Consider the following 141957-nt stretch of genomic DNA (forward strand, 5'->3'; position numbering starts at 1 on the left):
AAAGAGATTTAAGATTTAAAAGATTTAAAAGATTTAAAAGAGATTTAAGATTTAAAAGATTTAAAAGAGATTTAAGATTTAAAAGATTCGTGACTGTGGTTCAAAGGTCAACAGTTGACAAATCAGAGCTGCCATCACTGCTCCGTGAATTTCACTTTCATGAATGACGACGTCTTAAAAATTACTTTTCATACTTTTTGTGTTTTATTGTGAAGGAGTGTCCAGTAGTTTCCGGTGTGGCGCTGATGACTGCAGGTGTAATACACAGTGACTGACGTCCTGCAGGCCCCGCCCCCTTTCCGTTGCAAACAGGAAACCGCTGTTTGTTTCATTTTCAACTGTAATCATCTCTGATACTTGAAACAATTTACCATAAATTAACCCCAGACTGACACATATGAATATTTATTGTATTTATATACCACATGAAAATAATACATTTATTGAGTTAACTGTTGATCATCAGGAGTTTAAAGTGACAGAAGAAAAACATAATCTGACATAATCCTGTTTTCTTCCCCCTCTTCTCTTTTCGTCTTCTTCGTCCTCCTCCTGTTTTCTTTCCCCCTCCCACTCTCCCTCTTCTCTTTTGTTCCTCCTCCTCATCCCCCTCTTCTTATCTTTTCCTCCTCCTGCTCCTCTGTGTGATTTAGGTTTCAGCTTTTATAAACAGGTGAGTCAGTGAGGTGGAACTTCATCATTGGAGTGGAAACTCTACCTGCTGAACACACTCAGGTGTGAATCCTCTGTGTTAGAGGCTCACCTGTAGAGTGTTTGTTCTGCTGCTCTGACCTTTGATCACACTGAGACTGACCTCAGATCTGTTTTACCTGAGCAGCACACGAGTTAGAGCACATAGACGAGTTACAGACGAGTTAGAGCACATAGACGAGTTACAGCACAGCGACGAGTTACAGACGAGTTACAGCACAGAGACGAGTTACAGACAAGATACAGCACAGTTACAGCACAGAGACGAGTTACAGACGAGTTACAGCACAGAGACGAGTTACAGACGAGTTACAGCACAGCGACGAGTTACAGACGAGTTACAGCACAGAGACGAGTTACAGACAGGTTACGGACGAGTTACAGCACAGAGACGAGTTACAGACGAGATACAGACGAGTTACAGCACAGAGACGAGTTACAGACGAGTTACAGCACAGCAACGAGTTACAGACAGGTTACGGACGAGTTACAGCACAGAGACGAGTTACAGACGAGATACAGACGAGTTACAGCACAGAGACGAGTTACAGACGAGTTACAGCACAGCAACGAGTTACAGTCGAGATACAGACGAGTTACAGCACAGCGACGAGTTACAGACGAGTTACAGCACAGAGACGAGTTACAGTCGAGCTACATAAACAGTCAGACCATAAACAGATGTAAATGTAAACATGGTAACAAATAAACTGTTGAACCTTTCAAAGCAACAACAGAAAAAAACTTGAAGTCAGCTGATTAAAGCACAGAGTTTAACAGCAGCACATTCTCTCTCTCTCTCTCACACACACACACACACACACACATATATGTATATATATTCAGTATATGTATATATATGGGGTTTTGAACACATGTTTACTACATGTTGCAGTAGGAGGATGTGTGGGCTCCTGGTTACTATGGAAACCTGTGTGGTTTCCATGGCTGTTTGAGGTCCCTCCTCCTCCTTTTCCTCCCTCCTTCTCCCTCCTCCTCCTCCCTCACCATCAGAGGAGATGAATCCAATCCAGTCAAATCCAACTTTATTTGTAAAGCACTTTAAAACAACCACAGAGGACCAAAGTGCTGTACAGAAGAATAAAAGACATAAAATACACAGCTCACACGAGGCATAAGATACAAATGAATAAATAGATATAGATAAAAATAAATAAAATTTTAAAAAAAGACTATAAAAGAATAAAATCAACGTCTTACAAGGTGTCAAAGGCCAAGGAGAAGAGGTGGGTTTAAAAACAGACAGTGAAGAGGCCTGTCTAATGAGAGCCGCAGCAGCAAAGGCACGGTCCCCTCTGAGCTTCCTTTGTGTTATCGGCACGCTCAGAAGCAGCTGATTGGCTGACCTGAGAGCACAGGTGGAGGTATAGGGGTGTAGCTGCTCAGAGAGGTAGGGCAGGGCAAGGCCACTGACTGACTTAAAAGCAAATAAAAGAATTTTAAAATGGATCCTAAAATGTCTCATAATGTCTCAGAATCAATCAGTCAAGACCAATCTGCAGTCTGAAACAATCCTGTCTTGAATCCATGACTGACTCTTTAACACACAGACAGACAGGACCAAAAAAATCTGTATCTAACCGCAAAAACCTCCATCTGTCCAGATTCTGATCCTAAACCAGAACCTGAACCAGAATCTGATCCTGATCCTGAATCAGAACCTGAACCAGAATCAGAGAGAGCAGAAACAGTTTAATCGAAATTTACTGCCAGAACTGGAGAAAAATTCAGCAAGAATCTTAAACACATAGACACAGAGAGACAAACATGTTTCCTGTTTATTAAAGATCACATTTCTCCTGCAGAAAAAAATGGCTGCAATAATTCATTTTATATATTTAACATTTTAGGAGACGTGGCTGCAAACCGACTATTAAATGCAAAGTTAACAGTGGTTCAAACCGACAAAGAATAAGATTTACTGTGAATTACAAAAGTTTTTGATGTTGAAACAGAAGTATTAATTAAATGTATTAAAAAACAAAAAAAATGAATCTAATGGAACATGTTTGTTATTTATCTGTTAAAGTTAAATAACTGTCTGTTGTGTCAGCTTCATTCCATCACATTCACGGACTCACTGACTCAGACACTACTTGTTTTACAAAAATCATCATCCTTAATGCTTTCTGCACAAAATACTCAGCAGTATTGTTGATAAAATTATTCAACACTGTTCTTAAAACCTTTACAAACAACATTGACACATCTAAAACTCATGATTTACATCTTCACATATTTTATGTCTTCAGGCTGAAATGTGGACGAAGATCCAATTAATGCTCTGTTTCAAGTACGAATCACACGTAAAACAGTCATAGACAAGAAAAAAGATTGGAGTCAGTATCAGTGCGTGAGAGTGTTTCAGCCCAGTTGAGATTTAAACTAAAAATTCTCTCAGAAAACTTCTTTCTGTTGCAGACGGAGAATGTTTGGAGAGTTTTTAAAGAACTAACAGCTATGTTGTAACTCGATATGAGATTAAAAAATCCTGAACAGTCTGAGCCTCCATTTAAACTTGTTTCAGACTAAGACTAAACTTGTTTCAGACTCAGACTAAACTTGTTTCAGACTCAGACTTAACTTGTTTCAGACTCAGACTTAACTTGTTTCAGACTCAGACTAAACTTGTTTCAGACTCAGACTAAACTTGTTTCAGACTAAGACTAAACTTGTTTCAGACTCAGTTATCGGACAGGTTCAGACCATTATGTTTTCATGGCCGACAGCAGAGTAGCTTGTGAATGACGGTCCTGAACTCAGCATTAAATGCAGTGTAGATTATCGGGTTGATGGCGCTGTTGACATAGCCAAGCCATGTTACCACGGAGATCAGGGTGGGGCCGATGTCACAAGACTGACACAATACCTTGGTGACGTGGACGACAAAGAAAGGTGTCCAACAGGCCAGAAACACACCTGGAGACAGACAGTCAGAAGAAGGATGCTTTAAATTGATAAACTTATCATCATTCACCTGGAACACTTTACAACACACATGAAAACTCAATACAATGGTTACCTTCAGTCAATTTAGAAACATGATTACAAATTACTCCACCCATGAACTCTGTTGTCTCTACTCGTTTAATTTCCTGTTACTTATGATTATTTAATTCCTTGCTGTTGTTTTGTTGTTGTTTTTTATTGTGTGTGTTTCGTTTATTGTATTTTCATTGTACTCTCAACGTCATTGAAGATGAGGGCATGCCCTCAATGATTTCTCGAGATTGAATACAGGTTGGGCTTTGGAGGTAGGACTGAGCACTGCGGAGAGAGAGGGGGAGGGGCCTGGAGGTTGTAATCTTTCAAATTTTGAAGCAAAGTCCGCTCTCGTCTCCATCTTACCGACTGCAGCTTTAACTGCTTGTTCTATGACTTCTCTGCTTGTTTAGACCGAGTCAAACCTTACACATTTCATCTCTTCTACATCAAAAATGAAGTTAAATCTAAACACATCACAGACCAAGCCTACAGGCAGTTTGTCCTCGAGTCAGTGTTTAATTGAGTCTGTGTGAGAAAGTAAAGTGGTTTCCACGGAGATCAGATAGAAGCGTTTCTATTTTTACTGAGAGGATCACAGCTCCTGTTCCAGTCAAACATGAAACTCAGAGGGTGAGAACAAACATCAGACCTCCTGCTGTGACACATATTCAGTCTTACAAACTCTGAACGGTGAACACACTCACAGACACATCAGTGTGTTACCTCAGGGCTCTGTTCTTACACACAGTTATGTTGATGGCAGTCAGCTGTTTATGTCTGTTCAAACATGTCACCTGATTTTTTGCTCCCAAAATCTAAAGAAACGGAGACCCATTCAGCTTGAACATCATTTTATTCTATATTTTAACATTAATATGAAACTCTCACCGACGACGACTGGCAGCACCTTCATGGCCTTCCTCTCCCTCCCGCTGACTCGGCTGCTTTTGTTGTTTCCTTTTCCTTTCTTTGCACCACTCCTCTTAGTTGGGCCGTTCTCTCTGCTGCCCCCCCTCCTCTCTGTGACCTCTCCATCTGACACACTGTCCCCCCCTTCCTGCTGCTCCTCCAACACCGGGGTCGCAATGGGCGTCGTCATGGAGATGGAGGATGGAGAGGTGGGGCTGAGGCTGGCCGGAGCGGCATAATGGGCTTTCTCTCGACTCTCTGCTGGCGTGGCTTGAGTTCGCCGCAAAGCCAAGCCCAGACATAGAGAGAAAGCTGGACGAGTGGCCCTAGCTGCGTGAGACCGGCTCCGCCCACTCCAGCGCCGCAGGCCCCGAAACATCCAGTAATTCAGAAAGAGCATGACTGGGCAAGGTACGAAGAACGAGCACACAGATGAGTACACCACAAACCTCTCGTCCTCCAGTCTGCAAACGCTCGAATCCCGACCCGGGACCTGGTTTAGACCAAAGATGACCGGACTGGCCACGCCCAGAGACAGCAGCCAGGTGGCGGTGATGAGAGCCAGCTGACGGATGCTGAACTGGTTCCTGTTGTACTTTAGAGGGACCACGACCGCGATGTACCTGAACACAACCCACAGACCACATCAGACCACATCTTAAAACCTTGATAAACCAGCCTTTAATGTGATGCATGTGATGCCCATTTGGTGAAAATGAGTGAATCCTTATTTTTGTTGATATTCATCAACTGGTTATCTTGTTTTGCTTCACAGTTTAATATTCTTGAACAAGTCCAAAAGTACGTAGTTAGATATCTATATCTATATATAGATATATTAGATATAATTTTAATAATAAACAGTGGTAGAAAGAATCTAATACATTTACTTCAGTACTTAACTTATAGTACCAGTGTAATTTTGGGGTCATGTACTTTGTTTGTGTATTTATCTATACTTTTACTCCACTGAATTTAAAGAAAATTATTAGTTAAAATCAGCTCCATATTTAGAAGTGGTGTATGCAGTAATTCTTTATTAATAATACACTGATATTAAACATTTTTCTGGAATAGGCCATATTGGATTATGAGAAGGCCACTTTAAGTTATGGTACTGTAGGAATATTTTGATCCTCGTCATTTTAACTCTTTGATCAAGCACTCATAGCTCTCTCCTTCCTCTCTCCTCTGATAGTCATTTACAAGCTCCTCAGTTCAGATAGTGACCATACTCTAGCTCAGCTGTTAGCCACACTGTCTGCTGTGTCTCAGGTGGTACATGTTAATACTGTAGTTTATATGCAGTGATGGCGAGGCTAAGTGAATTGGGAATGCATCTCCACAACATGGAAACTCAATTATTAGCTGCTGTAGCTAGCCAGTCCCCATTAGCCAGTGCGGGCTGCTAATGCATCGTCAGTTGCCTGTCCAACAGCCCCCGAAGAACACAGCACAACACCGGGTTGCCGTGGTGGCTGTATGACTAATGTTAATGTGCTGCTGCCTGTCTTGGCCAGGACACTCTTGAAAAAGACATTTTTAATCTCAAGAGCTTTTTTCCTGGTTGACGCACTAGAGCCCTGAGCGAGCTAAATCTCAGAAGCGTGAGCGTGCTGATGGTGGTCAGCAAGAGTCCATTAAAGGATTGCAATACAAGTCTTCACGGACACACGCCAGCGACGTGCAGACTCGTAGCAAAACAAAACTATGTCAACAACCTAAAGTATGTTTTGTAGTGATGGGAGCACCCGCCCCTGGCTCCTGACCTCATTTATTTTAGTCGCCAAATTAGATTTTTACCCGCATTTGGCAAGTGGCGGGTACTAATGTTGGACCCTGTTCCTGAAGATGTTTCTTGGGTAAATGAGCATACAGGTGAAATATCTCAGCATGTGTCAGTTTAAGACTTTTAAATGAGAAGTGATCAGCTGTCTGATCACTCGACTCTTTCTTTTTAGAGTGGATGTGACACTTTATGGATAGATTCATGTTTGAGACAGTAAACATTAAACCAGGCCACTAAATTAACAGGGTGAGGTGTTTTGTTAAATCTCGACACTCACAGAGTTGTGAGTTGGCTCTGTTAGCAGCTTTCATCTATAAAATGTGTTATCTGATTAATGAGAAGCTAACATGATTCAAGATGAAGAACAGATTCTCAGAGTCTTTCCTCTGCCTCCTGAAGGACACACTGACCTTCAGACATCTAACAGAATTAATAATTTATTTTATCCAACATTCATGAAAATCTTATAATAATGTTCAAGAAACAACAAGGAAATATTCAAAGCGTCTCATTACTCATTCAGGTACAAATGAAGTTGTGTCTTCTTAATGAGCTCTACTGCCAGCTAATTCTATTATGTTGAGATGGTTGAGGTCAGTGTAATGAAGCCACTCCAGTAAGGCAGGGGGAATACTGATTCAAACATACAATGAAATGTGACTTCATCGTCTCTTCGTTGAATCAATCGTCATTAGAATCAGATCAGGTCTGAATACAGATAGTGGTGGACTCACCTGTCAATGCTAATAGCACACAGGTTGAGGATGGAGGCGGTGCACAGCATCACATCCATGGTCATCAGAGCATCACAGATGTAGGTGCTCAATGTCCAGACACCTCCAAAAAACTAAACACGACACAAACAGACACACTGATGAAGAAACACCATGTCCTTACTTTACAAAAGTGTCCTTATAGTACAGGTGTAAAGTCATGGTACTCCTAAACACTGGGTCCTCATTATACAGGTGTAAAGTCATGGTCCTTGTAAACACTGTGTCGTTGATTTACAGGTGTAAAGGCGAGGTCCTCGTAAACACTCGGTACTCTTTATGCAGGTGTAAAGTCATGGTCCTTGTAAACACTCAGTTCTCATTATGTAAGTGTAAAGTCATGGTCCTCGTAAACACTCGGTCCTCATTATGCAGGTGTAAAGTCATGGTCCTTGTAAACACTGTGTCGTCGATATACAGGTGTAAAGTCGTGGTCCTGGTAAACACTCGGTCCTCATTATGTAAGTGTAAAGTCATGGTCCTTGTAAACACTCAGTTCTCATTATGTAAGTGTAAAGTCGTGGTCCTGGTAAACACTCGGTCCTCATTATGCAAGTGTAAAGTCATGGTCCTCGTAAACATTCGGTCCTCATTATGCAGGTGTATAGTCATGGTCCTTGTAAACACTGTGTCGTCGATATACAGGTGTAAAGTGGTGGTCCTGGTAAACACTCGGTCATCATTATGCAGGTGTATAGTCATGGTCCTTGTAAACACTGTGTCGTTGATATACAGGTGTAAAGTCGTTGTCCTGGTAAACACTCGGTCCTCATTATGCAAGTGTAAAGTCATGGTCCTTGTAAACACTCGGTCCTCATTATGCAAGTGTAAAGTCACGGTCCTCGTAAACACTCGGTCCTCATTGTGCAGGTGTAAATTCATGGTCCTTGTAAACACTGTGGTGTCGATATACAGGTGTAAAGTCATGGTCCTCGTAAACACTCGGTCCTCATTATGCAGGTGTAAAGTCATGGTCCTCGTAAACACTCGGTCCTCATCATGCAGGTGTAAATTCATGGTCCTTGTAAACACTCGGTCCTCATTATGCAGGTGTAAATTCATGGTCCTTGTTAACACTGTGTCCTCGTTATGCGGGTGTAAAGTCATGTTCTTCGTTAAAACTGTTTCCTTGTTATACAGGTGTTAAGTCATGGTCCTTGTTAAAACTGCGTTCTCGAGATACAGGTGTAGAGTCACTAATTCACCTCTGTGTAGACATATAGCGGCAATACCAGCACGGCGAGCAGCAGGTCGGCAACTGCAAGGCTTATGATGAAGTAGTTGGTGGCAGTCTTCAGTGAGCGCTCAGTGAGCACGCTCAGACACACCAGGATGTTGCCCAGGATGATGATCAGGATTAGGGGGATGCCGAGGACCAAGGCCAGGTAATTGTACTTGTTCAGGTGTGTTTCACCTGGAGGGCTGCCAGGTGTCACATTGACCATAATGAAGGCCCTGAATGCAGCTGCTGGACCTCAGTCAACATCTGGACACAGAGCAGCTTCCTGTCAGGGTGTAACCATTTATATTAGACAGAATAGTAGTCATGTGACCACTACAGCATGTGTGTGCTCCTGATGTTAACGGTTCTGATGTTAATGGTTCTGATGTTAATGGCCCTGGCGTTAATGGTCCTGATGTTTATGGTCAAGATGTTAATGGCCGTGGCGTTAATGGTTCTGATGTTAATGGTCCTGATGTTAATGGTTCTGATGTTTATGGTCAAGATGTTAATGGTCCTGATGTTAATGGTCCTGATGATAATAGCCGTGACGTTAATGGTCCTGATGTCAATGGTTCTGATGTTAATGGTTCTGATGTTAATGGTCAAGATGTTAATGGTCAAGATGTTCATGGTCGTGATGTCAATGGTTCTGATGTTAACGGTTCTGATGTTAATGGTCCGGATGTTTATGGTCAAGATGTTAATGGCCGTGGCGTTAATGGTTCTGATGTTAATGGTTCTGATGTTTATGGTCAAGATGTTAATGGTTCTGATGTTTATGGTCAAGATGTTAATGGTCCTGATGTTAATGGTCAAGATGTTAATGGTTCTGATGTTAATGGTCCTGATGTTAATGGTCCTGATGTTAATGGTCCTGATGATAATAGCCGTGACGTTAATGGTTCTGATGTTAATGGTTCTGATGTTAATGGTCCTGATGTTAACGGTCAAGATGTTAATGGTTCTGATGTTAATGGTCCTGATGTAAATGGTCCGTATCTTAATGGTCCTGATGATAATAGCCGTGATGTTAATGGTTCTGATGTTAATGGTTCTGATGTTAATGGTTCTGATGTTAATGGTCCGTATCTTAATGGTCCTGATGATAAAAGCCGTGACGTTAATGGTTCTGATGTTAATGGTTCTGATGTTAATGGTCCTGATGATAATAGCCGTGACGTTAATGGTTCTGATGTTGATGGTTCTGATGTTAATGGTCCTGATGTTAATGGTCCTGATGATAATAGCCATGACGTTAATGGTTCTGATGTTAATGGTTCTGATGTTGATGGTTCTGATGTTAATGGTCCGTATCTTAATGGTCCTGATGATAAAAGCCGTGACGTTAATGATTCTGATGTTAATGGTTCTGATGTTAATGGTCCTGATGTTAATGGTCCGTATCTTAATGGTCCTGATGATAAAAGCCGTGACGTTAATGGTTCTGATGTTAATGGTCCTGATGTTAATGGTCCTGATGATAATAGCCATGACGTTAATGGTTCTGATGTTAATGGTTCTGATGTTGATGGTTCTGATGTTAATAGCCGTGGCGTTAATGGTCCTGATGTTAATGGTTCTGATGTTAATGGTTCTGATGATAATAGCTGTGACGTTAATGGTTCTGATGTTAATGGTCAAGATGTTAATGGTTCTGATGTTAATGGTTCTGATGTTAATGGTCCTGATGTTAATGGTCCTGATGATAATAGCCATGACGTTAATGGTTCTGATGTTAATGGTTCTGATGTTGATGGTTCTGATGTTAATGGTCCGTATCTTAATGGTCCTGATGATAAAAGCCGTGACGTTAATGATTCTGATGTTAATGGTTCTGATGTTAATGGTCCTGATGATAATAGCCGTGACGTTAATGGTTCTGATGTTGATGGTCCTGATGTTAATGGTCCGTATCTTAATGGTCCTGATGATAAAAGCCGTGACGTTAATGATTCTGATGTTAATGGTTCTGATGTTAATGGTCCTGATGATAATAGCCATGACGTTAATGGTTCTGATGTTAATGGTTCTGATGTTGATGGTTCTGATGTTAATAGCCGTGGCGTTAATGGTCCTGATGTTAATGGTTCTGATGTTAATGGTTCTGATGATAATAGCTGTGACGTTAATGGTTCTGATGTTAATGGTCCTGATGCTAATGGTTCTGATGTTAACGGTCCTGATGTTAATGGTCCTGATGTTAACGGTCCTGATGTTAATGGTCAAGATGTTAATGGTTCTGATGTTGATGGTTCTGATGTTAACGGTCCTGATGTTAATGGTCAAGATGTTAATGGTTCTGATGTTAATGGTTCTGATGTTAACGGTCCTGATGTTAATGGTCAAGATGTTAATGGTCCTGATGTTAATGGTTCTGATGTTAACGGTCCTGATGTTAATGGTCAAGATGTTAATGGTCCTGATGTTAATGGTCCTGATGTTAATGGTTCTGATGTTAACGGTCCTGATGTTAACGGTTCTGATGTCAATGGTCCTGATGTTAATGGTCCTGATGTTAATGGTTCTGATGTTAACGGTTCTGATGTTAATGGTCAAGATGTTAATGGTTCTGATGTTAACGGTTCTGATGTTAATGGTCAAGATGTTAATGGTCCTGATGTTAATGGTCCTGATGTTAATGGTTCTGATGTTAACGGTTCTGATGTTAATGGTCAAGATGTTAATGGTTCTGATGTTAACGGTTCTGATGTTAATGGTCAAGATGTTAATGGTCCTGATGTTAATGGTCCTGATGTTAATGGTTCTGATGTTAACGGTCCTGATGTTAACGGTTCTGATGTCAATGGTCCTGATGTTAATGGTTCTGATGTTAACGGTCTGCCATCAGCTGATCGGCATATTTTACAAACTCAGGGAGGGAAACCTCGGGTTTGCTGTTTCAGCAGGAGAGGTAACTTTAACTCTGAGTTGGTTACTATGGTAACTGTGTCTGTGAACCTCACCTGGTCGGGAGCAGGTTTTCTTCAGCCCTCTAGAATATAAAACCCTTATTCACTTCCTCATCCACTCAGCCCGTCTCACGCGTGTTTGAGCGGTTACTGAATAAAAAGAAAAAAAACATTATTATAATTATTATACAAGATACAAAATTATAATATAATAAAATGATCAAATCAAAAGTCATCATTTGTAGATTTTTACACCACCACTGTCGAGAGCACTTAAATGATCATTTATTTGGTCCTCTTCATTTCCTACCAATACAAAAGCAGCCGTTGGTTATTGGAACAATGTTTAAAAAAACAAACACAATTCAGTTTAATGGCCTAAACAGGATTTAGTTGAAAGGACATAATGTATGTGAAGTCAGCATCATGTTAGGGATAAAGCTGATGCTCATTAAAACAGCCACTGAATGATATTTAATCTGTTTCATATTTAAAATCTGACTGAAGTGAGGTTCAGCCATGAGCCTGTTCTGCCTGAGCCGCACCTTTCAATGATGTTCTGCTGTTTTATTTTTAACTGCTTCCATGTATGTTTTTTTCTCCCGCTGCATTGCTCCTAAATTAATATAAATTTTAGCTTCCGGTCGTGATTAAGTATTAAATAAACAGACCAGTTCAAACTGACGCGTTCACTCGAGCCGCTTCTCTCTCTTTTGCAGCTGCAGCCGTGTTACTTTATGTTTCTAAAAACATGCTCGTATTCGCTGAACGTCCGTGTGAGGATTTCGGGCTCCACTGGTGTGACGTAGGAGGACCTGTTTTTGTGTACCGTTGCCATGGTGAATCGTGGTATCGGGGCTCCATTAATGCTGGCTTTTTACTCCGGCTGAACCTGCTCAGAGTTGATTGAACTAACTCTGATCAGCTGTTCTGAAACCAAAAAGCGACTTTCAGCTCAGGGAGTCAAACCACAGTCCGGGGTTAGACTGAGGGTTTGTTGAACCTCCTTTCGGACCCCAGGACAGGCGTTATGCATAAGTTACCATGGTGATCTACCTCGGTAAGAAGTGAACCACCTTCGTAGTACTGAAAACTTGGAGTTAACCCTGAAGTTACCTTGATGACGCCTGATCCTGCTTCATAGTGTACCTCCCTGAAGTCTATTTGATAAACACACACACGCACACATGCACACACACACGCACACGCACACACACAGTGAACGTCTGCGAGTGGGTAGGCGTTTGAGAAAGACTGAGCCTAAGACAGGATAAGGTCTAATCAGGACCACATCAATTTATAGACTCCAGATAAACTGTGTGTGTGTGTGTGTGTGTGTGTGTGTGTGTGTGTGTGTGTGTGTTGATGCTATCTGTGCTGCTAACAGTCTGACACACACATTCTTCTTCAATGAATACTGATCAATACCTGCTGACAGTCTGTGGACAGCAAGTGATCAGCTCAACACTAATAACAGCACCAACAACAATAATAATAAATAATAATACACATAGAAAATAATAATAATAATAAACAATACATAAAAATAATAAACAATAGATAATAATACAAATAATAATAAGAAGAAGAATGACATAAACACCATCATCTGGACCTGGCCACTCACCTGTAGCTGTCTTAAGTGGTCGATATTTCGGTCCTGTCCCTGTTTCCTGTCACACAGCAACCCTACAGGTGTTCAACAGCTGGATTGATGACGTCATCAGGTAATGAGGTCATCAGGTAATGAGGTCATGTGGTCACATGATGTAGAGAGGACAATAGCTACCACCAGTACCACTACTATATAGTACCACTACAACCAGTACGAATAATACTACTACAACCAGTACTACATCATTATAATATATATATATATATATATACACACACACATGATAAAAAAGAGCAAAAGTAACCACAGAATGTAAGAAGAAAAAATTAAATCCAGCAGATTAAAGATTCACTCACAGATTCTCCAGTTTAAACTTCAGTCCTTCTTGTTCCTCTTCTTTTTCTTCTTCCTCCTCTTCTTTTTCTTCTTTTTCACTTTGTCTTATTTTGATCACAAAAAAATCACTGATTTATAATCAGACCTCCTCCCAGCTCCTCCTGGTTCTCCTCCTGTTTATCAGTTTCTCCTCCTTCTGTTACCTCCTCTTTCCTCTTCTGTTTCTCCTCTTGCTTCTTTATCCCTCCCGTTCCTCCTCCTCCCCCCCCCCCCCCCCCCTCGTCAGTGATGAAGTGACAAACTTTTTTCTTCTTGTCTATAAAAAGATTCATCACATCATCCCCTCTCTCTCTCTCTCTCTCTCTCTCTCTCTTGCTATCTCTCCCTCCCTCTTTCCCTCTCTCTCTCTCTCAGTCTTCTTTGTTTTCCCCCCTCCTCTGTCTTTTTATTGGAGCTCTGTGATTGGCTGACAATCAGCTGTGATGTAGAACATGTAAAATATATCATATATATATATCATATAGTATATGTATATATATTTAACAATGTTACAATACTACTAGTTAATACAGCACAAGCAAGGAAGGAACAACCTGAGTATATCACATATTACTATAAATATATATTACTAGTCATTATAGACTGGACACCTGAGTAGTTCAGGTGAAACTCTGTTCATCGTTTACCAGCCTGTTTATAAAGTCAATGACCATAGCAACAGGGACGCAGCCAAATCCTCTGTTATAATTAATGCAGATCGTTAACAAGCTAACAAGCTAACATCTAATTTCAGTGAAACATCTTACTGCTCAGGGCTGCACAGTGCAGTGGTTTGAACTGCCGCCTCACAGCTAGAAGGTTCCTGGTTCGAGTCCCGGTTCAGATGTAGTGGGCCTTTCTGTGTGGAGTCTGCATGTTCTCCCCGTGCATGCGTGGGTTCCCTCCGGGTACTCCGGCTTCCTCCCACAGTCCAAACACATGCTCGTTAGGTCAGAAATTGCCTGTAGGTGTGTATGTGAGTGTGAAAGGTCGTCTGTCTCTATGTGTCAGCCCTGTGATTGACAGGTGACCTGTCCAGGTGTAACCCCGCCCCTTGCCCAATGACAGCTGGGATCAGCTCCATTATATTTTATTACATCAAATTATATTATATTACATTATAATATTTCAACACCCAGACACCTACTTTAAATGATACATTAAATGTATATACTTGGTACATTGAATGTATATAATTCACTGTATGTTGTTACACTAAATGTGTACACAATTCAGCTTTTAGAGTTTTTACATAGTCTGTATATAACTAACATATTTGACATAGTTTTAGTTGTTTATATTTTTTATATTTCTTCATACTTCTAGTTTGTATTGAACAACTGCAACATACAAATTTCCCCTTGGGAGTATTTCTGATTCTGATTCTTTTACATGACATTATATCACATTACATTACATTATATTATCTCATATGTTGAATTCACACTGGTTTCACTGGTTTCTGTGGTGGGTATCTTTTTGTTGCAGGTTCAGCCTCTCTGAGCTTCATTATAAACCCTCAGACAGATAGAACCTTCCACATGTTAATGAGTGTGTGTGTGTTATTAGCATCTGTGAGAGGAAGCAGCAGAAATGTTCTTTTATGTTAGCCGTATGTTTCATAAATTATTCATTACATCTTCAAACTGAGAATTTAAAACATTAAAACAGTTTAAAAAATATGTTTCTTGTTTTTGTTGAATCCTGTTTCATTAACAATAAAACACTCTTTGAAACAATAGAATCTATAATTAATAACACACATATTTTATTACAGCTTGTCTCTGTAAAACATTCAACACATCACAGCCGCCATTTTTAAACAGAGCAGCCAAACACTAAACATGATCTCTGTTCTGTTCTCTGGTAGACACACGAGCAACACAGAAAACAATAAACAATAAAGAAATACAGATCGAATTAAGAACCTTAACTACCCTCCCAGTCCTCCCTCCACTCCCACAGAGAGCCTTCTACCAGATGAACACACACCCACTCTCTCTCTCACTCACACACACACACACACACACACACACACAAACACGCACGCACACGCACACGCGCACGCGCACACACGCACACACACACACCTACACACACGCACACACACACACACACACACACACACGCAAAATTAATGCACGCCTGTGATCACCTTTGATCACTTGTAGTCACCTTAATCAATTACCTGTGATCACCTGCTAGCTCTGCTTCATGTATCATTATTGAATGTAAATTTGTGTAAGTGAGCACTTCCTGATAATCCACTCATCGATAATTTCTGTAAAACATGTGACAGGAAGTCTCAGTCAATCAGGAACTCATTAACCCTCTGATGGAGGATCAATGCTGTTATTGATCTCTTCACACTCAGAGATCTGCTGGTGTTTCAATGATGACGATGATGATGGTTAAATGAAGTGATGAAGCTGCTGCACACATTTCTCTTCGGTAATTAATTATCCATCAGTTATTGATTATTTCAAAATAAAAGTCTGCAGAGTTACATCTGAGCTGAGTCATCAGAGTGACGTCTTTGTTTTACATCTTCGTTACTGATCTTTGTATTTTATTTAATCTAACCAATCGACTTTCTCACAGTCAGCTGATTGGACAAGAGGTTGGCTTCCTACAGCTATCATCATCTTCATCATCACAGCCTAGCTGCTCTTCTGTCGCTGGTGTTTGATTGATCCTTCAGAGACAATCATCCAATCAGCTGATTGTGTTTCAATCCGAGGAGCTTCAAAATTAAATGTTCAGTCACATGACCACGTTATACATATACAGTTCATAGTTCATATTCAAGAGAGAGAAAAGCTTTGAATTCAGGTCATTTCTGATACTTACATTAATTACGAGTCAGTTTAATCAGTGCAGTTTATTAACAGAATCATGGGTAATGTAGTGTTCAGAATAAACAGAGTTAACAGTATGTGAAAGTGAAGGTCATTTAAAACACTGTTCTCCTGCTGCCACTTGTAGGTCAGTCCGAGCATTACACTATAAACATTAAAAGACTGAGGGAGAGTTTTATGTTTCTGATTAGAACAGTTTAAACATCTAGAGTATAGACCGTAGAGTATAGATCGTAGAGTATAGATCGTAGGGTTTAAATCGTAGAGTATAGATCGTAGAGAATAGATCGTAGGGTTTAGATAATAGAGTATAGATCGTAGAGAATAGAACTTAGAATTTAGATTGTAGAGTATAGATCGTAGTGTATAGATCGTAGAGTATAGATCGTAGGATTTAGATCATAGAGTATAGATCGTAGAGTATAGATCGTAGGGTTTAGATAATAGAGTATAGATCGTAGAGTATAGATCGTAGGGTTTAAATCATAGAGTATAGATCGTAGAGAATAGAACTTAGAATTTAGATTGTAGAGTATAGATCGTAGTGTATAGATCGTAGAGTATAGATCGTAGGATTTAGATCATAGAGTATAGATCGTAGAGAATAGAACTTAGAATTTAGATTGTAGAGTATAGATCGTAGTGTATAGATCGTAGAGTATAGATCGTAGGGTTTAGATAATAGAGTATAGATTGTAGAGTATAGATCGTAGGGTTTAAATCATAGAGTATAGATCGTAGAGAATAGAACTTAGAATTTAGATTGTAGAGTATAGATCGTAGTGTATAGATCGTAGAGTATAGATCGTAGGATTTAGATCATAGAGTATAGATCGTAGAGAATAGAACTTAGAATTTAGATTGTAGAGTATAGATCGTAGTGTATAGATCGTAGAGTATAGATCGTAGGGTTTAGATAATAGAGTATAGATTGTAGAGTATAGATCGTAGGGTTTAAATCATAGAGTATAGATCGTAGAGAATAGAACTTAGAATTTAGATTGTAGAGTATAGATCGTAGTGTATAGATCGTAGAGTATAGATCGTAGGGTTTAGATAATAGAGTATAGATTGTAGAGTATAGATCGTAGGGTTTAAATCATAGAGTATAGATCGTAGAGAATAGAACTTAGAATTTAGATTGTAGAGTATAGATCGTAGTGTATAGATCGTAGAGTATAGATCGTAGGATTTAGATCATAGAGTATAGATCGTAGAGAATAGAACTTAGAATTTAGATTGTAGAGTATAGATCGTAGTGTATAGATCGTAGGGTGTAGATCGTAGGGTGTAGATCGTTGGGTAAAGATCGTAAAGTATAGATTGTAGAGTATAGATCGTAGTGTATAGATCGTAGGGTATAGATTGTAGGGTGTAGATCGTAAAGTATAGATCGTAAAGTATAGATTGTAGAGTATAGATCGTAGAGAATAGATTGTAGGGTGTAGATCGTGGGGTATAGATCCTAGAGTATAGATCGTAAAGTATAGATTGTAGTGTATAGATTGTAGAGTATAGATTGAGAGTATTAATTATATCTCTGATTCAGTTTGCAGGTGAACATGTCAGCTGCTGAGAACAGCTGTTTCCTGTTATTTCTTTCCGATGCCGAAAGGGTCTCTGGTGGATCCACCTGCCTTCTCATCACCGCGCTGCAGGTCAGAGCTCAGGTTCACTGTCTGGCAGGTGGGCAGCAGACAGCGTGTGGCGTGATACCTGTTACTGAGATACCAGGTGAGACCACAGTTGAGACAACAGGTGAGAGAACAGGTAAGACACTGAATGATATCAACATGTGTTTTAGGTCTCTGTGTTCAGAGGTCAAAGGTCAAAGGCCTGCAGTGAGTCTTACCTCTGAGCATATTCCCTGAAAAACAGAGAGAAGCACCTGATCACACAGAGCTCATGTTTCAGTGTATATTTCTACCTGTCCAGGTGAATATCTGCACAGGTGAATATCTATACAGGTACGTGTGTAGTGAATGTGTTGAGGAGTAAACTCTTACACGTCTTCAGCTAGAAGAACGAACCTGTAAAAACAAACAGACGAGTGGGATTCAAAACCTGAAACTGATTTTATAATTTACAAACAAACTTTCGTACATGGAAGGACTGCGACTCAAGTCGTTTGATGAGTTGTTTGATGAGTCACTCATCGAGTTGTTTAGCAAGTCAGTCATCGAGTGGTCTGATGAGTCACTTGACGAGTTGCTCAACGAGTCACTGATTGAGTTGCTCATTGAGTGGCTCGACGAGATGTTTCTGAAAAAACAAAATAAACTGAATAAGCAAACTTAACTTGTATAACTGATGAATATTCTTTGTGCTATGATGAAACTGAACTTATTTAACTTTGACTTGAACAATGTAAGTGTGATATCTTCGGTCCACTTTACTTTATCAATATTTCTTGAACTGACTGTGAGGAGTCAACGTTAGGACCAGTCTGCTTGTAGTTATGGCAGGTATCTTAATAATAATAAATGATTCTGTAAATGATTCTGATGTCATAATGACGTGTTTTTATTAACATGATATGAAGTGAGATTATCCAAGACTTACCTGGTTAAGTTTTCCTGTGTGTACCTGTGCAGGTGAGGACTCTCTGTGATGGTTTCATCGGGTCTGCAGACAGGAAACAGAAACATAATATAAAAACTAATCAACAGACCACATTTTAATATTTCATGTATAATATTATAAACATGTTTAATAAAAATAACGTTTAATATTATATTGTGTATAATATAGATTATATTTAGTCTATAATATTATAAACATGTATAATCTCACCTGAAGGAGTTGAGTGACTGAGGAAGAGGAGCAGCAGACACAGAGACCTTCATCACCATCATCACCATCATCACCTTCATCACCTTCATCTTTATCATGGACGGAGCCTCAGAAGAGAGAGAGACAGTGGAGCTCCCTCGCCCCTTCACACTGTTTTATACTCTCGCTTAGTTTCAGGGTCACATGATCAGCTGATCTGATGACACCTATGTGAAGGTCAGCTGAGGGTCAGTGTGTGTGTGTGTGTGTGTGTGTGTGTGTGTGTGTGTGTGTACAGGATGAATAATGATGAACATCAGTGTGCTTAAATATTGACTCTGTGACATCATCATCTGTGACATCATCAGCTCCATGAGAACTATGTGACCTCTGACCCTTCCTTCTGTATTAACGTGAGAACACTCACTTCACACAAATTAAGGGCCCATTTAGAGTCAGACCATAAAGCAGGAGAGGGCGGGGCTACCAGTGACTGACAAGACATCACCATGGTGACCTGTCAAACAGGATAGAGACCACATAAAGTGTCTCCACCCTCTCGTCCAAATAAGGTCACTGTCTGCTGCCTGAAAAATAAAATAATAATTATCAATGATGCAGCTGTGACGCTTCAGATCTTATTGTGTATAACCTGCTTTGTGTGTGTGTGTGTGTGTGTGTGTGTGTGCGTGTGCGTGTGCGTGTGTGGTGAGCTGTATTAAAACTACTGTACACACCTTGTGATGTCATAATAACACATCTGTCATATCAGGGGCCTATACTATGAGCAAGTTCAACATACCCAGGCTTTCATTAGTTAAGCTGGCTCGACAAAGCCTCAAGCACCAGTCAGAGATAACAGTCAGAGATAACAGTTAGATAACAGTCAGATAACAGTCAGAGATAACAGTCAGAGATAACAGTCAGAGATAACAGTTAGATAACAATCAGAGATAACAGTTAGATAACAGTCAGATAACTGTCAGATAATAGTTAGATAACTGTCAGATAACTGTCAGATAACAGTCAGATAACAGTCAGAGTTAACAGTTAGATAACAGTCAGATAACAGTCAGATAACTGTCAGATAACAGTCAGATAACAGTCAGATAACTGTAAGATAACAGTTAGATAACAGTCAGAGATAACAGTTAGATAACAGTCAGATAACAGTCAGAGTTAACAGTTAGATAACAGTCAGATAACTGTCAGATAACTGTCAGATAACAGTTAGATAACAGTCAGAGATAACAGTTAGATAACAGTCAGATAACAGTCAGAGTTAACAGTTAGATAACAGTCAGATAACAGTCAGATAACTGTCAGATAACAGTTAGATAACAGTCAGAGATAACAGTCAGATAACAGTCAGATAACAGTCAGATAACTGTCAGATAACAGTTAGATAACAGTCAGAGATAACAGTCAGATAACTGTCAGATAACAGTTAGATAACAGTCAGAGATAACAGTCAGATAACAGTCAGATAACAGTCAGAGTTAACAGTTAGATAACAGTCAGATAACAGTCAGATAACTGTCAGATAACAGTTAGATAACAGTCAGAGATAACAGTTAGATAACAGTCAGATAACAGTCAGATAACTGTCAGATAACAGTTAGATAACAATCAGAGATAACAGTCAGAGATAACAGTTAGATAACAGTCAGAGATAACAGTCAGAGATGACAGTCAGAGATAACAGTCAGATAACAGTCAGATAACAGTCAGAGATAACAGTTAGATAACAATCAGAGATAACAGTTAGATAACAGTCAGAGATAACAGTTAGATAACAGTCAGAGATAACAGTCAGAGATAACAGTTAGATAACAATCAGAGATAACAGTCAGAGATAACAGATAACAGTCAGAGATAACAGTCAGAGATAACAGTTAGATAACAGTCAGAGATAACAGTTAGATAACAATCAGAGATAACAGTCAGAGATAACAGTTAGATAACAGTCAGAGATAACAGTCAGAGATAACAGTTAGATAACAGTCAGAGATAACAGTTAGATAACAATCAGAGATAACAGTCAGAGATAACAGTCAGAGATGACAGTCAGATAACAGTCAGAGATGACATTGGGGAATCTTTGATAAATACCTACAATCTCATCAGTTTTACTATCTGTGTTTTAAACCAACTTGGCAGGAAGTCAGGACCAAAAATAAAAACGTGATCCAGTGTCCTTAGCGGCTGTGTCCTCATCATTCTTTACTGTATAGATGATCTGCTGGAATTTAAAGTGTTAATTTTACCTGAAGCAAACAGGTAAAAAATCAGCAGCAGCACCACATACTGACTATAACATCACTGCTCCATCAGCAGCACCACATGCTGACTGTAACATCACTGCTCCATCATCAGCACCACATACTGACTGTGACATCACTGCTCCATCATCAGCACCACATACTGACTGTGACATCACTGCTCCATCATCAGCACCACATACTGACTGTGACATCACTGCTCCATCATCAGCACCACATACTGACTGTGACATCACTGCTCTATCATCAGCAACACATACTGACTTTGATATCACTGCTCCATCATCAGCACCACATACTGACTGTGACATCACTGCTCTATCATCAGCAACACATACTGACTTTGATATCACTGCTCCATCATCAGCACCACATACTGACTGTGACATCACTGCTCCATCATCAGCACCACATACTGACTGTGACGTCACTGCTCCATCATCGGCACCACATACTGTGACATCACTGCTCCATCATCAGCAACACATACTGACTTTGATATCACTGCTCCATCATCAGCACCACATACTGACTGTGACATCACTGCTCCATCATCAGCACCACATACTGACCGTAATATCACCTGTGTGCTACATTACATGTATTTATAACAGTCTTTTTCTCTCAGTCGTATCAAACAGACTTATAGAGCTCATAAAATAAATATAAAGTTTGAAGCGGTTTAAAGTTACTTTCATATCTTTTAAGTCCATCAGGTACCAGGCTTCAGTGCTGTGAACATGTTGTAGATGTATATCAGTGAACCTCGAACATCTTTTATCAATATATTTCATAAAATCAGATGGTAAACAGGAAGTGTTTTATTGCTCTTTGTCCCTCCTCCCTCTCACCATCAGCTCACAGAGCTCCTAAATCAAGAGATCTAATTGTTCAGTGGGTGGTGATTCGTACAGGTTGAGCTCTTATCTCCAACATCACCTGCTCCGGAGCAGGTTAGGTGTTCAGCATTGGTTACCATGGCAATCAACCCTGGTCAGAAATGAACCACCTTTGTAGTACTGAAAATGCAAAGTTTACCCTGAAGTTACCTTGATGACACCTGATCCTGCTTCGTAGTGTACCCTCCTGCTTGGTTCACTCTATTTCCTGTTTGCAAGTTAATCAGCAGGATGACACACAGACACACACACAGACACACAGACACACACAAAGACACACACACAGACACACACACACACACACAGACACACACACACATGAATTCTTTAAGATTAAAAAAATAAAACACATTTTCACACATTCAATGAATAAATCAGAAAATCACAACCGACAAATATTTTATTTTCTTAAACATGTTAAAGTTTTATAAGTTAAAACATGAAACAGACAGTGAGTTCACTCTCAGCTGACAGAAACAGTCACATGATCCACTTCCTGTTTCTGAACTAAACGTTTCACACAAAGAAAGAAAACAACGTTTAGAGGAATTAATCAATTGGTTCAGCTAATCTACATCACTGTACAAACACGGAGTCAGGGACACGTCCATCACAGCTGTGTGTGTGTGTGTGTGTGTGTGTGTGTGTGTGAGTTTAGCGGAAGTCCTCGGCAGAGAACATGCCCTTGGCGCGGCGCAGGATGGAGTCCTTGGACGCATCATACGGATGCTCTTTGGACGGGATCTCCAGCACGGCGGGGATCGACTGCATGTGGGCGTCGATGGCGTGACGGATCATCTCGGCAATGAACTGGTTAATGAGGATGATGCCAATGTCGTTGCGCACCAAGAAGCTCCTGCAGAGAGGAAGATGGAGGAGATGCATTCAATCACCAGAGAACAGAGAAAAAAAAATGTAACACCACACCAAACTTCATTCAAATTGCTGTCAATTTAACACTCACTATAATGCAGGAGATTTTATGTTTTACAAGTTATGATATTTTGGTAATAAAAAATGTGTTTTTCTTTTTAATAGAAAACATTTGCTGATAATTAAAGATTATGTTCCATTATTAATATTCAAACTTTGGTCTGTTGTATTCTTCTGTTGGAATCCCCTGCTGAACCTTAAACCCAAACCCTATTGACAAATAAAACAATTTAGACTCCACTGAAATATTTATCAAATAAAAACTTTGGCTGATGCAAGGCTTATGCTTAGAAATGTGTACATGGACATTTTGGGAACTAGTAACAATACAAGGACTCAGCACTGAGTAAATTACCGTCAACTACCTTTAATGATTGACTGATTATTGAATGGAGTTTGATTTGAGATCAAAGATTAGTTCAGCAACATGACTGATTGAACAGTACCATCACTTCACTGCATCACATGATTCAAGGGAGGCGTGAACGGGACAAACAGACCCAAGAGCCTCTGCATCATCTAAGCAACAACCGATTTCACATTCTGACTGGATTTGAACATTTTGAGGTCTGCTTTTAGAAAATCCCACAAATTAGTTCTTAACTGCTGCCAGCTGGATTATAAATACACCGAGATGACATCAGAGCCTGTCATGACAAATTTATGTCCTACTAAAGCCTTAAATTATTAGATTCTTGAACGGGGTTTAGTGCAGAATTCCACAGTACAGTAAAGGCCGTGTGTATTGTTGAATACTCACTTGAAGGTCTCTTCGATCTCCGTGATGCTCGTGTCCTTCTCCACCACCAAGAAATTCGGTTTCCGGTTCTTGTTGAGCTCACCGATCCCGCCGAGTAGGAAGCCGGTGCACGTGTCCTCGTCACCGATAACGGCGATCAGTTTCCCGCGTCCGGCCATCACGGAGCCCAGGTGTAATGAAGAAGAAGAACCGAGGAGAGGAGCAGGAATTTAGCTTCTCGGTGACAGATGCTACAAGTCATGTGAGCAGGTCAGGTGACCGTCACTTCCGCTTTAGTGTGACCTCGCCCCCTGCTGCTGACAGGAAATACGCCACACACACTGATTAAATCAGTTCAACTTTAACTGAACGTATTGATGTATCATGTCGTTGGCTGCGGTCGAAAAGTGGTTAGGACACTTGCACTTTTCGACCGCGGTGCTCACAGAATCCGACTGCTCTTCACTGGGCGGATGTGACTGATGTCATGTGGTTCTGCCGTGTAAAAACTACAATCTACCGATGGTGGACTGCATAGAGCGGTCTCCCGGTGCCCCCAAGAAAAATCTGACCTCATTAAGATGTTTACAGTATTTGAAACAGTACGACCGTCAGGACGAGGCAGCTTTTACAGCATTATTCTGAGGACCTGAGAACACCTGAAGTGTTCATATATCTAAACGTGCACTTCAAAATTCTGCAGCCTGTTTAACATTAAGAATTATTAAATAAATGGTTTTATGAATGTTTTTTTAAATCTCAAATTTGCCGTATTTATGTTGCAGAATCGTATTCTGTTCTTTTGTATTTCTGTTATTTTTTAATACGATCTTATTCTATCTTATAGGCTGTTATATTGTATCTTATAGGTATAATTATTACTGTAGTGTAGTGTACACTGTCTTACTATGAGCTTGTAAGTAATCTATTAACTTTAAGTAACTCTCTCCTTTCGTAAAGGACAGTGTTTCCTATGCTAAAGGAGATAATAAAGCTCCTTTCCTCATCATTTACAGAATTCGAACAGCTCTTATCATGGCTGACACTTAAACACTTCCGGGTCGTTTCACTCCGTCCGGAACCTTCCTAACCAAAAAGAACTATTCGACCACAGCCAGTGTTTTATTTTTAATCAATCACTCAGAAACTGGTTAAACAACATCCAGTGACGTCACGTCAGACTACGGCCTTCTGCCTTCAGGTGCTCATCGGAAATCTCAGCTTCACATGAGGCAAAGATCTAGTTTAGTTTATTTAATGGGAAGTTGTTCTGTTCTCAGTGAGATTTCACATTTTATTATTAGGTTGATGAACCCTTTTTTTTTTCTTAGAATACCAACAATTAAGTGATAATATTCCTTGTGTCGTTTTTGTGAATGAATTATGAATATTATTATACATAAATATATAGAATAAGTAATCTCATAAATAGAACACATAACCTCCAAGAATTCTTATCGTACTTGTTATTCCTATCATTTCTAAAAACAATATAAATCTATGATATAGTTTATGACCATAATAGAAACTCATACATTTAAAGACCTACACACACATTTATCAGTCTACGTGAACCTGTGCACACTTACTGATCTTTTAAACATTTTAACTTCTTTAAAGGATTCATAAAGCTCCACTAAATGTACAGAAAAACATCTTTTTATAGACAGTCTGTGGTCTTTTGTGCAGTGATGTGTAACCAAGCGGCACCCTCTGGTGCTGAAAAAGCGGAAGTATAAAAAACTGCAGTTCCTCGAGTGGCCACTTGAGGCTCCAGAAAACATGAAATAACATTACAGCATGTGGGAAAATGCCAATTTTTACAGCAGAAATAAACATGTTTACAGCCTGGTACAAAAAAGGTTTTGTTATAAAGAGCTAGTTTTATTGTTCAAGACAACTGTACGGGGGTGAATTTTTTTTTAATAACACACCCATTTTAATTATATTAAGCCTTAAACCATAGGGGTTGGATCACTTCATTGACAGGTGGATCCTGCTGGCTGTCTGCTAGACGTCAACACAGACACAGACACTGAGCTTAACTTCACCTGTTTGTGTTGTTGGAGACTTTAGAGGACAAATAATCTGTCTGTGGGATTTATGGAACTTTCTGTCTGTGGAAGAAGTCTGAGCTCCATCTTTTCGGTGAGTTAAATGCGAGTATTATTGTATTGATGTATTTTTAGCACTAAGTAGCAGGTATACTGTTCTCGCTATAACTGCTTGTTAGCCTGCTTTCCCCTGGAGAGATTACAGCGGACTGCAGAGATGAGAAGATCAGTTATTTAAAGTTTCCCGTTACTTGTCGACTAGCTGCTATCTATCCGGGTGAGCAAGCGGCTAACGACTTGTGTACACTGACAGATAAACACCTGCAGTCAGTCACCATCACAAACAGAATGTCCTGTGTGGTAAATACAAAATTAAACTAGCTCATTCATTTATAGACTATGGATAATAACCACTAGCTACGCTGAGGAGCATATAGCCTAGCTTCTTAGCCGTAGCTGTCTGATTCATACGGCCCGCCCATAGTCCTCAGCCATAGGCTTCAGCTTGCTCGCGCTCCGCCTCTTTGCCTGCCTCTGGATTAGCCGGCTCTGGCATTTCCAATATGGCAACTGCCAGCGCCGGCGCAATTCGGGCTTCAAAACGCTTCTTCAGAAATCAATGGATGACGTCACTAAGACTACGTCCATTATTTATAAAGTTTATGTGTGTGACACGGCCGCCAAAAGGACAGAAAAAGATCGATTAATAGAAATAAAACTTATATGAATCAGGTTTTTACGGTTTTGTGATTTCCAACAGCACCTGAAGGCCTCGCAGCAGTCACGTGAAGATCACACAGGAAAACGGAAATGAAGCTGAGCACAGCAGCTGATTAAAACAGAAGAAGAATGGTGAGTTCTGCGGTTTGTAATGTGTATTTTTTCATATAAAGTTTTTTTATCTAATCATATTAACTTTCTCTGTGACGTTTATGAGACCCGGAATTTACAGTTTATTGGAACTTGCTAACACTGTTTGGCTTGTTAGCAGTTAGCCTGTTAGCTCAGTGTTATCCTGTTGTTTTCAGACGACAGCAGCCTTGACTGCGGGTCTGGAGCGGATCCCGGATCAGCTCGGGTACCTGGTCATCAGCGAGGACGGAGTTCTGGCTGTGAGTGACGCATAGCATCAGACCAAACCCCATTCAACTTTCTGTCATTTTAACACTCACTTTAGCAGTGGTTCACCTGCCCATATTTTATCAACAGATAGGACAGTTTATTAAATAGTGAAGAGAACTTCTGGAGCTTCTCTGCTGCCGGATTTCAGAAGAGCTGATGTAATGTTTGTAATCATGAATAATATTCAGTAAAATTCTACACAGATAATGTTAATAGGAAACTTTAAACTGCACGATTTTTGAATGAAGTTTGGTGTTGGGATTAGTCACTTAGTAAATAAGTCTCGCAGTAATGAATAAAAATACGTTTTGTAGTCTGTCACAGTAATCATTTCATAAACATCCTGATGACGTTTCAGTTTTGATGAGTTGAATCAAGTTTACAGAGTGAACATTGTTCCATCTGCTGTGACTTCTGACCTGTGGGTTTTCTGTGCCCTCCGCAGTCTGCAGGCGAGCTGGAGAATGATGAACACACGGCAGGTGTGATGATGCAGATGGTTCGAACAGCGAGTCGATTCAGGTTACCTGGATCAGCTGATCCGCCTTTCAAACGCATGTCTGGTAATTCACACTCACACACACACACTTGACGGTCACTTTGACATGTGTTGTCAAAGTGACCGTCTCACCTGTGCTGTCTTGTCCTCAGTGATTCTGGAGGATTTCGTCTACACGGTGACGGTTTCTGGTCAGAAAGTTTTCGTGGTCAAACGTCAGAACAACCAGCAGGAACCGATCAGTGTTTAGAGAACAGGAAGTGATGTGCAGAACGTCAGAAACGTTTCTCAGTTAAACTGTTTGATTTAAATAAAGTTTTGTGTTTGAATGTATGTATTTAACCTGAAAATAAAGTTTTTAAACCGAACACTTGTGCTCGTTTTGTCCTCAAATCACTGATTTAATTACTAACAGATAACCAACCTTCGGTCCTTCTGTCAGCAGTCATGAATCAAGCTGAATCTTCTGATTTGGAGAATGTTTGAACATCTAACGACACATTCTGTGCTTACAGATAAATAATGAACGTACTATTAGAAACACCGATAGCAGGTGGAGCTGAACAGCGTACGTTACAGTGAACTCCTCAGAATGACTTGTAGAACTACTGAACACTAAACAGGATGTTAATTAGGGCTCTGGTAGGCTAACCTGTCAATCCCAGGTAGACCTGCCCTAAACCCTCCCCTGCTTTATGGTCTCTGTTGCTGTGTTTGAAATGCCATGCTGTACTAGCAGTAGGTCCTGATGTGGCCAAAATGTAGTATGCAAACAAAAGCTAAATGTGCAGTATGCCAAAAATACCTGGATGTCGTACTGATTCGGAAAAAATCTCCAGTATACATTGGACCAGTCTACCTCGCCTACTGTATCCCACAATGCAAATCGCTGGAACGTCACAGCGGCAGTTGAAATGATGGACAGCAGCAGCTGAAATGATGGACAGCAGCAGCATTCCAGCGCAAGGGGACGCTATAGCTAAAGAAGCAGCGGTTATTGTTTACTTCCGCCTGGCGTAGCATACTGCAAAGTGAATTTGAAAAGCTCCTCCATACTACAGACTACCGCCCAACGCAGTATGCAGTACATAGTACGGCATTTCGAACACAGCCTGTGACTCTCAATGGGAGCATCAGTGACTAAATGATCATCATGCTGTGTTGAAGAAGACTTGAAACTAGAGCGAGACCATAAACTTGTTATGAGAATGTTTACTGAGGAAATAAAGAAAAAAAAGGAACATTTTCTCTTAGACTTCTACAGAATTCTTTAAAACCAGTGGTGTCGCCCCCTGCTGGACATTAGAGAGAATGCAGGTTTAAGACGAGTTCTATAGACAGTCTATGTTAAATCAAACCAGAAACAGCTGAGAAGAAAAAAAAAAAACCTTTATTGCATCTTTGTTGTCTCTGATTCTTCTTCACATCGTTTAGGAATGACGAGGCCTTCGGGTACGGAATGAGTCATCAGGTAACTGTCACCTGTCTTCAACCCCTCCCCCTGCCCACAGGTACACTGTCACCTGTCTTTAACCCTGCCCCATCTTTAACTTCCTGTCACATGATTCAGAGTTAAAACATGCGGAGTAAAAGAAAAACAAACATCTGCAGGAACAAGAGAAGAAGAGGATGATGGGAAATCAAGGTGAGCTCAGAGTCCATGACATCACTTCCTCTTACAGAAACATTTATAATTTAAAAAACAAAATGAGTCCTTTAAAACTCCTCCTCGTCTTCATCAGAGTGACATCTGTCAGCTGCTTCCTGTTTCCTGTCAGGTGGCCTAACGTTTGGACAGCTCAGTGGACAACCAGTCCAGACCCTCGTACAGACCTGTCCCCTGAGTGGCACAGGTGGCCTGGACGTACCACTGAGAGACAGACAGGTGATGGGGAGAGGGAGAGAGACACACAGATTAGACACTCCTGAACAAAACTGACGTGTTGATGTGCTCTTGTTTGTGTATAGGTGCTTATATAATGTACAGGTGTGTGTTTATCTCACAGTTCGGCCCCGCAGGTTGTGCAGTCCAAGCTTGTCGGTGAGTTCACTGACTGCCATGGCGTTGGGAAGATCCTGTTTGTTAGCAAACACCAGAATAACGGCGTCCTTCAGCTCGTCCTCCTGGATCTACAGACAGATGGTCATGTGACTGATGACATCATGAAGCTACGGGGTCATGTGACTGGTGACATCATGAAGCTACGGGGTCATGTGACTGATGACGACGTGGAGCTACGGGGTCATGTGACTGATGACGACGTGGAGCTACGGGGTCATGTGACTGATGACGTAGAGCTACGGGGTCATGTGACGGGGTCACTGATGACGACGTGGAGCTACGGCGTCATGTGACTGATGACGACGTGGAGCTGCGGCGCCATGTGACTGATGACGTGGAGCTACGGGGTGATGTGACTGATGACGACATGGAGCTGCGGCGCCATGTGACTGATGACGACGTGGAGCTACGGGGTCATGTGACTGATGACGTACAGCTACGGCGTCATGTGACTGATGATATAGAGCTACGGGGTCATGTGACTGATGACGTAGACTTACGGGGTCATGTGACGGGGTCACTGATGACGACATGGAGCTACGGCGCCATGTGACTGATGACGACGTGGAGCTACGGGGTCATGTGACTGATGACGACGTGGAGCTACGGGGTCATGTGACTGATGACGACGTGGAGCTACGGGGTCATGTGACTGATGACGTTGAGCTACGGGGTCATGTGACTGATGACGACGTGGAGCTACGGGGTGATGTGACTGATGACGACGTGGAGCTACGGGGTCATGTGACTGATGACGTGGAGCTACGGGGTCATGTGACTGATGACGACGTGGAGCTACGGGGTCATGTGACTGATGACGACGTGGAGCTACGGGGTGATGTGACTGATGACGACGTGGAGCTACGGGGTGATGTGACTGATGACGACGTGGAGCTACGGGGTCATGTGACTGATGACGTTGAGCTACGGGGTCATGTGACTGATGACGACGTGGAGCTACGGGGTCATGTGACTGATGACGACGAGGAGCTACGGGGTCATGTGACTGATGACGTTGAGCTACGGGGTCATGTGACTGATGACGACGTGGAGCTACGGGGTCATGTGACTGATGACGACGAGCTACGGGGTCATGTGACTGATGACGACGAGCTACGGGGTCATGTGACTGATGACATGGAGCTACGTTGTCATGTGACTGATGACGTAGAGCTACGGGGTCATGTGACTGATGACGTGGAGCTACGGGGTGATGTGACTGATGACGACGTGGAGCTACGGGGTCATGTGACTGATGACGACGTGGAGCTACGGGGTCATGTGACTGATGACGTGGAGCTACGGGGTCATGTGACTGATGACGTTGAGCTACGGGGTCATGTGACTGATGACGACGTGGAGCTACGGGGTCATGTGACTGATGACGTGGAGCTACGGGGTCATGTGACTGATGACATCATGGACTTGTATATATGTGATGTTGTTTCTCACCATCTTAGCGAGCTCATCAGCTGACTCTGTGACTCTCTCTCTGTCGTTACTATCCACCACGAAGATCAGTCCCTGAACACACCACACAAACACAAAGAGGTCAGAGGTAGGAGGGGCTGATTGAAGATGCATTCAGTCGACAGTTGACCACAGAGCATTCAACATCATGATTTAAGCTCCGCCCCCTGGCCATCTATATTCGGCCGTGTTTGTTCAGTTCAGCCTCACAATGAACTTCAGCCTGTCTGTACCTGTGTGTTCTATACCTGTACCTCTCTTCTGTACCTGTACCTGTGTGTTCTGCACCTGTGTGATCTGTACCTGTACCCGTGTGTTCTGTACCCGCGTGTTTTGTACCCGCACCCATGTGTTCTGTACCTGTGTTCTGTGTCCGTGTGTTCTGTACACGTACCTGTGTGTTCTGTACCTGTACCTGTGTGTTCTGTACCTGTACCCGTGTGATCTGTACCTGTACCCATGTGTTCTCTACCCGCGTGTTTTGTACCTGTGCCCACGTGTTATGTACCTGTGTTCTGTGTCCGTGTGTTCTGTACCTGTACCTGTACCTGTGTGTTCTGTACCTGGGTTCAGTGTCCGTGTGTTCTGTACACATACCTGTGTGTTCTGTACCTGCACCTGTGTGTTCTGTACCTGTGTGTTCTGGAAGTAGTGTCTCCACAGAGGTCTGATTTTGTCCTGACCGCCGACGTCCCAGACTGTGAAACAAATGTTCTTATACTCCACCGTCTCCACGTTAAACCCTGAAACACACACATAAACAAACACATACATAAAAAAACACACGCAAACCAACAAAACGTAAACAAACACACGCAATCACACACGTCAACATACACACGTAAATAAGCAAATGTAATGTTTACCTGCGTGTGTGTGTGTGTGTGTACATGCTGACTTCCTGTGATCTGCCAGGTGCTCAGGTCAGACTCAGAGGGGTGTACTACAAAGCAAGTTCAACACACCCGGGCTTTCTTTGGGTAAGCTGGCTCAACAAAGCCTGAAGCACCAGTTAGAGATGACAGGTATCATGAAGGCGGTTATGAACTGTCTCTGTTAACTGAGGCTTTCTGCTTCAGGTTCTGAGCGCGCTCACAGAAAAGCATTTTACACGTCATTTGACGCTTCTTCCGCACATACAGGAGCGACCATCGGCTGTCCGCTTCAGTAAGACTGTTTAAATGAGAAGTGATGATGATTATATAAAAAGTTATTTTGGTAAAAACCAACACTGCTGCTGCAAAAAGGCAAGAGAGGAACGCTGAAGAGATGTATTCTTTTAAACCCAAATTAATGTTTTTATTTGAGCACATAAAACGCTCTCAGTGCCTCCCGTTTATTTCTAATGTAACAACTACACACGTTACAACTCTAACTGTAACAATGATTCACATTATTTCAGGATAGTGGAGTATAGTCAGGAACTACACTTAGGTCGGATACTTTCACTTCATGAAAAATGTGTTGAAATAGCTTTAGTATTTGTCCAAATAGAATTCTAATTAATTAATTTGATTTAATCTGTGATAAATATCTACAGACTGATCAATTTTATTATCTGTGTTTTAGCTGCAAAACCAGACGTGTAAAACGGACTTGGCAGGAAATTAAGACCAAACATAAAAACGTGATCCAACGTGTCCAGTGTCCTTAGATGTTGTGTCTTTATCGCTCTTGTACTGTTTGGATGATTTGTTGGAATTTTACCCAAAGCAAAGAGGTAAGAGCAAAAAGAGGGAGACTGGAGGTGGGGGGTCATATTATATTCATCACTAACTAAATGCATGGGCTCCATGATGCGATACATACAGTACATGCTACTATACCTGCATGGCTTCGTTCTGTGTCTATACTTGTGTAACGTTTCATTCCAGAAGTTTCCACTTACACATAACCTCAGCTCAGGATCTATATTACCCGCGGAGAACATCGTCAGGATATTATTATGCCGCTTTACAGCCAATTTTAAGCCCAAACTCTGAACATAACCTGCTCCCGACCAGGTTAGCTTTACAGAGTAAGTTAACATTGTGATTTAGCCAGGGAGAGCCAGCTTCATGACACTGAAAACCCTGGGTTTAGGCTCAACAGACCCGCCTAAGGCTCTAAGCTTCGTAGTACACCCCTCGGGTGTGAAACAGTGACGAAGCTCCACTCTGTTTGTAATCAGAGTGAGACCTCCTGTCTGTAAACAGTCAGTGTGTTAGGGGATCTAACAGCTGCTGACACAAACACGTCACAAACTCTCTGATCGGTTTGTTATCAGCTGATCAAATCAGCACGTGTCCCCGTGAGGTGACTGATTATTACCGATAGTCGGGATGGTGGTGACGATCTCTCCGAGCTTCAGTTTGTACAGGATCGTAGTTTTTCCAGCTGCGTCCAAACCGACTGAAACAAGAGGAAATACAGAACTTTAACAACAGAGACGAGTGTGTGAACATCTTCAGATTTACTGCATTTGTAACTACATTTAGTTTAACCTTCAATCACGGAGATAACGGGTCACAAACTGTCGTTAAACTGAAGCGTTAAAACTACGTCTGTGTCAGTTTGCGTTATCGCGGACCGTTAGTTCCTGGCGGCTAGCCATGTTAGCATCTATTTTAAATATTTACTCTTATAATTGGAGTTTCAGTTTCAACAGTCCAGACTTTATGCATGATAACATGATGTAATGCGTTTGTTTGAAGATTATATCAGAGTTCAGAGAGAGTCTTCAGCCTCCCGCCGGTCTCTGCCCGGTTAGCCTCGGAGCTAGTTAGCCTTGTAGCTGTGCAGCTAGTTAGCCTAGCCGCTGCGCTCACCCATCAGTATCCTCATCTGCTTCTTCCCGAACACCTTGGCAAACAGAGACGAGATCGTCAGCCCCATCTTTAATCTGAATGTCCCGGTTCAGTGGCGGGAAGATGAAGAACCTGACAGGGGAGAACTGGCCGGTGAGTCCGGGAGAAGCTGCTGCTCGGAGCCGCAGGAGAGACGGTAAACAGGCGGAGATGAGCGGAGTGGGCGCAGCTCCTCCTCGGTGCCACGTCCAGGCCAACGCGGAATAATTGACGTCACTGTTTGAAAAAAACTTTATTAAAACGAAAAGACAGTGCTGGGTTCATGTTCAGCTAGAAAAACGGTAAATTTGAACATCATGAAGATATTTTTAAATGGACACTGAAATGGAAGAGGATAATAATGAAAAATGTATTAAAAACGGATTGAGAGGGATGATATAGCGCTGTATGAAAGAAGTACATTATTCACAGAAGACTTTACATATATGTTTCTACGCAAATTTCATTTATGAGATATAAATCACCTCTAGAAAGACTAAAAAAAGTATTTTATTGAACAAGTAAACAGAGGTGAACTGGTGTTCATCTGTTTTATCCCTTTAATAGATTCATATTTCTCCTAATGCGATGTTCCCGAACTGTTCTGTTAATTTCTTACGTTAAACTACTATTATTCAAACAACAACTGTTTTATTTGTACATTTTTATACTTGTATTTCCTTGTCTTTTGTTGTCTGACTTCATGTTTGTCTAACATCTTGGTCTTTGCTGAATTTTTGTACACTGTGGAGAATATCTTGACAGGTAACTTATAAAGGGATACAAACTCTAAATAAGACGGTTATTTGAATTTAAATTTACATTGAAAACAACTGAACATCAGTTTTCATTGTGTGTTCGCTTGATTTCCATCTTATCTGACAGCAATGAATGCAGCATCAGATTCCCGCCTCGTTTTCCTCCTCCAGTTCCGGTCCAGACCAACATGGCGGCTGTTAGCTGACAGTCATCGGCTCACAGCATAAACTCCGACTTTATTTTCATATTTATAGTTTTCTGATGAAATAAGTAGTCTCGGGATCATTTCCTGTTAAATGTTAGTTATTGAAAATCTGCAGTTTGCCTGTTTCTCTGCTGACTGCTGTTTAACAGGTAAGAACAGTACAAAACTGGAGATTAATATCGATGTTTGGTGATAAAACGTCAAATAGGAAAGTCAATTAACTTAATTCCGAAATCTCTATAAACACACAAACCTAATATTCAGCATTTGATTCAGCTCTGGGAGTGTAATGGATTAAAGATGGATAACTGTGTCTTAGGGAACTGAATGTCAGATAGCTGAAGAGTAAACTGGACTCTTATGGACCATTGATACAAATATAACTCTATGTAAAGGACCCTTTATAGACTAAACGATTAATCAAGTAATCAAAAAGAAGATGGACTGATACTAAAAAGTATTTGCTGAGAAATAATTTGACAAGTTAAACAACTGTCAGCTATCTATGAACAAACACGAGAGAAACAATATTATGAAGCATGTTTATTCTGTTTATAACATGTTAAACAGTTTTATTCTGCTCTGTTATATTTAACGTAAATAAGAAACACTAAGACACTCCTCTACATGTTGTCAATAGTGTAAATTATAAAAATAAAAAATATCACTTTCATAATGTTTAATATATTAAAGTTTGAATCATCAGGTCAGCTGTTAAAAATGTTATTCAGACTTAATGAACCTCTGAAGTCTGATTATTTAAACACCATATGATGTTTTTTCATTTTTCAGAAACCAACAAACCCAGTGTGAGTCCCAGTTCGACCATGATCAGCACCACATGATCCAGTCTGATCTACCCTGACAGACCATCAGAGTCATGGAGAAGTTCGGGATGAGTTTCGGGGGCGGGCCCAGCAGGAAGGAGCTGCTGGACACCATCGAGTCCCAGAAGAAGCAGCTTGTCCAGTACCAGACCCGCTTCAAAGACGTGGTCCAGGCTTACAAGAGTCTCCTGAAGGAGAAGGAGGCTCTGGAGGCCAGTCTGAAGGTCCTGACAGTCGCCCAGGATGTGGACCTGCAGGGCCAGGATCCCGTCTCCCCAGACGTTCCAGAGGACGGCTGCTCGCTGCACAGCGAGGACAGCCTGGACACGGCGGCGTCTGTGGACACACCCAGCGAGACGCCCAGAGGGGAACAGAGCGAGGAGGAGCCCCAAGAACCAGCCGGGAAATCCATCTCAGCGGTACGTATGTGAAGGTTTAGAGACTAAAATGTAATCAAGGTTCACTATACACAATTATCGACAATATACGAGAAACAATGACCGCTGAACTACAATAGTAACCCCTAAACTACAACTGTAATCCCTGGACTACTACAAGTAAAACTTCATGTCCTCTATGTTGTCTGTGACGTTTCTTCCTGCAGTCGCTGAGGTCCGACCCTGACGCTGGCAGCTCAGACAGCAGCAGTGTGGGGGCGGAGCAGCAGCAGCAGCAGGTCACGCCCCCTCCCACCCTGGAGGCAGACCGTCGAGTCGTCCAGCTAAAGAGCCAACTGAGCACGCTCACTGGTGCTTTGGCCACGGTGACGCAGGAGAAGTCTCGGATGGAAGCGAGTTTTCAGGGCGACAAGCGTCAGATGAAGCAGGAGATGGAGGAGCTGCAGGATCGCCTGGTTACCATGACGGCGCAGCAGGAGGCAGAGCTGCATGGCCTCCAGCAGCAGTTGGCTGAGAGCCGTGCTCGCGTCATCACGCAGCAGCATGAGAGGGAGCAGGAGCAGGGAGACCACGTCCAGCAGCTGAGGGAGCTGCAGAGGATCCTGCAGCAGGAGAGAGACCTGCGACAGGACGCAGAGCTCCGCCTTCAGGATGCCAACGCCACACTCCTCGTCACATCACAGGCCGTGGACCGGGGGGCGGAGTCTGAAGCTCACCTCAGCCAGATGAGAGCGGAGAGAGACGAGCTGAAGAGGAAGCTGCAGGCGGCAGAGGAGGACCAAAAGAAACCAGATCCCAGAGTGGAAGAGCTGCAGAGAGAGCTGACAGAGTTGAAAAACCACTTTCAGCAGCAGATCCACATCGAGACCAGGAAGGTAAAGACTGAGACCACGTCTAAACTAGAACCAGGTCTAAACTCAATTTAGTTCCAAACTCTTAAGAGACTCTAGTCTTAACTCATCACAGGGTTGAACTATGAAGCGAGTTTAACAAATCCTGTTTGTGTCTCTGATTGTGCTCCTGCAGGTGAGCGATTCGGAGGAGCATGCTCGTGAGCGTGCTCAGTCTGCAGAGACGAGGGTCGCTGGTCTGGAGCAGAGAGTGTCTGAGCTGTCGGAGCTGCTGGGTTCCTGTGAGAAGACCCGGCAGAGAGACCAGCAGGCGGCTCAGAGACTCAGAGACCGGATACTGCAGCTCGACACGGAGAACAAAACGCTGGCCATGGCAGCGTCCAGCAGGACGAGCGGTGACCTCTGCCTGGACGAGTCTCAGCTGGATGTCAGCATGCTGAGGGAGAAGATGGAGAAGGTGAAGAAGCTGCTGCTGTTGGCAGCTCAGAGAAACCCAGACCAGAACATCCAGAGCCTGGCAGAGACCCAGGCGGAGCTGAGCGGAAACAAAGGCTCCGTGCACTTCTACCAGCAGGAGCTGCGGCAGGTCAAGGACGAGTTTGAGCGCTACAAGCTACGAGCGCAGGTGGTGTTAAAGAACAAAAACGCCAAAGATGGCTGCCAGGCAAAGGAGCTGGAGGAGGTCCGTGACCAGCTTTCTGAGCTGAAGGAGAAGTACATCAACCTGCGGATCCAGAGCGACGAGGCCGAGGCCATGCACCGCCGGCAGCTGGAAGAGCGGCAGCAGCAGGCGGCGGTGCTGCAGCACACTCACAGACAGGAAGTGGAACGGGTGGAGGCGCTGCACCGCGACGACCTGCTGCGCCTGGAGGCGGAGCTTCACAAACAGAGAGAGAGGACCATGGCACTGCTGGATGACAAGGACCAGGAGCTGGAAAGGCTGCGGGCCGCAGCGTTCAGCTTCACCGATGACACTGCCAAGATGGCCGACGACCAGCAGGAGTCAAGCCCCGAGAGTGAGGGTGACATCATTAGCCAGGCCCTGCGGCGCGCTGCACCCAATGAACCCACGCTGCTGCTGTATGCCGAGCAGCTTGCCAGGAAGGAGGTGGAGGTGGGTGGGCTGCGGCGGCAGAAACACCGTCTGGAGGAGGACATCCACCAGCTGCAGGCGAGACTCATTGCTAACGGAGAACGCCACGATGAGGAAGTATCCGAGCTGCGAGGACGACTCGACAAACTGACCAGAGACCAGAGCCGTGAGGGCGCCAACATGGAGTACCTGAAGAACGTCATCTACAAGTTCCTGACACTGCAGGACGCCAGCGGGAGGCAGCAGACGCTCATCGCTATCCTGACCATCCTGCACTTCAGCCCGCAGGAGAAACACAGTGTCATGAGGCTGCAGGGCACCACCTGGTGGACCCCCAGCAAGAGGAACTAGAATACTTGAAGAAGAAACTCTGCACCAGGAGGCTGCAGGGCGCCACCTGGTGGGGATTAAAATTCAAATATGTTAAGAAGACGTGTATTTATGTCTGTTTTTATCAAAGCAAACCTCAGACTCATCCAGGATGTTGTGACGTTTGGAGGGAATGAAGGGGACTGTTGTCTTCCTGATGATTATCTGATGTTTAAATTAATGGAAAACTTGGTGGGGTTTGGTTTCTATCAGCTGCTCTCTGTCCCAAAGTTCCCTCTGAACTGTGTGTATATATATGAATATTTAAAATATATATATAAATGACAGACTGTCACTGTGATTAGACTGAGAACATTTCAAAGATAACTGTGGTTAAAGCAGTTCTTCAAATTGTATATTTTTGATTCTCTGGTTGAAATTAAACTATTTTCCTGCTTCACAAGTTCAGTTTGGTTCATTATTGTTACACTCTAATTAAGTTCATTTGAAGCTGACACATTGAATTATAATGGAGCCAAGTGTAGAAGATATAAGACATAATGTTGTGAAGTAATTTTACGTAATTATGAGCTTTTACTTCTTAACATTACGTTTTAGAAATCTAAGCTAAAAAGTCTGAACGTTCGAGTTTATATTTCATCACAGTGAAACTCTTTTAAACATTACAACTTTTTACTGATTACTTCTCTAAAGCAACATTACTTAAAGCTAAAGCTGTTTTTCCATTTTGCTTAGAATTGATTTTATTTTAAACAATACAAATATAAACTATATCAATCTGACTTTTCTATTTATAGCAGTAAGACAGCTTTTAAACCTTAAAGACTTTTCACGTCATAACATTGATTTTTAACTTTATTACAATACTTACCTTACTGCAGAGCATTTAGACTTCAGCTCAATATTATGATGAAAATGTAGTAATGTTCCATTTTTAAGTACAAAATCCTTTTAACCTTTTTCACTATTTAAACACTGAAAAAAGTTCATTCTGAGATTATGTCCAAGACTTTTATTGCATTGGGTCCATAAATCGGTGAGAATGCAAAAAGTGACAAACATGACTCAGGTTTCACTTTTCAGAGTAAAACTAAATATTTACAGACAAAAAGAAAAAGGCAACACAACATGTTATTATGAGTTCATCAATAGAGTGTTACATTCACTGACTGTGATCTGAGTTCAGCTGTGATACAAAAATAACATTTTATCTGTGGTCAGTATTAAAGTCTGACATGATGAAGATTCAATAAAAGTGACACCACTTTGTCTCCAACAGATTCATCAACTTTAAATTAGGTCGTAATATTCACAGATAGAGTTAAGAACATCAGGAGAGTCGGGTCACAACCGAAAAATAACGTCTCTGTGGAAATGTCATTTTATGTGGAGAAAGTCGTAAAATGACCCTCAGTCCCTTTCAGACATTAAGAGAGTCTTCTGTAATAATAATGCATCGTAATAAATCATCGTAATGATGACTCATCGTTATGACTCATCGTAATAATAACTCATTGTAATATTAACTCCTTGTCATAATAACTCATCGTAATAATAACTCATTGTAATAAATAAAAACACCCAGAAACCATCATTCATTTCTCTGCTACAACAAACATCAGCTGTAACTGTTTCACTGTCCGAACATTTAATGAAGATTTAACCTCATGAATCTTTGTAACACTTAATCATTAACTTCATTTAAATTTATGAATCTATAAACCGAATGAAAGCATCAAGATGTCGAGTTCAATTTTAACGATTCAAAAGTAATTTACTGATTTTATTTTCAGGTGTTTTGTGATTTTTTTAACAGAAATGTGTCAGAGTGTGTTTATAAAGTGTGTGTTCAGGGTGTGTTCACAATGTGTTCAGTGCGTGTTCAGTGTGACACGAGGACACGAGGACAGGATGACACGAGGACATGACCACACAAGGACATGAGGACAGGATGACACGAGGACATGAGGACAAGATGACACGAGGACATGACGACACGAGGACATGAGGACAGGATGACACGAGGACATGACCACACAAGGACATGAGGACATGACCACACGATGACATGACCTCACAAGGACCCGAGGACGGGACAACAGGAAGAAATTAACAGACATGAACATGATTCAGAGTGTGCAAAGTGTGAGCAAAGTGTGTTCAGTGTGTGTTCAGTGTGTGTTCAGAGTGTGTTCAGTGTGTGTTCAGAGTGTGTTCAGAGTGTGTTCAGAGTGTGTTCAGAGTGTGTTCAGTGTGTTCAGAGTGTGTTCAGTGTGTGTTCAGAGTGTGTTCAGTGTGTGTTCAGAGTGTGTTCAGAGTGTGTTCAGAGTGTGTTCAGAGTGTGTTCAGTGTGTGTTCAGAGTGTGTTCAGAGTGTGTTCAGTGTGTTCAGAGTGTGTTCAGTGTGTGTTCAGAGTGTGTTCAGAGTGTGTTCAGAGTGTGTTCAGTGTGTGTTCAGAGTGTGTTCAGAGTGTTCAGTGTGTGTTCAGTGTGTGTTCAGTGTGTGTTCAGTGTGTGTTCAGAGTGTGTTCAGTGTGTTCAGTGTGTGTTCAGAGTGTGTTCAGTGTGTTCAGAGTGTGTTCAGAGTGTGTTCAGTGTGTGTTCAGTGTGTTCTGTGTGTTCTGTGTGTTCTGTGTGTTCAGTGTGTGTTCAGTGTGTGTTCAGAGTGTGTTCAGAGTGTGTTCAGAGTGTGTTCAGTGTGTTCAGTGTGTGTTCAGAGTGTGTTCAGTGTGTGTTCAGTGTGTGTTCAGAGTGTGTTCAGTGTGTGTTCAGAGTGTGTTCAGTGTGTGTTCAGTGTGTGTTCAGAGTGTGTTCAGTGTGTGTTCAGTGTGTGTTCAGAGTGTGTTCAGTGTGTGTTCAGTGTGTTCAGTGTGTTCTGTGTGTTCTGTGTGTTCAGTGTGTGTTCAGTGTGTGTTCAGAGTGTGTTCAGAGTGTGTTCAGTGTGTTCAGTGTGTGTTCAGTGTGTGTTCAGAGTGTGTTCAGTGTGTTCAGTGTGTGTTCAGTGTGTGTTCAGAGTGTGTTCAGTGTGTGTTCAGTGTGTGTTCAGTGTGTGTTCAGAGTGTGTTCAGTGTGTGTTCAGAGTGTTCAGAGTATGTTCAGAGTGTGTTCAGAGTGTGTTCAGTGTGTGTTCAGAGTGTGTTCAGAGTGTGTTCAGTGTGTGTTCAGAGTGTGTTCAGAGTGTGTTCAGTGTGTGTTGAGTACAGTCTGCAGGTCTTCGGGCAGTGAGCTGATGATTGAGTTAATAAAAATGTCCAGTTTGTCCAAAACGCCGTCTTTCATCTGCAGCTGCTGCCGTCGAGCTTTAACCTGAAAAATTGTCAGGAAGGTGAAGCTGAATCGTTGAGTCTGTTTTCTGAGTAAAAACATGTTCTCAGATTTTAAGGATTTATTTTTGAAGTAGCTCTTCTCTTGTTTAGTTTCCAGATTCACTCACCAGTTTTTCTCTGAGCTTCAGAATCAGGTCAACGATTTCTACTTCAGACTTGTCTTTGGTCCAACCCAGCAGGTCCTGCAGAGACCAGAACATCACGGTCATCCAGGTGTGTACAGGTGTGTACAGTCTGACATGTACACAGGTGTTTACAAGTGTAACTCACAGCGTCACAGATTATCTCCAGGTGGAGACTCTCCAGTTTCTGGGTCATCTCTTTGTGTCTTTGGCGAAACCATCCGTCAAAGTTCGGAGACCGGAAGAACTTCCTGTAAAGAATTCAAAACCACAAAAAGGTGAAAAAGTGTTTTTAATAAATCTGTCTGAGGACATGATGACATGACGACACGAGGACACGACGCGAGAGGACACAGCGACAAGAGATCATGAGGACACAAGGACATGTCCACACCAGGACACAAGGACATGACTACACAAGGACAAAAGGACATGACTAGGAGAGGACACGAGGACATGACCACACAACGACATGAGGACACAGCGACAAGAGATCATGAGGACACAAGGACATGACCACACCAGGACACAAGGACATGACCACACAAGGACATGACCACACGAGGACACGAGGACATGACCACACGACGACATGAGGACACAGTGACAAGAGATCATGAGGACACAAGGACATGACCACACCAGGACACAAGGACATGACCACACAAGGACATGACCACACGAGGACATGACCATACGAGGACACGAGGACATGACCATACGAGGACACGCGGACATGACCACACCAGGACACAAGGACATGACCACACCAGGACACAAGGACATGACCACACAAGGACATGACCACACGAGGACATGACCACACGAGGACATGACCATACGAGGACACGAGGACATGACCATACGAGGACATGACCACACAAGGACATGACCACACAAGGACATGAGGACATGACCACACGACGACATGAGGACACAGTGACAAGAGATCATGAGGACACAAGGACATGACCACACCAGGACACAAGGACATGACCACACCAGGACACAAGGACATGACCACACAAGGACATGACCACACAAGGACATGACCATACGAGGACACGAGGACATGACCATACGAGGACACGAGGACATGACCACACCAGGACACAAGGACATGACCATACGAGGACACGAGGACATGACCATACGAGGACATGACCACACAAGGACATGACCACACGAGGACACAAGGACATGACCATACGAGGACATGACCACACGAGGACACAATGACATGACCACACGAGGACACGAGGACATGACCACACGAGGACACAGGGACATGACCACACGAGGACACGAGGACATGACCACACGAGAACATGACCACACGAGGACACAGGGACATGACCACACAAGAACACGAGAACATGACCACACAAGGACACGAGAACATGTCCACACGAGGACACAGGGATATGACCACACGAGGACACAAGGACATGACCATACGAGGACATGACCACACGAGGACACAATGACATGACCACACGAGGACACGAGGACATGACCACAAAAGAACATGACCACACGAGGACACAAGGACATGACCACACGAGAACATGACCACACGAGGACACAGGGACATGACCACACGAGGACACAAGGACATGACCATACGAGGACATGACCACACAAGGACATCACCACACGAGGACACAAGGACATGACCATACGAGGACATGACCACACGAGGACACAAGGACATGACCACACAAGGACATGACCACACGAGGACATGAGGACATGACCACACGACGACATGAGGACACAGTGACAAGAGATCATGAGGACACAAGGACATGACCACACCAGGACACAAGGACATGACCACACAAGGACATGACCACACGAGGACTTGACCATACGAGGACACGAGGACATGACCATACGAGGACACGCGGACATGACCACACCAGGACACAAGGACATGACCACACAAGGACATCACCACACGAGGACACAAGGACATGACCATACGAGGACATGACCACACAAGGACACAGGGACATGACCACACAAGGACATGACCACACGAGGACACGAGGACATGACCACACGACGACATGAGGACACAGTGACAAGAGATCATGAGGACACAAGGACATGACCACACCAGGACACAAGGACATGACCACACAAGGACATGACCACACGAGGACATGACCATACGAGGACACGAGGACATGACCATACGAGGACACGCGGACATGACCACACCAGGACACAAGGACATGACCACACAAGGACATGACCACACGAGGACATGACCACACAAGGACATGACCACACAAGGACATGAGGACATGACCACACGACGACATGAGGACACAGTGACAAGAGATCATGAGGACACAAGGACATGACCACACCAGGACACAAGGACAATGACCACACCAGGACACAAGGACATGACCACACAAGGACATGACCATACGAGGACACGAGGACATGACCACACCAGGACACAAGGACATGATCACACGAGGACACGAGGACATGACCACACGAGGACACAGGGACATGACCACACAAGGACACGAGGACATGACCACACAAGGACACGAGGACATGACCACACGAGGACACAAGGACATGACCACACGAGGACACAGGGACATGACCACACAAGGACACGAGGACACGACCACACGAGGACACAAGGACATGACCATACGAGGACATGACCACACGAGGACACAAGGACATGATCACACAAGGACACGAGGACATGACCACACGAGGACACAAGGACATGACCACACGAGGACACAAGGACATGACCACACAAGGACACAGGGACATGACCACACGAGGACACAAGGACACGACCACACGAGGACACGAGGACATGACCATACGAGGACATGACCACACGAGGACACGAGGACATGACCACACGAGGACACAAGGACATGACCACACGAGGACACGATGACATGTTGAATCTTGATAAATAAACTTTAAACTTCCAGGACAGAAATGTAAAATCAAACTTAAGTCACACGATGAATATTTGAATGTCTTTTACTTAAAATAACTTTAATCTTTAAGATTTGAGAAAAACTTCGAATCAAAATTCGACTCAACTCTGACGTGTGACTATTCTCAAAATGATGTTATAAGTACAGTACGTCTTTACTCTACCATGATGGCACATTTTACCAGGAAATTAACCTCAAAGGTTGTACCGAATCAAACTTAACTCTGAAAATTATGACGTGAATAAATTTAACTAAAATAATTCTACATTTTGGATTAAAATTAAGACAAAACTTAAAATTGTGGCTTCACTCTTAAAATACAATAATTCAAAGTACGAAATCCAAAGTTATGAAGAAACACGTCTTAGAGCAGGAACATAAAACAAACTAAAGACACAAAATGACTCTCCTCTGCATGTATGAGTGACTCACCTGTACAGTCCCATCCAATCCCCCTTGAGCACAGAGGTGAGCTGAGGCCCCGTGTGGTCCAGAGTGGACATGAACTCGTCCTGACTGAAGGTTCGAACCTGAGGAGGAGTCTGAACACCAACATCAACTTAACAACACAGCGTTTCCTCCAAACTGATCACTGTGAGGTCATTACACTTCCTGTTTACCTTCCACGGTGTCACCGACCTCTGCAGAGGCATCAGGCTTGCCATGTACCGCTCCTGACAGACAAGACACAGGGATTACTCTCAACAAGACAGTAGTACAAAACACTGAGACAGGAAGTAATGTGTGTACTAAACACTGAGACAGGAAGTAATGTGTGTACTAAACACTGAGACAGGAAGTAACGTGTGTACTAAACACTGAGACAGGAAGTAACGTGTGTACTAAACACTGAGACAGGAAGTAATGTGTGTACTAAACACTCAGACGGGAAGTGATGTGTGTACTAAACACTGAGACAGGAAGTAACGTGTGTACTAAACACTGAGACAGGAAGTAATGTGTGTACTAAACACTGAGACAGGAAGTGATGTGTGTACTAAATACTCAGACGGGAAGTGATGTGTGTACTAAACACTCAGACAGGAAGTGATGTGTGTACTAAACACTCAGACAGGAAGTGATGTGTGTACTAAACACTGAGACAGGAAGTAATGTGTGAACTAAACACTCAGACAGGAAGTGATGTGTGTACTAAACACTGAGACAGGAAGTAATGTGTGTACTAAACACTCAGACAGGAAATGAAGTGTGTACTAAACACTCAGACAGGAAGTGATGTGTGTACTAAACACTCAGACGGGAAGTGATGTGTGTACTAAACACTCAGACAGGAAGTGATGTGTGTACTAAACACTGAGACAGGAAGTAATGTGTGTACTAAACACTCAGACAGGAAATGAAGTGTGTACTAAACACTCAGACAGGAAGTTGGTGCAGCGTCTCACCAGCGGGATGATAAAGCTCTGTGTGAGCTCCAACAGGTGTCTCCTGATGATGGCGCTCTGAACCTCCGATGGTCGCTTCCTCTGGATGCCCTGCACACACACACACACACACACACACACACACACACACACACACACACACACACACGTAAGTCTGTGTGTGACACATGTTCAGGTGTGTTCATGTGTGTTTTTTTCACCTTCAGCAGTCTCTTTATCAGAACCTTGTCTTTGTGCAGAAACGTCCTGAACGCTGTGTAAACACCTGCAGACAGGAAGTAAAGAGTTACCAAAATAAAAGACCATTTTATTCTGAAGACAGCAGAAGTAGAAGGCGTGTCATGTGACCTGGTTTAGTGTCCAGTGTTTTCAGTTTGGACAGTTTCTTCACCTTCATCTGTTTAGGTAAATCACCTGGAAGAGATGAGACAGGTTAAACAGGATTCAGGTGAGTCATGATGTTCATTCATTCCTGCTGTACACTTGCTGACTTAGTTTTACATTTGCTCTGTTGCTACGTTACTGTCACTGTACATTTGCAGCATTAGGTAGTAGTGATGCGCAGATTGCAGTCATGTCACTGTGGATTGGGCTAACTGGGTCTTTAAAATTAAAGCTTTTGTTAATAGCGGGCGGGTTGCAGGTATTTTTTAAGTTTATTAGACACCTGCAGTGATCGCACCGCAGCAGAAACGAGGAGTGCGTGTCCCCGGTCCCACAGTCAGTCGAGGTGAGATAGTTTGGAGTGTAACAGTGGTCCTCATAAACCCTGAGCCCCATCAGAGCTGTCTTCAGAATCTTATTTAAGATGCTCAAAGTTTATTCCGTTCTCTCTGGAGTTTCCTCTGTCCCGTCAGTTTATAACACTTTAAATCAGTTTGTAGTTTTGCTGCTTAAATGTCCCACAATCCTTTACTGCAGTGACATCACTGTAACCATGGAAACAATTATAACTGCTGTAAACAGCTTCTCTTTTAAAGTAAATAGTTGATGAAGACATTCATACATCAATACAACACAATAAAGAAATCACCTGGAAGCTGCTCAACATCATTTATAATCATTTATTGATCCTTTGGCATCCTTTGTTTTAACATCATCACACCCTCTAAGACCTGAGTTTAAACACGGACTCACAGATGAGTTTGATCAGAATTAAACCTCGAGGACTCGGACTCGGACTCGGACTCTGATTCTTCTTTGGTGACTCAGACTTGATTCGGACTTGAACACTGGGGACTCGAGACTCGACTTGGAATCGAGGTTTGGTGACTCGACTACAACACTGGCTGGACGTGACGTGTGTATTGGACACTCGAACAGGAAGTGACGTGTGTATTGGACACTCAAACAGGAAGTGACGTGTGTAGTATACACAGGAAGTGAGAAGAAAAGGAGTAGAAAAGAAACAAAACCAGAGAAGAAGAAGTTTTTTTTGTCACCTGCCATCTTGATTTCTCCGAGCCGGACGACGTGAGGCCAGTTCTGAAAAGTCTTTATGAAGAACGGGTTGGTGACGCCTAGAACCACGTTAGGCCTGTAGACAGACAGGTGAGAGGGAGACAGGTGAGCTCAGACAGACAGGTGTCAGGTGATGTCAGGTGATGTCAGGTACTCACGGGGCCTGGGTGCGGGTGGTGTACTCTCTGAACTCGCTGTCATGGATGGTGAAATACGGCCGGAAGTCACAGCAGAACTTCAGAGGACTGATGGAGCTGAGAGAGGACACACTGTTATACACCAATGACACTAACACTGTTCTCTGATTGGCTGCCTGGAGCTCTTTAAGCTCTGACATCACAGCGATAAAAGCAACCAACCAGGGACCCAGAACGAATGTATATCTATCTCAGGGAGCGTTCTGACTGGCTGTTCTGTTACCTGACCAGAGCCAGCACCGTTTCCGAGGAGACGGTGGGAGAAGGTGCCATGATGACCAGCGGTTCCCCAAGCAACACAAGCTCCCAGAGCATCTGCAGGTGTACCAGGACAGACTGGAAACACCTGAGAGGTCAAAGGTCGATTTATAAAATATTTACAAACATGTGGTCTGACTGGTTTATCATATTTGTTAATTATTTCTCTTTTATATGTAAACTAACTAATAAACTATTTAACTGTATAACTCTGTTCATCACCCAAATATGAGCAAGCACACAAACATGAACTTTAATATAAATAATAATAATAAATAAACAAACAGTGCCCTGACCTGAACAGGTCGAGCTCGTGGATGGTGGGCAGCAGAGTCGGAGCCGGCAGGAGGTCCTGAGGAGACAAAAAACTTTATTGTTTGCTGACAGTTTGTGTTGTTAATAAAGAGTCGCTATCTGTCCCTGACCTCTCGAGCAGCCTGTCTCACTGGACTTCCTCCTGGTTTGTCGGATTTAGAAGGAATCCTCACCTGAAAGATTAGAAGCAGGAAAAGGTTCATTTTTTCATGAGACCACGCCCCCTATGCTCACATGTATGACCACTCCCCTCTTTGCTCACCTGTAACACCACGCCCCATCCTTGCTCACCTGTAAAACCACACCCTCTTTGCTCACCTGTAAAACCGCACCCTCTTTGCTCACCTGTAAAAGCGCACCCTCTTTGCTCACCTGTAAGACCACACCCATTATAGGCAGGTTGAGGGTCAGTCCAGGCACAGGTGAAGGCCATTGGTCGATCTCGTTACACACTGTGAGGACAGGTGACATAGTGTTGTCATAATGGTAACTGTTTTGATTGGTCCATGGTTATGATGTAATCATGACATCATCACCTGTTTCCAAACAGGGCTCGAGCTTCTCGAAGAACTCTGGAGCAACAAGCTGCAGCAGCGAGTGGAACAGGTGAGTGTAGGGCAACCTGGACACCAACACCAGAGACTGAAACACACAGAGTCACATGATCAACAACTCATGCAAGAGTAAGCAGGTGCGAGCAGGTGGGAGTAGGTGTCTCTCACCTTCTGGAAGTAGCCTCTCTTCACAGAGACGTCCTTCACTTGTCTGAAATAAACGAAACCAAAGAAATGAGACGATTCGGCCTGCAGAGACAAAGAGAGAGACATGATGATTAATAATAATAATAATAATAATAATAAAGAGACAATCATTAATAATAATCATGTAGCAGACGGATGTAGCATGTAGACCGATCAGCTGATTATCAGCTGACTGTCAGCTGAGACTGGCTCTTCATGTCTCAGACCTGCAGGGTCACCGGAGCGTCGCGGTTGTAGACCTCCTCTCGGCTCCTCGCCACTCTGCGACCGACTGACTGACGTAACCTGAAGCTGAACTGAGTGTCCCCGAGGCATCCTGGGAAATTAAGTGAAAGATGTGACCTTTGATCTCTGAGTCCTCTCACACAGAACTGTTGAGTGTCATCTGACTTTACCTGAGTACGAGTCAGGGAAGGACAGGTAGCAGATGCTGGTTTTCTGGCAAACAAACATAATAAATCTATAATCAATACACTGATTCGATTTCTGCACGGTGGACACAGACACATGAGGACGGAAAAAATGTATATAATATTTATAAAATAAAATACCTCTTTCTCAGTGAGCTTCACATCCTGAGGATACACCAACTGAAATTACCAAGATACAATAAGTCACACCAAATCTCATTGAGAATTCTGCTAATTTAGTGACTGCACAATATCTCCTGAGAATGTATATATATTTTATATCATGTTCACCTCAGCATTTTACCAACATAGAATCTAAAACTTAAAAATAACTAACCCCTTCTTTGATTTCAACAATCATCTGTGTGCAGCAGGAAGTTATAAATGTAATAATTACAGAGCTAAAATGTAGAAAAGCTGATGAACTCAGCAATAAACTATCAACATGATTTCAGTTAAATAAATCATTTGTACACAGGATGAATTTGATAGTTGGAGGCAAATTTTAAGTATAGTCAGTTTTTAAAAGGGAGTTTGGTACAAACACAATGAAGACTCCCAATTAATATGATAGCACACAAATATGAACTTTTTATCGCCTTCATAATCCCACAGAGCTGAGCAGCAGGATTTTAAGATTTTATTAAAAGTCTAATTAAGAAATGTTGTTTAGTAGAAAAAATGGATGCCGAACTAACCAGCAGGCTCTCTATATTTCTATAGATGAAAGGTTTTTGTTAAAGAAACGCTGCTTTGGCCAGTAAAGATGGAAAAATATAACAAGAGTCTGTCTTTTGAACGGAGTTTGGTTCACCTGTCATCAACACAATAAACAGGTGTATTTATATCTATTGTTTTAATAAATTGTTTCTGCTGAATGCTCATCAAACATCTGAACCGGATCAGTTATTGATTATTAATCTGATCAACAATACCCTGAAGATAACGCTAAGCTAACACCGCTGTACCTCTATGGCTTGTCCGAGCTCCAGGTCGAAGGTAACGACACACACACACTCCAGCCAGCAGGAGAAGCGGGCCCACGGGCACCGGCTGTCCCCGCGCTCCGCCTCCTCATGGCGGGGAGAACCGGAGCCGTCAAACGGGTTCATCACGACCAGATCAGAGCTCCGCGGCCCCCGTGAGTCCTCCTCCGGTCCTCCATCACAAGTAGCGTTACAAACCCCCAACACTATGTGTCAGCAGGGCCGGAAGCTGCAGATTCAGGACCGCAATTCTGGGACCGTATTTCTAGGACCCTTTTGTTTTTGCGACAGTGCCACCAATTGGACGACTGTAAAAAGCAACTAATGCCGTTTTCCGCCCAAATACCACTTTTTTGTCAAACAACTTAAAGTTTTAAAGGTTTATTACACCCAAATACTAATTCTAAAAATAGTTTAAAGGTTTATTACACCCAAATACTTATTCTAACAAGAGTTGAAAGTTTTTACACCCAAATATATATATTTTTTGTATAAATGTAAATATAACATTCACAGATTCTTGAGATATTGAAATAGAATCTTTATTAAAATACAAAAACAGAACAAACAATGAAAACAATTTTTCTCAACAGAAAAATAAAACGTCATAAAATACACACTGAGCATGACGGGTGGTCACAGGTGTTCTCGTCTGTCACCCCAACAAATGTGAATATTGATGTCTGACTTTTCAAGAACCAGTAATATTCCAAGTTCAAATTGTGAAGTAGGTAACAGCACTACCTGTTTAATGGTTTCCCTTCCTTCCTTAATTGCCTACATAATTCCTCCACTTCACTAGAAGAGTAAACAGACAACATAATCAATGCTGAAAGATGACGTTTCTTCCTCTGATAATTGATATCTGAAGCTATATATCAGTAACACTTAAAAAAACATTACTAGTTCTTAATTGAACTTTTATTGTTAGATAGCTTATTAAGATTGTATTGTTAATTTGTGTCCACAAAATCACTTCATATAGGTTAAGCTGTACAGTAAATGACATAACAAGGTGTTGACCTGCAGGCCGATATAAATCCTATTAAAAATGAAAAATGTGTCATCCAACATTACAAAAGAAAATCAAAATGAACTGTCTGGTAACACTAGCTGTGGTGTAAACAGACAGTAAGCAGCTTAATTATGAGGACATTTAAACCTAACTAAAATGGTAAGACATTAATACAATAAAAACGCTTTAATGAAAACGTAAACATGTTTTTCCCACATCAGCCAGACTGTTGCTTTCACCCTCTTTAAGTTTATTTAAATGCACAGGCTAAAATTATTTTTCATAGTCATTAAGTCATCACTTAGTTGGGCTTGCAAAAATAACCCTTCGGTTTCATTAAACGAACAAATACCCCTTTCCCACCAACAAGCTATCATTAGCTAGCAGATGAATGTAGTGCCTTTCAGACTAATCATAGTAGTAAATATAGTCATATCATATTGAACATATCACAGTAAAACATTCATTTCACTGTCAAATTCAAGACAACAGAATTGTTTTATGACATTAAACAAAGAATTTGATTAACATTCAATACTCACACTCCGGTCGTCAGTTACGTTGTTGATAAAATGCGATCTTTAGCTGTCCAATGAAGCCAGGGTCCTAGAAATGCGGTCCCAGAATTGCGGTCCTGAACATGCAGCCTCCGGCTCTGCAGACACACGCTACTTACAAACAGGCACAGAGTCCACAGGAGAGCCGGGAGGGGCGCTCTCGAGCCCCCTACTGGAGGAGAGACGGTACTGCAGCCTGGAACAAAAACAGTATGAAGATAAGATAAGATAGTACTTCACTAATGCCCAGAGGGGAAATTCGATACACAGTTTATTCATGTAACATCATTTGTTCTCATTGTATATAATCACGTGTGTGCTAAAGAAATCTATTGACAAGACAAAATGATTACAAACATTTAATTGTAATTATATGTATAAAATGCCCCATAAAAACGTATCACAAAATATAATAATTAATAAATGTATTATTTCAATAGTATTTTCTAGAACGTGTCTAGAACGGATTAATGTAAAGTTGTTTTATGTCATAATCAGTTTAATGAAATTTAATCTGCTATAAAAATAAAAAATATATACTCAGCCCCACCTCAGTTATGTTCAGTGTTTTATTTTGAAAGGGCCGGTGCCGGATGTGTATGAAGCGTATTCCGGTAGATCAGCCGGGTGACAGTCAGACTGTCGGTTCAGTGTCTCCGTTGTTACTGGACCATCATCATGTCTTCAGATCCGTGCTCCTTCTCCTCCTTCACCAGGTGCGTCACCAAACACCTAAACCTGTCCCTGCACCTGGACTTCGACAGACACGTCATCAGGGCCAAGGTGGAGCTGACCGTGGAGGCTCTGGAGGACCGGTTCTCCGCTCTGGTAACGTTAACGGACCCGGTGCTCTACTCCGGTACAGCTATGTGTTAGCCTGGGGGCTAACGAGCTGAGTCTTAGGATTTCATACCGTGTTTATGGTCCCTGAAGGGATCATGAAATACAACTTAACTCCGATTAAAACACTACAAAAAATAACATGAAGTCTGGTCTGCGTATGAACTCTGTAACACAGTTATGTGTCTCCTGACAGAGACTTGCTGCACAATCCAGACGTTTACTTTAACAAAAAGAACTTAATCGTCAAAATGGCAAGTTTTAAAGAAATGAACGATTAACTCTGATTTCATTAATCAATCAATAATGTGATGAATCTATTATAGATGCATCAGATAGCACTATTTAATTCAGCACATTCAAGTTCTTCATGTGTCAGTTACGTGTAATCACCTCCAAATTACTAGATGTCGGGGTTTTCGGAGCTTTGTATCTGTTGGTCACGGAAAGAAACTTTAAATTGCTGTGTTTTTGAATGGAGTTTGGTGTGACGTACTTTGGGAGGTAGTTGGGGCTGTGTCCTGGACTTTGACTTAAAGGCTGAACTGTAAGACAAACGCCGGTGTGAACCAGAAATTGTAACCGAATCTTAATTGTTTTAAAGTTGTTATAAAACAGATTAGGTTTGTTTCAGTTTCACTATTCAGTCGAATGTATCAGAACACCAGAATAATGTTATTTCTCTGTTAAGTTTTAAAGTCCTTCAGATGTGACTCAGCCTCATCTTACTCTTTACATCGTACACTCTTAAAGTCTGCTTTATTCAGTTCATCACGTGTGATATGAAACGTAAATCATTTGTAATTTCCAGTTTAAATATTAAGGAATTTATCCAGGAGTTTAGATTTTATTACACAGCTGAATGATCAGCCATTCATTTAAACAGTCTCTAACTTGAGCTTAAATTAGGGCCATGAATATTTATTAGCCACTGACTTTTTAAATTTCAGTTTTGTAATGGTGTTTGGCATGAACCACCTCCGATATCTGGGGGATATATTGGGCTAAACAGTTTATTAAAGTTAAGATTTATTTTAAAACTTTGATCAAGTTTTTAACATTTATGCAACAAAAAATTATAAAAAATTAAATTATTTTATTATCTGGGTTTGGACTTAAAGACTTAGAACTGGTGTGCTTACCTGAGGTCAGATTGTTTAGTCTTACATGCCTTTATTGAGAGGACAGTGGGTAGTGTTGGAAACAGGGGAAGAGAATGGGGATGGCATGCGGCAAAGGGCAGAGGGCGGGAGTTGAACCCGGGCCGCTGCATCAAGGACTGTAGCCTCTGTATGTGGTCACCGATTTAACCGCTGAGCTAAACCGGTGGCAGTCAAATTCCTGTTATTATTAACAGGACCATAAACAGTTTAAGCTGTAAATATCTGTATTTTTGAATGGAGATTGGTGTGTGCGAGTGTGTATTAAAGACAGGCTGAAATTATCAGGGCTCTGTTATCATGGACTTTGGTAAGATGCTGATTTGAGACTGCAAGTCTTTCGACTGAGTCCAGAGAGTGACAGGTGAGTGTTTATCAGCAGGTAGGTCTCAGTGCCCGGGTGCTGCTTCAGCAGGTCTAACATCACTGTCAGAATCTCATTAAGAGAAGTGTCGTTTTATCTGAGCAGACTTTGGACACCAGAGACCTGAAGATCATCTCTGTGAGCGCTAATGGACAGGCGGCTCGCTTTACGATGGGCCCTAAACACAGCTTCAAGGGGACGCCGCTGGACATCACCCTGCCCTTTGACCTCTCCAGGTGACCTCTCGTTCTCTGTCTTCAGGTGATGTCTTTTCAAAACAAAATGTATTAATGTGTTTGTGCTGTGGACCAATCAGAGGGCAGCATGTGATCGTGGAGGTGACCTATGAGACGTCTCCATCGGCGTCTGCGCTGCAGTGGCTCTCACCTGAGCAGACAGCTGGAAGGACTCAGCCATACCTGTTCAGCCAGTGTCAGGTGAGCCCACAGAAACACACACACACACACACACACACATTGTGCATGTGTCCTGTAGAGCAATCGCTGTGTGGTTGTGAAGTTTTTGTGTAATCTAAATTGTGTAAAGTTCCTGAATGTTTGTTCCTTTTTTCTTCTTCGTTCCTGTTTACATCGTTTTCAAAGGTTTTTTTGTTTTAACAGTTTGTTGTTCCTCTGACATCACTTCCTCTTTGGTGTTTATAAACCTGTCAAAGAAACGTTCTAAAGTTTTCTGATTAAAAGAAGACTTTAAACTGAAGATTTTCACCTTCAGTTAAAATAGTTCAGTTAAAAACATTTTAAAAAATCAGCTCCGTGTGTGTTTCTGTGTTTCCCTGTGTTTCGTCTTACAGGCTCATCACTGCAGGAGTATGATTCCCTGTCAGGACAGTCCGTCCGTCAAACACACCTACTACGCCCGGGTAACACATAGAGGTTTCTGCGGAGTGACCTGTGTTTTGTCTGTGAGGTGTCTGCGGTGTGACCTGTGTTTTGTCTGTGAGGTGTCTGCGGTGTGACCTGTGTTTTGTCTGTCAGGTGTCTGCGGAGTGACCTGTGTTTTGTCTGTCAGGTGTCTGCGGTGTGACCTGTGTTTTGTCTGTCAGGTGTCTGCAGTGTGTCCTGTGTTTTGTCTGTGAGGTGTCTGCGGTGTGACCTGTGTTTTGTCTGTCAGGTGTCTGCAGTGTGACCTGTGTTTTGTCTGTCAGGTGTCTGCAGTGTGACCTGTGTTTTGTCTGTCAGGTGTCTGCAGTGTGACCTGTGTTTTGTCTGTCAGGTGTCTGCAGTGTGACCTGTGTTTTGTCTGTCAGGTGTCTGCGGAGTGACCTGTGTTTTTTCTGTCAGGTGTCTGCGGTGTGACCTGTGTTTTGTCTGTCAGGTGTCTGCAGTGTGACCTGTGTTTTGTCTGTCAGGTGTCTGCGGAGTGACCTGTGTTTTGTCTGTCAGGTGTGTACAGTGTGACCTGTGTTTTGTCTGTCAGGTGTCTGCAGTGTGACCTGTGTTTTGTCTGTCAGGTGTCTGCGGTGTGACCTGTGTTTTGTCTGTCAGGTGTCTGTGGAGTGACCTGTGTTTTGTCTGTCAGGTGTCTGCGGAGTGACCTGTGTTTTGTCTGTCAGGTGTCTGCGGTGTGACCTGTGTTTTGTCTGTCAGGTGTCTGCGGTGTGACCTGTGTTTTGTCTGTCAGGTGTCTGCGGTGTGACCTGTGTTTTGTCTGTCAAGTGTCTGCGGTGTGACCTGTGTTTTGTCTGTCAGGTGTCTGCGGTGTGACCTGTGTTTTGTCTGTCAGGTGTCTGTGCCTAAGGACCTGGTTGCTGTGATGAGTGCGATGAGAGACGGACAGGAAGTGGATCCTCAGGACCACAGCCGGGTGGTGTACAGGTTCAGACAGCCGGTCAGTTCTTCTACTCTTTATTTACCTGTCGTCATTATAAGTCAGAGTAGTTATAAAGTATTTCCGGAAGCAAACCTCCATAAATCACACACCTGTGGTTACACCTGTAACCCTGACAGAAGAGTTCATGTTGTAAATGTTCATGTTTGTTGATGTCACCCTGACCTTTAACCTTTGACCACAGGTGCCCATGCCTTCTTACCTGATTGCTATCGTGGTGGGAGCTCTGGAGAGCAGGTAAATTCTGTCTCACCTTTTGATGATGGCATAATGTCACCTGCAGCAGGTAAACAGTGTTCTGTGCTGTGATTGTGCAACAGGGAGATCGGGCCGCGGTCCAGAGTCTGGTCTGAGAGAGAGTTCGTGGATAAGGCGGCATTTGAGTTCTCTGAGGTGAGTCACACACACACACACACACACACACACACACACACACACACACACCTGTATAATCTATACCATTTGATAACTAAAAATAAAAAGAAGAATACATTTTATTTGTAGCCTTTCAAAACACTCAAGGTCACCTTACAAGGCAGAGTTAACAACAAACAACGCAACAATAAATCAACAAAATGAACAAGACAAGTTTACAGTGTATAAATCACCTTGTGCAGAGGTTAGTGTGAGCATCACACTGAACATGTTGAAAAAGATTTGAGCTGGGATTTGATAACAGAGAGTCAATGTTACGGATGTCGGGGTGGAGAGAGTTCCGGAGGTGGGGGCAGAGCAGCTGAAGGCTCTAGACCCCATGGTGGTCAGGCGGGCGAGGGGTGCAGGGAGGTGACTGGAAGAAGACCTGAGAGTGTGGGTGGGTGTGCTGATGTGCAGGAGTTCAGAGAGATACAGAGGAGCGAGGTTATGGATGGCCTTAAAAGTGAGGAGCAGAATCAATGAAGCTGCTGAAGGACACGAGTGATGTGATTGATGGGTTCTGGTGATGATGCGAGCGGCAGAGTTTTGGACCAGTTGAAGTTTATGGAGGGACTTGAGAGGGAGACCGAAGTCAGGGGAACTGCAGTAACCAGTGCGGGATGTTACCAGGGTGTGAACTATGGAGGTGCTGCTGGGTGTGAGGGATGAGTGGAGGTGATTAATGTTATGTAGATGAAAGTATGCAGACAGAGTGACATTATTGATGTGAGCTTGGAATGTGTGTGCTGTCGAGGATGACACCCAGACCCAGGGGGAGGGAGAAACTGAGGAGTTGTCAATGGTAAGGGAAAAGCTGTCAGATTTTGTCAGGGAGGATTTGGTGCCAATGAGGAGAACGTCGGTTTTATCACTGTTTAGTTTGAGAAAGTTGCAGGAGAACCAGGATTTTATTTCCTGTAGGCAATCAGAGAGGGAGGTGAATGGGAGAGTGGGGTTGGTTTGGTGGACAAGTAGAGCTGGGTGTCATCCGCATAGCAATGGAAATGGATGTGAAGTTTACAGAAGGTATGGCCAAGAGGTAGAGGTAGAAGTAGGTAGATGATAAACAGAAGGGGCCCCAGGACAGAACCCTGGGGAACACCGGTAGTGACTGGAAATGACTGGGATTTGGAGGTTTTGAGTTGGATGAGTGCGGCCAGAGAGATCAATCAAAGGGAATGTCAGAGCTTCCAATGCACGCTAGTCTGTCAAGGAGGATGTTCTGAGAAATGGTGTCGATGGCTGCACTCAGATCAAGGAGGATGAGACTGGTTAGCAGTCCGGAGTCATCTGCCATGAGGAGGTCATTAGTGATTATTACCTGGGCTGTTTCTGTACTACGGAGGGGGCGGAAGCCAGACTGGAATTGTTCATATAGCTTATTGTCAGACAAGTGAGCGTGAACCGAGATGCAGCTGTTTGTTCAAGGATTTTAGATAGAAAGGTAGGTTAGAAATAACTAATGTTTCTGTTAACTTTAACTGCTGTATAAATGTTTGTATAAATCTTAGTCTGTGTCAGACTTTATTGTGTGTGTATAAATGTGTGTGTGTGTGTGTGTGTGTGTGTGTGTGTGTGTGTGTGTAGTTTAACAACAGTATTGTGTGATCATCAGACGGAGAGCATGTTGAAGACAGCTGAACACCTGGCAGGTCCGTATGTTTGGGGTCAGTACGACATCCTGGTTCTTCCTCCATCGTTCCCGTACGGAGGCATGGAGAACCCCTGTCTCACCTTCGCCACACCTACACTGCTGGTATATATATACACACACACACACGCACACGCACACACGCACACGCACACACGGATACGCACACGCACACACGCACACACACACACACACACACACACACACACCTATACATAAAAACATATACATATACGCATGTTGTACGCACATGGATGTACATATGTATAAATGAATGTGTTACATATTCATAAATTCAGTCATACATTCATACATTTATACACGCATTAACTCAAACAGTTATTCATACATTCATTCACTCATATATATATGTGTATATATACGTATATATATACATACATGTATATGTATATATATGTATATATATATACACACATATATGTATATATATATATACATATATGTGTATATATTTTTTAAAATGTACTTTTATATATCCAATAACAAAAATCTACATGAATGATTTAACTTGCACTTTATTAATAATCTTTAAATTGATACTGCGGTTGTTTTCTTAAAGTTGCTGCTTAAATAAAACCTTAAGCTAAGGTACAAACTAATGATTTTCATCAAGGAAGCTTTCTGGCTTATTTGGAAGAGAAAAAATAAAAACACTATATAATTCAGCATACACAACTCAAGTAGCATCAAAGAAGTTTCCATAATAATCTTATTTAAAAAGTGAATTAGCCCTTTATCGCCGCTGCGTCAGTCTCGCTCTTTTTTTGAACTTCACTTACACATTGTTGTTTACGACAGCTTGTGTTGACGTCGTGACGTGCTTCAGTCCTACGGCAGCCTTATGCAAACGCCGTTTTTAATAAAGCACTTTTTGCTAATAATATTTGCTGATAAAAAGTGAGAGAGAGTCCTGAAGTGTGATTTGCATTACATCGCTGGAGATATGTTGGATTTGTTGCCATGGCGATGCGCTCCGTGGCGTATGTCAGGCCAGATGCTGCTCATCCCTTTACATTTTTAAATACCACTCTTACAAACCATTAGTTTGTACAGATTACCAGAGTAAGGAGGGTCATAAAAAGTGTGCTTTCATGTCATGAATGGACAGTTGACGTTACGCGGTCGGATTATTGAGAAGAGAGAACGCCAAATTGGTCAGTAATTTTAAGTAACAGTTAATTGATTTATTTTCCTCCCTGTCTGTCTGGAATATAACGCAACAATATCAGCTCTACACAAGACGGAGACCATCGTTTATTGGCAACTTGTTGAAACTTAGCTAGCTTGAAATGTAGTAATTAGCAGCAACGTTAATTACTAGTCAGCAGTGAGTTTGCAAACATTACGATGACGGTTACATCCGGCTCGCGCATCGCCAAATTGGTTGCCATAGGTTACACATAATGATATGCATAGCGTCACCCCGTCCATTAACAGGATTGGCTCCTCGGGTATGGGACGTCTCAAACCTGCCAATCTGAACACGTGTTGTTCAGCCTGTCCTTGGTACACTGCAGCTTAACAGCAGACAGGCCCAGCCATGGAGATGATGCTGCTGTTGTCCCTGATGTGTCTTGTAGCACACGAGAAACACCACATGGAAATGTTTACAAGGTCAAACACTGAATTTTCACTGAAGGGGGTCTTTAAGTATAAATTATCCCAGGTACACATTACCTGTATGACGTGTGTGGAGACTCCATGCAAATGGGCGATGCACGTGATGTACGTCCCCACCTGAGGCTGTACAGCCATCGGCCGCTATCAGAGCCCAGATCCGCCAAGGAGAATAGTTTGTGACAAGTCCTATTGGGCCGGTTAATAGCAAAACGATAAATAGGTCGACCTCTAATTTGTATTATGTAGCATGTATTTACTATCTTTATGTATAAATGTATGTGTATAATGTATGCAACGTGTGTAACAACATCCCTTGGCTGATCAGCTTTTCACTGAGAGTCTCTTTCTTTACAGGCTGGAGACAAATCACTGTCCAACGTGAGTAAAAAACAAATATTGTTAAAACATGTTCATTTATGTGTAAACATGTTCACGTGTTGATGCATGGTTCTTCCTGTCAGGTGATTGCTCATGAGATCTCTCACAGCTGGACCGGTAACCTGGTCACCAACCAGACCTGGGAGCACTTCTGGTGAACAAACAGAGAACTTTTTATTGATTATAAATATTAACTCATTATAATTTATAAAAACATGAAGTTTATTTTACAAAGACGTAAAGTTTCTGTGAAAACAAAAACTATGATGGCTAAAGAAGCAGGTTTTTTTGTGGCTATGTTCAGGCTAAACGAGGGTCACACGGTCTACCTGGAGAGGATGATTGGCAGGTGTATGGAAGGTGAACAGTTCAGACAGTTTAAAGCCATGGGTGGCTGGAAGGACCTGCAGGACTCGGTGAGGACCTGGACCTGAATTAAAAAAAATTTAATATTTAAATTCTGTTTGACTTTGAACCATATGTTTCAGGGTTTGCACTGTTTGTTTCTTCTTCTGGTGTTTCTCACCTGTCTGTGACATCACTCAGGTCAACACCTTTGGAGCCAACAACCCCTTAACAAACCTGGTCCCCAGCCTGCAGGATGTTGACCCCGATGATGCCTTTTCCTCTGTGCCCTATGAGAAAGGCTTCGCTCTTCTGTATCACCTGGAGGAGCTGCTGGGAGGGCCAGGTAACACCTGTTTGATATCAGCACAGGAAAGGCCTGTCATAAAGTACCATATTTATATATCAGCAAGACATTACTGCAGGTACAGGCAGTTCCTGTTGTGAAGCTTTCACCTGTATCTCTCTCAGAGGTGTTCATGGGCTTTGTGAAGTCGTACATCCAGCTGTTTGCGTACAGCAGCGTCACGTCAGACGAGTGGAAGAATTACCTGTTCACATACTTCAAGGACAAGGTGAGACTTACCTGAGGAACTTCACCTGAGTTTACAGAGAACAAATTCTGACAAGTTGGTACTGTGTTGCCTCATGGGTTGTCTGGTTGGGTCTGACATGTGGTGTGAATGGGGCATTCATGTACCATGATGAGTGTTAGGATCCACCAGCTGTCTGAGCGGGATTCTCTGCTCCAGAAGCTCAGATCGGCTCAGCGGTGCAGCAAGTCTTTGACAGTTTGTAAAGTTCTTGATTTTTTTCTCGGTCAGGAGGTGGATCAGGACTTCAGAGTCCAGTTTGTCCTGGACCTAAAGGAGTTCTGAAGGTGACTCTGACCTGTGTTTGTCTCTCAGGTGGACGTCCTGAATAAGGTGGACTGGAATGCCTGGATGTTTACACCTGGGATGCCTCCAGTCAAACCTCAGTGAGTAGATCCTGCCAGACCCCCACCAGGTCCACCCTCCCTCTGTAGACCAGATGTGTTTGTTCTGATGTTACATTGATGTGTTTCAGGTATGACACCACGCTGGCCGACGCCTGCATCGCTCTGAGCCAGAGGTGGATCAAGGTAAGTCCAGGCTCAAGGTAAAGAGCTGGTTCTACATGTGTTTCATGCTCAGAGTCAGACCTCTGCCGCCCCCCCCCCCCCCCAGGCTAAAGACCAGGACCTGAGCGGCTTCAAAGAGTCCGATGTGAAGACCCTGTCGTCCCATCAGCTCATCGAGTTCCTGTCCCTCCTGCTTCAGGAGGTAACCCACTTCAGCCCACTTCAGCCCACTTCAGCCCATTTTACTGCTACTTTACATCACTCCTCACCTGTCTCTGTTTCAGGCCTCTCTTCCTCTGACTCACGTGATGAGGATGCAGAAGGTTTATGACCTGAACTCCTTCATGAATGCAGAGATCCGCTTCAGGTGAGAGGCATCATCATATCTTCCATTTAAACCCCTCCCCCTCTCTGTAGCCTCCCTTTGATTCGCTATTCTCCCTCCAGGTGGCTGAGGTTGTCTGTTCGGTCCAGGTGGGAGGAGGCTGTTCCCATGGCGCTGAAGATGGCGACTGAGCAAGGCCGGATGAAGTTCACACGACCGCTCTTCAGGTGTTCATTCTCACCTGCACCATAGGAACTGTTTGATCAGTTTTTTTATAAATATTGGTGTTTCCAGTTTGTGTTTGTTTCATTTTCCTGTTTGTCGTCGATGTTTGTGTTTCCTGTTTGTCGTCGATGTTTGTTATTTCCTGTTTGTGTTCGTTTCATTTTCCTGTTTGTCGTCGATGTTTGCGTTTCCTGTTTGTCGTCGATGTTTGTGTTTCCTGTTTGTGTTTGTTTCATTTTCCTGTTTGTCGTCGATGTTTGTGTTTCCTGTTTGTAGTCGATGTTTGTAGTCGATGTTTGCGTTTCCTGTTTGTCGTCGATGTTTGCGTTTCCTGTTTGTCGTCGATGTTTGTGTTTCCTGTTTGTCGTCGATGTTTGCGTTTCCTGTTTGTCGTCGATGTTTGCGTTTCCTGTTTGTCATAGATGTTTGTGTTTCCTGTTTGTCGTAGATGTTTGTGTTTCCTGTTTGTCGTAGATGTTTGTGTTTCCTGTTTGTCGTAGATGTTTGTGTTTCCTGTCTGACTCTGTGTTTCTTTCTTCAGGGAGGTGTTTAACTTTGAAAAGTTTCGTGATGAAGCCCTTCGAGTGTTTAAGGCTCACAGAGCGGCGATGCACCCGGTCACCGCTGGACTCGTCGCCAAAGACCTGAAGGTGGATTCCAGCATCAGCACCAGTCTGTGACCAATAACAATACACACAGTGTTAATACACGCAGTGACATCAGTCACAACTGTTTTCTTCTGTTTTTAATCTGGTTTATTTGAATCAGTTTGTTGAAATGTTTCATCTCAGGGCAGAAAAGAAGAAACAACAAATTAATTGAGAATTAAAGTCTGTTCTGTCCTTTATAAACTTTATAAATAAAGTTTGTTATGTTCCCTTTAGTCCTGTGTGTGTATTTTTTTAAATGTACCACAGAGAATAAACCATTAACAGTTTGTTGAGGGTTTGAATTCTTTGATTGATGAAGTTTAAAGTTTTGATGTAAGTGAGGCAGCACGTAATTTAATTATTCTTAACGTTCAGAGGAGAAACGGTTCAAACAGCCTCAACATGTTCAATGTTCCTCTCTGTGTGATGGATCAACAACTGACCAGTTTCACCATCAACTGTCACCATGAACCAACAGGAAGTTACATCACAGAGACATGAAGGAGGAGGCTGTACATTTCATAACAGCAGCTTCAAACTTTTAAAACGTTTGATCTCTACCTTTATCACATAAATAATAAAAGATAATGTATCATCATTGAACTCTAAGTGAGTATTAAGATCAAACTAAAGTTTCAGTGTTTGTGATTAAAGCGGAACAACTGAGTATTATTTAATTTAGTGTTATAAAATAACTCTCAATGAATATCCATGTTAATGTGTTAATGTTGACTCGTCTTCCTCTCAGCTTCTTTTATGAATGACTTACACTGTTGTGATTCTGCATTTCACACTTTATCTTTTAGATTTCAATTCGTTTTGTTCTTTTATTTTGTTTCGTAATATTGAAACAATCTGGCTCCTTCAGGATTAATAAAGTTCCATCTTATCTCACTGTGTTCGACCAATCAGCTGCTGTATTTCCCTTCACTCACCTGTTACTGATGACATCATACTTCTAAGATGACGTTGATGGTGGCACAATAACATTCAGATGTTTGTATGAACAGATTTGAGGACAAACCAACATTGGGAGTAAATTATTTATTAAAGATAAAAAGTTAGATTGTAGTATTTGTTTGTTGTTTCATAATTAAAGTTACATTAAACCAGCTGATCAGTCACATGACTCGTTCACCAGCATTAATAAAAGATCCTTTGATCAGGTGAGATAAGGCTGACAGGTGAAGTTTGATGATTGAATCTATACATGCTGATCTGTGACATTTGGCACAATGTCGAACATTTTTATTTAAATTAACTTGATAATAAAAACCGAACCTTTGAGAACCTTTTATGAACATGAAGTTAGAAATATGAACCACACACTGCTAGTTACTCAGCTAACAAGTTACACAAAGATAAACTCAGTAGGCCTAATTGACCATTAAAGTAGTGAAGACTGTTTAGTGTAGCGCTAACTTGCAGTTAGTAAGCTAGCAAATGTTTTAGGCGATAGTAGCTGGTTAGCACTAGCACGTTTCCAGCTAGCCAGCATATGACAGATGAACTCGGCAGTTTCAGGAGCACTAACTGAACGTACAGTCGTGTTGGCAGGGCGGCCTGCTGGCCGTCAGACCTGCTGAAAAAATCATGTTGGATAATTAAAACGTAGTTTAAATTGCTTTTAGATGTTAAGAGGGTTTGAGCTACTGATGAGTCTGCTGCTGGATCACAGAAGACCAGAAACATGATCGAACAGAAACGAATCTAGGGATCTAGCTTAGCATTTGAGCTAATATCCTGTTTAAATGAAGCTCCTCAGAGTTTAAAGGCCTGAGGTCAGTCATCATAAAAAAGTTCACTTATTAAACCATTTGAAACAAGCTAGCTAACATGCTAACTCACAGATAGCTCTGTTAGCAAAATAAGAGCTTCACTATGTGCCCGGGTATCGAGAGGATTCATTTTAGAGGAAGAAGGAGAAAAAGGAGGAGGACTGAAGCGCTCACTCTCTGCACTCCATCTCCTCCGTTACTGGGTCAGAAGTCAGACTGGATTAGACAGGTTCTGAGGTCTGAGTGACTCTGGGTCAGGTTGTGGTCCATCTCAGATCAGGTCCATGTTTGTCTGGTTTTCTTACAGCCTCAGTCACTTTAATGGTTTTAACCTTTGAACAATAAGTCAGGCTGGTGGTGACATGACTGCTGACAGGTTCAGGGCCAGCTCAGTCCGAGTCCCCGAGTCATCATGAGCTCCTCCAGGTTCTGGTCCTCCTGTCGTTCCTGCAGTCTCTGCTCCTCCAGCAGGGACACTAGAGAGTCTCTCTGCTCCACCACCTCCAACATCTCCTCCAGGATCAGACGCTCCTCCACCAGCTCACACGCCTCCTTCAGGTGGTCTGAGGAGAGACAGGTAGAGACAGAGAGAGAGGGACGTGTTGAAAATAAAGTTAACATCCAAACTAAACTCCGTGCAGTTTGAAAAGTGAACATCTGTGATCTTCTGCTGGATTAACTCCAATTTCTAAGATCTCGGTAAATCTTCTTTTTATATTTTCCTTGTTGTAATTCAATGATTGAAATCAGAAATCAAACCGTGTTTATTGATCAGAGTGATTGTTTACCGTCCACGGCCATCCTCTCTCTGAGCTCCTGCTGCAGGCGACTCTGACGGTCCTCCAACTCCAACTCCCGAGCACTGAAACAAAAAGAGACTGGACCTGATCCATCCTGGACCTGTCATATAAACTACATCCAGGAGGTTCTGATTCACCTGGACCTGTCATATAAACCACATCCAGGAGGTTCTGATACACCTGGACCTGTCATATAAACCACATCCAGGAGGTTCTGATACACCTGGACCTGTCATATAAACCACATCCAGGAGGTTCTGATACACCTGGACCTGTCATATAAACCACATCCAGGAGGTTCTGATACACCTGGACATGGAACCTGCTCTGCGGTTCTGGTAGACCTGCTTCTGATACTCACAATATCATGAGTTCAGACTCGTATCTGAGCAGAGAGTTCTTCTGCTGGACCAGTTGGAACCACTGCTGCATCAGAGCCGGATTATCCAGTTTACCCAGTCCTGCAGGGACAGAGACGGACTGGTGGGCCGGACTACACACAGTACAGTGTTATACAATAGTGTGGAAAAGTATGCTATATTTCAGAATGCTACAGGACACTGCAGTACTGAACTCACCTTCCAGGTGAAGCTCGACGTCTGGGCCGGTGTCGTTGTCTCCCCAGTAATCTGACAGGTTGAACACAGCTCAGTGTAACTGACACAGATGAAGCAGCAGCCCAGTGAGGAGCCCTGAGGAGCTCCAGCTACACAGTCTGGATTCATGTTACTTTACTTTGTTAATAACATTTCATACAACTGTGTCTGTTAATGTGTGTCTACAGACATATACACATTGTGTATGTATACATACTTTATTTACTTATATTTATATTGTGTGTGTGTGTGTGTGTGTGTGTGTCGTCACCTGCTTCTCCTCTCAGAGCTTTCTCCACCATCACTCCTCTCTCCTCCAGCTGTCTCTGCTTCTCCTCCACCTGCTGCAGCTGCCTCTGGATCATCTAAGAGATATATAGAAGGGCTGTCTCACCTGTCTTTATTAGCACACCTGTCTTGTGTGTGTTTAGCCCTGCACCTGGTCTCACCTGAGCTTTGTGGAGTCTCTTTAGCTGTTCCTGTTTGGCCTTCCTTCTCGCAGCTCTCTGAACTCGTCGGGTGATTTTGGTATCCAGGTCTTCGTCTTCCTCCTCCGGTCCCCTCTGGAACAAGGTCTCCTTCACACTCAGACTGGACAGCTCCTTGGGCTGGACTAGGACCCCCACCACCTCGGTGGGGCACGAGGAGCGTCCATCAGAGTCCTGAAGGCGGGACGAGTCCTTCTTAGAGCGTTTCTGAAACAACAACAGTGTTGATACGTTACAGAGAGACTGACAGAGTCTGGACTGTAGATCTTAGAACCACCACGAACCAGAGCCCTGATCACATGGTCACATGATGACTCGTGATTGTACCTTGATGGCGTACGCTCGTTTAAAAGCCAGAGCGTGAGGAACATAGGCAGGCTGAGAGACATGAAGGATATAAGAAGTCAGGTGAGACTTTAAAGGTTCATTCAAAAACTTCAGGTCTCAACATACACTGAGGTTAGAGGTTTAAACATTCTGTGGTTTGAAAAGTCAGTCAAGAGAAAGCCGGGGTAAGTCTAGGTCAACTCTCAAATTGTTGAAACAAGCCTCAAGTCTGTTCAGAAAAACTTGCAGTCACTTGGGACGAGGGAGGTGCATCTGGAATCGCTTTTTTGACCGGTGAACCGACGAGACTCAAATGTTCTTTTTGGACGTGATAAAAGTTTCTTTGGAACGAACAGCCAGAGACCGACAACAAGCTCTCCATCATGCTCGCGCATTCTGATGCACGCTCTCTCTCATACTCGCAGAAACAAACACACATGAACACGCACACACGTGCAACTAAGAGGTCAATTTATTATTACTACCTGTGGCACCAACAATCGTGCCCACAGATATTAATACACTGTCCAGTCTCCATTCTACGCACGCGATAACACAGCCGTGTGATCCAGCAGCAACAAGAAGTAAACAAACATTCACAGCCGACCTTTCTTTGATGGTCAGACACAGAACACGAGATCCTGTCCGGACCCGACGGCCCGTCGGGAGCTTTAGTTCATGAGTTCCCTGCTGTGCCTCGTGCGTACATGTTTCCACGTTAACGACAGGCTGTGGACACTTCAATTAAAAAGGCCTACGGCAGGCCTTATTATGTAGGACAGTTTGTCTGCTGGTTTTGATGAAAGAGCATCATGTGACATGCTGTGGGGTTAGTCTGTAGCACAGTCTGTCGACTGTGACACGCGCCGCGGAGAGTACCCGCTCAGACGTTCCGTGACGTCCCAGGAGCAGAGACATGCGACAAAGCTTTAACTGTTTAACTGCTGGTCTCATTTTGCTCTCAGGCTCAGCTCAGCTCACGACAACAGAACATGTTTTCCCAAAAATATATGTTTATTAAAAAAAGACAAAAACATTTTATTTAACCACTTAACTGGTAGTATTAACCGGTTTAAATTCTTAGCGGTCAGTTAACCATTAACCGGTTAAAGCGCACGTCCCTACCTACAAATCTGAAGTCAGTTTAGACTAACATGTTTCCAGTTAGTTGATACAAGTCCAAGTTGACAAACTCGTAGCTTCAGTGAATGTAGACAGGCCGATTAACAGAGTTAAAGTTGAGTCTCAAATCAGTCAAGAGCAGTGGAAAGACTTAAAGAGGCTCAAGTAGAGTGTCAAGTCCAAGTTCATTAAAGTCAAGGCTGCAGTTCTTGATTGAAAGTCAAATCAAACTAAAACATTGAAGAACATTTCAGGTAATAACATATAAAACTCTCAGCTACAGTCACAGACCCTAAATCACCACGACAACCTAAAGCACAGATTTCCTACAGAAAAGAGTTCCCTGAATGTATCACAGCTGATACCTCCTGGTTCTCCTCCTCCTTGATTGTGACTCTCTGGATCTCAGCCGTGAGGTCGAACAGCTCCAAACGCAGCTTCAAACATCGGAAAAGGACCGTCAGTGTGTGGGCCTCTGCAGGCGGGTTCAACAATGACTCACACTTTTAGACTTAAATTCAGATATTAGTCTGATCCCTCCACTCAGTACTAAGACTGAAGATTACACTGACTGGGACTGCTGGTCCACATCCTGAAGGAGAGAACTCTGATCATACTAAACATGGGATCCTGTGGAGTGCCTCAGGGTTTGAGTCTTGAACCGCTATCATTCAACCCGTACCCGTTGCCTCCAGGTCATGTGATCATAAGACTCTATGTCACAGCTCAGGATCACCAGGCTCACAGCAAATATTAACTCATTTTATGTAATTGAATAAAGACACGACAGAAATCTTCTGTTCAACTACAACAAATAGACATGGTCTCGACCTCTTGTTTCAAGGCTTCTTCAATACAGCATGATGTTCATTTAGTCAGTTATGGTCATTGTCACTGTTGATGATGTCACTGTTAATGATGTCACTGATGATGTGTGTGTGAGTCTTACGTTGTTTCTCGGTGTCAGTGAACACCTCTGCAGCTGAACGGATGAGTCCAGATCCGACTCTTCTGTCAGACCTCCTGTCACACCTGAACACACAGGAAGTACAGTAATGACATCATCACAGTGACCTTACCCTGCTTACACGTGTGACTTTATGACATCATCACCTGTGGCTCTCCTCTGATTGGTTGTGTCGTTCTTCAGCCTCTCTGCAGGTAAAGTCCCGCCCCTCTTCTTCTTCCTCTCCTTCCTGTTTCCAGAGAACACTGCCCTCCAAAGGGACCTGGACCCACCTCCTTCCACATCCATGTGTCCGAGGGGCGGAGCCACTCTGAGGCCCTTCAGCTGGAGGAGGAGAGCCCCGCCCCCCGCCTGCAAAGGTGGGAGAAGGTAAGGGGGGAGGCTTTGGGCTCCTCTATGTCTCCTCCTCCTTGCCCTCTCAGACTCCGCTCCCTCTTCATCTGGCTCCACCCCTTTGTCATGCAGGAGGAGGGGCTTTTTCTGTGGCATTTTTGGGCTGTCATCAAATGAGCCCCGCCTTCCAGCCTGATGCCAGGGGGCTTGTCTGAGAGCAGCTGTTTCCATGACGACTACAGGTGTGATCAGTGTGGGCGGGGCTGTGTCCCTGTCCTCATTTTGGGTGGAGTCAGGCAAAGTTACGAAGGATGCTGTGGAGGGCGTGTAGGCAGGGGGGCGGGGCCCAGAGGGAGGTGAGGAGGAGGATATGAAGGACAAAGGGCTGGAGGTGGAGTCAGGCTCCACAGGTATGTCACAGTGTGTGATGTCACTTCCTGCTTCTGAAAAGAGGAGAGGAGAAAACTCCTCCTCTAAAGGGGGAGGGACAAAAAGGGGGGAGGGGCAAAAGCAAAAAAGAACCAAAAAACAAATCAATAAAAATGAAGATCATCATAACAATAAAAAATGTATTTTAGGTGTTTATGTTGTGGCTATTAGTCCAAAATCCTACATTTCCCATAATGCACCTGGATAATGTACTAACTCAACCCCTCCAGCATGTAACACAGTTGGTGTGTCCCAATCCAGGATGCTCCATCCGTAGCCAGCGTAGACGTTAATGTCGAACTGAAATGAGACGCTCTGGTCTATGGAGGATTTCCTGTTTGTGTCACCAGCGGTTCCCGCCTTTACCCCTGCGTCACCAAACGCCGCTCCTGTCGCCTAGCAACAGGTAGCTAGCAGGCTAACTAGCTAGCATAACAACGTCACGTAACATAACCTCATATATTAAAGATAATTTATTTCAAGGGGCCTTTTGTTTTTGTCAAATATGTAAAGCTAGCTATTCGATTGAGTTGAAACCAAAAACGTAAACATTTAAATGTTTATTCTTTCGGCTGCATAAAGGCGTTTTCAGACGGGGGCCGATTGACGCGCCTAGTCATTCATTTTCAATGAGAGGCAAGTGGTCAGTAAGGGAGGCGCGGGCAATCTGACAGGCGGAGCGACAGGTGGGCGCGAAACTGTCGCGGTCGTGCTTGTCTCACGCACACACTCGCCCGTTGCCAGAGGTGAAAGTTCTTGAACTTTTTTCTATGCGTTGTGAAGTAGTAGCCACAAACCTGATGGATGAGAGACTGATCCTTGCTGTGTGTGAGTTTCCAGAGTTATATAACCACTTTTTAAACCATTACCGGGACATTAACAGGAGAGTTTTTACATGGCAGAGCAACAGCATAAGACTGGATATCAGGTAATGCATCGTAGTTTTAACTTAAGCCAGGCCATATGTTACGCTAGCTAGCTAGCTTTAGCTATCAACAAGTCTGTGGTTGGCATTAAAGACTAGAGCAGTTTGTCTGCCTGGCTATTCACATGAGGAGCGCAGTGAGACCCCGCAATCCTACCAGGTACGCAGGTGGAGTGTTGGCCCCGTCTGAAAAGACCTTAAAAGGTCCAATGTATGGGGTGCTGGTTTAGCTCAGTCGGTAGAGCAGGCGCACCACGTACAGAGGCTACAGTCCTCGTCGCTGGAGGTTCAACTCCTGGTCTGCCGATCATTTGGTGCATGTCATCCCCAACTCTTTCTCCTCCTAACATTTCCTGTCCATCTTCAGCTGTCCCATCAATGAAAGGCAAAAAGCCCAAAAAATAATCTTAAAAAAAAAGTCCAATGCATCATGGGATACGTTGGGCTGCAAAGGATCCATTGGGTGTATCCTTCCCGGGAAACAGAAGACGCATTGAAGGAGCCTGTTTTGGGATTTCAGCTCTGCCTTCAACACGATCATCCCGGCTCTGCTTCAGGACAAGCTCTCCCAGCTGAACGTGCCCGACTCCACCTGCAGGTGGATCACAGACTTCCTGTCCGACAGGAGGCAGCACTAGAAGCTGGGGAAACACGTCTCTGCCACTGCTGGGGACAAGGGCAGGCTGCAGCGTATCATCCGCTCTGCAGAGAGGGTGATTGGCTGCACTCTGCCATCTCTCCAGGACCTGTACACCTCCAGGACCCTGAGGCGTGCAGGTAAGATCGTGGCCGACGCCTCTCACCCAGGTCACAGTCTGGTTGAGACCCTCCCCTCTGGCAAGAGGCTGCGCTCCATCAGGATCAAAACCTCCCAACACAGGAACAGTTTCTTCCCCTCTGCTGCCAGCCTCGTCACCAAGGCCCCGACCCCCCCAACCCCACCCCCCCACGGGACATGGACTCTCATCCAGCCCCTCAGTCACTCAACACTTAACGAATGTTTAAGACTCTAAGTCAGACTCTATGCGTTACATTAACACACACTGGACTCTTATATTGTCTGTACACCGCACTATTTTTATTTTTAACTTTAACTTTATACTGTAAGCTTTTGTTCTCACTAATATCTATATATCTATATATATTATACGTATTGCTTTTTATATTTTTATTCTTATTGCCTGTTGTTTTTACTTATTCTATGCAAGTCTTTTACTTATTTTTATTCTGTTCTGTGTTAATTGTTGCACCAAAACCACCAAAACAAATTCCTTGTATGTGTGGACCTACTACAAACTTGATTCTGATTTTGATGATTGGATTGGGACAGCCTTTGACGCGACGCTGTGATGCAATTGGCCTTCAAATACCACCTCGAAGGCTGCAGCCCCTGGATTGGGACACAGTTAGTGTGCGTGTCAGAAACAAACTTTAATATAAACAGCAGAGGGCTGTACTACGAAGCAAGTTCAACATACCCAGGCTTTATTTGGGTTACCTTGCTCATACCTTGCATTAACTCAGGCTTTCTGCTCTAGGCTCTGTGCGCGCTCACAGAAAAAGGGACATTTTAGGCGCCATTTGAAGCTCCTTCCACACAAAAAGAGGCGAGCTGCTTCAGTCAGACTGTTTAAATGAGAAGCTGTGATGAATATATAAAAAATGATTATGATAAAAAAACTGCAGCTGCAAAAATGAAAGAGGAATGCTGCAGAGATGTATCTTTTAATATGCAAATTAATGTTTTTATTTTACCTCATGAAATGCTCTCAGTGCCTCCCGATTATTTCTGATGTAACAACTACACACGGTACGACTCTAACTGTAACAATGATTCACATGATTTCAGGAGTATGGTCAGGAACTGCTGTTAGGTCGGATACTTTCACTTCATGAAAAATGCGTGGAAAAAACTTTAATTAGAATAGAATTCAAATTAATTAATTTAATTGATTTAATCTGTGATAAATATCTACAGACTGATCAATTTTATTATCTGTGTTTTAGCTGCAAAATGCCGTGTAAAACGGATGTGTTCCAGTGTCCTTAGATGCTGTGTCTTCAATGTTCTTTTACTGTTTGGATGATCTGCTGGAATGTAACCCAAAACTGGAGGTGGGGTCATATTCATCACTAACTGAATGCATGGGCTCCATGATGTGATACATACAGTACGTCCTACTGTACCTGCACCACTTCGTTCTGTGTCCTTACATGCAGAACGTAACGTTCCAAACGTTTCCATATACATATAACCTCAGTTGAGGATCTATATTACCCGCGTAGAACATCATCAGGACATTATTGATGAAAGGGCGGCGCTTTACAGCCAATCTTAAGCCCAAACTCTGAACATAACCTGCTCCCGACCAGGTTAGCTTTGCAGAGTATGTTACCATAGTGATTTAGCCAGGTTAAGAGAGCCAGCTTTGTGACACTGAAAACCCTGGGTGTATGCTCAACAGATCCGGCTGAGGCTCTAATCTTGCTTCTTAGTACACCCCTCAGATCAGGAGCTGTTGAAATAATCAATGTGTTGTTTAATGAAGATCTAAATTCATGTTTTTATGAATGAGGTTTGGTTGGTTTGATTCTACCTGTCTCCTCCTCTATCATGAGCCACAGACCCGACCGACGCTCTGTGTCCCAGGGGCTGTACTCCCCCTCTACCAGCAGGGGGACACACAACACAACATCACAACAACACAACAACACAACATCACAACATCATAACACAACAACACAACAACACAACATCACATCACAACAACACAACATCACAACATCACAACATCATAACACAACAACACAACAACACAATGTCATAAAAACATCACCTCACAACACCACAACAACACAACACCACAACATCACAACATCACATCACAACCTCACAACACCACAACATCACAACAACACAACAACAACACAACACATCACAACCTCACAACCTCACAACACCACAACACCACAACACCACAACACCACAACATCACAACAACAGAACAACCCAACAACACAACATCACAACAACAGAACAACCCAACAACACAACATCACAACAACACAACATCACAACAACAGAACAACCCAACAACACAACAACACAACATCACAACAACACAACACCACAACATCACAACATCACAACATCACATCACAACCTCACAACACCACAACACCACAACACCACAACAACACAACACAACATCACAACATCACAACAACAACACAACAACACAACATCACAACAACACAACACCACAACATCACAACATCACATCACAACCTCACAACACCACAACACCACAACAACACAACATCACAACAACACAACACAACATCACAACATCACAACAACAACACAACAACACAACATCACAACAACACAACATCACAACAACACAACATCACAACATCATAACACAACACAACATCACAACACAAAGTCATAACAACACAACATCACAACATCACAACACAACAACACAACATCACAACATCACAACACAACAACACAACATCACAACATCACAACACAACAACACAACATCACAACATCACAACACAACAACAACACATCATCACAACAACACAACAACACAACATCACAACACAACATCACAACATCACAACAACACAACACAAAATCACAACTACACAACAACACAACCTCACAACGTCACAACGTCACAACACAACAACACAACATCACAACAACACAACATCACAACACAACAACACAACATCACAACACAACAACACAACATCACAACATCACAACATCACAACAACACAACATCACAACAACACAACGTCACAACATCACAACACAACACCACAACATCACAACGTCACAACATCACAACACAACACCACAACATCACAACAACACAACATCACAACACAACAACACAACACAACATCACAACATAACAACACAACATAACAACACAACATCACATCACAACACAAAGTCATAACAACACAACATCACAACACAACATCACAACATCACAACACAACATCACAACATCCCAACACAACATCACAACAACACAACATCACAACAACACAACATCACAACATCCCAACACAACATCACAACATCACAACAACACAACAACACAACATCACAACACAACATCACAACAACATAACACCACAACAACACAACATCACAACAACACAACCTCACAACCTCACAACATCACAACACAACATCACAACTACACAACTACACAACAACACAACATCACAACAACACAACAACACAACAACACAACACAACATCACAACACCACAACAACACAACCTCACAACCTCACAACACCACAACAACACAACCTCACAACATCACAACAACACAACAACACAACACAACATCACATCACAACATCACAACAACACATCACAACATCACAACAACACAACAACACAACAACACAACATCACAACATCACAACATCACAACAAAAACACAACGAGCAGATTCAGATCACAGAGCTGACAGAGCTCAACAACTCACCGTCACTGGACTCCATCTCACTGTCGTCGTCGTCGTCGCCCTCCTGCTCCTCCTCCTCCACCTCCACCTCCTCCTCCCCCTCCTCCTCCTCCTCCTTGTCTCTCAGGTGGAGCTGCAGAGTTTCCCTCCATGAGGCTCGGACTTCCTCCTCTTCCTCCCTCTCTGACTCCGAACTAAAAACAGACACAGACACACTGAAGCTCTGGTTGTTCCTCTGTGAGGTCACAGATGTACGGAGGACCAACAATGACAGTAAATAGATCAATTATATTGTTTAACTCACAAACAAAACTCAAGATGATTAAATACTGCATCAAACTTGTCATTAAATTTAAAAACTGTGACTTTTGACTTTTAGAATTATATTTCCACTTTAAAAACACATTTAGATTCTAAAGTTTCGATTTTGACTAAATAAGTTCATCATTTCTCAATAACAGTCATGAAAGTCATTTTACGAAAGTAAAACTGTTGACTTTATATTTTTAAATGTATTTTTTTAAATGTCTGACTTCTCTCCATGTTGAGTCATTAATTTTGTAATTTTTTAATTTACTTTACGTTTCATGTATTTTGATATTTTCTGGCACTATTGACCCTCTGTACTGAGCAGACTCAGACCTGGACTTGTGGTTCCGTTTCAGGTCTAGGTCCAGGTTAAACCGATTCAGCGTCTCCTCAGAGACCTCCTCTGGATCCTCCCCCTCCTCCAGAAGCCCCGCCTCCTTGGTCGAGCTGCGGCGGTAGTTTTCCAGCTCGATCCTCTCGGGCGTCGCCGTCTTCACAGAAACCACTGCACACACATCCACACAGCCGCACACACAAACAGACACACACAGAAACACACACACACTAAAGCCCACAGTGACGCAGTTTAAGGAGCATGCTCAGTGTGAACAAGAAGAAAACTGAAACAGAGAAAGGACGAGAGCTCACCTGAGGAGCGACGACGAGTGGCAGAGAGCAGAGATTCTGCTGAGGAGAGCGAGGGGGCGGAGCTTAGAGACACCTGTGGAGGACCAAACACACTGATGAACATTTTCTGCATTTACATCAAGTGTTGAGTTTCAGTTTATTACCAGACCTTCTGTTTAACTTCCTGTAAAACAACAGGTAGACTTTATTACAGTTTTCTTACAGTGGACGTTCGTTGTGAAGATCTGTTGGTCGTCGTCCTCCTCACAGCCGGACCGTTCAGATGAAAGTCAAAGTGCTGCAGACAGTAAAACCTCCCTGACACACACACACACAGGACGAAACATAACACTATGAAAACAACACTGTAAAAACTCCACATCAAACCACAGCCGTGTGTTGAGCAGGTGTGAGGGTGAAACTTCTCAGTTTGTCGTCTTCATCGTCTCGGCCGACGTCTGACTGAACTTTATGTTTTTATACCAATATTCAAACACTCCCGCCCCTGAGCTTGTGTGACGCCGCACTCTGATTGGCTGCTCAGAGGCTTCATCTAATAATAGGAGCTCTGTGAGGTCACACACACTCACACACACTCACACACACTCACACACACACACACTCACACACACTCACACACACTCACACACACTCACACACACTCACACACACTCACACACACTCACTCATCAGTGATCAGTGTGAAATCTCTCTGATGGGCTGATGACAGATGATTTGACAGCTGATGCAGGAGCAGCAGAGTCTGCCTTCTCTTTTGTGGCGGGTGTTAATGTAGTTGTCTTTCTCTGTATAAACTCTCTAACCTGTGATCTGATCTTTGTGTGAACCTGCAGAGTAAACTCAGCCTGACTGTAATTTCACACACAGATCATTCTCTGTTTGTTTCTCATCATTTATAAAGACACTCTGAACTTTACTGCTGCACGGCTGCGACCGCCACCGGACTTCGTGCAGATTTTTACATTAAAGTTACCCGACTGTTGATCAGTTCTCACATTGAACATCAGAATGTTACACTGGAACATTTGGGCGACTGAATAGAGCTGAACTTGTAGACGGACTACATCATGTCCACTTCATTTCTACTTCTTTTTCAAACAGCAGGACTTAAAATAACTACACCACTAAATCAGTTTATATAATGAAAGTATGCAGGGTAAATTCAATGTATTAAATAATTTTACTTTAATTTTTGAATCTGATAATACATTTTGTGTGTGTGTGTGTGTGTGTGTGTGTGTGTGTGTGTGTGTGTGTGTGTGTGTGTGTGTGTGTGTGTGTGTGTGTGTGTGTGATACATACATGTAGGTCATAGCGGTGTAACATGGAGGTTCGGAGCTGTCTGAAGTGTGTCATTGATTTGCTATAACATAAAGCAGCTTTATGTTGTGAACGTATGAACAGAGACAGACTGTAACTCTGCAGTCATGAGTTCATCGTCCTCAGGCTGTTCAAAGATCTTCTATAAACGACAGGCTGTTCACTCTTAAAGAACCCTCTGTTACAGACAGAGTGATCAGTTGATCAGAAACAGAATCACTGGTGAACAGAATGGATTAAAGCATGACGGCTCAGAGGTCAGATGTCACAACAAGTCTTTACATCTGTGTTTGCAGTAATTACTGTTCAATAGGAGGCTATATGTGTTTTACTACAGATGGTTGTTTAGTTTGAAAGATTAAAAGGACACATGTCATAGTTTCATCGCTGAACTCCTTAACATGGTCAGTTTCCTGTTGTCTCACATTAGATTAATCTTCTTCAGTCAGACTTACACTGAGGTCACTAACAGGTAACTAACTGATGATTAGAGTCAATAGAACAGGACTCAGGTCAACATGAAGAATCTGTGGTTCATCAGCTGATCATACTGAGCTGATGGTAATATCAACTTTGGAAGAAACACAAATATTTCAGTGTAACCAGCTGTAATTTAGATAACAAAGGAAAAGCATATCAAGGCTCAAACACAAAGTGTCTAACACCCTTGCTCCCACCCAGCTCTGACAAGACATGTGATGGGTCAGTGGGCTGGGCTTTTATACAGGTTGACCTGTTATCAGGCACAAAACTGCATCCGGAGCAGATTAGGTTCAGTTACCAACTACGAGCACAGGTAAGAAGTGAATCACTTTTATCGTCCTGAAAACCCAGAATTAACCTAGCAAACTGCCAAACCTGCTTCAGAGGACGGGACTGTAAATGTATGTAGGATGATGATGATGGATACGATGATGATGATGAAGTTGAAAAACTGACCTGTGTTATGGTCGAAGGCGTAGGCAGCCAGTCTGAGGGAGGAGCTGCAGGTGAAACACTGGAAACAGCTGCGATGAAAGAACAAACCCTCCGCACTGAGACGCTCCATCAGATACACTCTGTCCTTACAGAAGAAACAGTGACCTGAGGACTAAGGGACAGACAGGTACTGATCAGACAGACCGGTAGAGAGACAGACAGGTACCGATCAGACAGACCGGTAGAGAGACAGACAGGTACCGATCAGACAGTTGGTACAGAGACAGACAGGTACCGATCAGACAGACCGGTACAGAGACAGACAGGCACTGAGAGAGACAGTCCTAATCTTTACAAACTGAACAGATTACATTTTTACAGAGCTCACTTCCTCCTGTCTCTGAATCCGATTGGTTATCTGCTCAGCCAATGAGCTCACTCCACCAGTGTACATCTGCAGACACGACAGACAGACAGACAGATCAAATAAACTTTATTAATAGAAACTGTATACAGAGACTTTCAACAGCTGTGAATCTGATTCAAAGTCTGGTCAATCTCTGTAGGTTGATGTGAAACCAAACCAGCAGTTGGAGCTGAACTGGAATAAAATCTGATTCACAGATGAAAATAAACTTTGTCTGTAACAGAGGACAGACTGGAAAGTCCAGCTGCTCAGTCAGTAAACACAATACAGCTTCAAATTGTTAGAGCTTCAGGCTGATCTCCAGTCAGAGCTTCTGTCTTCAACAAAAAATATTCATGTGATTCACAGAGAGGACAAACTGTTTGATCTGCAAATTGATCATATGAACCAACTGCCCTGCAGAGCTTCACCAATACACTGACTGAACATCTGCAGCTGCTGAAACATCAGTAAGAAAGAACAACTGCAGCCTTAGGAAATAAGGACAAGTAAAGAACAAGGAAACAAGGACAAATGAAGCCTGAGGACACAAGGACGACTGCAGGCCCAGGACACAAGGATGACTGAAGCCTAAGGACACAAGGACGAATTAAGCTTGAGGACACAAGGACGACTGAAGCCTGAGGACACAAGGACAACTTAAGCCTGTGGACGCAAGGACGAATAAAGCCTAAGGACACAAGGACGACTGTAGCCTGAGGACAAAAGGACGACTGAAGCCTGAGGACACAAGGGTGACTGAAGCCTGAGGACACAAGGGTGACTGTAGGCCCAGGACACAAGGATGACTGAAGCCTGAGGACACAAGGCAGACTGATGCCTGACAACACAAGGACGAATTAAGCCTAAGGACACAAGGACGACTGTAGCCTGAGGACAAAAGGACGACTTAAGCCTGAGACACAAGGACGACTGTAGCCTGAGGATACAAGGACGATTGCAGGCCCAGGGCACAAGGACAACTGAAGCCTGAGGACACAAGGGTGACTGTAGGCCCAGGACACAAGGATGACTGACGTATGAGGACACAAGAGTGACTGCAGGCCCAGGACACAAAGATGACTGAAGTATGAGGACACAAGGGTGACTGAAGTATGCGGACACAAGGATGGCTGAAGCCTGAGGACACAAGGACGACTGAAGCCTGAGGACACAAGGATGACTGAAGCCTGAGGACACAAGGATGACTGAAGCCTGAGGACACAAGGACGGCTGAAGCCTGAGGACACAAGGGTGACTGAAGCCTGAGGACACAAGGGTGACTGCAGGCCCATGACACAAGGATGACTGAAGCCTGAGGACACAAGGACGGCTGAAGCCTGAGGACACAAGGGTGACTGAAGCCTGAGGACACAAGGGTGACTGCAGGCCCATGACACAAGGATGACTGAAGCCTGAGGATACAAGGGTGACTGCAGGCCCATGACACAAGGATGACTGAAGCCTGAGGACACAAGGATGACTGAAGCCTGAGGATACAAGGGTGACTGAAGCCTGAGGACACAAGGATGACTGAAGCCTGAGGACACAAGGATGACTGAAGCCTGAGGACACAAGGATGACTGAAGCCTGAGGATACAAGGGCGACTGCAGGACTAGGACACAAGGATGATTGAAGCCTGAGGACACAAGGGTGACTGCAGGCCCAGGACACAAAGATAAATGAAGTATGAGGACACAAAGACGACTGAAGCCTGAGGACACAAGGATGACTGAAGCCCGAGGACACAAGGGCAACTGAAGTATAAGGACACAAGGACGACTTAAGCCTGAGGACACAAGGATGACTGAAGTATGAGGACAAAAGTGTGACTACAGGCCCAGGACACAATGACTGACGTATGAGGACACAAGGATGACTGACGTATGAGGACACAAGGATGACTGACGTATGAGGACACAAGGATGACTGACGTATGAGGACACAAGGATGACTGAAGCCTGAGGACACAAGGACAAATGAAGCCTGAGGATACAAGGGCGACTGCAGGACTAGGACACAAGGATGACTGATGTATGAGGACACAAGGATGACTGAAATATGAGGACACAAGGGTGACTGCAGGCCCAGGACACAAAGATGACTGAAGTATGAGGACACAAGGGTGACTGAAGTATGCGGACACAAGGATGGCTGAAGCCTGAGGACACAAGGACGACTGAAGCCTGAGGACACAAGGGTGACTGAAGCCTGAGGACACAAGGGTGACTGAAGCCTGAGGACACAAGGGTGACTGAAGCCTGAGGACACAAGGGTGACTGTAGGCCCAGGACACAAGGATGACTGAAGCCTGAGGACACAAGGACAAATTAAGCCTAAGGACACAAGGACGACTTAAGCCTGAGACACAAGGACGACTGTAGCCTGAGGATACAAGGACGACTCTAGCCTGAGGACACAAGGGTGACTGAAGTATGAGGACACAAGAGTGACTGCAGGCCCAGGACACAAAGATGACTGAAATATGAGGACACAAGAGTGACTGCAGGCCCAGGACACAAAGATGACTGCAGGCCCAGGACACAAAGATGACTGAAGTATGAGGACACAAGAGTGACTGAAGTATGAGGACACAAAGATGACTGAAATATGAGGACACAAGAGTGACTGCAGGCCCAGGACACAAAGATGACTGAAGTATGAGGACACAAGGGTGACTGAAGTATGCGGACACAAGGATGGCTGAAGCCTGAGGACACAAGGACGGCTGAAGCCTGAGGACACAAGGACGACTGAAGCCTGAGGACACAAGGACGACTGAAGCCTGAGGACACAAGGATGACTGAAGCCTGAGGACACAAGGACAAATGAAGCCTGAGGATACAAGGGCGACTGCAGGACTAGGACACAAGGATGATTGAAGCCTGAGGACACAAGGATGACTGAAGTATGAGGACACAAGGGTGACTGAAGTATGAGGACACAAGGGTGACTGACGTATGAGGACACAAGGATGACTGAAGTATGAGGACACAAGGGTGACTGAAGTATGAGGACACAAGGGTGACTGACGTATGAGGACACAAGGGTGACTGAAGTATGAGGACACAAGGATGACTGACGTATGAGGACACAAGGATGACTGAAGTATGAGGACACAAGGGTGACTGCAGGCCCAGGACACAAAGATAAATGAAGTTTTAGGACACAAAGACGACTGAAGCCTGAGGATACAAGGATGACTGAAGCCCGAGGACACAAGGGCAACTGAAGTATAAGGACACAAGGACGACTTAAGCCTGAGGACACAAGGATGACTGAAGCCTGAGGACACAAGGATGACTGAAGCTTGAGGACACAAGGATGACTGAAGCCTGAGGACACAAGGATGACTGAAGTATGAGGACAAAAGTGTGACTACAGGCCCAGGACACAATGACTGACGTATGAGGACACAAGGATGACTGACGTATGAGGACACAAGGATGACTGACGTATGAGGACACAAGGATGACTGACGTATGAGGACACAAGGATGACTGAAGCCTGAGGACACAAGGACAAATGAAACCTGAGGACACAAGGATGACTGAAGTATGAGGACAAAAGTGTGACTACAGGCCCAGGACACAATGACTGACGTATGAGGACACAAGGATGACTGAAGCCTGAGGACACAAGGACAAATGAAGCCTGAGGATACAAGGGCGACTGCAGGACTAGGACACAAGGATGACTGACGTATGAGGACACAAGGATGACTGACGTATGAGGACACAAGGATGACTGAAGCCCGAGGATACAAGGATGACTGAAGCCCGAGGACACAAGGGCGACTGAAGTATAAGGACACAAGTGTGACTGCAGGCCCAGGACACGATGACTGATGTATGAGGACACAAGGATGACTGAAGCCTGAGGACACAAGGATGACTGAAGCCTGAGGACACAAGGATGACTGAAGCCTGAGGACACAAGGGCGACTGCAGGACCAGGACACAATGACTGACGTATGAAGACACAAGGATGACTGAAGCCTGAGGATACAAGGGCGACTGCAGGACCAGGACACAAGGAAAACTGAAGCCTGAGGACACAAGGATGACTTAAGTATGAGGACGCAAGGACCAATGAAGTATGAGGACACAAGGATGACTGAAGCCTGAGAGCACAAGGATGTCTGCAGGGCTAAGGACAAAAGGATTACAAGGACAGTTGAACCCTAAGGAAACAAGGACAACTGAAACCTGAGGACACAAGGACGACTGAAGCCTGAGGAAACAAGGAAAATTTAAACCTAAACAAACAAGGACGCTTTAAGCGACAGGAAACAAGGATGAGCATCAGTTCAGTGGTTCGAATGTGAGCTCTAATGTTCTGTCAGATCTGTTGGAGCTGTCTGCTCTCAGTGAGTCTAGGTCACATCCAGAAACATTACAAACTACCACAGATACCAAGAATGCGCTGCAGCTTTGTACCTGCTCCTCGCCGCTGAGGAGAGACTGAGACTTGATCTTCTCTTTGAATCGAAAACTCATCTGTTCCTGTTGAAGAGTTCGTTTTCTCTGATGGAGTAATTTCCAGACAAACAGGAGGACAAAACACAACAGTATAAATACTTTTACTGCAGTATTTTATGTTACTTTGTACTTTTACTGCACTGCCGTTCTACAGTCATGATAATAATTGGTCTAAAGTATAAAGAATGTTTTTGATGTTATTGTAAAACTACATGCTGTTTTCTGCTGTGAGACCAACAGTTTATCTATCTAAACTGGTCTCAAGTGGTCTCTACTGCCCGCTACCTTCCTCTACTAGCTAGCAGTAGTTACCGGTCTCCATGAGGACGTCTGAATTGGAGCTGCAGCTGGGGGATAGTCTAGAGACTGTTGAGGGGATGGGAGGCTCAAGACTGGCACACCCTGCTGGTCAACACATGGAGTCACACTCAGTGCGTTTATTAACTAATTAAATATTTAAACAATCTTTTCTCATTATTATTCTGTATGTATATTAATATGCACTGACCCTGTTCAATATACTAATCAATCAATCAATCAATCAATCAATCAATCAATCAATCAGTCAGTAAATAACCTGTGACATAATGAATCACCTGTGTGTGTAGGATGTACTGATCTCACCTGTTGACGTATCGCTGCAGCAGCAGCAGAAGAAGTCCTACAGGAAGTCGAGCTCTCTTCCAGCTTTGCCTGCAGCTGATTGGCCATCAGACGCACTTTAGAGCGACTGGACCCACCCACAAGCGCCTCATCATTCACCTGGCTGCCTTCATCACTGTTTAGGTCACATAACTGGAAATAACAAAAATAATTTGAACAAGAAACACAGAAGAGGATGTTTTCTTTCTTCATAACTTTTCCATCCAAGAGTCTTTTACCTTTTCTGATTCAAAGTCTTTGTTTTTTAAGAGTCTTTTCTTTTGTCCCCAGATTATCTGGATCAAACACTGAATTGTTCTCGACTTTCTGAGGAGCCGAAAAAGGAAATAAATTCCTGATGTTGTGATTCAGAAACTCAAGTGTTCAGACTGACCTCCTGCTGCTCTCGACCTGTTCTCCTACGTTTCCCCTGAGCTTCTTTCTGCTCCTGGAGAGACAAACATGTGTAAACACCTCTAAAACACAGAATAATAAAGACAAGAAGAATAATAATGGAGAGCTCAAGGAACCTTTGGGTTTCTCTTCCTGGACGGACTGAGTCCCAGTCTGCTGAGCAGTGAGGCTGGAGTGATGAAAGCTGATCTCAGGTCAGCAATCTGACTCAGACTGCCTGAACACCATCAAAGAGACATCAGGGATATAAATTATATTCATATCACCTTTTTGATATCTGTTAGCAGCTGCTGGGAAGATTTAAAAATCAACCATTTGTCTTTAATCTGATAAGTTTAATTTTGAACACACGACAACCTTCATAAACTTTGTTAGAGAGAAGCAGTGGCGTCTTACCAGAAGGGGGCGGCGTGTCTTTCAGCAGTTGGTAAAACTGAATCAGGTACATCACCATTGACAGAGAATCCGGCTCTCCGACAGACGACATTTCCTCCACTGTCATCAGAGGAGAAATCCCAAACTCTCGTTCTGCCACATCAAAGCTGAGCTGAGTGTTTTCTTCCACTGACAACTCGTCCAAAGAGTCAAAGTCTCTGAGGACATACAGGAAGTGTCAGGACAGGAAGTAAGGAAGACAGGAAGTCCAATCTAAGTCAGATAGTGACTTCATAGAACACATGTATGGTCTAATTGTGATAACTGATGTGGAGGTGCAGAGTTTTACATGAGATCTGGTCGGTATCGATGAATCAGAGCACACAGAGCGAGGCCACTCTTCCAGGAAGTAGTCAGGTCCCTCACGGCAACGCAACGGTAACCACGAGTCTGCTCCTGACACCAAGTCAGCAGATTATTGGTCTGAGAGTCAGAACCTGTGAGAGAGAATGACCAATCACCTCAGAGAAAACAAGACAGCAGACCAATCACATCAGAGGACAAGACAGCAGGCCAATCACATCATAGGACGAGACAGGAGACCAATCACATCATAGGACGAGACAGCAGACCAATCACATCATAGGACGAGACAGGAGACCAATCTCATCAGAGGACGAGACAGCAGGCCAATCACATCAGAGGACAAGACAGCAGGCCAATCACATCATAGGACGAGACAGGAGACCAATCACATCAGAGGACGAGACAGCAGGCCAATCACATCAGAGGACAAGACAGGAGACCAATCACATCAGAGGACGAGACAGGAGACCAATCACATCAGAGGACGAGACAGGAGACCAATCACATCAGAGGACGAGACAGGAGACCAATCTCATCAGAGGACGAGACAGGAGACCAATCACATCAGAGGACGAGACAGGAGACCAATCACATCATAGGACAAGACAGCAGGCCAATCACATCAGAGGACGAGACAGGAGACCAATCACATCAGAGGACGAGACAGGAGACCAATCACATCATAGGACAAGACAGCAGGCCAATCACATCAGAGGACAAGACAGGAGACCAATCACATCAGAGGACGAGACAGGAGACCAATCACAGGAAATTAAGGTAAACTCACTCTGTCTGATGAATCCAGGTGACGGTAGGCGGATGATGTTAGGACAGTCTGCTGTTTGCTCTGCTACCTCACCTGTGTCTACTAGATGTCTCACCTGCAAATAAAGTGTTACACTGAGTTCAGTGCGTGCGTGTGTGTGTGTGTGCGGCCGTGTGCGTGTGTGTGTACCTGAGCAGGTGTGATGAGCTGTGTGTTGATGTTCAGGTATCGTGTTGATGGATCGACTGTAAACAGACTGAAGTTCTTCTGCAGGTTCTCTGGAGTTGTCTGAGGGAGGAGGCGGTAGGCAGTCTCTCTGAGAGATAGACCGGAAGGCGAGACAGACAGAAAAAATGACAAAGACAGGCAGGAAGGGGAGAGACAGACAGGCAGACATGAACATACTGCAGTAAGACAGGTGACCTGTCACTCTGACAGCAGCAGGTGTTCAGGTGTATTTAAAGACCCTGACCTGTTGGACACCTTTGAGGTTATTTTCTCTCACCTGTACCTCTAATATATGATCTGAAAAAAGGCATTGACCTGTCTGCCAGCACGTCCAGAGGAGCTCCTCCCTGAGACCAACTCCTGATCATCCAGGCCGAATCCAGAGCTGCCAGGAACCCCCGAGCTATACCTGTCCCCATGGGCCAGAACGGCTGCAGGCGGACAGGTAGAGAGAGACAGGTTAGACAGACAGACAGTGAGATAAACAGACAGATTGATTCAGAGAGAAGTTTGTTTTAGAACTGATGAAGAAATAGGTGATCATTTAAACCTGTCTCACCCCCAGCAGACTGTGCCCCTGCCAGCAACCTGTCTCACCCCCACCAGCCAGTCTCACCCCCAGCAGCCTGTGTCCCTGCCAGCAGCCTGTCTCACCCCCAGCAGCCTTTGTCCCTGCCAGCAGCCTGTCTCACCTCCACCAGCCTGTCTCACCCACACCAGCAAGTCTCACCCCCAGCAGCCTGTCTCACCCACACCAGCCAGTCTCACCCCCAGCAGCCTGTGCCCCTGCCAGCAGCCTGTCTCACCCACACCAGCCAGTCTCACCCCCAGCAGCCTGCGTCCCTGCCAGCAGCCTGTCTCACCTCCACCAGCCTGTCTCACCCACACCAGCCTGTCTCACCCACACAAGCCTGTCTCACCCCCAGCAGCCTGTGTCACCTCCACCAGCCTGTCTCACCCACACCAGCAAGTCTCACCCCCAGCAGCCTTTGTCCCTGCCACCAGCCTGTCTCACCCACACCAGCCAGTCTCACCCCCAGCAGCGTGATTTACCTCCAGCAGACTGTCTCCCACCAGTGTAACGAGCAGCTGGTGTCCGTGGCGTTGGTGGACCATGGCCGCATTCTCGGACGCGTACATGCAGGTGAAGTCGAACATAGCGACGTCAGGTTGACCGTAGTGATTTATGGCAAAGTCCAGAGACGGCAGCTGGTGATTGGTGGAGAAGTCTGCAGCCTGGTGGGCATAGGCCTGCAATGCATTCTGGTCCACATTCCCCCGAGAAAGAAGCAGCTCGGTGTCTGCAAAGTCCTGATGAAGAAAGGACAGATAATTTAACTCAGACTACTTTTAGTCTTGTCTCCTTCTGACTTGGATTAGTCTCTGTCGTGTCTCTAGCTGTGAGGTCTCACCTGGACTATGACTCCTTTGTCCAGCAGACTCTGTTTCTTTGCCGTCATCACAAAGTAGTGCGTGTCGTCTTTGTAGTACACAATGTTCTCCAGATCAATCCCTGAACACATGTCAGAACACGCTGAGGTCAAAGAACAACTCATCACAACAACATTAAAGCAGGGGTTATCCATATTTGGTACCAGTTTCCTGTCGTAGTTCCTGGAAGAACCTCTGGTTAAAGATGAAGGCCACTCCGCTGATCTCCTCCACTTTGGCCTCAGCTGTGGTGTTTCTATTTTTAAAGTTTGCTGTGATGGCGATGGCCAACTTCCCTCTGAACTCTTTACGCTTGAAACCTGCTCAAACCGATAAAGAGAAACTGTCACAGTGAAGCTGTATTATTTCTACAAGAAGTCGTGTTAATCTAAAAGTATGTTGTAACGTTAGAAGAAAAAGTTAACATTTTGCATTGTCTCGAGAGTTCTCGTATTAACCTCTATCTCTAGCTCTACCATGTGATGATAACAATCGCATCGCCGAGTTTGCGATGTTAGTCAAGCTAGCAAAATGTCAGCAATCAGTTCTTTTCCACCAATGGTATGTATATTTATTTAAATCGTACTTCTGTTGGAGGGTACTCTGAATCCACCAATACTAAAGTCTACAGATTGAAATCAACATCAGAAAATCTCTTTATCAGCAGAGAATTCCTAAAGATCAAAGGGTTTATCTTTTGATGGCTGACATTTGGCATGTGAGCTCGCTGACCCTAACTCTTGAGCACACTGCTTAGCATTCTTGGGTCTGATTGGCCCTCAGGTCCAGCTGTACTCTGTACTTGAATTGAGTCTGAGGGAGTCAGAGGAGCCGTTGAACCTCAGCTTTCATCTGACGGATGTTGACTTCTTCAGACTCAGGTGTACCTGGCAGAGTGTTCCTACGTCCGTCTGCTCCGATGATCACATCAAACTCCAGCTGATTCAGTGGGTGAGATTTTGGACTCACCTCCATCCTCCAGCCCACCTCTGCACAGGTAGACAGGTAGACATGAAGATGGGTAAACAGGGAGACAGGATGATGGACGAACAGGCAGAGAAACAGGTAAACAGGCACACAGACAGATCATTAAAGTCTCACTGTGCTTCTGCTGGTCCTCGGGCGGGTCCACCAGGTTCTTAAACTCGACATTCACGTGGATCTCCACCCCCAGCAGTAAGGCGACCTTCAGCAGGACCAGTTGCAGCTGACGGATACCTACAGACAGAAAACCGCTGCTGATTAGAGGATCCAGATGATTAGTTCACACGGGTGAAAAGGATCACAGACTCACTGATGTGGTCGATGGAGCCGGCGCAGAACTTCCCGTAGAACTTCTTGGCCCCGAGGCCCCGCAGGTCGTGAATGGTGAAGGGCCACAGGTGCAGCACGTTGTTCCTGGAGAATGAGTCCCTCTTCTCCAGCAGCACCACCCGAGCCCCCAGAAAACCCAGCTCCACTGCCGTCCTCAGACCACAGGGTCCCGCCCCTATTATCACCACCTGACCAATCAGAGAGAGGGAACACAAAGCTGACCAATCAGATATATGTTTTATTATATATTAGTTATATATATTTGTACAGTAGTGTTATTATATAATGAATACAGTGTGTTATATATTCTTACAGTGGTGTTGGCGCAGGCTCGGGCCCTCTGGTACTCGTGCTGTGAGGCCCTCCGGTCCAGTTTGGCCCACAGGCCGTTGGCCCTCCAGTAGTTAAGCCGTTGTTTGATTGGTTGGTACAGCGGCCTCTCGGCGGCGCCACGGTCCAGCTGCAGGTGTTCACACAGCTGACTGAAGGACCGCAGTGCCGCCCTACAGGTTGAAGCCGACACAAACTCATCAAACAGCTCCTGTGCTCGACATTCTGGGTACAACTCATCTCCCATGGTGACCCCGGGGGCTGCAGGGCACCATGGGAAGGGCGTCACCTGCTGATGATGTCACTGACAGACTCCAGCTTGCCGCCTGATGTCTGAGAGCCGACCTGAAACAGAAATGCGATGCAGGCGGACAGTTTGAACTGAGTTTGATTAAATGAAGCAAAAAGTTATTCTTTAAGTGTCAGCAGAGGTCATGAGGCTGTGAGGGTCCTTTAGGTGACAACCACACACACACACACACACACACACACACACACTGCACATACCTCCCCACACAGGAGCCTGGACTCTGCTCGTTAACAACAGGATGAAGGATTGAATGGGTGAAAAATATTAATGCTGTGTAATAATGTTTGTGAGTGTCAGCGCGCGTGTGTGTGTGTGCGTGTGCGTGTGGAATGTTGGTGGCCGTTCAGACGTCTCGCTGAGTCGACAGTAAACAGCAGACAGACGTTCACATGGAGCTTTAACATCATAGAGTCAGGATGATGTCACTGTTCGGGTCACATGACTACCAGTGACTTAAAACAGTGTGTGTGTGTGTGTGTGTGTGTGTGTGTGTGTGTGTGTGTGTGTGTGTGTGTGTGTGTGTGTGTGTGTGTGTGTGTGTGTGTGTGTGTGTGTGTGTGTGTGTGTATAGAGTGAACAAATGAAACAAAGAGGCTCATACAGAACAGATCCATCTGTACCAAGCACCATCTCTCTCTCTCTCTCTCTCTCTCTCTCTCTCACACACACACACACACACAATAAACAGTTTGTTTATTTCATGTCAGCTGTATAATGATAATCGTTCACACCTGTGCTGATCTTCGCTAAGTTAAAGTAGCACTAACACATAAGTCACTTCATTCAGAATAAATACAACAAATAGCAGATTTTCAGAATAAAAGCAGCTCGGTTATTTACATTTTAACTTCTTTATAGAAAAGAGAATCTTCGATTCCTTAGTTTTCCTCTAAGATTAGAAATGATTCACATTCAGTAAAACCAGGATCTGACTCTACAAACCTGGAGGCTCCAATAAATACAGGTAGAGGAGACATGAACACACCTGCAGAAACTCTGATGCGTTCACATTAAACAATAACTGACTCACCTGTCTGTCAAACTGTTAGAGTGGCTACTGTTTTAAATGAAGACAAGTTATGAGTTTAGACCAGTTAATCACACACACACACACACACACACGCACACGCACACGCACACAATAATAAAGTGTTGAATGTGTAAAATGCGTCAGTGTGTACTCACGTCTCACAGAGCTGCTCTCCATCTTCATCTGTTGCCAGCCTACGTCTAAATCCACCCTAATCACACACACACACACACACTAACTCTGAGGTCAGGGGGCGTGGTCAGAGTTGACTCCGCCTCCTGAGCACAGACAGTAATCTTAATCCAAGTGTGTCTGAGCAAACAAGATTAAGGCAAGGAGATCAGGAGCCAGAGATCATCTTCATCATCAGCAGTGCAGACACAGCAGCGCCACCATCAGGCCGTCACAGATACATACAGGACTGTGCAAAGGTTTGAAAAGGAATGCTTTCAGAAATGGAAGTGTTAATCGTTTATTTTCATTAATTAACAAAATGCAGTGAATGAACAGAAGAGAAATCTGAATCAGATCAATATCTGGTGTGACCACCCTTTGCCTTCTAAACAGCATCAGTTCTTCTCGGTACACTTGCACACAGTTTCTGAAGGAACTCGGCTGGTAGGTTGTTCCATACATGTTGGAGAACTAACCACAGATCTGCTGTGGATGTAGGCTTCCTCAGATCCTTCTGTCTCTTCATGTCATCCCAGACAGACTCCATGATGTTGAGATCAGGGCTCTGTGGGGGCCATACCATCACTTCCAGGACTTCTTGTTCTTCTTCACGCTGAAGATAGTTCTTAATGACACTGGCCGTAGGTTTGGGGTCGTTGTCCTGCTGCAGAATACATTTGGGGCCAATCATACGCCTCCCTGATGGTAGTGCATGATGGATAAGTATCTACCGTTATTTCTCAGCACTGAGGACACCATTAATCCTGACCAAATCTCCGACTCCATTTGCAGAAATGCAGCCCCAAACTTAAAGGAACCTCCAGCATGCTTCACTGAGTTCTGCAGACACTCATTATCGTAGCGCTCTCCAACCCTTCGGCGAACAAACTGCCTTCTGCTGCAGCCAAATATTTCACATTTTACATCAGCCTTCTCCGGACAGTAGATGGGTGTATCTGGGTCCCACTGGTTTCTGCCAGTTCTGAGCTGATGGCTCTGCTGGACATCTTCCCATTTGGAAAGGAAATAAGCTCAATGTGTTTTTCACCTGCTGCACTAAGTTTCCTCGGCTGACCACTGCGTCTACGATCCTCAACGTCGCCCGTTTCTTTGTGCTTCTTCCAAAGAGCTTGAACAGCACATCTTGAAACCCCAGTGTGCTTTGACATCTTTGTCTGGGAGAGACCTTGCTGATGCAGTATAACTACCTTGTGTCTTGTTGCTGTGCTCAGTCTTGCCATGGTGTCTGACCTGTGACATGAAACTGTCTTCCACAGCCTCACCTTGGTAGCAGAGTTTGGCTGTTCCTCAGCCAGTTTTAAGCCTCCTACACAGCTGTTTCTGTTTCACTTAATGACTGTGTTTCAACCTACATGTGACACTGATGATCATTAGCACCTGTCTGGTATAATTGATGGATCATACACCTGACTATAATCCTACAAAATCCCTGACTGTGTGCAGGTGTACCTGTAAGAACTGATGCTGGTTTGAAAGCAAAGCGTAGTAACACCAGATATTGATTTGATTTAGATTTTTCTTTTGTTCGCTCACTGATCGTTTTGTAAATTGATCAAAATAAACAATTATTTATATTTTTGAAAGCATTCTTAGTTTACAGCATTTTTTCACACCTGCCTAAATCAAGGCACAGTACTGTACAAATATATATTTATCTATATATGCTTTTATATATACTTATATATTCCAATACAAATATTATCTTAATGATTTAAGACAGTAATCTCCAAACATTTATGAAACACTTTATTGACAAAAACTTCCAGTGGAACAATAAAAGTTCAAAAACTAAGGAATTCTCAGCTTAATCCAAAAGGCAACTTAAAGTTCTGGAAACAACTTCCACCAAGTCCGGCTGCCTTTGGGATTAAGCTGAGAGTGACCGGGACCTGGACCCGACAGAGAACCTTCACAGACTTGTTTACTAAAAACAAAAATGAAACATTGAATACATCAAAGAAAAAAAAACTTTATATAAAGTTCAATAATTAGCAGACGAACTCCTCAGTGTCTCCCTCTAGTGTTCAGTGGTGGTCACTGCAACAATGACAGTTATAAAAACTGAAAGTAACTTTACTTTTAATAAAGTAAACATTTAAATTGATTGATGGATAGATGGATTCCAATGAAGCAACTAAAAGTCATTTGATTCAAACTATCAAAGAAGAAAACGTTTTTAAACTGTACAAGACGTTTTATTAACGTTATAATAACATAACAGCATTCTGGCTCGTATAAACTATCCTTCATTCATAAATTCATAAATTAATTCACCTCAGACGGTTGATAAGAGCACAGGGACAGCTTATATCATATTTACAGATGTAACAAACAAACAGGCACAGATGTCTTCAGGAGCTTTGCTGAAAGAAAACACGGAAAGTTAGAACAAGGTTCCAATAGAGTTCCAATAGAGTTCCAATAGTTAAAATGGAGTAAAAATAAAGTAAAAATAGAATTACAATAAAATGTAAATAGAGTTAAAAAAAAGTGAAATAAAGTAAAGAGAAAAAAATGAGTTTCTCACCAGCAGAGCTCGTCCTTTAGTTTCTATGGGCAGCAGGAAGTTCCCCAAAGCGCAGATCACACATGCCACAGTGAATGGACAGAGCGCCAGAATCACCGACTGAGACATCAGCACCTGAAGTACACACAGAGTCAAACAGCATGAACATCTGAAGACTCACCTGAGAGGATCCTCGTCAGGACTATGAACTCACCTGAGCGATGAACGGAGCGATCATTCCTCCGATACGACTAAATGACGTACAGAAACCCATCCCCAGAGACCGGGCCACTGTGGGATAGACCTGAGAAATAAAAACACCTGGTTCCTGAGCCTGATCAATAAAAGCACACCGGTTATCTGAGACTTGATCAATAATAACTTGAGGTTAAAAAAGACATCTGGATCAATAAAATCCTCCTGGACATACCTCAGCAGTGTAAATATAAACCACAGTAAAGTTCATAGAGACCAGAGACCGGAGCAGGAACAGCAACACCGTGAAGCCAAGCCTGCACAGGAAAACAGGGACAGAAGATCTTCATTAACCTGCACAAAGTCAGACTTCAGGTCCTCATAAACCTGCACAAAGTCAGACTTAAGGTCCTCATAAACCTGCACAAAGTCAGACTTAAGGTCCTCATCACAAAGTCAGGCTTAAGGTCCTCATTAACCTGCACAAAGTCAGACTTAAGGTCTTCATTAACCTGCACAAAGTCAGACTTAAGGTCCTCATAAACAGAAACACCTAGAGGAGGAGTTCTCACATGGTCGTGCAGATGTTGAGCATCATGAACAAAATGGCCGCCAGCAGCTGCAGCACCGTCAGAGACATCCTCCGTCCCAAGACGTTCAGAAGACATATGTTTAATGGGACCACTGAGAGAGGAGAGAGGAGGAGAGGAGGAGGAGGAGGAGGAGGAGGAGGAGGAGGAGGAGATGACATTACTGTGTTAACATTGGTGCGATTACCATGGGATTATTTGATCAGTCAAAATGTAACTATTAAAAACCTGCATTCTGTGTAATGTCCAGCAGGGGGCGACTCCACTAGCTGTAGAAAGCTGAGCCTACTTCTCTCTTAATTTAGGATTTAACATTTAAAAACAGCTGAATCATTTACTGAAACGTTTCTTTTTAAATTGCGAGGATATTGAACAGGGTTTGGTTGGTGGCAGGTCATTAGAGTCTCAGGTGGATGGGGTCAGTGTGTGTGTGTGTGTAGACCTCACTCCTGGACTTACAGGCAACCTCTCCCAGGCAGCTGATGAGCAGCGTCTGGTAGTCACTGAGTGCGAAGGAGATGCAGTAACACAGCCCTTCCTCATGACGGTGTTTGACCCGATGCTCTTTGTCTGCGTCCGTCACACACAGTAGGTTCTTCTCCAGCAGCTCCGAGCTGCTCAGCACTGAGCCGTAGTACCCGAAAGACGCCACAAACCTGACGGACCAAACACTGCAGTCAGGAACTGATCCAGAGCAGCAACATCTGTATCTAATAAAGCCACAAAAGTAAAAAGTTACCATGAAAACCAGAGCAGTAAGGACGTCCTCCTGTACGATGCACTGAGCAGGATCCTCCAGCTGCCTCTCTCCCTCTGAAACACAAATACAATACAAAACCTCAGCTACATTTCACTGAATTATCACCAGTAAGCGTTAACATGCAGACGTGGTGAGTTTAAACCAGGAGCAGGAAATCAGGAGGCTTCTTATGTTAATACATAAATAACCTCGGCCTACTACCTGTCCACTGGACACAATACCATCAGACCTCTTACAGACCATTCCCCTACACTTAACCCTGCAGTCGCACATTATCAACTCTACACTGTCAAAGGGTGTTCCCCACTGCATTCAAGCAAGCTCAGGTCATCACACTGCTCAAAAAACCACCCTCAACCCAAACCAGGTTAAAAACTACAGACGAGTCTCACTTCTACCCTTCCTGTGAAAAATACTTGACAGCACAGTTTTTAATCAAGTCTCTGACTTCCTGTCCCTCCCTGTTGGCACTCAGATGTACGCCGCTTTGGACAAAAGCATCTGCTAAATGACTTGTAACACTGTAAGGTACACAAAGTGTGTGAGTGTCTCCAGTAGATGTGTTCATCCTGCAGCAGTGAAACAGGCTGTAATGGCTGCAACATAATCCTTGATGGGTCAAAGGTCGTCCACTAAAAGTTCTTGTTGTTTCCACTGACAGGCTCAGATTGTTATTCTAAGTGTGTGACAACATGACAGAAAGGATCCCTACAGAGATAGACCTTTTTGTTACAGAGGAAGATGATTGTTTTAACCACACACAGACGTTACATCGCTCTCTGCAAACACACCAGACTCCATTGACAATTAATGTGGTCTCATCTGCATCCATACTGCTTTCTTCTGGAGAGATGTCTGGACTCTGTTTAAGTTTACCTTTAGTAATTACATGACCATTCCTATTGAGCAGTATTACTACAGAATATAAGCATACTGAATGCCTAGTTCAAAGTAAAATGCGATGCGCTGGGAGCAGCTGGGCTGAAATAGATAGATTTCTCAGAAGGAGAGGGAGAAGATGACGAAAAGTTTTGTAAGAAACCCCTCAAATAAATTGATCCCCCTGGGGTTCCGTAGTAGACCATCAACTCCTGTGTTCTGTGAGATTAAATGACTGTTTTTGTTAATGGAGTCTTGTGTCTTTGCAGAGAGCGATGTAACGTCTGTTTGTGGTTAAAACAATCATCTTCCTCTCTAACAAAAAGGTCTATCTCTGTAGGGATCCTTTTGGAATACAAAGGTAAAAGTTGAGACAGCCTTTCGTGGTTCCTGAGGTTCTTGTGGAGGTGAAATGAGGTCTGAGGTGTGAACGTACCACAGGAGGCTCCACCAGACGTCCTGGAGGCAGTGACGCTCTGTTCATGTCAGCGATCTTCTGCAGAGTGTTGACAGCAGCCTTAATGTTTCCTACCGACACGTTATACCGAGCCGACTCAGGGATGAACTGACAGATTAAAAACACAGACAGGAAGCTGCTTTTATCACTATCACTGTTGAAGGATGCTTGAATCACTTCCTTTTTAACAGCTTTCTGCACTTTAACTCTAACTGAAACCAAAATACAGACAGGTGAGGGACAGGCAGGTGTTCAGGAGGTTTCACCTTGAAGAGGAAGATAAGGATGATGCTTGGGGCGATAGAGATCCGGATCATCCACCTCCAGCCCAGAGTGGGAACCACCGACATCCCCAGAATGATGATCAGCATGGACCCTGTCATCCAGAAGATCTGACATCACAGACATAGAGCATGCTGGGAGATCAGTTGATAACATCACACACAGACAGGCTCAGGTGAGTTTGAGAACAGGTGTGAACATTTTACAGAGCAAAGATCCTCTCTGGATGACAGATGGATCTCTTACTTTATTAAAACAATCTTGTCTTATTATAACAACAGTCATGCAGTAAGATGATGTACAGAGATTTAGTCAGATTTCATAGTTAAAACATGTTTTATACGGGACACCACAGGGCTCTGTCATCGGTCCTCTACTGCTCACTCTATACTGAACTCTAATGTGTAATTATTACATGAACGCACAGGAAATGAAGCTTCTTTAGTCTCTTAAAACAAAATAAATGAAATAAATGAAAACAAATAAATAAGATTCAAACTAAATAAAATCTATTTAATTTATTTAGTTTTTAACAGAATAGATTAAATAAGAATTAATGAATTGGATTAAAACAAAATAAATATCTTCATCATGTAGAGACTCACGGAGGCCAGCGGCAGCAGGAAGGTTCGATACTTTGCCGGGATGAACTCTGTTTTTAACACGAACCTGAAACAACAACATGTTAGTTACAATGTGTGTGTTAATGTGTGTGTATATCTGTGTGTGTGTGTGTGTGTGTGTTTGTGTGTGTGTGTGTGTGTGTGTGTGTGTCTGTGTGTGTGTGCCCTGACCCCTGCGTCACTCCTGCGACCCCGCAGCCAACCATGCTGCGCAGGAAGATGAACCAACCATACGACGGAGCGAACGATGTAAGGAAAGAAAAGTAAGCACTCCACACGAAGCCTCCAAAAACCACCTGATATGCACACAAAGTACACAGTGATACACAAAATACACAACGTTACATAAACGATATTAAATATTCAGTATATAGAAATTATAAAATGTATTAAAAAGGTGTTTCTGACCTTCCAGCGCCCATATCGGTCTGCGATGTATCCTGCTAAAACTCCACACAGCATGAACCCCAGAAACACCATCTGACAAGGAACACTGCGTCACTCTCTGCAGTTATACTGTAGTACTGTGACACTGTACTGCTGTAATACTGTGATACTGTACTACTGTGACACTGTACTGCTGTGACAATGTACTGCTGTGACACTGTACTGCTGTGACAATGTACTACTGTGACACTGTACTACTGTGACAATGTACTACTGTGACACTGTACTGCTGTGACACTGTACTACTGTGACACTGTACTGCTGTGACAATGTACTACTATGACAATGTACTACTGTGACACTGTACTGCTGTGACACTGTACTGCTGTGACACTGTACTGCTGTGACACTGTGATAATGTACTACTGTGATACTTTACTACTGTACTACTGTGACACTGTACTGCTGTGACAATGTACTGCTGTGACACTGTACTGCTGTGACAATGTACTACTGTGACACTGTACTGCTGTGACAATGTACTGCTGTGACACTGTACTGCTGTGACAATGTACTACTGTGACAATGTACTACTGTGACACTGTACTGCTGTGACACTGTACTACTGTGACACTGTACTACTGTGACACTGTACTGCTGTGACACTGTACTACTGTGACACTGTACTGCTGTGACAATGTACTACTATGACACTGTACTACTGTGACACTGTACTGCTGTGACACTGTACTGCTGTGACACTGTGATAATGTACTACTGTGATACTTTACTACTGAAATACTGTGATACTGTACTGCTGTGACACTGTGATAACGTACTACTGTACTACTGAAATACTGTGATACTGTACTACTGTGACACTGTACTGCTGTGACAATGTACTACTGTGACACTGTACTACTGTGACACTGTACTACTGTGACAATGTACTGCTGTAACACTGTGACAATGTACTACTGTGACACTGTACTGCTGTAACACTGTGACAATGTACTACTGTGACACTGTACTGCTGTGACACTGTACTGCTGTGACACTGTGATAATGTACTACTGTGATACTTTACTACTGAAATACTGTGATACTGTACTGCTGTGACACTGTGACAATGTACTACTGTGACACTGTACTGCTTTAACACTGTACTGCTGTGACACTGTACTGCTGTGACACTGTACTACTGTGACAATGTACTACTGTGACACTGTACTGCTGTGACACTGTACTGCTGTGACAATGTACTACTGTGACACTGTACTGCTGTAACACTGTACTGCTGTGACACTGTACTGCTCTGACACTGTGACAATGTACTACTGTGACACTGTACTACTGTGACACTGTACTGCTGTGACACTGTACTGCTGTGACACTGTGACAATGTACTACTGTGACACTGTACTACTGTGACACTGTACTACTGTGACACTGTACTACTGTGACAATGTACTGCTGTAACACTGTGACAATGTACTACTGTGACACTGTACTGCTGTAACACTGTGACAATGTACTACTGTGACACTGTACTGCTTTAACACTGTACTGCTGTGACACTGTACTGCTGTGACACTGTACTACTGTGACACTGTACTACTGTGACACTGTACTGCTGTGACACTGTACTGCTGTGACACTGTACTACTGTGACACTGTACTGCTGTAACACTGTACTGCTGTGACACTGTACTGCTCTGACACTGTGACAATGTACTACTGTGACACTGTACTACTGTGACACTGTACTGCTGTGACACTGTACTGCTGTGACACTGTGACAATGTACTACTGTGACACTGTACTACTGTGACACTGTACTGCTGTGACACTGTACTACTGTGACAATGTACTACTGTGACACTGTACTGCTGTAACACTGTACTGCTGTGACACTGTACTGCTCTGACACTGTGACAATGTACTACTGTGACACTGTACTGCTGTGACACTGTACTGCTGTGACACTGTGACACTGTACTACTGTGACACTGTACTGCTGTGACACTGTACTGCTGTGACACTGTGACACTGTACTACTGTGACAATGTACTACTGTGACACTGTACTGCTGTGACACTGTGACAATGTACTACAGAGACACTGTACTACTGTGACACTGTACTGCTGTGACACTGTACTGCTGTGATAATGTACTACTATGATACTTTACTACTGTAATACTGTGATACTGTACTACTGTGATACTGTACTGCAATTTCACCTATTAAACAGCCGTCAGCAGAGTAAATAAAGTTTGACTCACTGTGGAGACCAGAGCGACCTGCCAGTCATCCAGACGCCACTCACAACGAATCTCAGGAGAAACTACAGCCAGCAGCATGATCTCCATCGCTTCTAGTATCTCAAAAAACACAAATACACACTGTAATACAAACACTAATACACAATAATACACAATAATACACAGAAACACACAGAAACACACAGCATGATATCCATCGCAAGCATCTTACACACACAGTAACACCCACAGTAACACGCACAGTAACACGCACAGTAACACACACTGTAACACGTACTGTCACACCCACTGTCACACGCACAGTAACACCCACAGTAACACGCACAGTAACACCCACAGTAACACGCACAGTAACACGCACTGTAACACGTACTGTCACACCCACTGTAACACGCACAGTAACACCCACAGTAACACCCACAGTAACCCGCACAGTAGCACCCACAGTAACACGCACAGTAACACCCACAGTAACACCCACAGTAACACGCCCAGTAACACGCACAGTAACACCCACAGTAACACCCACAGTAACACGCACTGTAACACCCACAGTAACACCCACAGTAGCACCCACAGTAGCACCCACAGTAACACGCACTGTAACACCCACAGTAGCACCCACAGTAACACGCACTGTAACACACACAGTAACCCGCACAGTAACACGCACAGTAACACCCACAGTAGCACCCACAGTAACACGCACTGTAACACCCACAGTAGCACCCACAGTAACACGCACTGTAACACACACAGTAACACGCACAGTAGCACCCACAGTAACACCCACAGTAGCACCCACAGTAGCACCCACAGTAGCACCCACAGTAACACCCACAGTAACACGCACTCTAACACTCACAGTTGCACCCACAGCAACACCCACAGTAGCACCCACAGTAACACGCACTGTAACACCCACAGTAACACACAGAGTAACACACACAGTAACACGCACTGTAACACCCACAGTAACACACAGAGTAACACGCACTGTAACACGCACAGTAGCACCCACAGTAACACCCACAGTAACACGCACTGTAACACGCACTGTAACACACACAGTAACACGCACTGTAACACGCACTGTAACACACACTGTAACACCCACAGTAACACGCACAGCAACATGCACTGTAACAGACAATGTAACACACACTGTAACACACACGGTAACAGACACAGTAACAGACACTGTAACTGTAGACAGTGTGCAGCACGCCGAGTTGCTCTGTGTATGAAATGTGACTCGACACAAAGAGTTAAATTGACTTTGTTGAATTAAAAGACGTGAACTTTATTTATTATTTAGTTTACAATGAAATCAATAATCTTGCAGCTCTGTGCTGATTTTTATGCAGACAATAAAAAGAGTCAGTAATCATAATTAGGGATGGGGACGAATACTCGAGTACTCGTTGTTGACGTCATTAATCAGGTAACGTTACACTACTTGTGCACCTGCGCAGAAAGCTGAGCTGCACGTCATTAGTAACATACATTGCCTAACAGTGACGCTATTGACCCAAGGATTACTTCGGCAAATTCATCTCCTCCGTCCTTGTGTCTCTTCCTCGTATCTCTCATTTATTTCCTCGCTAAGACACGAGGAGGAGCTAAGACACAAGGAAACGACACAAGTGAGGGACGCTGGATGTGCAAATTAATGTCATGAAAAGCTCCCAGGAAGTGAGTTTGATGTTTAGAGGAAACAGGAAGCAGTTTTTCTTACCGTGGAGCTCCCCATGATGGCAAATAGTAGGATGTGAAACCGACCGAAGCCGATTGTTTCTACAGCATCCTCGACAGTGAATGTCTCATCTGGAGCTGAAACACACAAACATCTGTGAACATTTAAAACATATCCGATACAAACATATCTCGACTTGGGGTCAGACTCACTGTGGTGGTTGTTGGCGCTCTGCTTCTTGTCTGCAGGTTTCTCGTGCAGTTCCACCTCCTGCAGGTGGATGGCGCTCACCAGCTGAGTCTTCATTCCATCATCCATCCTGAAAACACATTCATCGTCAACACTTTATTCTGAAGAGACACATGCTGTGTTCAAATGCCATACTACACTAGCAGCACGTCCTGATGTGGCCTAAATGTAGTCTGTAGTGCGCAAACAAAAGCTAAATGTGCAGGATGCCAAAATTCGTGGATGTTGTTCTGATTCTGAGAAAATCTCCAGTATGCATCAGACCAGGCAAAGCGCTGGAACGTCACAGCGGCAAATGAAATCAGCCGAAGGCTGCAGATTCAGGACCGCAATTCTGGGACCACATTTCTAGAACCCTTGTGATTTTGCGACAGCGCCACCTATTGGACTCCTATTGGAGTTTAAAAGTTGATTACACCCAAATAATAATTCTAACAACAGTTTAAAGTTTTAACACCCAAATATATATTTCTTGTATTTATTTAAGTACAACATTCACAGATTCTTGAGATATTGAAATAGATTCTTTTTAAAGTACAGAAACCGAACAAACAATGAAAACGTCACAACAGACACACTGAGCATGACTGACGACATCAGGGGTCCGTTTCACAAAGCAGGTTCAACAAACTCTGAGTCTAACCCTGAACTCAAATTCAATCAATCAAATTTTATTTGTAGAGCGCCAAATCATAACCAGGGTTATCTCAAGACACTTTACAGACAGAGCAGGTCTAGACCGACTCTTTGTTCTGTTATTTAAAGAGAGGCCCAACATGAATCAGCCCCGACACCCCGATTCACCATGGCAACGGTACACAAAAAGAGGTCCTCCTACGTCACACCAGTGGAGCTCGAAATCCTCACGCAGATGTTCAGCGAATACGAGCATGTTTTTAGAAACATAAAGTAACACGGCTGCAGCTGCAAAAGAGAGAGAAGCGGCTCGAGTGAACGCGTCAGTTTGAACTGGTCTGTTTATTTAATACTTAATCACGACCGGAATCTAAACTTTATATTAATTTAGGAGCAATGCAGCGGGAGAAAAAAACATACATGGAAGCAGCTAAAAATAAAACAGCAGAACATCATTGAAAGGTGTGGCTCAGGCAGAACAGGCTCATGGCTGAACCTCACTTCAGTCAGATATTAAATATGAAACAGATTAAATATCATTCAGTGGCTGTTTTAATGTGCATCAGCTTTATCCCTAACATGATGCTGACTTCACATACATTATAATTCATGTTGATTAAACTGAATGTGTTAGTTTAAAAAAAAAATCCAATAACTTACGGCGTCTTATCTGAGCGCTCTCGGCAGTGGTGGTGGAAAATCTACAAATGATGACTTTGACGCAGATTTGTCTTTTGATTTTTTTATCATAATTATAAAAGACTTTTGCAAAGCGGTCAGAGCAGCACAGAGACGCACGTGAGACGGGCTGAATGAACGAGGAAGTGAATGAGGGTTTTATATTCTAGAGGGAGGGGACGGAGCGAAACTCTGAGTGTCCTGAAGAAAACCTGCTCGCGACCAGGTGAGGTTCACAGACACAGTTACCATAGTAACCAACTCAGAGTTAAAGTTACCTCTCTTTCTGAAACGGCAAACCCGAGGTTTCCCTCATTTCAGGGTTAACAAACTTTCTGAAACGGACCCCAGGTGTTCTTCTCTGTCACCCCAACACAGAGACAGACAGAGACACAGAGACCGAAAGGAAGGAACAGAACCAACATGTTATTGGTGTCGGACTCTTCCAGAACCAGTAATATTCAAAGTTCAAATTGTGAAGTAGGTAACAGCACAACCTGTTTAATGGTTTCCCCTCCTTCATTGCCTGTCAATCCCTGTACAAGAAACTGATAACACTAATTGTGGGGTAAACTGAGTGTAAGCAGTTTAACTATGAGAATGTTTAAACTGAATTAAAATGGTAAGACATGAATACAATAAAAACGCTTTCATGAAAACGTAAACATGTTTTTCCCACATCAGCCAGACTGTTTCATCCTTTTTAAGTTTATTTAAATGCACAGGCTAAAATTAGTTGTCATAGTCATTAAGTCCACACATTGAACATGTGCTGAACATTAAACCAATAATTATATTATATTATATTATATTATTAATACTCACACTCCGGTCGTCAGCCATGTTGTTGATAAAATGGTGGTGCTGTCACAAACAACAAGGGTCCCCACAGATACAGAACAAAACCTGACCTGTCACAACCTCCACAGGTGATCCAGGATCCACCTGTAGGGTCTGACCCCCCCACCCCCCCAGGGAAACAGGAAGTAATGCGTTGTTGTGCTTTGAGTGGACTGTCCCTTTAAGTTTAATCATTTTTGAATATTTACATTTTTTTTATTAACATGTATATTCGAAAAGTTAAATTAAAAACTGAACATCATCTTGAGTTAGAAAATAAAAGCTTTGATGATTAAACGCTTACAAAATAAAAGACCACAGGATGATTCTTTTTTAGTCATTAAAAACTAATTATTTTATTAATAATCGCCCTGTTTCTATTAGAACTGTGAAAATGAGATTACGTTTTTTAATCCGAGTTCAAAGGTTCGACTTGTTCCACCGGTTTGTCGGGTTTTCAGAGTAAAAGTATGGTAACATGGTCATGGCGACATGTCAGTGGTGTTAAAACACAAGTGATTCAGTAGAAGAATTAATCAACAATGAACACAAACAGGAAGTCTTTTCTCTAAATGTTTTCAGAATAAAGCTCACATAAACTCGTTTTCGTTCATTGTGAAACCGTTGAAGGAGAAACACTTTGAGCTGTCAGCTCGTTTTCAGATGGAGACGAAGCTCCGCAAACTCCAAAAACACCACTGTACTGACTCGCGTCCAGCAGTGTCTGGAAATGCTCACAACTTTAACTTTAAGTTAAAAGAAACCAACACGTCGAGAAGCACTCCGTGATTGCTGCAGTTTGTTTGTTCAGCATGGTTTCACTGAGAACAGGTTCACATCACTTTAAGAGTTTGAAGGTGGATCATTTGCAAACCGCATTCAACACAAGACAACTTTGATAAATCACTTGTTCGCTTGTTTTCTGCCATGTCAGTTTCCAGCCTTTGAAACGAAGAAAACGTTAAATCGATGGATTCTTTAAAAGGGTTTGGTTTTGTTAAAGTTTCCTCCACTGTGGGTAGAAGACGCGGAGGAGTTTAGTTTAGTGTCGATCATGAGCAGAATGTGTAGAGGAACATTACAGGTGAATACCCGGATACATGCAGAGACGTTAGCTTCGTGTTAGCCGAACTAAATTCAGGAAGTCAACGATCAACACATGTCCGTCTGCGGCCCCGTTGATGTTCAATATTCTTTGTAATAAATGGATTTACTCACACAGAAGAGGGTTCACACGATGAAGCTGCAACCTTGTCTCTGCTGATGCCTCAAGAGTTTTTATCAGATACAGCAGCAGGTAGTTCCAGTGTTGCTCACCTGACCAGGTGTATCACCGGGAAGCCGGAGGAGGAGCAGGAGGGGTCTGTTTTAGAGACTGGGAGGGGTTCAGAGTATATTATAATATTATAATTAGGTGCACATTAAGCACATTACACATTTCATGCTCCCACAGATGAACCGAATCATTCCCGCCTTCCGTCCTGTTCTTACAGTAAAACTTGAAACAGACTGAGAGTTCTCTCCAGCAGCACATTGTAAGGAATGCTTCTTCTTACTTTCACGTTCGGTGACGCATTCTGTATATGTGATGAATAGTTGAACAATCTTCTGAACGTCTTTCACATTGACTGAGACAGAACGTGAGTCTTTGAACACATCTCTTTAATGTTTGTTAACACAATCTTTCAGACAGCACAGGATGCAGCGCACACACAGGTCCTGTCATGTGACTCGCTCAGACTCACCTGGCTGCTGACGGACAGGTGAGACTGCTGGCAGTGTTTCCAGGTGACTGATATCAGTAACTTTTCCTTCAGGCTCTGTTTCCACGAGCAGCTTCGCTGAGTTACCTGGATCACACCTGGACTGATGTGAACTCACCTGGTCGGGTTTCAGCGAAGCTGCATGTTGGAACCACTGACTGTATAAAAAGATGGCCGACATGTCAGCTCCCTAAAGTGAGTCCAAACCCTCTCTGTCGCCCCCTGCTGACTGGCTGCAGTATAGCTCATAAAGCCCGCCTCCTCCATGTTAACAGATGGGACATGAGTCAAACTAGAAAATCAAAATACACGTCAAATACATTTTTCTCAAACATGGTTTCTGTCATTATAGTTAGTTCTTATCCTGCTGATTTATGTCCAAGTGTTCATTTTTCTCACAAGTTTACTTTTAATTAGTTATTTGATGCTGTAAAAAGGGGGTGTGGCCTCATGATTGACAGCTCTGTGGACAAATGGGGCTCCTGCAGCGTTCTGTTCCCGAGTAGCAGAGTAGAGGAGGAACGGCGAGAGGAGACGTAACTAACACTAACACTACAGTCATTGAACTTTCTGCTTCGGACACAAGAAGCTGTTCTGCTGTTAAACACGCCGGCGTGCGGGATCCTCGCTGTTTTTTTACAGTAAGTTAAGTGTGTGTTTGGGTTAGCGGAAGTGGCTGTGACGGCTCCACCCGCCGATCTCTACTGCGCAGTCTCTGGCTCCATATGACATCACTATTGCAAGATGGCAGCGCCTATCACACGGCAGTTTTGGCATCACTTTGGTACAATGGGAGCAGATGGAGACGCGTCGTCCATCTTTATATACAGTCATTGGCTGGAACATCACCTGAGAAAAACAGGAATGTGGTTGGACTCAGAGCAAGGCTCGTACGGAGGTTTAATCATGACCAAACTAAAGACTCAGACTGATCATTCAAAAACAAAGATCTCTCCAGATTCAGATGACAGGTGAGTGAGGACAGACATCCTGATACAGATCACATGTTTATGAACCCGCCCCTGCACGCAGGAGAATGACTTGGGTCTCTAGCGTGACTTTAGTCTTTAGTTTTTTTTACTGAAGATGACGTCTTGTTCCCACGGGTGATTTTATTTTAAACTTAGTACCTCATTAGAGTTTATATGTAGAGCTCATGAATTAGTATCAAAAGTGAAAATCTTGTTCTTGCAAGCTAATGTTGTTTTTAACAATGAAATATGTTGGGATTATCTTGTGACAATCGGTTGGTATCTTGTTTGTGCAGGATTGAAGCAGGATAACCCCAACCCTGCATGTTCGTGTTCATGATTGTTAGTTTCCAGTGTGGATCAGTAGTTTTGTCATGATTAAAAATCGTCTGAGTCACAGATCTAGAAAACACAGAAACTCTGAAACTCTAGAAAACATCGAGGAAACATTCAGGAGAAGTTTGTGGAACCTGCAGAGCAGCAGTTTGAATCCACACTTTGATACGAGAAGATGCACGTCGTGTGTTTCGGGTGTGATCTGACGCATTTCAGACCCACCCCGAGAAGTTGAGCACCATTAGCACCATGTGATCCTGTAGAAGCGACCATGTCCTACAGTTTGACTGACAGGTGCTAGGTCCAATCAGAGAGTCTACAGCCAGCGAAGAGTTCTGTGGTTGGTTTCTGGTCCATGACGGATGTGTTGTCACTGTTGCCGGGCGGATCTTTGAGTCGTTTCAGCAGAGCAATCACAGATAAAATATTTTATATATATTATGTTTTCTATTAAACACCATATCACTTTCAGTTATACACTGTTTACTGTAACCATCTTCATTCAAAAATATCTTTTGGAAATGCAAAACAAAAGAACATGATTCATATGATTTCTTTTTTCCTCTGTGTGTGGATGAACGATGGTTTTATGGCACTCTGAGCATTCTTAACTCGATGTGGAACGATTCTTTACTTTTTAAAACTCTGTTTTTAACATCTTTAGCAGCATGCTAACATTAACTGGAACATCACGATTAGCTAAAGCCTCGAACTTAGTCAAACATGCCGATAAGCAGAGAGCAGAGACAAACAAATCCTCTTTTACCCCGCAGAACCAGATTTTTACGAGCGACTGACTTCTTCACAACACTACAAAGAAAACAGCCGACCAGCAGAGGGGAACCAGCCATCCTCACAGAAGAGCTCTGATGGTTCCTAGCTTCACAAACTGAATGGAAAAGAAAAAGGAGCAAAGGCTCCATCATTACTATTACATTCACTGAGTGAACCGTGCAGCCTCCAGGGGGCGCTGGTGTGTCTGCTTTTAGCTTCAGTTTCTGCTTGTGATGAGTGACTGGTTTCCCATCTCTGCCCCGTACAGAAAAACTCATCCATACTTTTCTGCCCACAATCTGATGGACGCAACAAATCAGCGATGACAAAACTTTATATATTAAAGCGATGCATTAGCGATATATTTTTTTCATTGCCACCGATACATGAAAACACGAGCGAGCAGCTACGGTAAGCAACGCCTCCACCGAGAAACAAGCGCCGGCTCCAATCTACAGCGAGCTCAAACACAAGAGGAACACAGCCATCGAACAGTAGTTTGGTCTTCTTTTGATCAAAATAAAGGATTTAAAGTATACTTTCATATATAAGCAATAAAAAATAAGTAACATCTCAATACTCCGATAATTACTCTTACATTAATATTGTGCTCATTGGAATTCTATCTCTTTACAGATATTTATGTCAACTTTTTAGATATTTCTATATTTTTTTCCTATTTTGCGTCCCCTTGCTTGAGGGACCTTCACCCCCCCGCTGTCGACAGTGCAAAGACCTCATTGATATGGTTTATGATCGGAGACCTGTTCCCCGTGGCTGATGGGAGTGTGAAAGGCAATAAGTGGTCAATGAGGAGATGGTATGAGGCTGACGGTTAGCACCACAAAAGGTCCAGAGAGACAATCCACTTCAGAACTTCAGGAGCAACCATCCACCAGAGGGAAGGACTATCAACTTGCACTGTAGATAACCTGTACTCCAAAACACAAGAGAGAATAGTGAATCCCCCCTTCTGAAGGTCTGGAGGGCAAATGAACTCTACACGGCCGGGAGGAACAATCCTCTCCCCAACAAGGTCAGGAAAATGATCCCTTCAAGAAGATCAGGAGCGGCGTTCCAAATTAGATTACCAGGAGGAGGATTTTTTCAAGGTTAGAAAGGAACCGTCCTCTCCGAACATTCAGGAATGAATTGTTGCTCCAGAGGTTCATGAAGGGTTATCATCGAATGATCCAGTTAGGAAGCACCTCAATGGAAACATGAAGAGTTAAACCCATCCAAAAACACTGAGGTGAAGGATGATTGACAGGCGAACAGACGGGACCCTGTAAAGTACCGGAGGTCTTTCAGTCAGAGACGCTGTACTTTTTTCAGACGTGGATCATGGTCCAGAGTGTTTAACGGCACAGACGTAGAGAAGCTCGAGTGTCCAGAGTGTGGATCAGTCAGTTTTATGTTTTGATCCAGTCCTGACAGGCTCTGAGTGGTTTAAAACAACAACTGTTGAAACCTGTTGAGTCCTGATCCAAACAGGTCTAGACCAGTCTAAGGGTAGCTGGTGACTGCAGCCTGCTTCTGGGCCAGACGTCGCAGCTCCTCCCTAATAGCCTTTATAAGGGAGGCCGAGGTGTGGGCAGAAGGTGAGGCATCCTCCGGCGGGTACTCTGGGGTGGGCGAGGTCAGGAGGAGAGGTGGAGCCGACGGGTCCCGTAACGAGGAGCTGGGCATCTGGAAAACAGAGGAAGAGGAGAACTCAGGGAACGAAAGCACCTGTAGGGAGAAGAGAGAGAGATAAATAAGGGGCGGGGCCAAGAACAGGAAATAAATCCAGATAAAAACCTCAAAAGGAACTGCAAAGAAGTTGATGACAAAGGTTACTTGTTATTGCTTAGCAACCACCAGCCTTGACACACTCAACCCCAACTTGACATCAAGAATATGAAGCAAAGACCAAAATCATGGGAACCTTTTCCACTTTAATTTACACTGAAGAAAACAAATGTTAATCTCGTTTACCGCCTGGGTGTCGGCAGGGTCTTGAGACAAGACACGGTGTTGAAAGGTTTTGAAAGTTCTGGAGTAAACTGGTCCTGACTGGGCTTGTCTGGACTCGTCTGAACTGGTCAGGCCTGATCTAATGTGGTCTCAGCTAATGGTCTTGGTATGGACTGTTCTAGACTGGATTGGTTGATCACTTCTGGTCTAGACTGGTGTGAATCATCTGCTCAGTACTTTTCTGGACTGACCTGTCAGAACTATTCTACACTGGACTGGACTTTGTTAGCACAAACTGGACGGATGAGGACCAGTCAAGACTGCTGTCTGCTGTGCCCTAAATACCAAGCTGTTGCTTCTACACTGATAATCTAAGATGATAAGAACCGCACCGTTTGGACCAGGTAGATTGATTGTGCTTCTCCCTACAGATAACTCACACTCTCTCTGCTGGCTCCTGGTCTGGACAGGTCCTGGTCCGAGTGCTGCTGGTTCCAGCTAGAGCCAGTCGGACCCGACATACTGCGTCCCACCCCAGGGTATGCACCAATCTGACTCGATAAACCCACCTGGGTCAAGTGGTGGAGCTGTGCACCTGGAGGTCAACAAATTCAGTCAACAAGTGTGACATATAAGCCGTCCTGGGCTGAGAGAGTGCTGCTGGGTTTCAGTGAAAGCTTCATCTGAATGCATCAAGGAAAAAAAACAGCAGTGTGATCAGTACATCCAGAAGGCTGTACCTGTGCTGCCCCCTACAGGCCGTGGTCTGGACGAGGAGGGGGGGTCCTCGTACTGCCCCCTGCTGGAGTAAACTGATTCCTGCAGCTGGTCTCCAGTAGAAACATACCCTCCTGAGCTCAGGCCCTGCCTGGATAAATCACACAGAGAATCAGTACTGGTTCTGGTCCAGCCAACAGACCTGATCCTGGTTTACAGTGTGCTGACTCTGACCTCTGCAGCAGGCCCTGGACTGATGTGGGAGACATCCCCAGCTCTGCGTACCTCTGCAGGAAGGAGGAGAGAAAAAAAGCTGAATATGAATTCATGACAGAAGGAAAATGGCCTCAGCTGCAGGACGACACACTCACTGCAGAAAAGGGGCTGTGAGAGGGGGCTGCTGGGTAAGAGCCCCACTGCCTGCCAGGGGGGCGGGCCTGGGGGGAGGGGCTGGGCAGGGCAGGGCTTACCCCGCTCACCCCGGCGCTGCCCTGTGAGGACGGCGACACAAGGGCGAAGGCGTCATCCAGGAGGGAGTGCATCTGCTGACGCGCCTCCTCGATGGAGGGCTGAGGAGGCATATAGGGAGGCGGAGGAGGGGCGGAGTCAAACACCTCATCAGTGGGGGAGGGGCTGCCGTGGTCTGGGGGCAGGTCAGGGTCCGACTGTGAGCCAGAGAAAAGAGAGAGCACAGAGCAGATGTTCAGTTCATAGCAGGCACATTAAATCCTAAAGCTACTGGCTTTTAACCCTTTATCAACACTTCCTGTCTGTCCTCTGCTGCGCAGTCTGACACACTTCCTGTCTGTCCTCTGCTGCGCAGTCTGACACACTTCCTGTCTGTCCTCTGCTCCGCAGTCTGACACACTTCCTGTCTGTCCTCTGCTGCACAGTCTGACACACTTCCTGTCTGTCCTCTGCTCCGCAGTCTGACACACTTCCTGTCTGTCCTCTGCTGCACAGTCTGACACACTTCCTGTCTGTCCTCTGCTGCACAGTCTGACACACTTCCTGTCTGTCCTCTGCTCCGCAGTCTGACACACTTCCTGTCTGTCCTCTGCTGCACAGTCTGACACACTTCCTGTCTGTCCTCTGCTGCACAGTCTGACACACTTCCTGTCTGTCCTCTGCTCCGCAGTCTGACACACTTCCTGTCTGTCCTCTGCTCCGCAGTCTGACACACTTCCTGTCTGTCCTGTCAGCTGCTAACTAGCTAAATAAACACAACAAACAGGATAGTCTCACCATGTAGGCCACATTGTTGAGTCCTGGGTATTTCCTGTAGGTGGCGCTCTGATCAGTGAGCAGCCGGTCTCTGTCTGTATCAGGAAGACTTCCAGGTCCAGGGTGAGCCCTCCGACCTCGAGGAGAGCGCCTCCCTCTGGACGGACAGATACATACATGTATGAAAAACAGAACATGTGAACAATAGGAGTGAAGTTAATTCTACAGTTCGATGAAGAACCTCAGCTGAGGTGTGCTAAGGTGAACTCTGACCTCTTCCTGGAGTCGGTGGGTGTGGGGGGTGAGTGGGCGTCGGCTTGCAGGATGCAGTCCATGTGGTCGTGGGCGGAGCTATAGAGACGCTGTGCTACCTCGCTCTGCACCGGTCCGTCTCCGAATGCGTCCATGATGTCGTCCATGGAGGGAAACTCGCACTGACCACGTCTCTTTGCGCGCTGACGGAGTTTGTTCCTGTGATGCTCGATCTCTGACTTGTGTCTCAGCGCCACCTGCAGATGATTATAAAATGATGTCAGACAGGTAGGGCATTTCAGACAGGAAATGTGCAGTAAGGTGAGTTTGTTTTCGTGACCCCTCACCTCTGTGTTCACCTTCTCAGTGAGAGTGGGGCTCGGCTGGGATGGAGCATGCGGTGGGCTCGGTCGCGGCTGCATGGCGATCAGCTGCACCTTATTGGCCTGGCGACGCGTGCAGTCAGATGAGCCGCGTGACAGCCGGTCCACGTGGTCGAAGATGGAGGACGAGGAGAGAAGCTCGTCTGGACCGCTGCCTGATGGAGTGAGAGGAACACAAAAGGTTAAAGGTTAAGTTAGGTTCTTCTTCACAGAACAGAAGAAGAACCGCTCTGCTAAATATCTGTCTCTGGCTTTATTAGACAACATGCTGAATGTGTTCGCCATTTTCTGTAAACTTTTTTGGCCTTTTTCCTTTATTTGATATGGCAGTGGAAATAATAACAATAATAATAATAAGTGCAGAAAAGACAGAGTGGGATGAGGGCCGAGGGTTGGAGTCGAACCCGGGGCCGCTCTGTCGAGGGCTGAGCTACACTGGCGTCCCTTTCTGTGAACCTTTAAACAGATGAAAGAAATTGAGGGGTACCTGTCGTGTTGTTACTTTTCCTCTTAGAAACCTTTTAATGGGTACTTTTGATTTATTGTTAATCTACAACTATTGACTCAGTGACGACGGTGTACACGTACCCATCTTGCTCCTCCCTTCAGTCCAGAAGCGTAAAAAAGAAAGGACAGGTGATGTTTGGAGTGCTTCTCTCTTTAACCAGCCAACACACACACACACATGCGCACGCACACACACGTGTACACACACAATCAGTAGGTGACGATGATGTCATTGCATCTCTTACCATTTTTGGGCGTCTTCCTGTGCTGTTTCCCGTCACTGGGCGTGGCCACAGGTCGGGTGCTTTCTTCACCTGATTCTCTGCCACTTGATTGGTCGCTGCCTAATGAGTCGCCGTCTGATGGGCTGAGCCTGAACGCAGAGAGAAACTGTTCCTTCTCTCGGTCATGTGACGCTGCGCTTTTAATTTAAGGTATCAAAGTTTGACCTTCTTTCTCTTTGGAGAGAAATATCAGGTTTACAGCAGCAGCTGTGTGTTAGCGGTAAGCTAAATCAATAACACATTTCTACATTATCATAAATTAAATTACAATAAAGAACGCAAACAAAAGATTAATAATACATTACAAGTATGTCTATTAATCAGGACTGCTAACGGTAAATAAGTTAATTATGTATACAGTAACACAGTACAAGTAATGAGGGAAGTCATTCAGGACATTTTCAGAATAAATTAAAGAAGGTTTTTATAAAATGAGCTCAATCTCATTTGGTGCAAAACAATTAACACAGAAACAGGATAACAAATAGAAAGCATGTACACAGGTGTAGCTGTCCACAGGTGCGTTTCCTACCTGCCCCTGCGGCGGCCAGACCGTGTTGCCTTTGTTGACGACCCTTTAGATTTTGGGGTGTTGAGGTCACCACCGTCAGAGGGTGTGGCCTCTTTGACGGGGGCGGGCAGGGGGCCTGGCTCCTGGATCACCATGATGTCGTCTTTGCTGTGCTGACCGAGGTGGAGCTTAGCGAAGTCGAAGCCTTTCACACTGGGAGCCTGAAGCTGAGAGATGATGCATTAATCAGCTTACAGAACATTTAATTCAGGAAACATGAACAACTTCCTGTTGACCTCTGACCTTCTGTCTCTGCTGGATCGTGTTTATAGCGTCCGGCTGGAACTCCAGCTTCTCTGAGCCACACAGCTTCCAGTAGAGGATGATGATGATGAAAACGGCCAGCAGGACCGGGACGACTACGCCCACAATCAGCCAGATACTGCTGCTCTGAGTCTCTGCAGGAGGGACAGACAGGGTCTCCACCGCTGCAGACAGACAGGTAAGACAGGGGCGAGAGACAGGTGGGACAGGTAAAACATGGAAGAGGACATTAAACCAGAGGAGAGGGAGGTGGTCTAAGATCAGGTTCAGGTCTGGACTCACGTTGGGCAAGCGGTCTCTGGACTCTGTGTCCGAGCACGATGGCGGCTCTCTGAAGGTCAACACGGTTCAAGGTGGCTGCTGTTGCCTCTGCTGGTAGCCGCTCGCCCCCTGGACCCTCTACAAAATAAAAGACCTCCAGGGGGCGCTCTGGCCCGGACATTCTGGACACCCTGACCACCTGAAACACAACAGGTGCACAAATCAGAGAGGAACCAGACTGAATGAAAAGAGTGAAGTGAACCTCATTAACACTCCACTGTGTTAAACACGATATATACCTGTATGATGTGTGTATATACCTGTATGATGTGTGCATATACCCGTATGGTCTGTGTATACCTGTATGATGTGTCGACTTGTTTGATGTGTGTATATACCTGTATGATGTGTGCATATACCTGTATGATGTGTGCATATACCTGTATGATGTGTGCATATACCCGTATGGTCTGTTTATACCTGTATGATGTGTCGACTTGTTTGATGTGTGTATATACCTGTATTATGTGGATATTTACCATATTTATGATGTGTGTTTATACCTGTAGATGTGTCGACTTGTTTGATGTGTATGCACCTGTAGTGTTGATGTGTATGCACCTGTAGTGTTGATGTGTATATGCCTGTAGTATTCCTGTATTGTGTGTATACCTGCAGACTGTTGTTGCCCACAGCTGTAGCTCTCCTCCAGCGCCTCCTGCTGGCTCCCTGCAGTCCCTCCTCCAGAAGCAAAGCCAGACGACGTTCCAGACGAGCTTTAAAACTCCTCTCAGCCACTAGCTGCTCCTGAACCCCCAACAGGACTGTACAACACACACACATATATGAAGTACGTTTTCACAACACCTCACAGGTGTCTGCATACATCCCGAGTGTATAAGGTTTAAAAATAAATCAAAGTGCCCAACCCATCTATCTCCACACAGCAAAAAGTCAAACTATACTATTTGATTGATTTAGGAGATGGAAGTGAACTAAAAAACTAAACAGCATATATGTTCTCACCTGTACGGACCCAGGTGGAGCGCAGGTGGTGAGTCGTGTTCAGCTCAGGGTAGTGGAATGCTATGAACACAGACACACATTTGATACATGTCTTACATTAATCATATATTTAACACACTTTGCCTTTACATAGAAATAGCATTTTATAACATTTATTTTAACATATGTCGGCATAAATAAACTGTGTCATACGTTCTGCGATCTGCAGAGCAGGAAAGCCGACGTAGAAACTGAACTCGACCAGGTTCAGCTTCCTCAGGTGTTCGCTGACCTCTGAACCTGGCAGGTAGTCCCGCCCATCACGCACCGCAAAGGTGATGTCAACTGGTATCTTCTGCCCCGCCCCCAGCCGGGTCAGGCTCATGGTGACATTTAACAGCTGGAGCAGAAAAACACGTGTCTAAATATGTTTTTTGATGTTAAAGCTCTGGGAGTGTTTGTGTTGATAAATTGTAATATTGTGTTTGTATGTATGTTTCCATGATTAGTTATTAAACCATAAACTCACCTGTGTGATGAGTTCATTTGAAAAATGAACAAGTAGCACACTCACCTGTACACTGACGTTTCCTGTCTCATGTGATCTTCTTCGTGTCTCTGCATACGCCATCATCAGCCCCCTCTCCACACGCTCACTGAAGTTACAGACCCTGACGTCGACGTGGGCAGGGACAAACTGCAGCACAGAGTGCACCTGGTACCTGAGGTCAGGTATGGCGTAGAGTGTTGCCACGGTGGGAAAGAGGCCGGCGCTGCGTGGCGGTGAGCGGAGAGCGCTGATGACGGACATGGCTGTGAAGATCAAAGGACCCGAAACGACACGGAAGGCAAAACTGGACGGAGATCTCATGAACTTGTGAGAAAGAAGAGAGGTGACAGACAGCTGTCAATCATATGACCTCATCAAGGTGAGTTCAAGGTGCGTTCCCCCAGTGTGGGTACAGCTTTAAATAGGGCTCATTACTACAGGTGAGAATGTATGATGTAATAAATATTCAATGTTACAATGTGATCTGTAAACTAAAGTAAACAAAGATTTTTGTAAGGTGATGTAACAAAATATAACAAAGTAAACAAGTGTAAAGGTGTTTGTACCTGTAGCTCCACTGAGCGGTTGAACTCTCTCTTCAGAAGATCTCTGACCTGAGTGAAACCTGCAGACGAACCTCTTGAACTGACTGCAGGAAACAAAACAAGACGCAGGTCAGCTGACTGAGGCAGTACTGTTAGACAGTACCTGGTGTTCCTGTCACATGACTCTCGCTGGTCTTACCTACTCTGACCAGGTACATCTCAGGCTTGGTGACGTTACACAAGTACTGTCTGGTGGGCTGGGTCTGGGCCACTTTAGGTGTGGTGACTGGGGGGGCTCTGGTCAGGCTGATGGCAGTGATCTGGGTGGTGGTGGTCGCCTTGGTGGTGGTCCTGATGAATGGAGTCATCCCTGGCTTCTCTACAACCACAGGTGGCCTTTCTGGTCTGTCAGGGCGGGTGGGGGGTCCCAGTGGGGGAGGGGGTGGAACCTTGCTGGTGGTGTTTGAAGGGGGACGAGGAGGATGTCTGCCTGGGGCATGGTCTTTTGGTTTTGGAGCAGATGGAGTGAAAGGGGTATACGGGGTCTTTATAGTGGTTGAAGGTAAATGTGGCTTTTCCTCACCGGTGTGTGTAGGTGAGAGGGTGAGGGGAGGTGTAGGCCCCACCGGGGGACGCTTGGGCTCCTGTCCTGGAGGAGGACCAGAGCTCGGGGATGGAGTTGGAAGGTAACTCTGGGTTTGGGTTGTCGTGGGAGTGATGGGTTGTTTGGAGTCGGTCCGGTTGACCCGGCCCTGGTCTCTCTCCCTCTCTCTCTCCCTCTCCCGGGCCAGTAGGTTAGTGTAGTATTCCAGACTGTTCATGTCTGGCAGCAGCAGCTCTGTTGGCTCCAGCGGCATCATGTCCTCCAGGTCGTAGTCCTCGTCCCAGGTGGGGAAGACATCTGGATGGGTGGGGCGAGTGTGCAGGGGGATACTGGGGGTGGAGGAAGAGGGTGAGAGGGGAAGGCGGGACGAGAGTGGGAGGGTGGGACGTGCAGGGAAGACAGTGTCATAGGAGACCCAGTCCCCTCCTTCATCCTCATCGTAGGGGCGGTTGGGCAGTGGCGTGGCCAAGGCCAGCTCTTCACCATCAGGCACCATGAAGGAAAGAGTCTCCAGGTAGTCTCCAGAGCCCCAGGCCTCCTCCAGTGACGGACCCTGCTCCCAGGGGGGAGGAGGGGTGAGAGTAGGCTGAATGTGTGGGGGGAGAGGTGGGGGGAGGCTGGGGGACAGCAAGTCTGGAGGTCTTAGCAGGAGGTGGATCCCCTGAGCACCAGAGTCTGAGTCCTCTGCTAAACCTGCACCACCATTGTTACCATGGTAATCAGAGTCTGAGGGAGTACTAGGGGCAAGGGGTCGGTGAGGGGAGGAGGAGGGGGAGGCTGGTGATGATGATGAAGCACGTGACAGAGACTCTGAAGTCCTGTTATTGTCCAGCAAACCTGTTAGAAAAAGAGAGGGACAATATAGTCCTGACCAAAGCTGAGTCCTAACCAAAACTGAGTCCTAACCAAAGCTGAGTCCTAACCAAAACTGAGTCCTGACCAAAGCTGAGTCCTGACCAAAGCTGAGTCCTGACCAAAGCTGAGTCCTAACCAAAACTGAGTCCTGACCAAAGCTGAGTCCTGACCAAAGCTGAGTCCTAACCAAAACTGAGTCCTGACCAAAGCTGAGTCCTGACCAAAGCTGAGTCCTAACCAAAACTGAGAGTCCTGACCAAAGCTGAGAGTCCTGACCAAAGCTGAGTCCTGACCAAAACTGAGTCCTGACCAAAATTGAGAGTCCTGACCAAAACTGAGTCCTGACCAAAGCTGAGTCATAACCAAAACTGAGTCCTGACCAAAGCTGAGTCCTAACCAAAACTGAGAGTCCTGACCAAAGCTGAGTCCTGACCAAAACTGAGTCCTAACCAAAACTGAGAGTCCTGACCAAAGCTGAGTCCTGACCAAAACTGAGTCCTAACCAAAACTGAGAGTCCTGACCAAAGCTGAGTCCTGACCAAAACTGAGAGTCCTAACCAAAACTGAGTCCTGACCAAAATTGAGAGTCCTGACCAAAACTGAGTCCTGACCAAAGCTGAGTCATAACCAAAACTGAGTCCTGACCAAAGCTGAGTCCTGACCAAAGCTGAGTCCTGACCAAAGCTGAGTCCTAACCAAAACTGAGAGTCCTGACCAAAGCTGAGAGTCCTGACCAAAGCTGAGTCCTGACCAAAACTGAGAGTCCTAACCAAAACTGAGTCCTGACCAAAATTGAGAGTCCTGACCAAAACTGAGTCCTGACCAAAGCTGAGTCATAACCAAAACTGAGTCCTGACCAAAGCTGAGTCCTAACCAAAACTGAGAGTCCTGACCAAAGCTGAGAGTCCTGACCAAAGCTGAGTCCTGACCAAAACTGAGTCCTGACCAAAGCTGAGTCCTGACCAAAACTGAGTCCTGACCAAAGCTGAGTCCTGACCAAAACTGAGTCCTGACCAAAACTGAGTCATAACCAAAGCTGAGTCCTGACCAAAGCTGAGTCCTGACTTAAGCTGAGTCCTAACCAAAACTGAGTCCTGACCAAAACTGAGTCCTAACCAAAACTGAGAGTCCTGACCAAAGCTGAGAGTCCTGACCAAAGCTGAGTCCTGACCAAAACTGAGAGTCCTAACCAAAACTGAGTCCTGACCAAAACTGAGTCCTGACCAAAGCTGAGTCATAACCAAAACTGAGTCCTGACCAAAGCTGAGTCCTAACCAAAACTGAGAGTCCTGACCAAAGCTGAGAGTCCTGACCAAAGCTGAGAGTCCTGACCAAAGCTGAGTCCTGACCAAAACTGAGTCCTGACCAAAGCTGAGTCATAACCAAAGCTGAGTCCTGACCAAAGCTGAGTCCTGACCAAAGCTGAGTCCTGACCAAAACTGAGAGTCCTAACCAAAACTGAGTCCTGACCAAAATTGAGAGTCCTGACCAAAACTGAGTCCTGACCAAAGCTGAGTCATAACCAAAACTGAGTCCTGACCAAAGCTGAGTCCTAACCAAAACTGAGAGTCCTGACCAAAGCTGAGAGTCCTGACCAAAGCTGAGAGTCCTGACCAAAGCTGAGTCCTGACCAAAACTGAGTCCTGACCAAAGCTGAGTCATAACCAAAGCTGAGTCCTGACCAAAGCTGAGTCCTGACCAAAGCTGAGTCCTAACCAAAACTGAGTCCTGACCAAAACTGAGTCCTGACCAAAACTGAGAGTCCTAACCAAAACTGAGTCCTGACCAAAATTGAGAGTCCTGACCAAAACTGAGTCCTGACCAAAGCTGAGTCATAACCAAAACTGAGTCCTGACCAAAGCTGAGTCCTGACCAAAGCTGAGTCCTGACCAAAACTGAGTCCTAACCAAAACTGAGAGTCCTGACCAAAGCTGAGAGTCCTGACCAAAACTGAGTCCTGACCAAAACTGAGTCCTGACCAAAGCTGAGTCCTGACCAAAACTGAGTCCTGACCAAAGCTGAGTCCTGACCAAAACTGAGTCATAACCAAAGCTGAGTCCTGACCAAAGCTGAGTCCTGACCAAAGCTGAGTCCTAACCAAAACTGAGTCCTGACCAAAGCTGAGTCCTAACCAAAACTGAGAGTCCTGACCAAAGCTGAGAGTCCTGACCAAAGCTGAGTCCTGACCAAAACTGAGTCCTGACCAAAACTGAGTCCTGACCAAAGCTGAGTCCTGACCAAAACTGAGTCCTAACCAAAACTGAGAGTCCTGACCAAAGCTGAGAGTCCTGACCAAAGCTGAGTCCTGACCAAAACTGAGTCCTGACCAAAGCTGAGTCCTGACCAAAGCTGAGTCCTGACCAAAACTGAGTCATAACCAAAGCTGAGTCCTGACCAAAACTGAGTCCTAACCAAAACTGAGAGTCCTGACCAAAGCTGAGAGTCCTGACCAAAGCTGAGTCCTGACCAAAACTGAGTCCTGACCAAAGCTGAGTCCTGACCAAAGCTGAGTCCTGACCAAAACTGAGTCATAACCAAAGCTGAGTCCTGACCAAAACTGAGTCATAACCAAAGCTGAGTCCTGACCAAAGCTGAGTCCTGACCAAAGCTGAGTCCTAACCAAAACTGAGTCCTGACCAAAACTGAGTCCTGACCAAAACTGAGAGTCCTAACCAAAACTGAGTCCTGACCAAAATTGAGAGTCCTGACCAAAACTGAGTCCTGACCAAAATTGAGGGTCCTGACCAAAACTGAGTCCTGACCAAAGCTGAGTCATAACCAAAACTGAGTCCTGACCAAAGCTGAGTCCTAACCAAAACTGAGAGTCCTGACCAAAGCTGAGAGTCCTGACCAAAGCTGAGTCCTGACCAAAACTGAGTCCTGACCAAAACTGAGTCCTGACCAAAGCTGAGTCCTGACCAAAACTGAGTCATAACCAAAGCTTAGTCCTGACCAAAACTGAGTCCTGACCAAAACTGAGTCATAACCAAAGCTGAGTCCTGACAAAAGCTGAGTCATAACCAAAACTGAGTCCTAACCAAAACTGAGTCCTGACCAAAGCTGAGTCCTGACCAAAACTGAGAGTCCTGACCAAAACTGAGAGTCCGAACCAAAACTGAGTCCTGACCAACGTTAGATAGACAGATGTTAATCTTTAGATGGATAGCTGGTGATGCTGCAGAGAAACATTGGGTGGATGGATACACTGTTGTTTTTCACAAAGTAGTACACAATTGGCACTTCAACCATAGACTGTTTTTCACATTTCAGTGTTTTTTTATAGTTAAGATTATTTTTTTGGCTTTTCACCTTGATTTATAGGACAGCTGAAGAGAGACAGGAAGTGTGGGGGGTAGAGCGTGGGGGATGACATGCACCAAATGAACAGCAGACCAGGAGTCGAACCTGTGATCGGTGCATCAATGACTGTGGCCTCTGTACATGGAGCGCCTGCTCTACCCACTGAGCTAAAGCAGCGCCCCCACACTTCAGCTTTTGTGCGAATAAAAACGACATATAACGCGTTAATTGGTGAGCTGAGAGCTGCTGTTGTTACCTTTGGAGGGAGCAAGGTTAGCTGTTTCCCTCTGTTCTCAATCTTTACAGCCTTTATGCTAAGCTAGGCTAATTAGCTGATGACTGTAGCTTCATACTTAGCGTACAGACATGACAGAGGGATTAATTTCGACCCTCAGAGAGAAACAGGGAATAAGGATGGATGAATGAATGAATCAGTGTTAACTTGTTTTTCATATCTAAACATATTCAGCATAATAATACATTAATACATTATTTAGGAAGCTTTTGTTTCCTCTTTTAGCTGTTTATATTTTTATCTTTACTTTTTAATGTCTGGTTTTATAATGTTTCTTTGCTTTTGTTAGCTTTGATTATCTAAACATGAATATTATGTTTCAGCAGCATAATCTATTTATCTAAACACGTCGTGATTCTCCTCCTGTTTGCTCTCTTTCCTCTGCAGTGCTTTTAAACCTATTTGTCTTTGTGTCACACACACTCACACTCACACACACACACAGCCTTGACTGACTCGCTCTCATCCTGTGCCTGGTTGCCGTGGTGATGCCGTGCTTTGCGGCAGCATCATGTGCAGAGCAGAGGAGAGAGAGAGAGAGAGAGAGAGAGAGACAGACAGTCGGAGAGAGAGACAGAGGAGAGAGACAGACAGTCAGAGAGAGAGCCAGAGGAGAGAGACAGACAGTCGGAGAGAGAGACAGAGGAGAGAGACAGACAGTCGGAGAGAGAGACAGAGGAGAGAGACAGACAGACAGACAGACAGACAGACAGACATTGTGGTAAGAAGTAGTAGTAAAGTATGTGAAGCATGCAGGTTGAGAGCAGAGCATCACTTTTTCACCTGGAAGTGAAGGGTCATACTGTCAAACACTTCCTCCTACTTTCAAAATAAAAGCTGGGGCTGCAGTGTTTTTAATTGCTGAAAAAGCAGATAGGAATCTCTATTAGCAGATTCTGTAAACTGTAGGACTTCAGAACAGGAAGTGTTCTGGTTTCTGTTTGTAGCCTGTTTGTAGTCCGAGTAGTATCGACCAATCATGTATAAGCAGGGTTCGATGTATGCAGGAAAAAGTCTGAGTGCAGAGCAAAAGAGGAAGAGCACAATCCTCTGTAACACCATCCTGACTCCATCAGCTTCATCTCATGATTTACGTGTTTTTATTAGCATGCTTACAGCTAGCAATCTGTTCTTAGATGACGTCTCTCATCTTTAACTCTAAAGTTTCTAGTGGGACTGTAAACAATGCTGCGCACGGAGAAGAAGGTGTAAGCAGGAAGTCCTTTATCTCTAACCGCTGGCTACACCGTAAGAGATGCCTGTCACTCCCAGAGGATATCTCAGCATCAGAGGACAGAAGGTGTGTTCAGAGGTTGAGTGAGGAACGATGTGTGTGTAGGTACAGATGTGTCATGACTCCTCCTGAGAGCTCACAGTTTCACTTTGTTCGTCTGTCAGAGTTCACTTCATCGTAACAGATAAACCTCACCCGTGTGCTCTGTTTCATCACTGTACTGAATATAAATAATGATGATCTATTTAAACCCCCTCAGTGTGTGTGTGTGTGCGTGTGTGTGTGTGTGTGTGCGTGTGTGTGTGTGTGTGCGTGTGTGTGTGTGTGTGCGTGTGTGTGTGTGTGTGCGTGTGTGTGTGTGTGTGTGTGCGTGTGTGTGTGCGTGTGTGTGTGTGCGTGTGTGTGTGTGTGCGTGTGTGTGTGCGTGTGTGTGTGTGTGTGTGTGTGTGTGTGTGTGTGTGCGTGTGTGTGTGTGTGTGCGTGTGTGTGTGCGTGTGTGTGTGCGTGTGTGTGTGTGTGTGTGTGTGTGTGTGGACAGTCTGACTCAGTGTTAGTGGGAGGACGAGGACATGGAGGAGGATAAAGACTCACAATAAGATTTATTTCTGCTTCACTGACACACTTCACACATCCTTATAAGATAGTTCCTGCTCTGAGGTCAGAGGTCAGCTACAGTAACAGCTCTTGACACGCCTGTAACATTTTATGAAGTAACACAGGTGAACACAAATAGTTTTTGTCCAACAATCCTGAAGACAGAACTTTACTTTGGGCCAAAAGTAAGTGGACATCCTGCTCAGACCTTAAAATCTGCTTCTGGTCTTTTTTAACAGGAACACACAGTGTGTGAATGTCTCCAGCAGATGTGTTCATCCTGCAGCAGTGAAACAGGCTGTAATGGCTGCAACATAATCCTTGATGGGTCAAAGGTCGTCCACTAAAAGTTCTTGTTGTTTCCACTGACAGGCTCAGATTGTTATTCTAAGTGTGTGACAACATGACAGAAAGGATCCCTACAGAGATAGACCTTTTTGTTACAGAGGAAGATGATTGTTTGAACCACACACAGACGTTACATCGCTCTCTGCACACACACCAGACTCCATTCAGAAAAACACTGATTTAACCTCACAGGACACAGGAGCTGCTGGTCTCCGGCTGCCTCGATCGGTTAGTTTGTTTGTGTCATTGTGTGACTTTAGGGTTTTAAACGGTTACTTCTGCTCCAACACAATACTTTTGTAACACACATAAACACAAACAAACTACCATCTTGAGGCAGCAGTAGACCAGCAGCTCCTGTGTTCTGTGAGGTTAAATTATTGATTTTGTTAATGGAGTCTGGAAAGTTTTGTGTTTCAGGCTTTTCAGAAGTTATTTTGCTCTCAGTATATTGTACACTTATACTGGCGTTTTATTTTGCCAGGGTTGGTTTAAATCTGAGCAACAGACACACTCTCCCTCAACCATGAAGCCTACATTTCCCATAATGCAACGGGGCAGTGTCTTTCATCAGAGCCTCCCTGACCTATAACATCTGTGGACAGTCCCTTTACAACTCAAATCTCACCTGCAGCAGGTGAGCTCGATGTCACCATGGAAATACACACGCAAGCCATCAGCAGGATCACAGCGAGCGTGCGTCTGCAGGCTGAGGTTCTAGGATCCATCCTGGTCCTGGAGCTGGGGCCCGGTGGGTTCACAGGGTCCATCGTCCTCAAAGAGCTGCGGGTTCGATCCCGGAGCAGAGAGGCGAGGGCGGGTCAGGAGGACCTGGACCACAGAGATACCAGGTTCATGCATTGACCTTTAACCTTTCATTTAACACACAGACCAGAGGAAAGGTGTAAACAGTATGAGCAGTATGAGCAGTATGACCAGTACAACCAGTATGAGCAGTATGACCAGTATGACCAGTACAACCAGTATGAGCAGTATGACCAGTATGACCAGTATTATCAGTATAACCAGTATGACCAGTATGACCAGTATTATCAGTATAACCAGTATGAGCAGTATGACCAGCATGAGCAGGTTCATGGGCAGTGTGAGCAGAGTTTCTCTTAAATACAAACATGGGGGAAATGTTGACCATGTTTCACCTTCAAAATAAAAGCTGATATTTTACTGCAGTGTAGAAATCCCGTGATACAAGTTTAAATGTATCAGAGTGAAGTAAAGCATCAGCAGTGAAAGTACACAATACTTTATATTAAGGATGCATTCATGTGTTCATCAGAGGTTCTCTGTGAAACTCCTTTCAGACACCTGAACGCAACACAGACTTTCACCTTCAAACTTTAAACTAATACAGATTTAATTGAGAACAGTCAGTGATTAATGATCGGACAGGTTCTCAGCTGCACTGAAGGGAACGTTTGATTGACAGATCCATGCTCTGACTGATTTTCTGTCTCAGCTGAATATTTTCAATGTTTCATATTCATTATTTTCCTCCTCATGAATCATTGATCTCTCTGCTCGGGCCTGTCCGGTTCTGTACGGTTCTTTTCCGGCCTGCTCAGCTTACAGATCCAGGCCGCTTACACCTCTGCTGGACTGGCTCTGCTCGGTTCGGTCTCCTCTCACACTGACCCCATTACCGGACAGACCCCCGGCCTGCCTCCCCCCTCCCGGCCCTCCTCCGCGGACACACCGCTGCTCTCATGCCGTGTCTCAGGCTCCGTCCCGGGTCACAGCTGCAGAACATTCGGGCCCTGATAACCCGCTCCGGTCCGGTTTAACGTGATAACGACCGTGAATCTGATTCCCGTAATGAACCGGGTCTGGTGCGGATCCGCCTCCCTGCTTCATATAAGCGGTACGGAGCCGCAGCTGGAGCATCCACGCCGCCGCACCGACACCGAGTCCCGGCGATGCGGATCAGAGCCGCAGCAGCACGGATCAATAAAACACAGGCTTTACATGGAGAGAAAGCCGGGCCGAGCCGAGACGAGCCGTGCTAACATTACAGGTTAAATCCTCAAACAGATATCAAACCTACCTGCCATCCTGGAGATGCGGTTCCGGCGCGTCACGCCTCTCTGCAGCCGCGCGGCGCGCTCCCTGCGCGGGAGGAGGAGGAGGAGAGTCCCCGCGGAATCAGACCTTCATCAGTCCGCAGTCTGCTTCACCTCCCCATTCTGCACGAGACAAACACCGAGCCCGGTAACCTGGACCCGGAGCGGCTGCTCCCGGACCAGTCAGATGGATTCAGAGCTCGTCCGGTCCCGGTACCAGTCCGACCCTGCTCCGCCTGCTGAGCGTCAGGTGATCCGGATCTACAATTCAAACGACATCTTGTTTTTCCACACACACACACACACACACACACGCGCGCGCGCGCGGAGCAGGACTGGGATCAGCATCCTGACAGAACCGGGTCAATCTTAGTGTAAATCACATGAAAATAATAAAGATTGAAACCTTTAAATCTTTTTTTATAAAGTCTATTTTTACATGTTTTATAATATTTATGTCTGATCTGTAACAATCTCATCATTAAAGTCCAGAATCAGAATCTACGGTGGCCTGGAGGGCGTTTGTCTTTGACGTTTACTTCTGTGTGTGATCAAAACTCTGTAGCGCCACCTGTGGTACAAACCAATGACTGTATGTATATAGATATCTATCAATATCTACGTCTGTATCATTGCTATTTGAGGGCCTATGTGCTGAGAAACAACTTCCTGTCACATGACCTGCATGTAATAGTTAGCCACAAATGCTTTTGAGAAAGCCTTGCTAATACATTAACAGTGTGATGTGGTAGCATAGCATACATTTAGCATGTTAAAGGCTAGTGTGCATTATTACGAATAAGAAACCTCCAAGCGGACAGTCAGGACCTCCTGAAAATGTCAGTCAATTTTACAGGATCTCAAAAATTAAACATGATCGCCGATATGTTTAATCTCTTTCACAATAAAATTCTAAACATTGAAATCCTGACATCACTATATTCCAGCAGGAAGTTCAGCCATGCGACGCTAAGAGAGCGGGTTCAGGTGTTTTCTCTACAAACATATAAAAGTTTGATAAAAACAGACTCAATAAAAGGAGCACAGACGCTTCTTTAAACATACGTTTATACAAAGTGTAAGTCTGAAAATAGCTTTAAAATAGTAAAATAAATCTGTACAAAAGGTCTCAAATATATCCACCAAGATCTTTCTATTGTATCACAGAAAAACACACACATTAATGCTGAAACATGCCAGAGTGTTAAAATGAGCTGTTTGCCGCTGCTGCCAAAGGAACATAAACTAACCAGGAACATGAAGAGATATCAAACCAAACACCCGCAGAGGAAATCATTTAAGTTATCACATCGCTAAAAAGACATCTTTAAAAATATGACCTATTTTCTGTAACAGTCCAAATTTGTCTCTTATTTTATATTTTATAATTTATAAGCACACAGGATGTTGTGGAGCTACAAACAGAACTTACAGGTTCTGTTTACAAACTAAGAAAAGCTCATTCAAAACCTCATTGACATTTTTATCAATTTAAACAACCAAGAAATCGAGCAGCAGAACAAATCCTTACTTGGCTTTATATGTCGAGATAAAATCTATACATTTAGAAATAAAGAACAATTATGGTTGTTTATTCGGCACTTCGTGATTTTAGTGGCTCCACTACGCTGTCATGGCAGCTCTAGCTTTCGCTAACAAAGTAATTGTTTAATTATGTTGCTAAGTGCGGCTCATGGTGGTTCATGACGGTCTAGACCTGCTCTGTCTGTAAAGTGTCTCGAGATAACTCTGGTTATGATTTGATTGATAATTAAATTCAGACATTTTGATGTCTCTTAAAGACAGCAAAGCGTTTGTGTTTTGTCTTTTTGGTCTCAGAACTTAGAAGTCAAACTTTCATAAACAAAATTCACAAAGAATCAAAGAGGCTAAAAGAGAGACCGTGCTGAGCTGCTGGACACTCGGGATGTCTTTGGCTTTCTGTCTACATCCTGTAAACATTGTTAGCTAACAGTAGTAGTAGCAGGTCATTAGCTGAGTATGTTGTTGGAGGAAGTGGAACAAGTCATGTGATCATCCAAGTCATCAGGATTCATCCTCTGAGGACCATGAACATCGAAAGTAAACTTCATGAATATTCAAACCTGTTTCAGTCTGAGCCTGTAAACCCGCAAAAATCCTCCGTAACAGACTCGTCCTCGTCAGAACGTTTCTACAGTAAAGTGTGAAGTCAGCGGAGCGACCTGAAGGAAACACTACGGATCACAGCCGTGTTAAACAGAAGAAGTCTCTGGATCAGGTGCAGGCTGGACAGACCCGACAACAGCAGGTCCTGGTTCTTTACTCAGCTGCCCGCCGCTGAACCTCAGCCACGGAGACGAAGCGCGGGCGACGGCGAACCCTCCTCTTGGTGTTGTGTTTGGGGTTCCTCTGGTACATGTCTGCCGTGAAGAAGAAGAAATCAGAAACACCAACGAGGAAGAGATTGTCCTCGATACATTCCACTGCTGACGCATGGCAACACAGAAATAACACCAAACCTGACTTGACACGGGTCAACCTGTCCGCACTTGTGACTTGTCTTTGGACTCGTCTTAACTCACACAGGACTTGGGACTTGTTCATCCTGACTATGAACATCAGTCATGACCTACCTGTCTCGACTCTGGACTTCCTAACAAAGATTTTCCCGAGTCTGTGGACAGTTCCCCTGACAGGAAGTGACAGGAAGTGTTACCTGTGAAGCTGAGGATGTACTGTCTCTGCCCTTTCACCACATGGACGTCAGCCGTTCTGTCCAACTGAAACGAGACCTCCAGAGTCCTCGAGGTCACTGATGTGGTGCGCTGCTTCTCATCCTGAGGGAGTAAAGAGGATCAGAACCCGACTCTCACGGTCCGGATCCAAAGAGGAACTGAATTTACATTCATTATTTGATGCTTCAGGACACAGGTGTCCAACTCAAGGCCCGCGGAACAATAATACCTGGCCCGGGAGATAATATCACATGTCTATCATAACTGGCCCGCCGACATACAGCACGCAAACTGCTGGTACTACAAATCCCAAAATGCACTGCAACCGCTGGCAAGCCAATCAAAACCTGCAGGCACCGGCTGTGCAAGTTGGCATTTCTACGCGATGAAACGGAGCTTCTCACTGCGTGACACCTCCGTGTGATCGCGGACATGTATGAGGCAGTGAGAGCTTAACAAGCCAAGCTGCAGTTAGGACACTTGGGTCACTTTTTATGTTGCCAAGCAATGACAAACCAGGTCTCCACCACCGTGTTCCAACTCTGCATTTTGCTCTTACGCTGAGCACACTTGGCACTGAGTTCACAAAACGATTTGCCGACTTTGGAGCTGAGAAATTTAAATAAGAACTGCTCAGTAATCTGTAAACATCCAAATACAGCTGATAGAACTGTGATGGCACACTCAAGGCGAAGCATGACTCTGTGAGCGCTGCACACCTACAAGCTGCTCAAATGTTCTGCATGTTTTTAAGCACATAGCTGTGAGAGCAACTTTTCTCTGTGATGAAGATGAACAGAACCTCACACAGGAGTCGTCTCACTGATGCACACCTTCACTCCATCCTGAGAGTGTCCACAGCTCAGAACCTGATCCTAAACATTCATGAACCTGCAGCCAAGAAAGATGCCAAGCATCTGGCTCAGGCAAACGGGCGTAAGACACCTTTTCCTGTAATCACTAGTAAGACTGCTTACGAGGAAAATACTTTACACATACATTTTCACCAGATTGATCACATTTAAAACATTCTTATTTTGCTTGACGGTTATAATTAAAAAAACTAAATATATAGAAAAACAGTTTTCTGGCTGTTTTTGATGCCTCATTGCCTCGTGTCTTTTATTTTAAATCTCATCTCTTTTTGATACCCTTGCTTTTCTAGGACAAACCTATGAGATGTTTTGGGAGCAGTTAAGCTTAAATACCGTGGTCCATTTAAGTCGATACATTAAGTGTGTTTTTAATTTCAGCCCCCTCTTTGATTGAGTTTGACACCCCTGCTTTAGGATAAAGACCTCTACAACTAGTCCCCTAACCTCTACAACTAGTCCCCAGACCTCTACAACTAGTCCCCTAACCTCTACAACTAGTCCCCAGACCTCTACAACTAGTCCCCTAACCTCTACAACTAGTCCCCAGACCTCAACAATTAGTCCCCAGAACTCCATAATTAGTCCCCAGAACTCCATAACTAGTCCCCAGACCTCTACAACTAGTCCCCAGACCTCAACAACTAGTCCCCAGACCTCAACAACTAGTCCCCAGAACTCCATAACTAGTCCCCAGACCTCCATAACTAGTCCCAAGACCTCTACAACTAGTCCCCAGAACTCCATAACCAGTCCCCTAACCTCTACAACCAGTCCCCAGACATCTATAACTAGTCCCCTAATATCTACAACTAGTCACCTAACCTCTACAACTAGTCCCCAGAACTCCATAACTAGTCCCCAGACCTCTACAACTAGTCCCCAGACATCTATAACTAGTCCCCAGACCTCTACAATTAGTCTCCTAACCTCTACAGCTAGTCCCCAGACATCTATAACTAGTCCCCTAATATCTACAACTAGTCACCTAACCTCTACAACTAGTCCCCAGACCTCAACAACTAGTCCCCAGACATCTATAACTAGTCCCCTAATATCTACAACTAGTCACCTAACCTCTACAACTAGTCCCCAGAACTCCATAACTAGTCCCCAGACCTCTACAACTAGTCCCTTAACGTCTACAACTAGTCCCAAGATCTCTACAACTAGTCCCCAGACCTCTACAATTAGTCTCCTAACCTCTACAGCTAGTCCCCAGACATCTATAACTAGTCCCCTAATATCTACAACTAGTCACCTAACCTCAACAACTAGTCCCCAGACCTCAACAACTAGTCCCCAGACATCTATAACTAGTCCCTTAACGTCTACAACTAGTCCCAAGATCTCTAAAACTAGTCCCCAGACCTCTACAATTAGTCCCCAGACCTCAACAACTAGTCCCCAGAACTCCATAACTAGTCCCCAGACCTCTACAACTAGTCCCTTAACATCTACAACTAGTCCCAAGATCTCTACAACTAGTCCCCAGACCTCTACAATTAGTCCCCAGACCTCAACAACTAGTCCCCAGAACTCCATAACTAGTCCCCAGACCTCTACAACTAGTCCCTTAACATCTACAACTAGTCCCAAGATCTCTACAACTAGTCCCCAGACCTCTGCAATTAGTCTCCTAACCTCTACAACTAGCCCCAAGACCTCTACAATTAGTCCCCAGACCTCAACAACTAGTCCCCAGAACTCCATAACTAGTCCCCAGACCTCTACAACTAGTCCCTTAACCTCTACAACTAGTCCCCAGACATCTATAACTAGACCCCTAATATCTACAACTAGTCACCTAACCTCTACAGCTAGTCCCCAGACCTCAACAACTAGTCTCCTAACCTCTACAGCTAGTCCCCAGACCTCTACAATTAGTCTCCTAACCTCTACAACTAGTCCCCAAGACCTCTACAACTAGTCCCAAGATCTCAACAACTAGTCCCCAGAACTCCATAACTAGTCCCAAGATCTCTACAACTAGTCCCCAGACCTCTACAACTAGTCCCTTTACGTCTACAACTAGCCCCCAGACCTCTACAACTAGTCCCCAGAACTCCATAACTAGTCCCATAACCTCTACAACTAGTCCCCAGACATCTATAACTAGTCCCCTAATATCTACAACTAGTCACCCAACCTCTACAACTAGTCCCCAGAACTCCATAACTAGTCCCCAGACCTCTACAACTAGTCCCTTAACGTCTACAACTAGTCCTCAGACCTCTACAATTAGTCTCCTAACCTCTACAGCTAGTCCCCAGAACTCTACAACTAGTCCTTACTGAACTCTTTGACCTTTGACCCTCCTCTTTTAAGCAGCCCAACTCACTGGCTGTCCGTACTCGACCCAGCCCCCCTGGTCTCCCTTGTAGTACCACAGCCAATCAGTGGTCAGGACATAGTGAGGTGGCTTAGTTGCTGAGGAAACCGTGGAGAGACGGCGAACAGGCTGTAGGCCCCGCCTCATCAGCAGGAAGTCAACGGGCTGATCACCCCAGCTGAGGACAGAGAGAGAAAAGTTGAGGTCACTGCCTGATCAAATGCAGATCATCTTCATACCTGAACAAAGACGTGACCTCTGACCTCTGAGACTTGGACGGGTCACAGAAATCCTTCTCAATGTCCTCCATATCCCGCAGGTATGTCCAGGTGAAGCCGTCAAACACCTCCCACTTGTAAGGCAGGTGGAAGTGAACACGACGACACTCGTCTGCACAAAGATAAGACAGAACTTTATTAAATTCTGGAGACGAAATACAGTCCCAATAAAACGGAGGCGCAGCACACCAGACTCCTGTTTAAAAAGTACTGATTTTAATCAGCCTGCATTCTGAGGTCAAGACAGATCAACACATCGCCTGCAGAGAAAATGTGCCTTCAAAGATTCTGATTGTTTCAATGATAATAGAAAACAAAAGAGGTTATTATGGTCTGTAAAAGTTCAATCATTTAAATGTCTTCTTCTTCTTTAAGAAGAACTTTTAGATTCTTTGTTAAGATGAACACACAGTTCATCATGTTTTTATTACGTCTAAACTTTGTCACTCTGCTGCCCCCTGGTGGAGATCAAAGGAAGCTGCAGGACGAGCAGAAGCAAACCTGAGCTGCACGTCACATGATCATCAGGTGACAGTCAGACTGACGGTGATGATGATGAGGGTGAACTCACTGAGGAACCTGCAGCTGCTCCTGATGAAGTGCAGACAGATCTCGTCTCCATCCACCTGAGAGGTCGAGTCAGGACCGCTCTCTGAGACACACACACACATACATACACACACTGAGATCAATACAACCTGTGTGACAGGGGTGTGGCTCACCTGTGTGTGTGTGTGTGTGTGTGACACTCACCTGTGCCGGCTGTGCTCAGGTGGTGGACGTTTCTGTAGATGAAGGGCAGCTCCTGGATCAGCTCCCCGCTCAGTCCTCGCTCCTCCAGCATGCGGCGGCCATGTTGGTTGATGGTGTGCTGACGCTGACACCTGAGCCCAAACGCACAGTCGCCCTGAATGAAGTGCAGACACAGGTGCACTTTGGTGCAGCTCACCTGGAAGGTGCAGCCGCCGAGAGGAGCTGAGCCTCTGTTATAGTGAGAGCACACCTGAGGGGGAGGAGACAATGTCAGGTCACACCTGAGGGGGAGGAGACAATGGCAGGTCACACCTGAAGGGGAGGACACAACCACCTGTCACCGAGAGATGAACCATGTTCTGGTGATTACCTGCAGAAATGTCCGTCAGTCAATCTTTATTTTTTTGATTTTTTTTGATCTATTTTTTTCCTCTGACTTCCTGTTGAAAGCTTCTGTTTGAGGTTCACCAAGCTTCTCTTCACGGTTTCTTCTTCTCTTTTTTTATTGATACTGCGTTATGACATAAAGTCTGAGTGTATCGTCCAATCACCTAGCAGGATCTTCTCTGTCCCCGCCCACAGAACCCAGAAACTGATTCGTTCTTTTGTTCGTCTCCAAGAGAAGGAATGAAGACAGTGACAGAAACTGCAGAAAGTGATTCAGGTTTAAATAAAGATATGAAAAAAAACAAACTTAAAAAAAACATGCAGAAGAGTCAGTGTAAAATCACAGCGATGAAGACTTCATCTACAGATTCAAATGTTCACGTGTGTGTGTGTGTGTGTGTGTGTGTGTGTGTGTGTGTGTGTGGGTGTGTGTGTGTGTGTGTGTGTGTGTGTGTGTGTGTGTGTGTGAGAGTCAGGACCATGTTGGCGCACTAGGCGAGTTTGGAATTACGCGCCTCCCACTACACACAGTATCATTGTGTGTACATGGCATGCCAGTGTGAACACAGTTATCCAGAACAGACCTGATTATTACGTTTGATATTGTGATAAAGATCAATCAGGCCCACTAGAATGTGTTAGGATATGAAGACATTGTGGGGCCTTAGACCACAGTAGGGGGGTCTGAGAGAGTGAGTGAGTGAGTGAGTGTGCGTGTGTGTGTGTGACACCTCGGGCAGCAGGGTGGGGTCGTTCTGCAGCAGCAGCAGGAACAGCTCGTCCTCGTGCAGCTCGTGCAGCGTGCACTCTCTCAGTAACTGAAAGTTGTGATCAGAGCGGACGTCGTGGGAGAATTTACACGACTTCCTGTCAAAATTAAAAATAATCTTCATTTAATCAGATGAATCAAAACTGTTCATGACTCCACATTTAATATATTTAAAGATCAAACTTTATGAATTTAACTTGGTTAAAAACAGGAAATGGAACAATGAGTCAATTATCAAAACGTTGGCTGATTATTTTTCTGTCGATGAAGTCAGCTTTAAAATTGTTACAGCTGTATGTGTTCCCTGCACTGTTTGTCCCTTTGGCCTTTCTGTTGTCTTCCCAGCTCTTCCCTGCTGGTTGCACAATGAGGTTCACCTCGTCTTGGATGCTTAAAAACCCCAGACTTGGCATCTGAAGGGGAGAGGCTTCTGGAGTGGGGACTGCTGTGGTTCTGCCTCTCAGACTGGGATTTTGTGTTGTTGTGATCTAGTTGCTTTGGTTATCCTTCAGTTAATTTGGTTGTTAGTATTGTCTATAATAAATCCCTTGGTTTTGACTTTTTTAAGGTGTTTCCTGTGAGTTCGTTGGGTTGTTAGCCCCATAGGGCCGCCTCAGGGTGGGGCGTAACAAAAAATCACGCAATAATTAAAATACATTGATGACATCACTGAAATCAGATTTTAAAGTCAAAGTTAAATGAAACCGTTTGATTCAGAAAGTCCACAAACTTCTGGCCTCAGAGTCAGATTAACCTGAAACACGAATGAAGAGACGCCTGATGATGTTAAATTAATATAATAAATATATACATATTTATTCATCATCTATCAGATGATCTCAGTCTCAACAGTTTAAATATTATGCATCACTTTTCATGACTTGTGTTCAAATACAAACGTTTCCACGCTCAGTCTGAAGCGTTTCAGTGCCTTTGTTTCGTTTCTCTGCAAATCAAAAAGCCGCGTCACAATCAGCTGTTCCATGACATCAGTGAGGTCTGATGTCCTGACGTCAGATAGTTTGACTTAAAAGTTACTGAGGAACATTTTAATGACACGAATTATTGATATGAATTATTGATGTGAATTATTGATGGTATTTTCTGACTATCTGCAGCTTCAGTTTCTGTTTCCTTCAGTTTCGTTTCTCTTTGCAGGTCTAAGTATCACTCCGCCGTGGAGGAACACAGGAAGTAGTCCTCTCTGAATATGTATTACAGTTTAATAAATGACATTAAAAACTCTGCTGTTGTTAAAGACCTACGGAAGCCCGAATAGAAGAACACAGTGATAAGCTGTTCACACGTGCATTTGTGATGAACCTGTCACTGACACACCTGAGTGCATGCGCGCGGCTCACCTGCCTTTCCCGAACCTACAGTTTCCGTAGATGAAGAACCTGCACAGGTGCAGATGCTGACAGGCTCCGCTCTCCGCGCACTTCTCGTGGCAGTACGCGTCGCACAGCCGCAGGGAGGTCCGCGCGACCACCGTGCAGTCCTCCGGACGTTCCCCACCGGCCCCCGCCGGGCCGCGGACCAGCAGAAAGCGGGAGCAGCCTTGGATTATGAAAAGGAACTCTTCTTCGCTGATGTCGCAGCTCTCCAGCAGCTTCCGGTGCAGCTCCTGGAGGTACAGGGCTCCTCCCGCGCTGAGGAGAGCGCGCGTGGCATCCAGGATCTCCCGGGTGTACATCCTCACCGATCAGCTGATCCGGACCGACTGGCGCTAGCGAGGATCTCCGACAGGTACAACACGGGCTCACTTCCGCTTCGGCACTGCCACAATAAAAGCCTACTGCCATACATCTAGTCACCGGGAGACGTGACGTCACAGTTACTATCTAACAACTCTCAACATTTATTTATTAAAAAAACAGAAAACATTTATTTATGAATAATTAAACATTAATCATTATTATTCAATATTATAAACAAACGTGTGTGTGTGTGTGTGTGTGTGTGTGTGTGTGTGTGTGTGTGTGTGTGTGTGTGTGTGTGAGTGAGAGTGTGTGCGTGTGCGTGTGTGTGTGTGAGTTTTAAACAGTTTATCAAACTAAACTTTTTAACATTTCACAAAGACAAGGATAACACACACACTCTCACTCACACACACTCTCACACTCACACACACACACACACACACACACACACACACAGACACTAGTTACGTGTTCATTAAACGTTTGATCTTCATGTTCGTGTTTTTCACTGAACAGATAAATAAGAGTGTATTAATTATATTTACAGTAATATAATTAATTAAAATAGTGTAATTATAATGACATTAAAGTTAATCAAACAGTAAATATAAAAACTGTAAATATTTGACTGTATAAACCTGAAAACACCTGATCGTTTGACTGCTCGATCAGTGAAGCTGCAGGTGTTTCTAATCACACAGGTGTGTGTGTGAGACTCATTAAAGAGAGTGTGTGTGGATCAGTCAGTGTGATCGTCAGTGAGTCATGAAGCTGTGTGAGGTCTGTCTGCTGTTTGTGAGTCTGTTTACACTCAGCATAGGTGAGACTCTGCTGATCTCAGGTCTGTTATACTGAACTGTTAGCAGCTGATCTCAGGTCTGTTCTATTACACTGTTAGCAGCTGATCTCAGGTCTGTTCTATTACACTGTTAGCAGCTGATCTCAGGTCTGTTCTATTAAACTGTTAGCAGCTGATCTCAGGTCTGTTCTATTACACTGTTAGCAGCTGATCTCAGGTCTGTTCTATTAAACTGTTAGCAGCTGATCTCAGGTCTGTTATATTACACTGTTAACAGCTGATCTCAGGTCAGATTTTAATGTCAGTGTTTCTCAGCTTTCAAAGAGTCTGTTGGTGATTCACTGAAGGTGTGTTTTGTCTCTTTAGGTGTGAATCAGATCCAGGATCAGCTGAATGTGACTCAGAATGAAACTCTGCAGGACAATCAGACTTTCTCTGAACTCTTTGGATTCAGCGGTGAGTTTAACAACTCCAACAGATTTAATCTGAAACTGAGATTATAAGAAAACATCATTATTAAAGAAGAATCAACAATCAGCTCTTTAAACATGTTAAACTATATTAAAATAAAGTGAACGTTTTTCTGTTTGATTTGTAGACAGTTGTTGACCACACACAAATATCAAGCAACATATGGACAGTATTCTTTACATTAACACTGTGTGTGTGTGTGTGTGTGTGTGTGTGTGTGTGTGTGTGTGTGTGTGTGTGTGTGTGTGTGTGTGTGTGTGTGTGTGTGTGTGTGTGTGTGTGTGTGTGTGTGTGTGTGTGTGTGTGTGTCTGTGTGTCTGTGTGTGTGTGTGTGTGTGTCTGTGTGTGTGTGTGTGGTGTCAGACCTGTCGGGGGTCCGGGTCTTCCGCCCGGAGCAGGAGATGGAGACCAGGATCATCGGGGGGCAGGAGGCCTGGGCTCACTCCTGGCCCTGGCAAGTGTCTCTCTGCTTCGCCTCCATGCCGGCCTGCGGGGGCGCCGTCATCGGGCCACTGTGGATCATCTCCGCAGCACACTGCTTCAAGAGGTCAGAGGTCACCTGTTAGTGACCTGAACCCGGGTCAGACCCGGTTCAGACCCAGATCAGAACATGGGTCATGATGTTGGTTCTGTCTGCAGGTACAATAAAGCTTCTTTCTGGACGGTTCTGGCTGGAAAACATGACCTGGACAATCCTCACGAACCGGGACAACAAGTGAGACACAAACTGTGACATTATGTTGTGTGACATAAATGAAGTGTTTGATCTGCACTAACATTTAAAACTCCAAAGCAGCTCCTGGTCTGTGAGGTAAAATGATGTTTTTGTGAATGGAGTCTGGTGCATGAAAAACTAAAACCTATTTGACCTGACTATATTTAAAATACTGCCCAGGTTAAGAGGTAAACGGCTTTAGCTGCAGGTAAACCGTCAGCACACAAGGAGGACTGTGGGTGTGTGGTCACAGCTTTCTGAGGTGATAAAATAAAGGACTAATGTCAAATGTCCGCCTGGTCGTAAAGTGACTGTGTCTTTGTCCAGCTGGTCAGCGTCTCCATGATCATCTCACACCATGGCTACAACTTTCGCACCAAAGAGAGCGACGTGGCTCTGCTGAAGCTGCAGCAACCGCTTGTCTTCAACCAGTTCGTCCGACCCATCAACGTCTGGTTAACCTCCCCCCCCCCGGACAGAAAGTGCACCATCACTGGCTGGGGCTCCACCCGAGAGAGTGAGACGGCTCTACACTCAGAGCGTTTTAACAAAAGATCTTTCACTTATTTGGGAGTTGGTGTCAGATTTGGTTTTACATGACTTGTTATCAGGATTGATGCTAAAATATAACTTCCCCAACTGATCGGCGTCGGTAAAATGAATGAATTCAGTTTTAAAAAATGTATCTCCGCCATGTTTCAGCGTAATATGACGACAATTGAGCAAGATGGGTACTAAAACTTTTGTAGACTATGCGAGATGTTGTTTCAACTTGATGCGGAATTCACATGAATTTTCCGAGTTATGAATTCAGGAAAGAAAGTGGACTGACTGGTCTCTGGTTCTTCAGATGGTCCTCGAGTTCACAGACTGCAGGAGGTGAATGTGACCATCCTGCACCCTGGTGTCTGTAACCAGTACTACCTCGGCAGGATGAGACCCTCCATGTTCTGTGCCGGGAAGACCGGGGGAGGAGCCGACGCCTGCCAGGTAAGACTGAGGGACAAGAGGGACAAAAGGGCCATTAGGGCTCAGACTGGGACGATGGCCGGGTGTGTCCGAAACTGCATACTATCATACTAAACATACTAACCGTGACGTAAAAATGAGTATGTCGTTCGTTCCCATCTCATAGTATGCAGTTTTGTGTATGCGAGAAATGCCCGGATGTAAACTAGATCGGCCCGGATGTTTGAGTATGAGACGGGATCACTGGTTGTACTCAACCGCCCCAAAATGCATTGCAGCTATTCAGCTTCTACTCTGGCGGAGATGGACCGGAGATCAGAGCGGACACACGTAAACGATTAAGTCACGTGATACGGAGAAGACGGCTCTGAGTATGATGCCAACGGCATCCTAATAGTCAGGTGAGTAGGCAGTATGCAGTACATACTGTTTGAGTCTGTAGTAGGCAGCACGTTAGTATGCGGTCTCGGACACAGCTCAGTGTTCAAAATGCCGTACTATACACTACATACTATATACTACATGCTATATACTACATGCTACATACTACATACTATATACTACAAACTACATACTACATGCTACATGCTACATGCTACATACTACATACTATATACTATATACTATATACTACATACTACATGCTACATTCTACATACTATATACTATATACTACATACTATATACTACACACTATATACTACATACTACATACTATATACTACACACTATATACTACATACTACATGCTACATTCCACATACTACATACTATATACTATATACTACACACTATATACTAAATACTACATACTATATACTACACACTATATACTACATACTACACACTATATGCTACATACTACATACTATATACTATATACTACATACTATATACTACACACTACATACTATATACTACATACTATATACTACACACTATATACTACATACTACATACTATATACTATATACTACATGCTACATGCTACATTCTACATACTATATACTATATACTACATACTATATACTACACACTATATACTATATACTATATACTACACACTATATACTACACACTACATACTATATACTATATACTACATACTACATACTATATAATACACACTACATACTACATACTATATACTACATACTACATACTATATACTACATACTATATACTACACACTATATACTACATACTATATACTACACACTATATACTACACACTACATACTATATACTACACACTACATACTACATACTATATACTACATACTATATACCACACACTATATACTATATACTACACACTACATACTATATACTACACACTATATACTACATACTATATACTACACACTATATACTACACACTACATACTACATACTACATACTATATACTACATACTACATACTATATACTACATACTATATACTACACACTATATACTACATACTACATACTATATACTACACACTACTACATACTACATACTACATACTATATACTAAACACTATATACTACATACTACATGCTATATACTATATGCTACATACTATATGCTACATACTACATACTACATGCTACATACTACATACTACATGCTACATACTACATGCTACATACTATATGCTACATACTATATACTACATACTACATACTACATGCTATATACTACAGACTACATGCTACATACTGTATACTACATGCTATATGCTGCATACTGCGTTGGGCGGTAGTCTGTAGTATGGAGGAGCTTTCAAATTCATTTTGCAGTATGCTATGCCTGGTGGAAGTTAACAATAACCACTGCTTCTTTAGCTATAGCGCCCCCTTCTGCTGGAGTGCTGCTGCTGTCCGTCACTTCATCTGCCGTTGTGACGTTCCAGTGCTTTACTGGATGCATACTGGAGATTTTCTCCGAATCAGTACAACATCCGGGTATTTTTGACATACTGCACATTTAGCTTTTGTTTGCATACTACAGACTACATGTAGGCCACATCAGGACGTACTGCTAGTGTAGTATGACATTTGAACACAGCAATTGACTCGACTTAAACTTCCTGTCTCTGTTGTTAACTTCCCGTCCCTGTCTTTAACTTCCCGTCTCTGTTGTTAACTTCCCGTCCCTGTCTTTAACTTCCCATCTCTGTTGTTAACTTCCTGTTCCTGTCTTTAATTTCCCGTCTCTGTCTTTAACTTCCTGTCTCTGTTGTTAACTTCCTGTTCCTGTCTTTAACTTCCTGTCTCTTGTTAACTTCGTGTTTTGTTCCTGTCTCAGGGGGACTCTGGCGGTCCTCTGTCCTGCTTTACAGGCAGCAGGTATGAGTTGGCAGGTTTGGTGAGTTGGGGGGTTGGTTGTGGACGAGCCAGGAGACCAGGAGTCTACACCAACATCCAGCAACATACAGAGTGGATTTCAAACATCCTGAGTGAGTCTCACAGGTGATCCAGCAGCTGTTTACCTGTACGAGTGTTTTGCCATCTAAAAAGTTAATGATGTGTTTCATTCACAGGTGATCCAAACATCTTGTACGCAGACGATGTCACTGCTGAAGGTTTTACATCAAACTATTAATATTTTAATCTATGGTCGATCTTCTGCTGTTAAACTACTGCTCTATGACTGTATCTGTTCTCCTGGACTCAGAGGACAGGTGTGGGAAGCAGCAGAGCTCCAGCTGTCGGAAGGCTCCAGGCCTCGCAGGTCTCTCAGTGTCCCAGAATGGTCTGGCGTCGGTGCCTGTGGAGAATGTCTCAGAGTCCTGCCCTTTCTCCTGGCCCTGGCAAGTAAGCCTGCAGGCCGCCGGACGGCACTATTGCAGCGGAACGCTGATCCACCGCCGCTGGGTCCTGACCGCCAAACACTGCAATGTCAGGTGGTACTATTACTGCTACTGCTGCTACTGCTACTACTGATACTACTGCTGCTAATGATACTACTGCTGCTACTGCTATTACTGCTACTGCTGCTACTACTGCTACTGTCGGTCTGACTCTGGGTCTGCTGTCTGTCCCTGCAGAGCTAAAGAGGACGTGGTGGTTCTGGGAGTCCATGACCTCCGGTTCTCCTCGTCTCAGACCGTTCCGGTGGACGAGGTCTTCAACCTGCCCGAGGACGGTAGCTTCCCCCCAAAGTCCGACCTGTCTCTGCTCCGCCTCAGCACGCCCGCCAGATTCAGTGAGAACACCTAAATACTCAGGGAAACAGGAAGTCATACTACAAAGTAAAAGGCTGAGTGAAACACTGAATCTGCCCTCTGGTCTCAGGTTCTAATGTGTGTCCGGTTTGTGTCCCTGACGAGGACGAGGAGCTGGACAGCAGCTGGTCCTGTGTGACGACCGGCTGGGGATCAACGAGTGCAGCAGGTGATCTGTACACGTTTTGTTTCTGCGCCCAGCTGAGATCATCGTATCTCATTGTTCTCTTGTCTCCCGTCTTCTGTAGCGGACGTTGATCCGAACCGGCTGCACCAGGCCGGACTGACTCTGGTGAATCAGACAAGCTGCAGGGAGAAGTGGGGGGGACTCATCAGTGACTCTCATGTCTGCTCACATCCTGCAGGCTCCGCCTCCTGCATGGTAACGTCCTTATGGAGGCTTTATTGTCACTTTAAGAAGATCTAACGCATATCATGTTCACATTAAGACC

At 44.2% G+C, this 141957-nt stretch overlaps 13 protein-coding genes across 16 annotated transcripts in view; 5 read left to right on the forward strand and 8 right to left on the reverse strand.

The window, feature by feature from the left end:
* Window positions 1-3448: 3448 nt before the first annotated feature.
* drd4-rs (dopamine receptor D4 related sequence) lies at window positions 3449-11453 on the reverse strand. Its single transcript, XM_069671550.1, has 5 exons — window positions 11377-11453; window positions 8394-8693; window positions 7150-7262; window positions 4606-5249; window positions 3449-3651 (listed from the first exon to the last, which is right to left on the reverse strand). Exons 2-5 carry the CDS (start codon window positions 8631-8633, stop codon window positions 3449-3451), a joined length of 1200 nt encoding a protein of 399 aa, XP_069527651.1. The 5' UTR covers window positions 8634-8693; window positions 11377-11453.
* Window positions 11454-22505: 11052 nt separating this feature from the next.
* atp6v1f (ATPase H+ transporting V1 subunit F) lies at window positions 22506-24078 on the reverse strand. The gene is made up of 2 exons (XM_069671338.1): window positions 23817-24078; window positions 22506-22979 (listed from the first exon to the last, which is right to left on the reverse strand). The coding sequence occupies exons 1-2, from the start codon at window positions 23972-23974 to the stop codon at window positions 22778-22780; spliced, it is 360 nt and encodes a 119-aa protein (XP_069527439.1). The 5' UTR covers window positions 23975-24078; the 3' UTR covers window positions 22506-22777.
* A 2538-nt stretch (window positions 24079-26616) lies between these two features.
* On the forward strand, window positions 26617-27838 carry lamtor4 (late endosomal/lysosomal adaptor, MAPK and MTOR activator 4). The gene is made up of 4 exons (XM_069671434.1): window positions 26617-26701; window positions 26878-26961; window positions 27417-27534; window positions 27623-27838. The coding sequence occupies exons 1-4, from the start codon at window positions 26699-26701 to the stop codon at window positions 27718-27720; spliced, it is 303 nt and encodes a 100-aa protein (XP_069527535.1). The 5' UTR covers window positions 26617-26698; the 3' UTR covers window positions 27721-27838.
* A 1000-nt stretch (window positions 27839-28838) lies between these two features.
* Window positions 28839-34035, reverse strand: LOC138599386 (ADP-ribosylation factor 4). Its single transcript, XM_069671036.1, has 6 exons — window positions 33810-34035; window positions 33313-33393; window positions 31636-31745; window positions 30985-31056; window positions 29475-29600; window positions 28839-29340 (listed from the first exon to the last, which is right to left on the reverse strand). The coding sequence occupies exons 1-6, from the start codon at window positions 33874-33876 to the stop codon at window positions 29254-29256; spliced, it is 543 nt and encodes a 180-aa protein (XP_069527137.1). The 5' UTR covers window positions 33877-34035; the 3' UTR covers window positions 28839-29253.
* A 757-nt stretch (window positions 34036-34792) lies between these two features.
* gcc1 (GRIP and coiled-coil domain containing 1) lies at window positions 34793-38719 on the forward strand. The gene is made up of 4 exons (XM_069671307.1): window positions 34793-34940; window positions 35584-36037; window positions 36223-36891; window positions 37043-38719. Exons 2-4 carry the CDS (start codon window positions 35672-35674, stop codon window positions 38309-38311), a joined length of 2304 nt encoding a protein of 767 aa, XP_069527408.1. The 5' UTR covers window positions 34793-34940; window positions 35584-35671; the 3' UTR covers window positions 38312-38719.
* Window positions 38720-39297: 578 nt separating this feature from the next.
* On the reverse strand, window positions 39298-50689 carry dennd6b (DENN/MADD domain containing 6B). Its single transcript, XM_069671461.1, has 20 exons — window positions 50504-50689; window positions 49677-49715; window positions 49521-49563; window positions 49332-49441; window positions 49087-49167; window positions 48901-49006; window positions 48737-48816; window positions 48475-48537; window positions 48346-48401; window positions 48015-48137; window positions 47753-47848; window positions 47576-47670; window positions 46482-46547; window positions 46334-46398; window positions 46134-46223; window positions 45348-45401; window positions 45160-45269; window positions 41886-41988; window positions 41723-41797; window positions 39298-41595 (listed from the first exon to the last, which is right to left on the reverse strand). Exons 1-20 carry the CDS (start codon window positions 50645-50647, stop codon window positions 41473-41475), a joined length of 1722 nt encoding a protein of 573 aa, XP_069527562.1. The 5' UTR covers window positions 50648-50689; the 3' UTR covers window positions 39298-41472.
* A 2043-nt stretch (window positions 50690-52732) lies between these two features.
* lta4h (leukotriene A4 hydrolase) lies at window positions 52733-63300 on the forward strand. Its single transcript, XM_069671290.1, has 19 exons — window positions 52733-52921; window positions 54563-54693; window positions 54774-54894; window positions 55269-55337; window positions 56201-56305; window positions 56490-56542; window positions 56626-56698; window positions 58338-58478; window positions 60369-60392; window positions 60476-60546; window positions 60697-60808; window positions 60939-61083; window positions 61209-61312; window positions 61646-61716; window positions 61806-61860; window positions 61946-62041; window positions 62124-62206; window positions 62287-62391; window positions 62931-63300. Exons 1-19 carry the CDS (start codon window positions 52772-52774, stop codon window positions 63067-63069), a joined length of 1848 nt encoding a protein of 615 aa, XP_069527391.1. The 5' UTR covers window positions 52733-52771; the 3' UTR covers window positions 63070-63300.
* On the reverse strand, window positions 63015-89507 carry LOC138599569 (protein-methionine sulfoxide oxidase mical3b-like). The gene is made up of 31 exons (XM_069671293.1): window positions 89244-89507; window positions 88911-89118; window positions 88718-88834; window positions 88504-88605; window positions 87781-87936; window positions 87598-87698; window positions 87239-87496; window positions 86501-86616; window positions 86147-86273; window positions 85979-86072; window positions 85175-85322; window positions 84847-85043; window positions 84567-84667; window positions 84431-84484; window positions 84019-84189; window positions 83707-83799; window positions 83353-83439; window positions 78528-78678; window positions 76471-76565; window positions 76269-76341; window positions 75954-76125; window positions 75333-75505; window positions 73402-73470; window positions 69264-69923; window positions 69100-69182; window positions 66663-66908; window positions 66485-66578; window positions 66196-66246; window positions 65979-66078; window positions 65606-65679; window positions 63015-65380 (listed from the first exon to the last, which is right to left on the reverse strand). Exons 1-31 carry the CDS (start codon window positions 89505-89507, stop codon window positions 65196-65198), a joined length of 4620 nt encoding a protein of 1539 aa, XP_069527394.1. The 3' UTR covers window positions 63015-65195.
* A 3045-nt stretch (window positions 89508-92552) lies between these two features.
* svopl (SVOP-like) lies at window positions 92553-105187 on the reverse strand. Of its 2 annotated transcripts, XM_069671291.1 has the most exons (16): window positions 105076-105187; window positions 101667-101773; window positions 101497-101591; window positions 99759-99857; window positions 97496-97567; window positions 97259-97383; window positions 97070-97133; window positions 96449-96574; window positions 96162-96290; window positions 94826-94899; window positions 94546-94742; window positions 94069-94180; window positions 93732-93813; window positions 93516-93605; window positions 93323-93436; window positions 92553-93158 (listed from the first exon to the last, which is right to left on the reverse strand). In XM_069671291.1, exons 2-16 carry the CDS (start codon window positions 101770-101772, stop codon window positions 93147-93149), a joined length of 1497 nt encoding a protein of 498 aa, XP_069527392.1. In that variant the 5' UTR covers window position 101773; window positions 105076-105187; the 3' UTR covers window positions 92553-93146. The 2 variants fall into 2 exon arrangements, with proteins under 2 accessions (XP_069527392.1, XP_069527393.1); XM_069671292.1 differs by lacking the exons at window positions 101667-101773; window positions 105076-105187 and having other exon boundaries at window positions 99759-99850; window positions 101497-101550.
* A 317-nt stretch (window positions 105188-105504) lies between these two features.
* LOC138599751 (UPF0606 protein KIAA1549) lies at window positions 105505-124220 on the reverse strand. The gene is made up of 20 exons (XM_069671507.1): window positions 124079-124220; window positions 116420-117661; window positions 116242-116324; window positions 115700-115999; window positions 115339-115525; window positions 115147-115206; window positions 114793-114944; window positions 114142-114319; window positions 113839-114023; window positions 113557-113762; window positions 112986-113113; window positions 112822-112836; window positions 112198-112388; window positions 111872-112107; window positions 111620-111755; window positions 110746-111039; window positions 110609-110661; window positions 110398-110525; window positions 110098-110252; window positions 105505-109432 (listed from the first exon to the last, which is right to left on the reverse strand). The coding sequence occupies exons 1-20, from the start codon at window positions 124218-124220 to the stop codon at window positions 109208-109210; spliced, it is 4296 nt and encodes a 1431-aa protein (XP_069527608.1). The 3' UTR covers window positions 105505-109207.
* A 2341-nt stretch (window positions 124221-126561) lies between these two features.
* Window positions 126562-135370, reverse strand: parp12b (poly (ADP-ribose) polymerase family, member 12b). Of its 3 annotated transcripts, XM_069671034.1 has the most exons (8): window positions 134998-135370; window positions 133599-133734; window positions 132481-132730; window positions 132299-132379; window positions 131713-131839; window positions 131459-131627; window positions 128227-128347; window positions 126562-127930 (listed from the first exon to the last, which is right to left on the reverse strand). In XM_069671034.1, exons 1-8 carry the CDS (start codon window positions 135330-135332, stop codon window positions 127830-127832), a joined length of 1320 nt encoding a protein of 439 aa, XP_069527135.1. In that variant the 5' UTR covers window positions 135333-135370; the 3' UTR covers window positions 126562-127829. The 3 variants fall into 3 exon arrangements, 1 of the variants encoding a protein (XP_069527135.1); XR_011308720.1 differs by lacking the exons at window positions 126562-127930; window positions 128227-128347 and adding an exon at window positions 128355-130740 and having other exon boundaries at window positions 130783-131627; XR_011308719.1 differs by lacking the exons at window positions 126562-127930; window positions 128227-128347 and adding an exon at window positions 128355-129774 and having other exon boundaries at window positions 129901-131627.
* On the forward strand, window positions 128942-131047 carry LOC138599360 (DNA-directed RNA polymerase II subunit RPB1-like). Its single transcript, XM_069670995.1, has 2 exons — window positions 128942-128949; window positions 129661-131047. Exons 1-2 carry the CDS (start codon window positions 128942-128944, stop codon window positions 131045-131047), a joined length of 1395 nt encoding a protein of 464 aa, XP_069527096.1.
* Window positions 135371-136104: 734 nt separating the features above from the next.
* Window positions 136105-141957, forward strand: part of ovch1 (ovochymase 1) — a 6033-nt gene continuing 180 nt past the window's right edge. The window contains exons 1-12 of the mRNA XM_069671551.1: window positions 136105-136159; window positions 136505-136594; window positions 136973-137156; window positions 137249-137324; window positions 137652-137841; window positions 138175-138314; window positions 140587-140737; window positions 140822-140863; window positions 140956-141184; window positions 141329-141486; window positions 141576-141674; window positions 141754-141887. Coding sequence (XP_069527652.1) covers window positions 136105-136159; window positions 136505-136594; window positions 136973-137156; window positions 137249-137324; window positions 137652-137841; window positions 138175-138314; window positions 140587-140737; window positions 140822-140863; window positions 140956-141184; window positions 141329-141486; window positions 141576-141674; window positions 141754-141887 — 1548 coding nt within the window. The remainder of the gene's footprint in view (window positions 136160-136504; window positions 136595-136972; window positions 137157-137248; window positions 137325-137651; window positions 137842-138174; window positions 138315-140586; window positions 140738-140821; window positions 140864-140955; window positions 141185-141328; window positions 141487-141575; window positions 141675-141753; window positions 141888-141957) is intronic.

The sequence above is a fragment of the Semicossyphus pulcher genome, unplaced genomic scaffold, assembly GCF_022749685.1.
Source record: "Semicossyphus pulcher isolate SPU_LCO1_2020_fin unplaced genomic scaffold, fSemPul1.0.p SCAF_20, whole genome shotgun sequence".
NCBI classification, from domain to species: Eukaryota; Metazoa; Chordata; class Actinopteri; order Labriformes; family Labridae; genus Semicossyphus; species Semicossyphus pulcher.

Coding starts and splice junctions, on each gene's coding strand:
- drd4-rs (XM_069671550.1), bottom strand. CDS start 8,633: ATGGTCAATGTGACACCTGGCAGCCCTCCAGGTGAAACACACCTGAAC. Junction 7,263..8,393: donor CGCTATATGTCTACACAGAG/GTGAATTAGTGA, acceptor TGTCGTGTTTAG/TTTTTTGGAGGTGTCTGGAC. Junction 3,652..4,605: donor GGTGCTGCCAGTCGTCGTCG/GTGAGAGTTTCA, acceptor GTCTGTCTCCAG/GTGTGTTTCTGGCCTGTTGG.
- atp6v1f (XM_069671338.1), bottom strand. CDS start 23,974: ATGGCCGGACGCGGGAAACTGATCGCCGTTATCGGTGACGAGGACACG. Junction 22,980..23,816: donor GAGATCGAAGAGACCTTCAA/GTGAGTATTCAA, acceptor TCCTCTCTGCAG/GAGCTTCTTGGTGCGCAACG.
- lamtor4 (XM_069671434.1), top strand. Junction 26,962..27,416: donor GCGAGGACGGAGTTCTGGCT/GTGAGTGACGCA, acceptor TGCCCTCCGCAG/TCTGCAGGCGAGCTGGAGAA. Junction 27,535..27,622: donor GCCTTTCAAACGCATGTCTG/GTAATTCACACT, acceptor TCTTGTCCTCAG/TGATTCTGGAGGATTTCGTC.
- LOC138599386 (XM_069671036.1), bottom strand. CDS start 33,876: ATGGGGCTGACGATCTCGTCTCTGTTTGCCAAGGTGTTCGGGAAGAAG. Junction 29,601..30,984: donor CTGATGAGCTCGCTAAGATG/GTGAGAAACAAC, acceptor ATCTGTCTGTAG/ATCCAGGAGGACGAGCTGAA. Junction 29,341..29,474: donor ACAACCTGCGGGGCCGAACT/GTGAGATAAACA, acceptor TCTGTCTCTCAG/TGGTACGTCCAGGCCACCTG.
- gcc1 (XM_069671307.1), top strand. CDS start 35,672: ATGGAGAAGTTCGGGATGAGTTTCGGGGGCGGGCCCAGCAGGAAGGAG. Junction 36,038..36,222: donor CCGGGAAATCCATCTCAGCG/GTACGTATGTGA, acceptor TTCTTCCTGCAG/TCGCTGAGGTCCGACCCTGA. Junction 36,892..37,042: donor TCCACATCGAGACCAGGAAG/GTAAAGACTGAG, acceptor GTGCTCCTGCAG/GTGAGCGATTCGGAGGAGCA.
- dennd6b (XM_069671461.1), bottom strand. CDS start 50,647: ATGAACCCGTTTGACGGCTCCGGTTCTCCCCGCCATGAGGAGGCGGAG. Junction 49,564..49,676: donor TGAAGCTCACTGAGAAAGAG/GTATTTTATTTT, acceptor TTTGTTTGCCAG/AAAACCAGCATCTGCTACCT. Junction 48,538..48,736: donor TAATGGGTGTGGTCTTACAG/GTGAGCAAAGAG, acceptor CTAATCTTTCAG/GTGAGGATTCCTTCTAAATC.
- lta4h (XM_069671290.1), top strand. CDS start 52,772: ATGTCTTCAGATCCGTGCTCCTTCTCCTCCTTCACCAGGTGCGTCACC. Junction 60,547..60,696: donor CAGACCTGGGAGCACTTCTG/GTGAACAAACAG, acceptor GGCTATGTTCAG/GCTAAACGAGGGTCACACGG. Junction 62,392..62,930: donor TTCACACGACCGCTCTTCAG/GTGTTCATTCTC, acceptor TTCTTTCTTCAG/GGAGGTGTTTAACTTTGAAA.
- LOC138599569 (XM_069671293.1), bottom strand. CDS start 89,507: ATGGGAGATGAGTTGTACCCAGAATGTCGAGCACAGGAGCTGTTTGAT. Junction 86,274..86,500: donor CTGGACGTGCTGGCAGACAG/GTCAATGCCTTT, acceptor TCTATCTCTCAG/AGAGACTGCCTACCGCCTCC. Junction 85,323..85,978: donor ACCTGGATTCATCAGACAGA/GTGAGTTTACCT, acceptor TCTCTCTCACAG/GTTCTGACTCTCAGACCAAT.
- svopl (XM_069671291.1), bottom strand. CDS start 101,772: ATGGATGATGGAATGAAGACTCAGCTGGTGAGCGCCATCCACCTGCAG. Junction 97,568..99,758: donor AGGTCGCTCTGGTCTCCACA/GTGAGTCAAACT, acceptor GTTCCTTGTCAG/ATGGTGTTTCTGGGGTTCAT. Junction 93,437..93,515: donor TCGCTCCGTTCATCGCTCAG/GTGAGTTCATAG, acceptor TGTGTACTTCAG/GTGCTGATGTCTCAGTCGGT.
- LOC138599751 (XM_069671507.1), bottom strand. CDS start 124,220: ATGGACCCTGTGAACCCACCGGGCCCCAGCTCCAGGACCAGGATGGAT. Junction 116,325..116,419: donor GATGTACCTGGTCAGAGTAG/GTAAGACCAGCG, acceptor TGTTTCCTGCAG/TCAGTTCAAGAGGTTCGTCT. Junction 113,763..113,838: donor CGATCCAGCAGAGACAGAAG/GTCAGAGGTCAA, acceptor ATCATCTCTCAG/CTTCAGGCTCCCAGTGTGAA.
- parp12b (XM_069671034.1), bottom strand. CDS start 135,332: ATGTACACCCGGGAGATCCTGGATGCCACGCGCGCTCTCCTCAGCGCG. Junction 132,731..133,598: donor ACCCCACCCTGCTGCCCGAG/GTGTCACACACA, acceptor CCTCCCCCTCAG/GTGTGCTCTCACTATAACAG. Junction 131,840..132,298: donor GAGCAGCTGCAGGTTCCTCA/GTGAGTTCACCC, acceptor ATCTTTGTGCAG/ACGAGTGTCGTCGTGTTCAC.